The sequence below is a fragment of the Rhododendron vialii genome, chromosome 11a (genome assembly GCF_030253575.1).
Source record: "Rhododendron vialii isolate Sample 1 chromosome 11a, ASM3025357v1".
In the NCBI taxonomy this organism is placed as follows: Eukaryota; Viridiplantae; Streptophyta; class Magnoliopsida; order Ericales; family Ericaceae; genus Rhododendron; species Rhododendron vialii.
In genome coordinates, this window is record NC_080567.1 from 25,069,968 (window position 1) to 25,213,297 (window position 143,330).

A 143,330-nucleotide genomic window follows, 5' to 3' on the forward strand; every position below is an offset into this window, starting at 1 on the left:
TAGTGTATCCCTTATTTTAGTTATGGACTAGAAGTGACCATTGTGGATCTCAACATTGTTAAGCTTAGCAACCTCTTATATGGATAATTAAAAGCTGATGTGTCAACTTTTGGTTATCCATTTTTGATTATGCCACTGTAGATGGCCTAATGGTATAATCAAACTTAGCAACATCCTTAGAAATAATCAAATTTTGGGCTTTTTCAATAATCAAAATTTGTGAACCCCACACTATATAAGTTAACTAATTCCAAAATTTATATACACACGTATTTCAACTACTATTTTATTCTTTTATTCTTCACTTGCTCTATATCTTCTTCACTTCAACCACACACTGTTTCTCCTTCTTTTCCTCCAAAAGTGAAGCTCATATTTTCCGATCATCTATAATTTAACTCATCGTTACTGGATTAAGGTATTTTACTCTTCTTTTACGTTTCTATTTTAGACTGCGTTCTTATGAATTTACCTTAAACTTAACTTAAATCTGAAAATTGTCTTTATTTGAATTTTTTTCGCATTTTTTAGTTTTGCGCCAAACTTTTATAGGTTATTGATTCGTCTCAACGAGAGGAATCGGGAAAGTAATTTTTTTTTTTTTACTTTTACCCAAGTATTTTGATAAATAATCATTTTTTAGCAAAAAAAATTGATTTTTTTTGACTAAAAAGTGGTTATTCATTTTTTTGTTCCTCCCCCTATGGTTGAGTAAACAAAGAACCTTGCAAAAAAAAAAAAAAAAAAGAGGAAGAACCTTGCATTCTTTTCCAAATTTAAGAACACATCTGAAATTTTTTTTTTGAAAGATTAAGAGAGTGGTGGATTTGTGATATAGGCTATAGGAATAGGAAGGAAAAAAAATCGGTGTTGTTTTGATAGATAACACTAGGAAGAACACCATATATTCGATATATTTTTGCGCAAAAAAAAACGTAATGGAGGGAAGTGAATGGCGAGAAACAAAAGGGGAGAGAGAGATTGTGTGAAATTGTAGTAGACTCCTTATTTTGGTTATGGACTAGAAGTGACCATTGTGAACCTCAACATTGTTAAGCTTAGCAATCTCTTAAGTGAATAATCAAAAGCTGATGTGTCAACTTTTAGTTATCTATTTTTTATTATACAACTGTGGATGGCCTTAACTTACTTTCACATAGGAATGGCATCTTTGTCATTTTTATATGAATAAAGACAAAAAAAAATATATTGGAAAAGGATAAAAAGAGAATGCAAAAAACCACGTTTTCAATTAATTGAAGTAAAATATATTGTTTTGCATTGCGTTAATCGAGCATGTAGGAAGTCGTTTCATCCGCTGGAGCATTAGATGAACGGTTGAGGTACCCCACCTCCGAAGGTAACCAAAAACCGCTTCATTAGGGGAATTTTTTGAAAAAATCTTTTTGAGAAGTAAAAAGAACACAGCATTAGTTAGAGAAATGACTCCAGCCCTCTTTATTTTCTCTTTATTTTCGACGAATCAAAATATTACACGTACATTGTACTCTATTTAGTACTACGTATAAAGTTTTGATTTGGACAATGACATCATTCATTGAAACTTTAAGTTTTAGTCTCCAACTATAATTCTCTATTTTTATTTTTATCTTCGAAAAAGGAAGATGATAACACACTCAAGACTCAAACATCTCTCATTTTTTGTTAAAAAATTGAAAAAAAACAATAAGTTTTTAAACATTAACCTAATCTATTCAACATCGGTATTACTTTGAAGATATTGTTAATGCCTTTTTAATGGTACTGAATATTTCACTATTGGATCACAATGTTAGGAGTTGTACATTTTTCAATAATATTAGGGACCCGTGAAATAAAAAATAATGCTAGGTACAAAATACTCTGCTACAACACCGATCACACCCGCCTGCATGGCATTGCATGATAATTGAAAAATAATCACTTTGAAATTATTTTGCAACCATCAATCACGCAGTGTCACATGGATTGGTGTGGTTGATATTGTGGTTAGAGTGTCACATGGATTGGTGCGGTTGATATTGTGGTTAGAGGTTAGGCGTGTCCTGCCAGCCCAGCTCCTTAAGTTCCATGCCAAACGTATTTCGTATCGTGCCTACCCGACTCATTTATTAATCGTATCGTACCGATGCATTTTAGGGTGTGTTCGACTCGGCTTAGCCCACGAGCACGCCTAGCAGGCTAACACTGTATCATGCCGTGTTTGAGCCCTCCCGTACCCCCAATTGGACTTTTTTCCTTGTCTTTATTCATATAATAAAATGACAAAGACACCAGTGATCTGTTATGTAAATTCCTAAGGAAAAAGAATTTCGCACTCCTCTTTTCTCATTTTTGACTTTTTTTGTTTTTGTTTTTATCCACACAAAATTACCAAACTATTCTTTAATCATCTCCAACAGCAGGAAAAAATTTCAGTGACGGGTGGTGATACGCACCTAAGATTGCTTGATCGTGGTGCTTAAGTCCGTTAGTTAGAAGTGCTTTTAGCTTTTATTGTCGTTTTTAGTCGATACTGCTCGTGAGGTAGTTTGTTTAGTGTTTCAGGCAAAACGCCCTTAAAAGGCGTGTTTTGGATGCAAAGTCAACCCCCAAGTTAATTCAAGACTCATCGCTCGGTGGAACTTGTGCCAAAGTGACCAAAGAACGAAGGCGAGGAGCATCGGGCAAGCCAACGGTCGTCGGGTGTCAAGTTTTGGAGGCTGGCCTGAAGACCAGAGATAAGCTCCCCGTATCGATACGGATTTTGGACCGTATCGATACGCGTTTGTTATCTTTCCAATCAGAGAGTCCCGTATCGATACGGCCATAATCTGTATCGATACGGGATTGTTACGGGAGATTGGCCTTTTCAGCTTAACGATGTGGTATCGATACTTTGCTTATTCTGTATCGATACGGAGAGCTTCCGACCAGATATTTTGCTACTTCTTGGACTTTCCATTTATGGAATACTTGCCTTTAATAGCATGTTTTTAGATATTTGAGGAGAGAGAAACCCATTGTGTATAAATAGGGGTCTCCTCTCTCCCCTTTGTGATCTAGGTCTTTAATAGCTTTTAATTTTCCTCCATTAATGGTCTTTCAAGCTTTTCTAGTGTAATTCCTTAAGAACTCAAGTAAGTAATTCTCGTGTGTTAATTTCTCGTTTATTAAAGTTGTTCCTACGGACTAGATCTTTTATAATATCAAGTTTGTTTTCGTTTTTATCGGTTAAAAGTCATGTCTCGTTTTTATGCTTTCTTTCATGCTTTAGCTATGTGTGAGTAGTTGATAGGCCAAGTCTCGGGGTAATCTTTCCCGAGGACTTAGGTGGTTATTTGGTTCTCAAACCTTCGGGCTTAAAATCTTGATTTTCGGAATTTCATTAACCTAGCCTTTTCGGTCTAAGCGAGGCGTGTTAACTCCTTGGTATGAAGTTTAGTCAAGCGGTCTTGGCAAGCGACATATTGAGGGCTCGTGGCCCCCTACGTGTTAGATACATTAGCAAAAATAGGTTGATTTAATTCCGGTTAATCACCTCTTTTGATAAACGTAGTCATTAAAGCTAAATCTTCCGGGCGTGAGCACGCGGTCGTGGCTCTCGCCTGAGTTATATTGAGAACCGGTAACGGCTAAAGTCAAGGGTTAGATGATCCCTAGACTTGCCTCCTTTAAGTTAATTAGGCATTTTCCTAGTCTTTTGCCTTGGCAATTTTCATCGTTTCAAAGCAAAACCAAGTTGGTCGTCTTAAACGCCACAATCCACCTTATAAAACCTACAATCCGATTAAGCTACATTCGAATTCTCTGTGGGTACGATCCCGGACTTCCGGATATTATGCTACCAACGACCTAGCCCTACGCTTGGGGTATTCAACCTTATATTTGAAGGCGAGGTTTGAAGGCGAAGCAGGTGGGTGCCACGTGGTATTCGCTCGGCGCATCTGAACCATCTATTATGTTTTTGGACGGCTCGGATTTGGAGAAAGAAAAAGGAGAGAGAAAGTGTTGGGGTGAGAGGAGAGAGAGAGTTTTAATCCAAGCCGTCCAAAAGTATATTGGACGGCCCGGATGAGTGGATACCACATGGGGTATACCCACCCGGCACCGAAAAATTTCTCGAGCGGACTATTTTTGCATCCAAAGTTAAATTTTGGCCTCAAGGTCAATTTTCACCAAGCTGTGCTACGTGCACAACAAGCTGTGCATAGAGCCCATTTTCTCCCGCCTCGGGTCGCACAAAGATGATCGGAGCCGCTCATTTTGTTCAAAATATGTCGTTTCAGGTCCCTGTAAAAAATGAGCTTCGTTCGATAACGTTAGAGGCGTTGACAAAACACCCGAAATCACTTCAGAATTTAGGTGATTTCGGGTGTTTTGTCAACGCCTCTAACGATATCGAACGAAGATCATTTTTTACAGGGACCTTAAACGACATATTTTGAACAAAATGAGCGGCTCCGATCATTTTTGCGCGACTCGAGACGGAAGAAAATGGGCTCTGTGCACAGCTTGCTGTGCACGTAGCTTTTCTGATTTTCACCCCTCAATTGGGAAGACATTCAGCAGCCTAAAAATGGCTTAAGAAGAAAAAAAAACCTATGCAATGTGTCTTACATTGTGTCAGACCATTTATTACATTGTGTCTTAAAAAGCTTGAACAGGAGTACTAGGAGTAGTTAATGGTTGTTGATTTTGTCGCTCTTTTTTTTGGTTAATGTCACTTCAAATATATTTTAGTATTAATAAAAGAGGAAGTGACAAAATTATTCTTTTAGTTAATATGGCAGATAGATAAGATTATTGTTTAGCTTTCTTTTTAAACCTTCCTTTTAAAAAAGAAAGTAATTTCAAGCTTAGATATAATGAAAATGAAAAATAATTTTTCAATTTTTTTTTGCACCATTTAAAAGATCTCAATGAAATCTATCAAACAAGATCCATATTGATAGAAAAAATTATTTGCGTAAACACATAATTTTTATGCTTGAAATTGCCTTCATTTTCTAAAAACCGGAACTTAGCCATTAATTTGTGCGGCCAAATTTGGCTTTAAAAATGGTTGAGGTCAGTTTTGCCTTATTAGCATTTATGCGTTCATAACTTTTCAATTTAACTCTCTATGAAATTATTTAAATTATCCAACGGTCGTGATGGATCAAGGTAAAAAATAGCTTTATGCCAATGGAACCAGTTTTTCAAATTTTAACAATGGCTTGACACATGAGGGATATATGCTCATTAACTCACTTTCACATAGGAATGGCATCTTTGTCATTTTATATGAATAAAGACAAAAAAAAAATATTGAAAAAGGATAAAAAGAGAATGCAAAAAACCACGTTTTCAATTAATTGAAGTAAAATTCACAATGGTCCAAAAAAAATTTGCCAAAGGACCACATCCAAGTTCTAACGGCCTTCTACAATAGGGAGAGAGTATCCAGTGCTCTGAGGCACTGCCACGTAGTGCTATAAGGACATTGAATAAGTTTTCTACATAAGCCCATTTGACATTTGTGGGGAAAATGTTTACCATTTTTTTAAGATGGGGAGAAAGAGAGTTGAATTATTGACCATTTTCTGAAAGAAAGAGAATTCTCCCTGATCCCTTATGTTTGGGAGTGTTTTTTTTTTTTTTTTATAATAATTTTTTTAGCCCATTTTGATAGTTTTCAAAAAGAGAATTCTCCCTAGTCCTTTATTTTTTTGAGCGTTTTGTTTACCCCATTTTGATACTCCAGTTGGAATCGCTCTTTTTGAATTTAGAGAATATTAATTATGTCAAATATTATGTTGTTCGAAGATCAATTAATATATATATATTATCCCAGCATAATATTGTTTTGAGATTAACAAGAGTCGATTCAATATGATGACTTGTGAACCATCCAAAAACTCCTCATTGTCTGGATACAAAGTAAATTACTATCATTTAGGGTGCTTATCTATTTTTTCCGAGATTAAAGTGCAAGAAAATTGTACTTTCTACACATAAACAATCTTGATACTTAAAGTATAGATCCTAAAATAGATAAAAAAATGAAATGTCTCAATATGACCATTCAATCCCTTTTAGAAGGAGGAGAAGAATCCTAACACGTGTGCACCATTAGATCACCTTTAATCATGGGTTAACACATTTTAATTAGACAACGAGGGTAACTAAACCATAAAAGTTGGACCTGGGGTTGAAGCATCCAAGGGAGAAAGCGAGGTTGAAAAGCTTATAACTTCCTTGGTATTAGCAGTACTCCATTAATGATATTATCCACTAAACAATAAGTAAATGGAGTATCTACTTGAAGCAGTACAATGTGAAATTTTGTGTCCCCAAAGTGGGCCATTTCCCCAAAAATATGTAGAAAGTTTTCCTATGTGTCTATGATCTAAAGCTCACTTTCAGCGCAAGGTTAGTCTGGTTGGATAGTGAGTTTAATCGTAGTAAAAAAAAAAAATTTGATTAGAGTTCGATTTTTCAGATCAGGTTGCAAGAAAATAATTTCTTGGAAATTCTTCAATTCCGGCGTGGATGGTATGTCTTTTGATTAGACCGAAAAAGGAATTAGTTGAGGTGTGCGTACGTTAGCCCAGACGCCCCTAACCATCGAAAAAGAAAACTCACCTTCACGGCTACACGGAGTAATCAAGGAGACAATTCTATTCGGTTTAGATTTTGAAGGAGGTTTTTGAGAGTAATAGTGGGGAGAGATAGATAGAGAAAAAATATTGGAGACTGTGCTCAGGGGTTTTGAGACCCCAAAACGAACAGTAATTAATTTCTTTTTTTGTTCCTTGAAATATTTTTACATAATTTTAATTAATTTCAGTGGTCTCACGTGTTTTCTCTTTGAGGTTATTCCCTCATCATACTACTATCAAAAAGTATAGGGAGATTTTGTCGAATAATAAATATACACCATAAAAACTTGTGCTATGCATTTAACCAATGTATGGAATTTGGCAATTTGCTGTTAAAAAAAAAAAAAACTATTTCAATAATCCATGTTATATCGTTATCTATCGTTATGTATGGAAATCGGTTTTGACTTCCTTTTTTATTTTATTTTTGAAAAGGGGAAAAAATTATTTAATCATAATGTGTGGGGTGATTAATTTCCTTACTTAACTGTCTATTCTAAAAAAAGCATAGCCTTTTTGTTTTTTTTTTGAGAACGAATTATATGCTGAAGCCTGATGGTCATAAATCACATTTTAAGTATCGAGTTTAATCTCAATTCTAATTAGGAATCAATTGTAGGGTGCCCGGCTAAACAAAACAAATTGCTCGAGCTTGGCTCGTTCAAACTCGTCCAGAACAATATAAGACAATTACTTTCTATTGTTTGTTTGGAAATTCGTGCCACGCTTAGGTTAACATGATGGCGTTTGGCTTGGCAAGCTCATGAACATAAAATGAAACCTCACCTTTCATTCTCTACATTTTTCTGCCTATTACATTTTCTCAATCTTGTATGCAAGAGTCTTTCATACAAGATTGAGAAACTTCTTCAGTGAGATAAGAAAATTGTTGTTGTTTTTTGTCGAAAAGTAGCTAAACATTCAACGATTTTGTCCAGGGGTACAATTTTTTCCTCCAGCTTTTATCATTTTGGAACTTCACGAACTTAAGCTCAGGGTGACTTGCACATTCCACTAGCCAATTCAATCTTATCAGGATCAATAAATTTCAAGGAAAAATTTCAAAATACCCTCCAACCTTTACTCTAAATGTTAATTAGACTCGCCAACTTTCAAAAAAATCAATTTTACTCTTAATGTTATCTTCCGTTAATCAAAATGACCCCTTCCGTCCAAATGACTAACGGATTTCGTTAAAGGCTCCGTTAAATAGTGTTTTGATCGAATTTCAATGATCCAAGCCGCTCAATGTGTTTAGAACGTGATTTTAAAAATACCCTTGAGAAAACAGAAAAAAAAAGACCGAGAATGGCTTGATTTAAGCATTTTTTTATTGAACAGTTTAATAAAAAACTGTTCGGGTGAAGCCCTTCCTCGTCATTTTTTTTCTGATTTCTCAAGTGTACACTTAAAATCACGTTCTGAAATTTTCCCTAATTTCTTCAATAACGGTGATAAATGTAACGACATTAGAACGTGGCCAATATAAGTTGAGATATAACCGATTACTAAGCTCATGATTAGGCTAGTACTAATGGTTTATTGGGCTAGAAGTTGTGGCAGTCGACGAGCAATTGTTTATTTAGGATTTTAGATCCAACAATTACGTTATGAGAAAACATTCTTTCCGGAGGAGGAGAAAAAGGGGTTTTTTTGCGACCCTGTTGGGCCTCTTTTGTTGTTTTTTTTGGGTAATCCGAACCGTTCATCATATAGGGCCCGCAAAATAATGTATCAACGCGAAATATCAGCTTATCCAGACATCGATAGGTATGTCAAAAGTTGAGTTTAAGACGAAAGAATGGACGACCATGGACAGTTTAACTTAAAAAATAGTTGACAGCTCCATGCCGTCCATATTTCCGTTTAAAACTCAACTTTTGACACATCTATCAATGTCTAGACAAGCTAATTTTTTGCATGGATACATTATTTTGTGGGCCCTACAAGATCCACAGTTCGAATTATCCAAAAAAACCGTGCGATGGGAGCCCACACTGGGGGTGGTAGAAAACCCCCTTGTCTGCCGGCACCGGACAAAATTCATTCTCTTATGTTATATTTGCTTTAACAACCCATAAATTATTAACCATTGGGTGAACCACTAACTCAAGGAATTTCGCCAAGTGGGCATGAGAAAGCTAAAGTATTCGTCCTTCAAGAGGTTTTGAACTCTGCAGAAGCCAAACATTCCAAGTAACGGGATCATTGGAGAATTTGTCCGATCGTTAACTTTAGGCTCCGGAATTAATCGAAGTGTGTGCAGCTGACCCGCACATACAATTAATTATATTAAGAAAAGAAACAATGTAGTGAACCATTGATTAACTGAATCATTAGTCTGAGACAGCACACAAAAATAGTAGTTTTGCAGGGTGCATCATGTTAGACAAGCCTTGCAATTTGCCCCAAAAATGGTAGTTTTGTTACTTTTGTAGGGTCCATCATGTTGGACAAGCCTTGCAATTTGCCCCATAATAATTTGTACTTATTATAGGATCAAATAAATACATTTCCTTTAATGGAATGACTTTCAAATACATTAACATTGCCAACCACTGCCCCCACTTATATTATCTACTGAATTTTATTTTTCTAATAACATCCGAATCAGTAGAAATATTGTGTGAATCATGGCATGGCACTATGGCAGTGCACTATCTCTTTGAGAGGTGAGGGTCCCTTTAATTTTATATAATGATGATGCATTTCTTGTCTTAAAAAAAGAAAAAAGAAAAAGAGACGGTGAGGTGAGGTGACGTGACGTGGGGTCTACAAAAGAGTTGTGAAAGAGTTCTAATAGCAAAGCCACATCTCATCCTTTCCCTTTCCCTTTTGCTTTTGCCTTTAACTTTTATTGAAAGCGATGCGTCCAAAAGGTTAAATTATATACAAAAATTCTACAACCACACCCAAAATCACACACCCAAATACACACCCTCTTACAAAATATAAAGATCCCACACACGCTGCGTTCTCTTATATATATGCACCTATATACAGTATGATAGTATATAAAAGAATAAAGGAGCAAGAAAAATGGTGATCCGCGTAAATAACCACTGCAATTCAACATTTACCGCTCTTCCCACCGCTCTCAATTTAACCGTTCAAAAGTATTTTGGATGGTCCGGATTGAATGTATGCATCTATAATCAATCTAACACGAGTTTTAGATTTTGTTTTTCAAAATAAACGTATATAGAAGAACAAGATTGAATACATCTATGGGTACGTATAATGAATCCTTTATTGTAGGGGATTCTTCAATAATAGTCGTGCTTTCTAGTACTACTTAAGAATTAGTCCTAGTTATTTTAAGAGATTCATTGGTCCTATCTTTAAGAGCAAAAAAAAACATTGATTGCCCTTTCTCACTCTCATTATCCTCTTATCTTTCTCCATTCTTGGCTTCTCTCCTCAATCTTCAAAATAAATTTTAATGTTGAATGTAAATCATACAATTACAAGGTCAAATCTTAACCCATGATGATGTCAGAAACTTAAATTAATGTTGTATTTAAGTCAACGATTTAAATTTATACTTGTTGTAATTGAGTATGTAACGCCCCGATTTTTCAAGGAATTTTTGGAAGCATTAACCCAAAAATACACTAAATTTTACAAACTATTAGGCCCCTGTTTATCCTTATACAAAAATTACAATTTCAAAATAATACAAAAATCTATGTACATTTATATAACAAAAGTAACTCCAGAGCGACTCTAGTTTTGACACGAAATTCCAAGCAATGTTGGCCCAGACTCCGTTTCAGGGGTCCCACCTGTATCAACTGCTCCACTGTGGAATCCTGCACACTCTGGCAAATTGAACGCCGAAGCAAACGATTTGCCAGGATACAAACGTATCCTGAGTGATAATTCACTAAGTAGAAATCCTAAAACCCAATACCACAATATGCAGATCAACAATTTAATAATTCATAATACACCGAAGGTACAAAATAATAACACATCGTCTTTTTCTTTACTATCCATCATCTTACATGTAATCTAAGGATTCTCTCCGCGAGATCCTTTCCTCCCACATCCACTAACTACAATCGTCTCATGGGTCCACCCTTCCTCTTGCTTGTCCTGCACCAGGGTCCTAGGTGAGCGCATCTAAGTTATGTACCGAGTATGTTCTCACTTAAGACCATAACAGGAGGATCGAGTCATCCCATGACGTATCGTACATTAGGGTCGGACATCCACTACCCCACGCTAACTATAACCGTCTCATGGGACCCATTCTCTTTCTCAAAGAGAAATTTTCCATGACGTATCATACATTAACGTCTCACTAACTATAATCGTCTCATGGGACCCATTCTCTTCCTCGAAGAGAAACTTCCCATGACGTATCATACGTTAGCGTCACAACACCGGGCCCCTCAGGTAACCCATTTCAACACAGGGCCCCATAGGTTACCCTTGCCATCACCATGGCTCAAATCACAATCCACACAATCACACTTCCAACACTTTATCAATTTCCATTTACTTAACATCGTCTACATGAGTCACTACTCGTAACCACCCAGGGAACCTATTTGTCCAATCTACAGCCACAAAAAAATATCACACGGTTCAACATTTCAACTAAAAGTACTAACAACACATAACCATGCGATAAAATTAATCCTGTCATAGAATTAATCATGTGAGTAACAAAATAATATTCAGTCAAACAATTAATTACTACACTTAAAATTAAGTCTATTTCTCTCATTTAGAAATTTTATAAAACATTTCTACTATTTAAACATTTTCTTTAACTCTCATACTATTTATAGATTTTACAAACTAATTTTTTTTTATTGAAAAAAAAATACTTATTGCAAAATTTAGTATTTACTAACTATATTAAATATTAATATGAGATTTTTATAACAACAAAATTATGAGAGGCTATTCTAGTTAATATTTATTAAAGTTAAAGATTAACTAATATATAATCTAAAATATTTCTTGTTTACAATCTAAATAAATTTTACTAATAAAATATTCTTGTTAATATTTCATAAATATTTATCTACTCCAATAATTTATTAAACACGTAAACGTCCACTCAAATACAAATTAACAATGTATCATCAATAATAATTTCACAATCAAACATTTGTTAAACGATCATAAATTTTCACAGGGTATAACACTAATCATTACAGCACAACCAGACTAAATTTTAATATAAACAGGACTAAAAATAAATTAACAATTTAACAGCAGATCATCATCTTCAATAAATTTTAAATCTAAGTAACTCCATTAAAATGCAGATAAAGGTTTTGGGTTTTCGGAAAACTACCTCAAACGCGATTCTAAGTTCGGATAAGTGTTATGCGGTGTCCGTAGATCGCCATGGTGGTTTTGAAATCTCGAGGCAGCGTTCGGCGGCACTCCGACAGGGCCCGCAGCAGCGGTGTGCACACACCTACGGCCACAACTCTCTCTCTCTCTCTCTCTCTCTCTCTCTCTCTCTCTCTATTCTAGACTCAACAATAAAATTGGGAGTGAAATAATATACTGGTGTTCAATTTTCGGATTATGTGGGTATGTATAATGAGAGAGAATAAAGTAGTGAGAATATGAGATGATAAGTGTAGAAGTGGTGGAATGAGGAATGAGAGTGATACTGATAATGATAAAAAGATGGGTGACGAGTGCCACATTTGGGGGGTTTTCAATTCAAATGTATGTGGACGCATGTATGTACATGGTGAGAATGTATCTGGACGCTTTTATGTATAGGATGAGAGATAGAGAAGTGGAGAGTTAGTTTGAATAGAGTTCTACTTAGGGTTTAGATAGAAAAGATAAGAGATGAATATGAATCACTGATTCCCTGTATATCTAAAGTTTAAATACATATCTTATACAATAATGCAAATAATATCAATTATACACATAATAATATATTTTAATTATTCAATCTAATTAATTATTGAATTAGAAATTTAAAAATATAAATTTGTATTTAAAAAAAATTGGGTCAAAAATCCGGGTCGTTACAGAGTAGATTGACAAAAAATATTTATGATAAAATTTTGGGGTTGTACTATTAAAATTTGTATTGACAATAACTGATACTCTCTATTTCATGCTTTGCAAACTTTTTATATGGAGATGTCCGTCCACCTAATGTTGAAAATTTTCCATCCGTCCCTGTGGCCATTGCTAAGCTATTCACATGTACCATGTGGCCTTAACAATCGCAATTGGCTTTTGATTGATATGTTAAGTGATCAATTAGCCGACCTTGCACTTCTTGTAAATGACTTTTTATTTCCTTATAATATGGAGAGATAATCCTGTAGGTGGTGATTAATTAGCACATATTAATCTCCTATTGATGTGCCAAAGCTAACTGTCAGCTTAGAATGAGGAAGGAAGTATTCCTCTAGCATGGTCCCCCCCACTCATCCAATTTGTTTATTCATCCCTTAGTTTATGTACATTTCAGGGCACACGAATAATCACTACAAATTAACTCCATTTTTATTCTCCTACCCAAATTTAGTTGCTTTTATTGATGCATGATTGTAGGATAGAGGGGTTAGAACATGTTTTCATTACTATTAGTTATTTCTATATTTGTAAATATACATACGATGATGAGTTGAATGTTGTTTTGACTAATCTCTTGTATGTATATAGTATTTCGTTTTTAACACCAATACTGGCGCGGAATCGGAATTTATTAACAGTAGGATCAAAGTACCTCGAGCCATACAAAGTTTATAATCACCAAGCGTAAGGACAAAAATTTCAGGATCTCTTTGGACCAGTTGTCTAATATTTGGGGGCTCGAATTTGTAAAATACCAATACAAATTATATTAAATCTAGGTATTTTTCTTAATTGAGCTGGATCAAGTGATCCCACTTGCCACCAAATGTTTCCACCCTTGCAGTTAATTAATGGTCTTAAGCCCTGGCCTGTTTTGGCTAATTAATTCTCCAAATTTTTTTTGTCTTTATTCAAAAAAGAAAAAGATTGTATTTGTTAATTTTGCATCAATTTTATGTGGGTTATATTGGTTTGTCTAAATGAGAGAAATCTAAAAGATAAATCTGAATATATTTTTGTGGATTAATTTTGTATCAATTTTTTGTGGTTTATATTGGTTCATTCAAAGCTGAATATTGTTTAATAAAGCCAATTAATAATCCACAACAGACTCAATTTTGAATTATTTTTGTCTTTATTCAAAAAATTATATTATTTGTTCTGAACATAAATTTTACATCTTAGATTCATCTTGTCAAGAAAAACTCACAACAAACGGACGAGAAACTAACGCATGAAAAAATTATTTGAATAAAGACGAAAATATAATCCTCTCAGATTATTTAGTCAAAAAGGTTGCTATCTCGTGCACAAGGATAAATTCTAGGAACACACAAAACAATGCGAGAGTGTATAGACAGTGTAGTAGTGTCTAGCAAACTTGATGGGGTACAAGGAGTTGAGTTTTGTTCACCATCCTTTTAAGAAAGTAAACATTACTTTCTTTTCTATTAGTTGGAATGATGTGGGTCCCACTAGAAAGTGATGTCATGCTTATCAAAAAGTGTATTGTTTGATAAGCACGATAACACTTTATGGTGGGATCCACATGCACTATTTTAACCAATAAGATGAAAGGTAATGTTCACCTTTTTTAAAGGAGGGTGAACAAAAATGCACAGGCTCTCATTTATGGGGAGAGATTTTATTCTCTCGCTTTAATGTAGTAGAATATAAAAATTACGCGATATGCTTACGTCCCAAAATATAGCGAGATATGATTACGTGACTACTAAAGAGAATCTCCAACAATAGCTAGGCATTTTGCCTAGAATAAATGTTGTTTTCTACTCCTACTTGGCTAGCCGCCAAATAAATGCTCCCCTAACAGCCTAGGCATTTATCTGATTCCAAAAAAAAAAAAAAAAACTACATATACACACATGACACGTATATACAGATCCATATACAATAGATCATGACCACCGCCCCCCTCTACCACTCTGTTCCCGTCGGAACCCTAAAATTTTCTAAAACAAAACACTCAAGCGATGGGTGTTGAGGCCGTTTGGTTAGGATTTTGAGGAATTTGACTCAACAAAACATCCATTTGAAGGACGAGGTGAAGCTGCTGGAGATGCTCTAAAGACCAAAGCTACTCCAATAAACTCGTCTATCATAAGAGATTACAAATCATAAAAAAGTTGGTCATAATCCCATATGTAAAGTAGAAAAATACTGGAGTATCTAATCTCAAAACTCAAACTCGTACCACATTAAAATCATGCCCACATTTTAAGGTTTTGCTCTACTAACTTCGAATCAAATTAATGGCCTTCTCTCCAACATTCACAGCATAGGCCAATGTGCCAATAAAATTCTACTCCAAATTGATAAATTTCAAGATAAATACTGAACTGCATTTAATTTTGCTTGCTCACCACCACCTTTTCTTTTCTTTTTTTTTTTGGTATAAATTGCAAAAAAGTCATGCTTACATATATATGTAAGAATTTTGTACTTTGGACCGATAGTATCCTTTTATTTATATATATATGCTATGTTTCTGCTTTGATCAAAAAATATATATGTAAGAATAATAACAAAGAAAAATGGTGAAACCCCACGAATATTGTCAAGGAATTCTGCAACAAATTATTTTAGCAATGTGACAGTCCTCGGATGCTGACAGCAATACATTAAATGCAAAGTAAATGGACAGTCTACCTGTACAGAAGAAGAAGCATCGGATGGTCCACTTAAAGCATTATTGCTTAGCTGTCAATAACATCTTGCTGGAAAAAAAAACATATACGGAGTATAAGCATATATTTGTGATGCATTTCTACACACAGTATCAAGGTGTTTTTGTTGTTTAATGAAACGTGTTTCGGGTTAACTTACGTGTATCTCAGATTAATTCCTACAGCTCTTTTCGAGTATACGGGTGGGTGAGGTGATGGTGTCCTTAAGAGTTTCTGACAATAAAAATCGAACGGAAGACCATAGAAAAAGAATAAACCTCTAATTTACAGACCAAGACCATTAGACCAAACCTACAGTACTCACACATGTTGTTGACAAGTATTTGTTAACGTACTAGTTTATTTTTCTTGGATTCCTAATACAGTATTAGACATGATTGGAGATGTTCTCTTTCCTCTCTCTCTCTTAAACTGATTTAATTTGTTTAGTGGTGTTATTATTGTGCTGTGTTTTGGACTAAAAAATTTGGGGCAGATTACATGGTCCTGTGTGGGTACATAGATATACTGAGTGAGAAACAGGGTAAAATTTGTGCCTCATATAGGACTGTCCAAATTAAATGCAGAAAGATTTCACGAGTCCACGTGCGTCGCATGCGCTGTGACAAAGATTTTAATTAGTTCGTTAAAAACATTACCAAAATTCTGTGATTTGCAAATTTGCAATATATATTTTTAAACAAAGAAAATGATATGTTAGAATGTTAGTATCGTCCGTTATGCACGCTCGATCATCAAATATAATGAGATCTTTCCTAGAAATTAAAGATGTCACGTACAATATTAGTGATAATTCATGTGTCCAGTCCAATTTACGCGCATCTTTTTGTATTGGTCTTACGGTTGTAATTTGTGATAGGTACGATTACTTCTCAGTTTAGTTTATTACTCCGTAGTAAGTTAGTAACTGAGAAGTTATTTGCATTTATGAAGCTCTTGCTGACATCTTTATGCATTTATTCTCCCATCACAGAAGAAAAGGAGATCTAGATTCTGCCGACAGTCCATTGGAATGAAATTTTGGTTCAATTAGCCTAAAGTCAAAAGTCCAAACCATTAGAAAATTGATCCCCAAAATTGCCTTCACAAACAACTTGCTTCATCCTCCCCACCACTACCACCATGTCTGGTCACTGGGGGCAAACGCCCACGGCATAATAGAGACAACGAGACGGAATATATAATGGATGTATCGGAATAAAGGATCCTGCCTCCTACATCCTCCCCACTACTACCGTGTCTGGTCACTCGGGACAAACGTGATCGACAACATGATAGAGACAACAATATAATGGTTGTATCGGCGGCGGCGAAGGAGTGATTGTGGCTGTAGGCATTACAAATAAAAATAATAATGGACGAGGTGTAATGGAAAATAAGTTTGAAGTTATATGAAATACTAGCTCATTCACCTGAACTTTTTGTCGAATTTACGAAGGAAAAAACAGAAGGTAGAAATTAGTTCGTTTTCTTTCTTCCTTTCCCTTCCTCTCCATAGGATTTTCAACACCCTAATGTGGCGGTGGGAGGGGAGGGTTTTATTCTTGAGGGGTGTTTTTCTTTCCCATAAGATGGTCTCTTTTTTTTGCTTTCAATAATCTCCCCCATCCAATGCGGATATTTTCTCTCTCGATCTCAGATCTAAGAGTTTCTTTGTGTTATTCCTTCTTTTTCATTTATCTCGGCTTCTCCTTCGTCATCAAGGTGCCGCTTGGGGTTTCGGCAATGGTAGTGGTGATAGTCCATTGGCGGCGATGGTGGTTCGATGACAAATCAGATCGGTTGGATCAACTTCCTCTTCGATTCATATTTAGGGTTGCAAAAAATCTTGCTCCATGGAAGTCGAAGTTGTCATCGAAGATATTCGTCGAGGAGTTGATCGGTTAGGATTTGTGATTCTATTTTTATTCGCTAGATCGGTGAATGTAGTTTCTCACACTTTGGCAACTTTGCATTTACGAGAATCTGTCATTCGTACTTGGAAAGCTATACCTCCTGATTAGTTATTGAATCCTCCGCGGAACGATAATCATCTTCTTTAAAAAACTGTTATTCTTTTTTATTAAATGAAAATCATCCTATCATGATGAGAGAGAAAAATTGGTCCGAACACCTAAATTATATCATAACATAAGTTTGAGCCTACACCTTGAAATCCTTGATTAATATTCATGTTACACTTGCCCCAATTGGGTCCAGACATATTCACAAACCATTGGCCACCCACGACAGAAGTTTTTGACAACATTTTCCATTTGATTAAAAGGACCCATATAATAATACTACGTAGTACATATATTGATTGACGATCACAACCACCACAAAAATATTAGTATTACTATTTGGAACGAGCAAACTAATTAAGCAATTCAGAAAAACTGTCGGTGCTAGAAACAATCGTTGTCTGAGAGTCTTCCTCCATACACTTTTTTTTTTTTTTTTTTCACTTTTTACATCAAGTGTTAGACGGGCACCTCTAGCTCCATCCAACCAACCACCTTTTCTGTGTTGCTTTCAATCTTGTTTTCCAGAGGGATAATAAAAGCTCTCTTCGGAATACAGGGTGGACCGCTGCTGGCCAAATTTTTCTCGGACTTTTCGACTTTTGTCTTTTAAATATCTTTCGTGATTTTATATGATTTTTTTTTTAATAAAAAATTTGATCTGTATAACGATATTTTTCTCGATTGCTCTCATCAACACGAACAATATGATTTTAGTAACCTGACACAGATCTAGTAAAAATAAAGAGAAAATTACCAAAAAGAACGTGTTAATTAGGGCTCGTTTCTTGTTGGCTTATTTTCTAATTTTATAATTAGATTCAAATATAATTAATAACAATAGTATGATAAACCATGAACAGTTCATTTTGTAAGTCTCAGTGTATTTCAACATCCATGCAAGAAATAGACCGCCAAACTCTAATCGTGTATTTATTCTCAGACAAATATGATTGGACCAAGTTTTTACCCATCTGCGATAACCTTGATTTTTGCATGAACGTTAAACACAACAAGATTGACAAAATGAACTGTGCTGAACATGACCTTGATGAATCCTATTATGTGTCACATGAGAAATCACATTAGAAGATATTGACTCATCAATAATTACCAACATGGGTTTGGAAAGGGGCCAAATGCCTATGGCAGATGAGTTTGGGCCACCGTCACGTTATTCCTTGTTTAGACTTATCTCTTGAATACTATACTCTTCGGAAAGAATATTGATTTATTTATATTTATACTCCAGAGAAAGTTATGGATTTCTACCCCAAAGTATAATTTACATCTTGATTTATGTTTGCAAGGGTAATCAAGCTCAGTACTATCAATCTTGAATTCGTCCCTATTGTGAAATATTCTTACGATTAAGGCTCAAATATAATTCATTTAGTAAACAAATTAAACTCGAATAAGCCCTTACTTTAATAAAGTCTCGAATAATTCATGAGCAGCTCAATTTACTTGGGGCCTATGTATCTATGTGTGGACTTCCCAAATTATGTGAATGTATGTGCATTTTGTACATATACATAACTCTAGCGTATTTGGGACTTTTCTTTATTTTCCGAAACATAAAGTCCAAAAACACAACTTAAAAACACAATTCCGACACAAAATTGCATCTAGAGAGAGCTCAGGGGTGGTTACCTAAAGCGAACAAAGCCGAGGGGCGTTTTGGTAAACGCGGCAAAAAAATTACCTTGCTTGGGACAGTTGGACAGGTTCTTGATTAGTCGCGAGAAGTTGAATTATTCCCGTCTGACACCCCAACCACGTGATGGTTAGCGTCTTGCTCACTTTGCTCTTCGTTCCGGGGCCCGGCCCGGCCCCCCGACCCTCCCGGCTCTTCTCGTGGTCTTTTGTTTATTTTATAGTTTATTTATTTATTTTTACCTTCAACATACATAGGGCTGTAAATGAACTGAGCCATTTGCGAACTATTCGAGGCTCGGTTCGGTAAGAGCTCGTTCGAATTCGATTCGTCTGCTAAACGAACTGAACCTCAACCTCAACTCTAGGCTCGTTCAGTAAATGAGCCGAACCTGAGCCTAACGGTATTCGGCACGGTTAGGTTCGCGAACCTATACTTAAATTTAATTAATAATTAAATAGGGGTCTATTTGTAAATGTAAATTTTTTTAAGGTTGTATATATAATTCAATACTTATTTTTCTCCCAAATTCTATACGATCAATGAGAGAGTTTGGGTTCGCTTGAGTTTAATGAGCTGAGCCGAATCAAACCTGAGTCTTGACGAGCTCAATTCGAGCTTAGATTTGGCTCGGCTCGATTCATTTGAGTTTAACGAGCCAAACTCGAGCCAAGATGTTCAAGTTCAAATCGAATCCGAGTCGAATTCGAGCCAGACTAGTATCTTAACGAACCCAACCGAGCCGAACCCGAGTCTTGAAAAATTTTAATGAGCCGAACTTGAGCCAAGTTGTTTAGGCTCGAATCAAACCCGAGCCGAACTCATACCTTAACGAACCCGAGCCGAACTTAACAGGGTTTGGCTCGATTCGGTTCGTTTACAGCCCTTTACATACATACACTTTTACAGTTTTACTCGACGAAATAAATTTAAAAAAATTGACCGAACTTGAAAAAAAAATCGGATAAAAAAGAATAAAATTCGAACTTTGTATATGTTGACTAGTTTTTTTTACCAATGTTTTTTAATTAGGGACTATTTATTTTTCAAGAAGTTTCTTGTCAAGATAGTTCTAAGAACTGAAAAAATAACCAAAAAGCTAATAAAAAAAATTAAGACAGACTAACGTCAAGCTTTTTGGGCTTTTTCTTATTTTGTCCCTATCAAATTTTCTCGTGTTAGTTTTACGTCTCACTTTTTTGATTTTCCGGTTCGTCTCGTCAAGACGAATCGAAAAAATAAAAAATAACGATTTTTACACAAATTCTTTTTTGAAATGTCCAAGATAAAGCTAGTTTTTTGGGCTTTTGAGTGTTATCTTATATACTTTCAAAAATATTTTGGTAAAAGTCATGATTTTTTACTTGGAAATCCAAAAAAGTGAGGCGCTAAACTAACAATTGCAAAAAAAATTGAATAAAGATAAAATAAGAAAAAGCCCAAAAATTGTTTAGCGGAACACCACCTACATTTGCAATAAAAAATTAAATCTGTTGTATGGTTATTATTCTTTATTAAAATGTGTTTCATCGTTTATTTTTTAAACCATTTTTTGCAAGTCTTATCTGAGGAAAAATAGTTTTCCGAGCAGAAATGTAATAATACTGACAAAGATCTAACATTAATTAGGCCACATGGACAAGTTGATCAACGGTAATTTAGGGGCAGTAAATCTTCCATTACCATGTGCAATCTAGTTGCATTGAATTGCGATGTGATTACTGGATAATCCCCTGATAATTACTAGTATTTACTACTTAAGTAGATAACATTAATTATGCTCTGTTCACTTGGGTTCTCCGAACCCTTGTCACTCTCGTCACAATTTTTAATAAATTTTTCCTCACGAATTTTGACCCCATCTATCGTAACTTCCCTCAAAACTTTCACGAAATAAACTCAAACAGAATTTGCATAAGAAATAAAATGCTAAAAAGAAGAAGACAATATCGAAAAATGTCATGTCTCCCTACCAATGTGTAACCACTTTTTTTGGACATAGTATAGGACTACTTAATATTTTGTGCGTGTAATTTTAAAACTCTTGCATTATATTTTTTCTCTTAATAAAAAAAATGGTGAAGGATGGGAGGAACAGCTATATATAACAATCTCTCTTGAGAACTACTACAAGGACTTCAAATCTGTGACACCCCGTTTAAGAAACCATTCACTTATAGGTTTCGGCTACTCGTAATTGTTTAGAGGAGGAGGGAGTGACTGACTGACTGTAGCAATTTTCTCTGGGTGTCACTATAAAGATTTTTTACTCGCTTTTAATTTCCGTAAGAGACCAATCAATAGTATTTACCACCCCACGAAGAGCTAGTAGATAACAATCGGGCTTCATACGAAGCCAAAATTCCAAACGGGCGTCGATCACATGACTCTAACCATAGACATCTTGATAATTTATAACTTCTTTTTTTTTTGCCATATTTTATAGTTAGCGGGCTAGTGAGAAGTTAGTTAACGAAGGGGCTCAGAGGTTATCCATAGCTTTGAAATCACAAGCCTCGCCCCTCATGTGACTTGAACCTTGATTGAACTTTAGGGTAAGCAATTTACCATCAGTCTACAATCCGATAGTTCTTGCATATTTATATTACGTTACACGTATGTATGTAACGAAAAATTATTGGGTAGTCTTTGACACCACCACATAGTGCCCAACACCTTTTTACACTACAAATATGTGAGATAACGAGATGTAGTGTATTGTGCATGAATCCCGTGAAAATATGCGGTGGAAAAGGCTGTTGGAGCACCACATGACAATGCCTCAAGACCACTGAATAATTACCCGTATATAATACTACTTCCTCTCTCCTTTGACCAACTCACAACACTAAACGATGAAAGACGACTTATTTACCATAAACAAGAAAACTGTTCACACCATCCAACATAACAAAACAAGGTTAATTTGGTACTTACTCCTATAATAAAACAAAACCAAACCCCCTTAATTACTACTACGTACCAAATTACACTTCTTATCCTTCCTCACCTAAATTACTGGTCCCCACAACCCCAACAAAACCCCCCAAAATTCCCACTCCCCTCGTCTGATCATCAAAATCCACGGAGAGATCCATCCAACCAGATCTCTCTGTCCCCTTTTCCTTTACGCGTTAAGCTTTCTCTCTCTACACCTGTAAACACCTCTCTCTCTCTCTCTCTCTCTCTCTCTCTCTAGACCCTACTGAACTTTTTTTCACTCCACACCCAGTTTGACAGTGAGGTCAAATAATAACCTTTACCCTCCAACTGGGTTTTTCTCCCTCAAGGAAGGAATCACCCAGAAATTCTTTAATACAAACATCTTCTTGCTAACAATATATTGTTATTATATGGAGATATACGTATAAGGGCGTGTATGTGCTGTTTGTGTGTCGTTTTCGGGCCATTCTTTAATGTGGGTTTGGTGTTTCCTGTGATGGGTGTTTAATAGAAGGTGGAAAAAAGCTGTGTGCTTTCTATCTGTGTGAGGCCTTCCTTTCCCCCCCCTCTCTCTCTCTCTCCCTTCTCTCTCTCTCTCTCTGTGATTTGAAGGAGATTGGGAGGAGTCTGTGTGTATGTGGGTGCTGTGATGGAAACCAAAGGACGACTCATTGCGGGTTCACACAACAGGAATGAGTTTGTTCTAATCAATGCAGATGAGATTGGACGAGTAAGTGCCCTCCTCTCTCTCACAATAATCTCTTTGTGTGTTATTTTAATGCATTTTCCTTCTCTTGACTGATTTTGGACTCAATTTGTGCATTTTTAGAGCAAATTGAAGATAAAAATGTTTTTAAAAAATTGCATCTTTTTTCTTTTCTAAAACCTCTGATTTGATTTGGTTCGTGAAGCCATTTCCCCTTTTTCCAGTTAATGTAATGGGGTTTTGTTTTTTTAAGTGCCCTCAAAATCTCGTTTCTTGATTTTCTCAATTAGCCCTGGAACTTGTTTTCAGCTCCATTAGTTGATTCTTGAGCAATTGAAGATGCAGATGTTCTAAAAATTGCCTCTTTTTCTTAATTTTTTTCTTGATTTGGTTTTTGACACTATTTTCTCCCTTCTCAGTTCTTATAATAATAGGGTTTTGTTTTTCAAGTGCCCTCAAAATCTCATATTTCTGAATTTTCTCAATTTGCTCTTGAACTTGTTTTCAGCTCCATTTCTTGATTTTTAGCAATTGAATAAATTGTGTTACATTTCCCCCCTGCTTTTCTCCCTCTGATTTGCTTTGATTTTGACACCATTTACTCCGTAGCACCTATACTTGGGCTATGTCTTCTGTAATGAGAAGTTAATCCTTAATTGCTACTGGCCAGTATTAAATTGCTACTGGCCAGTATTAAGTCTGAAGTCAATGACTGAGACTTATTAGCTCTCAAGCATCGATTTCCTGTTTCTGGGTTTTTTCAAATCATTTCCAACCATTCAAGTTTTTCCTTCAGGTCTAAAGCTAACCTTTTTCTACTCATTTGAGATTTAGCTCTCAAGCATAGTTCTTTTGCTTGCTGTATGTTTAAATGCCTCATACTTTCTAGATTCAAGCAAATGCCTCACTAACTGCTACATTTCCCCCACTTCATAGGCTTCAGAGCTTACTTTTTCCACAATATGCTGCTTTTTTCCATGATATGCAGCTTGAGTCCTCACTTGGGTTCATTGACATCAAGAATTCTGAGAGATCTGATGCCGATTTACGTTGTTGATTGTCTGTGTGTAACAGGTGACATCCGTGAAGGAATTAAGTGGGCAGATTTGCCAGATTTGTGGAGATGAGATTGAGGTTACTGCTGATGGGGAGCCATTTGTTGCCTGCAATGAATGTGCATTCCCCGTTTGCAGAGCTTGCTATGAGTATGAAAGAAGAGAGGGAAATCAAGCATGCCCTCAGTGCAAAACCCGGTACAAGCGCCTCAAAGGTAATAACTTGATTGTCATTTCCTAACCAAACTAAACCAACCCAATCATTTATCCCAATCGATCAGGGTTGGCTACATGATTTGTGATTTGTTTTTCCTGTTGAGCTCTGTCAAAGACATCATGTTACGTGATATCCAACAATCCTAGATCTTTTTGAATTACTGTCTCCTATCATGTACCATAATCATTTTAGTCCTCCTAACTATCAGTCTATCACATTGATGTTAACTGTCTATACCTTAGATCTCCACCTTCTCTTTGCTCTCTTGGTTTGCACTTGTCTTTAGTTTAATCATGGATTGAGGCCTATATATTGGAGTTTTGTAACACTGACATTATATATGGATGTACTGATGAATGATGCTAAGATGATCCTGAAGATCAGTCCTTGATAGTTCCTAAAGAACCGATTTCTTGAATTTTCTACATATTTCTTTAGTTTCATAACTCTATGGCGATAGCCTATTAAGTTGACATCCTATTCATGTTTTAGGGAGTCCCCGAGTTGATGGTGATGAAGAAGAAGAAGAATTTGATGATTTGGATAACGAGTTCGAATATGGGAGCAACGATCATCATCAGCACTTTGCAGAGGCCGCGTTCTCTTCTCGCCTTAGTACTGGCCGTGGTCACCAACGCAATGCTTCTGGGGTCACTGTCCCCTACGATATGGAGTCCTCTCCCCTAAATCCAGATGTCCCACTCCTCACCTATGACCAAGAGGTGAATTGGTTTGACGTTGGTTTATGTTGTTTTTCTGTTGCACTTTTTGTCTGTTGTGAATTTTAAATTATTAATGGTCAAATTAAATATATTCATGAAGGATGCCGGGATTTCCTCGGATAAGCATGCGCTCATCATTCCTCCATTTATGGGTCGCGGAAAGCGAGTGCATCCGGTGCCGTATACTGATTCCATGTCTTGTAAGTTTTTTTGGCTCCGATTGCAGGTAGTTCTTGTGAATTAAAATCATCCTATGATTTGTGTGGCTGAATGTATTTGTTGGTGTTGATTTTACAGTGCCACCTCGACCGATGGATCCTAAGAAAGACTTGGCAGTATATGGGTACGGTACAGTTGCATGGAAAGACAGAATGGAGGAGTGGAAGAAAAGGCAGAATGAGAGACTTCAAGTGGTTAAGCATGAAGGAGATGGTGGAGATGATTTTGATGATCCTGATTTACCCAAGTATGTGCACTCAAAATATTTTTTGGATGGTTTGAATTTGACTTGTATTTATTCAATCTTGAAGTTGGTTGAAATTAAGTGTGATTTAAAGGTGCATATTATTTTTACTGTTAAGAGCAAGACCATCTCGTTTCAAAAAATAAAGGAGATGGTGGAGATGATTTTGATGATCCCGATTTACCCAAGTAGGTGCACTCAAAATATTTTTGGATGGTTTGAATTTGACTTGTATTTATTCTATCATGAAGTTGGTTGAAATTAAGTGTGATTTAAAGGTGCATATTATTTTTACTGTTAAGAGCATGAACATCTCGTTTCAAAAAAAAAAGAGCAAGAAAATTTATTGGTGGTTTATTTAAGTCCCTTATCTTCTCTCTCTCTCTCTCTCTCTCTCTCTCTCTCTCTCTCTCTCTTTTTGAACGAATTTTGTTCTTTTCTTGAGTACTAATAAATATTTATTGGTAGTTGTTGTTGTTCAGGACCTGGACTAAGCTATGTTGGTTAGTGTCGGATCTGTCTATTGCAGAGTCTTGGAAATTAGGTGGTCTATTGATTACAAATAGTTATACCTTTACAATTTATATTTAGCTAGGTGTTGGATGGCAGCTGTCTTGGAGATCAATTGAACTCTGAACCTTGATAGATTAAACGGAGTTGTTATGGAAAAAGTATAAAAAATACAGCAATTTCGCGAAATAATAATAAAAACACTTGGTCAAGATTATTGGATTGGTTGTTATAGTAGGCATAGGTATATTAGAATCCCTTTTGATTAATCTAGTTTTTTCGGTATTTTAGGAGGAGCTTTCAGACATGTGATTTCCTAAATAACATCTTATAGTCCTGCTATTTAATTGATGAAATACCATCTTTAGACTGTAATTATAGTTATCTGTAAATGACAAAGTACTAAACTGAATTGGCTCATCTCAGTGTCTTCTTCAACTTTAAATGAATTTTTTGTTTACCCAAACTAATTGACTTGGTTTTAAGCAAATATTTACAAGATATTGTACAGGGATTTTCATGTAGAAATGTGGATTAGTTCTACATATATGAGTGAATAAAGGAAAACACAAAACATACATAGCTCGAGTTTAAAGAGCAATGGAATATGATTGAATATTCACTAGGTGGAATTTATTTTAAACTTATATTGGAAACGCAATACATTACCTAAGATTTCTATTACTTGAAATGGTTTTAAGTATTTAACTTTTGGTTTGTTCAATTGGGGAATGATCTCAGTTGACATACAGCTGTACCTGTGGTAAATCCGAAATATGGGAGAAGATAAATAAGTGGACGAAGTTTGAATACGAAAAAGCATAAGTAGTCCTTGCAAACTGACTATTGGCTAAACCAGATTGTTTACATTTAATGGAATGACCTGATGGATTTTTATCTAACTTTTATGAACTGCCTTTATGTTCCGATATCAGAAATTTGTTACTAATGTTTCCCTCTTCTTTTTTTTGTTTTTGTTTAGGATGGATGAAGGCAGGCAACCACTTTCAAGGAAACTACCGATTTCTTCGAGCAAGATAAACCCATACAGAATGGTCATTTTACTCCGACTTGCTGTTCTTGGACTCTTTTTCGACTATAGGATTCGCCACCCAGTCCCTGATGCCCGTGGATTGTGGCTAACCTCAGTTATTTGTGAGTTATGGTTTGCCGTATCATGGATATTCGATCAGTTCCCAAAGTTTTTCCCAATCGAGCGAGAAACATACCTAGATAGATTGTCACTGAGGTAAAGGCTCTCTCTTTCTATTTCTGTGCGTGCCCGCCTGTTTGTTTCTGTGTTCTGAGGTAGTGCTTGGAAAACGATATCTCAGGTATGAGAAAGAGGGGAAGCCATCTGAGCTAGCTCCTATAGACGTATTCGTGAGTACCGTGGATCCGATGAAAGAACCACCACTTATCACTGCTAACACAGTTCTTTCAATCCTTGCTGTCGATTATCCAGTCGACAAGGTTGCGTGCTATGTCTCTGACGATGGTGCAGCCATGCTCACTTTTGAAGCCCTCTCTGAGACATCTGAGTTTGCTAGGAAGTGGGTCCCGTTCTGCAAGAAGTTCAATATTGAGCCTCGTGCCCCAGAGTGGTATTTTGCTCTGAAGGTCGACTATCTTAGAGACAAAGTGCATCCTTCATTTGTGAGGGAACGTCGTGCAATGAAGGTTTGCAACTCTCCCTTCCTCACCCACACCCCCCCCCCCCCCCCCCCCCCCCCCCCCCCTCAAATTGAAAGAAGTGTGAATGGATTTGCATGGAAATATTACTGGGACCAAAATACATATCTAAAGGCCATGTTTGATTAGTTGGACTGATTGTGGGAGGGTGTGCAGTACATTAGAATGAGTAACCACAGTACCACACAGGACTAGTAGTGTCGGATTGCCAAACACAACATCCCCAAGTATTGTATTTCACATCTTTGTTGGAGTTGTCCAACGACTATGCAATCCCATTGTTTATTGTTGAATTCAAATGGCTAAAATGCTGTTCACAAGGACATATAACATCGAATCTTAGTTATAACTGGGCCAATCAAGCAGACCCAATGTGACATCGGTGCTATAAGTGGTGGCCAGTATTCAGGATTTGGCATTTAGTAAAATATTTGAAGCTTGAAAAATCCTGATATTAACTGGAAGTTTAGAGTTTATTTGTCAAATGTAATGACTGGTTTTTCCTTTGCTTCTACTTTGTGACTGCAGAGGGAATATGAAGAGTTTAAAGTTCGGATAAATGGGTTGGTCGCCATGGCAGAGAAGGTTCCAGAGGATGGTTGGACAATGCAAGATGGGACACCATGGCCTGGTAACAATGTCCGGGACCATCCAGGAATGATTCAAGTATGCATCTGTTCTTCTGTTTCTATCTTTTTGGGAATGATCCAGGTGAAAGTTTTCATTTTATATCGAACTATGTCTTTTCAACAGGTGTTCTTGGGTCATGATGGTGTCCATGACGTTGAAGGAAATGAGTTGCCCCATCTCATTTATGTTTCTCGTGAGAAGAGGCCTGGATTTGATCACCACAAAAAAGCTGGTGCGATGAATGCCCTGGTAAATCTCCCTCTCTAAGTTTCTAACTTGGATTTAGTCCAGTTTTTTGTTTTTGCATAACTGTTTTTGGTTAAATTTTCTAGGTGCGAGTCTCAGCAGTCATCTCGAATGCTCCTTACCTACTGAATGTCGATTGTGATCACTACATAAATAACAGCAAGGCACTCCGCGAAGCTATGTGCTTCATGATGGACCCCATCTCTGGAAAGAAAATATGTTATGTGCAGTTTCCTCAAAGGTTTGATGGTATTGATCGTCACGACAGATACTCAAATCGGAACGTTGTTTTCTTTGATGTACGTAAAGCACCTTATTCATATTGTTCACGCATTTGCATGATTGTACTTATAATTTTTTACGATTTACATTTGTCATCTGATGTGGTAACACTCCACAACCTCGGGATATTAAGGGTGTGTATGTGGGTTCCATTAAACAGAAGGTGGTGAAAGTGCACACATATACTAAATATAAATGGTTAAACCATAGCAGTACTTTATAGTACTGTTACTACTCTATTTGGATATAGCTGAGCTTCTTCTTCTTCTTCTTTTTTTTTTTTTTCCATTGAAACAGATCAATATGAAAGGACTGGATGGGATCCAAGGACCAATTTATGTTGGAACTGGTTGTGTCTTTAGGAGACAAGCACTCTACGGCTATGATGCTCCTGTCAAGAAGAAGGCTCCAGGGAAGTCTTGCAATTGTTTGCCTAAATGGTGTTGCTGCTGTTTTGGATCTAGAAAGAAAAATAAGAAAGTGAAATCAAAGGAGAATAAGAAGAAGACAAAGAGCCGGGAGGCGTCGACGCAAATACATGCTCTTGAAAATATTGAGGAAGGAATTGAAGGTAAGCAACAGGTTTTGGGGATGTTCCTGATGTATGCTGTTCCCTAGTAGTGCAGAAATTCTTGTTTGATGTGGTCCATTCTTTAGCCTGTTGTCGGATAATGTAGTTTTGTAGGGATTTATCAAAACAAGGGTAGAGTAAATGATAGGGAAACCAATGATCCTGGGCATTTCTTGTGTAAATATTTATGGTACTTACCCAGTTTCTTCTGAAAAACCGTATTTTTAGCTTGGGTATTATTTTCCTGCTCTCTATAGATGTCTATAAAACAGGTCCTTCGTTTGTTGCTGACAACTTCTTCATTGCAGGAATAGAAAATGAAAAATCTGCCCTCATGCCCCAGGTAAAATTTGAGAAAAAGTTTGGGCAGTCGCCAGTTTTTGTTGCTTCGACACTGCTAGAGGAAGGGGGAGTTCCACCTGGAGCAAATTCTGCATCACTCTTGAAAGAAGCCATTCATGTTATTAGCTGTGGTTACGAAGATAAAACGGAGTGGGGAAAAGAGGTATGTAACAGCTACAAAGTTCTGAGCTTTTTGGTTTGGTTGCTGTTTTAGAGTCCGTTTGCCACTACACTTTTAAGAACATTCTTTTGGTCGACAGATTTTGCCACTTGTTTTTGAGTCTCTCAAATTTCTTTATTGACCAGGTTGGGTGGATTTATGGATCGGTTACTGAAGATATTTTAACTGGATTCAAAATGCATTGCCATGGCTGGCGATCAGTGTATTGCATTCCGAAAAGGCCGGCATTTAAGGGATCAGCTCCCATTAACCTTTCAGATCGTCTGCACCAGGTACTTCGGTGGGCCTTGGGTTCTGTTGAGATTTTCTTTAGCAGGCACTGTCCAATCTGGTATGGTTATGGGTGTGGTCTGAAGCCGCTGGAGCGATTTTCATATATCAACTCAGTTGTTTATCCCTTGACATCCATTCCCTTGATTACTTACTGTACCTTACCGGCTGTCTGTCTTATTACTGGGAAGTTCATCGTCCCTGAGGTAACCCCACTGTCTCCAACTTATTATATTGTTATTGGTAGAAAACAGTACCTAATCATTTTGAGGACCATAACTGGATAATATGTTCTAGGTAGTTGAAGCTGCAGTTTAGTAATTTTGTTGTGGCCTTCGACCCATCTGCATTGGCCATAGCTTATTGCAATTTTGATTCTCATGTAGCTTGTAAATGCGTGTGAATTTACAGAATGGCATTTAGCATTTTAGCGTCAAATCTTTTTTCATGCCTAAAAATGCAAATGTCGTAAATTCACTTGCATAAATAACAAGAAAGAAGTGATGAGAAAAAGGGAGTGTGAAAATCATTTACCCTAAGAATTCCAATCTTGGAATGTGGACACTAGTGGTAGTAGAAATATGATGGTTTAATTTTCCGCGTAGGCCATGCGGGATCACACACTCAATTTCATTTTCTCTACAAATTTACAATACCAAAACCAAAACCCCATCCAGAGCTGATTTCCCAAACAATCTCTTTGTTCTTATCTACAGATTAGCAATTATGCCAGCATTGTGTTCATGGCCCTCTTCTTATCAATCGCTGTTACAAGTGTTCTTGAGATGCAATGGGGAGGCGTTAGCATAGATGACTGGTGGAGGAACGAGCAGTTCTGGGTGATTGGTGGCGCCTCTTCCCACTTCTTTGCCCTCTTCCAAGGTCTTCTCAAGGTCATAGCAGGTGTCAACACAAACTTCACTGTTACATCCAAAGGTGGAGATGATGGCGATTTTGCAGAGCTTTATCTTTTCAAATGGACGTCCTTGTTGATACCTCCGATGACTCTTTTGATCATCAACATAATCGGGGTCATAGTTGGGGTTTCGGATGCCATCAACAATGGTTACGAGTCGTGGGGACCGCTGTTTGGAAGGTTGTTCTTTGCTCTCTGGGTGATTGTACATCTCTACCCTTTCCTCAAAGGTATGATGGGGAAACAGGCCGGAGTTCCTACGATCATCGTGGTGTGGTCGATTCTCTTGGCCTCTATTTTCTCACTTTTGTGGGTCAGGATCAACCCGTTTTTAGCAAAAGGTGGCATTGTATTGGAAGTTTGTGGGTTGAATTGCAACTAAAAGGATGCAGAAATAGAAGCTTGTATACATCTGTGAGAATTGCAAAAAAGGGCTGCTTATCGGGTAAAATATTTCCTATTCCATCAGGGTAAAATATTTCCTATTCCCTCAGACACGACACGATTATTGATGAGAATCATCGGTAGCATACATGAGTTGGAGAGGAACTCTGTGGTGGGTTTGTGTGTAGATAAAACAGGTCTGGGACCGGATACATTCATATTTGTTCTGCAAAAATTTCCATTGATTCTTTAGATACATTTGCTTCCTTTTGTTTTTTGTGGAGTCGAAAGGGATGGAACTCGGGGGATGCTCTCTGTAAAATCCCAGAAGAACATAAAAGCTGCTTTTCTCCATAATTTATGTTCCCTCCTAAATAAGGGACTTGATGTAATGTGTTCAGAATTTTAAAGTTCTCATTTTTAGAAATATCATTATTATTTTATTTTTCTGTGAACTGAGCTTGATTTTGTACTAGTGCTCAAATTTCATGCATTCTCTATGTAATGTTAATAAGATGCCTCCTGTTACTAGAACTAGTCTAAAATTGTGTGCAAGATGAGTCCTACTTGTTCAGTGTTCCAAACATTTTCAAAGCTTAGTGTGTTTTATAAATGAACGAGCTTGAGCCAAACTTTTAGGATCCTTTTGATGGAACTAAGTAGATCCGTGAAGGCGGATTAAAAAAAAAAAGTAGATCCGTGAAGACCAGATGCCGGAGCGATTACTTCTGCAGCAGGATGTGTTGACATAAATATAACATGGTTCCATTAACTTGAATATTGTTTGCATCTGCTCTCCTTTTTCTGTCTACTGTTTTTTTGGCCAACAGGAGATGAGAACCAAGAGACATTTCTCAGTTAAGAATGGTTTTTTCTGTCTTCCACGAAGGCCTTCAAATGTGTTTTCCACATTTTACACATCTCCAATCTCACTTAGGAATGGTTTTTCTGTGTCTGTTCTTTCTGTTTGAAGGGTCTGCTGAAGCATTTTAAACATTACCAAAAAACCTCTGAAATTCTAGATATTTTTGAAGAGTCAGTTAAGAGACGCTCTTCCAATACACAAGGAAACATGATTACATGAAGACTTCAGCTGAGGAGTATGATTTTGTTTCGGATTTTACTTCGTCATGCTAAAACAACATACCATTATTATTATTTACAAGTCAAGTATCCCGATTTCAAAAAAACTCTCTCTGAGAAGAAACTACTCTTTTCGGGAAGAGTCTTTCAACAAAACAATTAGAACACTTTGCCACCGACAAAAGCACTAAAAACTCTTTCGAACTAATTTTATACCTTTAACAAAAAGCTAACCATTAAAATAGCTTGGACCGGAGCTCAACTCCGCCACCGACATCAAGATCTTTTCCTTCCACCACCAAAAGTGTAACCGCTGTTGAAGACCCACCACAAGATAAGTAAACGACAATCTCATTCAGAGGAGAATAATATGTTTGTTGTTATATGGAGATATACGTATAGGGTGCTGTTTGTGTGCCGTTTTTGGGCATTTTTTACACTTTCTGGTGAGAAATGATGAGATAAGAAAAGGGAAGAGTCAATAAAAAAAAAAAAAAATCTATTTTTGTAATTTTCTCTTCATTTTTCATCAAAATACTTTATCTAAACGGATGATTTGACTAGAAACCATAAATTTTTTTTTTTTTCATTTTCATGAAATCCCTCCATCAAAAAGGAGTTGTTAATGTGGGTTGGTGTTTTCCTGTGACAAGTGTTTAAGAGCACGTGCAGTGCATCAAGGCTTGGTAAATTAGCATTTTAGCCATTTAACCTAGCCAAAGTCAAGAGAATCAGGTGCACCAGCCTCAACAAACCAATATAGGTATGATACATTTGTGAATAGTGCCTCTCTAAATCTCCCTAGCCTCTATTCACTAGGGATCCTTTATCAATTATGTGAAAATTGGTTTGGTGGGGAAGAAAAGGAAATAAGTAAAAAGCCACAGAAAAAAGCAATATTTAAGGGTATTTTATTAGAGAATAGATAAAATAGAAAATATAATTGTAGACTTGTAAATACAACATTTGTAGTTTTGAAATACACGCGGATAGCTAAAGTGAAAAATACATATTAATATTTTTTGAGAAATAATTTTTACATCCCTCTTTTTAAAATTCACATTTTTTTTCGTTTTTATTCATATGAATTTACAATATTATTTTTGAAAATGTGAAAAAATGTATTGAATAAAAGGTAAGATAATAAATTCAAATAAAAAAAAAAAGAAAAAAGAGTGTGAACTATAAATTCAAGATGTACAGTATTTTTTTCCAAAAGAAAAATCCGCACTGTTGACTGGTAGTAGTACTTTTAGTAACTGGTGTACATGCTAATAGAAGGTGGACAAAAGCATTGGGCTTTCTATCAGTGAGGCGTTCCTTCTCTCTCTCTCTCTCTCTCTGATTTGAAGGAGATTGGGAGGAGTTAGCGTGTATGTGGGTGCTGTCATGGAAACCAAAGGGCGACTCATTGCGGGTTCACACAACAGGAATGAGTTTGTCCTAATCAATGCGGATGAGATTGGACGAGTAAGTGCCCTCCTCTCTTTCCCTCACAATCTCCTCTCTCTATGTTCTTTGTGCATTTCAGAACAAATTGATGATGAAAATGTTCTAAAAATTGCCTCTTTTTCTGATTTGATTTGGGGTTTGACACCATTTCTGCTTTTTCAGTTCATGTAATGGGTTTTTGTTTTTTCAAGTGCCCTTATAATCTCGTTTCTTGGTTTTTTTCAATTAGCCCTGGAACTTGTTTTTAACTCCATCCGTTGATTTTTTGAGCAATTGGAGAGGTGGATGTTCTAAAAATTGCCCCACCACCCCACCCCCCCCTTTAATTACTTTCTCCCTTCATAATAATAGGGTTTTGTTTTTTAAGTGCCGTCAAAATCTCATATTTTCTTGAATTTCTCAATTTGCCTTTGAACTTGTTTTCAGCTCCATTTCTTGATTTTTGGGAATAGAAGACGTTGACGGTCTAGGAAATTAGAAATTGTGTTCACTTTTTTTTTTTCCCCCTGCTTTTCTCCCTGTGATTTGTTTTGATTTTGTCACCATTTACTCCATAGCACATATACTAAGCCTGAAGTCAAAACCAAAACAAATAATGAGAAGTTAATCCATAGTTGCTACTGGTTAGTGGTCAGGATTAAGCCTGAAGTTAATCCATAATTTTTACTGGTCAGTTGATGAGAAGGGTGATAGAAATGGGAAAAATACTGGAACAAGAGTGAAGAGTAGTTCTATTGAAAGCAAGAACTAGTTGCATCCAGGGAGCCTTTCGTCCCAGAGTTTACACTGAATTCAACATAACCTTACACTCACCTCACCCTTTTCTTTGTACACAGAATTACGACAGAAATGGATTAACAGAAACGGAATGACTGCCTAACTAAGCTTACTGCCTAAACTGCCACCTATCACCAGCTCAACCAAAGCCACTTGCCTGCTAACCAACTGAATTAACAACCTTCCCCCATATTGAGCAACTGCTGGCGCGTGTCCCAACTCCAGCTGTAGCTCCTGCCAAGCCCTGGCCAAGAATGGAATTGCCATCTTTAGTACGTGGCGTACGTAACATTCCTTCCCCCTTGAAAAGAGCTTTGAGAACTAGGCATAAAGTGGGGGGAAATCTGGCTTGGAAGTCTTGATAGTATTCCCAGGTAGCATCCTCTGGAAATGAATTGGATCACTGAATAAGAACTTGGGTAGCTGGTTTCCCTTTGTGGTTGACCAACCTTCTATCTAGCAAAGCCACAGGTTGTGGTTCAGGAATGCCATCCCTGCCAATTGGAGGGAGGGTAGGCTGTGGCACCGTAAGAGTACCCAACTTCCTTGTAAGCTAGGACACATGAAACACAGGATGAAGTCTAGAACTAGGATATAGGTCCAAACGATAAGCCACATAACAAATCTTTCTTAGAACGTGAAATGGGCCATAAAATCTTGGAGAAAGCTTCATATTGGCTCTATACTGGACAGTGGACTGCTTGTTAGGTTGAAGCCTCAAGTATACCCAATCTCCAATCTGAAATTCCCTCTCTGACCTAACTTCATCTGCCATTTGTTTCATCCTGTTCTGAGCCGGAGAAAGGTGCTCTTTGAGAAGCCTGAGAGTAGCTTCTTTATCATATCCCCACTGATCCACAACAGCAATACTAGAGGACCCAGGGATGTTATGGATACGAGGAGGAGCTTGACCATAGACCATTTGATAAGGGGTCATTTTAGTGGCAGAATGGTTGGCGTATTGAACCACTACTCTGCGGCAACCAATGTACCTGGGCCTTGGGCCTTTCACCTGTCATGCACCTTAAGTATTCTTCCGGGCATCTGTTAACCACCTCAGTTTGGCCATCTGTTTGAGGATGGTGGGCTGTGCTAAGGTTCAAAGTGGTACCCTGTAAACGTAGTAAGTCCTGCCAGAATCCATTGGTGAATACCACATCTCTGTCAGGCACAAAGGAGACTGGCATCCCATGCAATTTAAAAACAGTGTCCATGTAACCTTGGCCACATCTACTGCAGTATAGGGATGTGACAAAGCCATAAAGTGGGCATACTTGGATAGTCTATCAACTACTACAAAAATGACTGACTTGCCTTGGGTAAAGGGTAAACCTTCTATGAAATCCATTGAGATATAGGACCGAATCCTCTCAGGAATAGGTAAAGGCTGCAATAACCCACCCTGGTGTGGCCACTGTTTCAATCTTGATTTCTGGCAAACATTACACTCAGCCACAAACTGGAACACTTCTTTCTTCATCCCTTTCCAAAAGAAAGACCTCTTGGCCCTTAGATAGGTTATCTCTGTGTCAGAGTGACCCATTGGGATGCATCTCATGCATGATAAGAGACCTGAGATTCCCTTCTAACTTACTACCAACCTGCCTTTGTCGGTAAGGATTCCATGAGACCAAGAATAACCTTCATGGGAAGTGGAATCAGAGAGCAAATCATCCATGAGCTGTGTGAGAACCAAATCAGTCTGCCAAGCCTGCTTAAGAGAAGTTAACCAATCCACCTGAACCACTGATAGGGCCGAAATATTGTGGGTCTGCTGCACTGTTGTCTGGATAAGGCATCTGCCACCTTGTTCTCTTGGCCAGATTTGGAGATAATCTCATAATCAAAACCCAACAGCTTGGTTAACAACTTCTATTAAGGTGGAAATCTTTTGATCCAATAAGTATTTAAGACTGAAATGATCTGTTTTGCTAATAAAATGTCGACCCAACAAGAAGTGGCTCCACTTATGAAGTGCATATTCAACAGCTAATAATTCCTCCTCATAGGTAGAAACTAGAAAGTCCAAAATGTTTAGGTGCCAAAGCTTTAATAATGTGAGCAATGGGATGACCCTCTTGCATCAAAACAGCACCTTTCCAACCACAGAAGCATCACACTCCAAAACAAATTCCTTGCTATACAAATTGGAGCTGTAGACATGGCAGTTTTCAATTGTTGGAAAGCTGTTTCAACTCCATCTGACCAAAGGAAGGCATGTTTTCTTAATATATTGGTCTGTGGATGACTAATTTTTCCGTATCCTTGGACAAATCTCCTATAGAAACCAGTGAAACCCAAAAATCCCTCAATGCTTCAATGGTGGCAGCCAGCAGGTCTAGGCCAATTCCTCAGGCTTCCAACTTGATTGGATCAGCTGAAACTCCTTGGTCGGTAATGATGTGACCTATGATAAAAAAAAGAAGAACAAAGAAATGATGTGACCTAAGTACTCTATAGAACTATGGCCAAAAGCACATTTAGACCTCTTAACAAACAATTGATTAGTCCTTAAGATGGCCAAAGTGGTTTGTAAGTGCTCCAAATGCTCATCCCTAGAGTTGCTATATATCATTATATCATCAAAAAAATACCAATACGAACTTCCTCAACGAAGGTTTAAAAATGTGATTCATCAAACTCTGAAAGGTGGAAGGAGCATTGGTGAGGCCAAAAGGCATCACAAGGAACTCATAATGACCCTCACGAGTCCTAAAGGCAGTCTTTTCAATGTCTTCAGGATAAGCCCTTATCCAATTTAGAAAACACCTTTGCACCATGCAGTTCATACAGTAGTTCATCAATAATAGGGATTGGGAACTTATTCTCAATAGTTTGCATGTTCATATTCTCCATAATCCACACACATCCTCCATGCGTTGTCCTTCTTTTTGACCAACAAAACAGGTGAAGAAAATGGGCTGATGCTAGACCTTATGACCCCAGATTCCAGCATTTCCTTGACTATCTTAAGTATCTTTTCTGTTTAATTTTTCTGAATATAAGGATACCTATACGGTTTGACATGCACAGGTTCACTACCCATTTAAGAGGTATTTTGTGGTCAAAAGGTCTTTGTGGTAATAAGATCTTTGGATCCTCAAAAACATAAGAGAAGCATGTAAAATAGAACTATAGAAGTAATGTCAGGATGTACCTCAGGGATATCCTCTTGTCTAACCACATGACTACATAACTGAGCTAGAAATCCTTGCTTAGCATGTTGTAGTAAAGTCTTCTTCATCTGCTTTGAACACACTTGTTCCATTCTGAGTTGAGTGTTGCCCTTGAGAGTTGCTGACTTATCTTGTAGATGAAATTGCATACTCAAATTCTTGAAATCCCAGATTATAGGGCCCAAAGTTGATAGCCATTGCATGTCCAACACCACATCATAGCCTCCAATGGGTAAAACCCCTACTTCCGCAACAAAAGCCTCACCATCTGTTACAGTTGCATAAAGGTCAGGAGTAGGTTCTATCAATTGGCCTGAAAGCTTAGCCACTCCTGGCTCCACAAAATTATGTGTACTACCTGAATCTATTAGGATTGTAATAGGTTTGCCCCAATTGGCCCGAAAGCTTAGCCACTCCTGGCTCCACAAAATTATGTGTACTCCCTGAATCTATTAGGATTGTAATAGGTTTGCCCCTTAGAGTTCCAGTTATCCTCATAGTTTTGAAAGAGTTGCAGCCAGACAAGACATGCATTGAAATTTGCATGTCATCCACTGCGAGTTTCTTCCAATCCTGGCTTTCCTGGATTGTTTCCTCATCTTCCTCATCATCACAAACTGTTTACGTTGGCATTTATGGCCCCTTACAAATCTTTCATCCCAATTATAACATAAGCCCTTTTCCCTCCTTACTTCCATTTCTTTAGGAGTTATTCTTTTAATGGGGATTTGAGTGGAGTTGTTGGAAATGAACTGGGAAATCTAGTTTCAACTGCGACCGGATTAGTAAATTTTCGTTCAGATCTTACCCTCACTGATGGCATAGGCTTAGGAATAGTCAAACTGGTTGTTGAAGGTGCCCCACCACTGAATGCAGGCTGGGGTGGAAATCTGGTTTGTCTGGCCAAGGCCTCTGCACTTTCCTCTTGTAGCCTTTCCAATCCAATTGCTTGTGAGATAACCCCAGATTTAATGTCTTCCCTCAAACCACTAACAAAACAACTCGCGAAGAAGTGCTCAGTCAAACCAGTTGTTTGATTGGGCAATTCTTCGAACCTTTCTTGATACATTTTAACTGCAGAGTGTTGCCTTAGTTTTGTCAATTCAATTGCATCCACAAAAACATTAGGTCCAAATCTCATCTGTAATCCATTAGTGATATCCTTTCACTGCGGAGATTTATGAGTCTTTTCGAACCACTGATGCCATTAAATGGCTTTCTTGTCCAAATGCATCACTAGTTTGATTTTCAGGCTTTCTTCGATTTGATTGAACTCAAAGAAACGTTCACAGATCTGGGATAATCTATCTTTGTATAATGAGTTTGAATGGAATTTGAAGAAAGAGAAGGAGATTTTTGTTGAGCATGGAAAGATTCTTCGCGGTCTTCTTCTGGAATCAAATTAGGAAACAATTTGATTGCATTTTAGACTTAGGGCTGCAATCATTTCCTTGAGTACAGTTATGGAGTTAGCTTGTTGATCTGCATTCTCTTTCAATTGACGGATGGCTTCCACTCTGCATTTTTGTTCTTGAGCCATAGTTTCAGCCATGGCGGAATCCAAGGATAGATAGCTGTGTTACCACTGATAATAAGGGTGATAGAAATGGGAAAAATACTGGAACAAGAGTGGAGAGTAGTTCTATTGAAAGCAAGAACTGGTTGCATCCAGGGAGCCTTTCGTCCCAGAGTTTACACTGAATTCAACATAACCTTACATTCACCTCACCCTTTTCTTTGTACACAGAGTTACGACAGAAAATGGATTAACAGAAACGGAATGACTGCCTAACTAAGCTTACCGCCTAAACTGCCACCTATCACCAGCTCAACCAAAGCCACTTGCCTGCTAACCAACTGAATTAACAACCTTCCCCCATATTGAGCAACTGCTGCTGCGTGTCCCAACTCCAGCGGTAGCTCCTTCCAAGTCCTGGCCAAGAATGGAATTGCCATCTACAGTAGGTGGCGTAACATCAGTATTAAGCCTGAAGTCAATTTCTGAAATTTAGCTCTCAAGTATAGATATCCTGTTTCTGTTTGTTGTTTCCCAGCATTTCCAACCATTCAATCTTTTTCTTCAGTTCTAAAACAAACACATTTCTACTCATTTTGCTTTCTTTCTAGTTCTTTGACTTGCTGTATAATTGCCTCGTAGTTTCTAGATTCAAGCAAATGCCTCTCTAATAGGTTTTAAGTTTATGGGTCCTCAGTTGGGTTATTGACATCAAGAATTCTGAGATCTGATACCAATTTACATTGTTAATTGTTGGTGTATAACAGGTGACATCCGTGAAGGAACTAAGTGGGCAGATTTGCCAGATTTGTGGAGATGAGATTGAAGTTACTGCAGATGGGGAACCATTTGTTGCCTGCAATGAATGTGCATTCCCCGTTTGCAGAGCTTGCTATGAGTATGAAAGAAGAGAGGGAAATCAAGCATGCCCTCAATGCAAAACCCGGTACAAGCGCCTCAAAGGTAATAATTTGATTGTCATTTCCAAACCAAACCAATCCGAGCCTTTATCCCAATCAATTACGGTCGGCTACATAATTTGTATTTCCTGTTGAACTCTGTTGAAGACATTATGTAATGTGATATCCAACAATCCTAGATCTTTTTGAATTAACTTCGTATCATGTACTGTAATCATTTTACTACTCCTAACTACCACATCGACATTAACTCTATACCTTAGATCTCCACCTTCTCTTTACTTCCCACCTCTTGGTTTGCACAAAAAATGGTGTTGTAACTTGTCTTTAGTTCAGTCATGGATTGAGGCCTATATATTGGATTATTGTAATGCTGAAAATATACATGGATAATTGGATATTCATATGCTGATGAATGATGATAAGATGATCCTGAAGGTCAGTCCTTGATAGTTCGTGAAGAACCATTTTCTTGAATTTTCTTCATATGTCTATAGTTTCATAACAATATGGCCATTACCTTTTAAGTTGACATTCTATTCATGTTTTAGGGAGTCCCCGAGTTGATGGTGATGAAGAAGAAGAAGAATTTGATGATTTGGATAATGAGTTCGAATACGGGAGCAACGATCATCAACACTTTGCAGAGGCGGCGCTCTCTTCTCGCCTTAGTACTGGCCGGGGTCACCAGCGCAATACTTCTGGGGTCACTGCTCCCTATGACATGGAGTCCTCTCCCCTAAATCCAGATATCCCACTCCTCACCTATGACCAAGAGGTGAATTGGTTTGATGTTGGTTTAAATATGTTGTTTTCCTGCTGCCTTATTTGTTTGTTGTGAACTTTAATTCTCAAATAAAATATATTCATGAAGGATGCCGGGATTTCCTCGGATAAGCATGCGCTCATCATTCCTCCATTTATGGGTCGCGGAAAGCGAGTCCATCCGATGCCGTTCCCTGATTCTATGCCTTGTAAGTTTTTTTTGCTCCGATTGTGGGTAGTTCTTGTGGATGAAAATGATCTTATGATTCGTATGGTTGAATGTATTTGTTGGTGTTGATTTTACAGTGCCACCCCGACCGATGGATCCTAAGAAAGACTTAGCAGTATATGGGTACGGTACAGTTGCGTGGAAAGACAGAATGGAGGAGTGGAAGAAAAGGCAGAAGGACAGACTTCAAGTGGTTAAGCATGATGGGGATGGTGGAGATGATTTTGATGATCCTGATTTACCCAAGTAGGTGCACTCAAAATTATTTTTTGGATGGTTTGTATTTGACTTGCAGTTATTCTATCTTGAAGTTGGTTGAAATTAAGTGTGATCTAAAGGTGCATTTGTTTTTTACAGTTAAGAGCATTAACATTTTCTGCTGATTTATTAAGTCCCTTCTGTTCTTTCTTTCTTTTTTTTCAATCGAATTTTGTTCTTTTCTTGAGTTATTGTCTGAATGTCTGTTGCTGAGTCTTGGAAATTACGAGGTCTTTTGATTACTAATAATTGTACCTTTATAATTTATATTTAGCTAGGTGTTAGATGGAAGCTGTCTTGGAGATCAATTGAACTCTGAAGTCTGAACCCTGATAGGTTAAACGGAATTGTTATGGCAAAAGTATAATTAATACAGCAATTTTGCCAAAAAAGAAAAAAAAAAACACTTGCTTGTTCAAGATTATTGTATTGGTTATTGGAGTAGGCATAGCCTCATAGGTTACATTAGAGTACCTTTTGATTAATCTTATTTTTCGGTTCTTGAAGACAAGTGATTTTCTAAAAGAACACCTTAATTTCCTGCTATTTAATTGATGAAATACCATCTTTAGACTAAAATAATAGTTATCTGTAAAATGACGAAATACAAAACTGAGTTGGCTCATCTCAGTGTCTTCTTCAACTTATAATGAATCTGTTGCTGTATAAACGTTAAACCCAGCTTATTTGATTTGATTTTAAGCAAGTATTTACAGGATATTGTACAGGGAAATGTGGATTAGTTCTACTTCTACATATCTCAGAGTGACTAGGGAAAAACACAAAACAAATATAGAGTTTAAAGATCTTGGAATATGAATTGAATATTCACTAGCTGGAATTTATCTTAACCTTATGTCAGAAACAACTAGAGAGTTTTCATTTAATTGAATGACCTGATGGATTTTTTCTAACATTTATGAACTGCCTTTATGTTCCGATTTCAGAAATTTGTTACTAATGTTTTCCTCGTCTTTTTTGTTTAGAATGGATGAAGGCAGGCAGCCACTTTCAAGGAAACTACCGATTTCTTCGAGCAGGATAAACCCATACAGAATGATCATTTTTCTCCGACTTGCGGTTCTTGGACTCTTTTTCCACTATAGGATTCGTCATCCAGTCCCTGATGCCTATGGATTGTGGCTAACCTCAATTATATGTGAGATATGGTTTGCTGTGTCATGGATATTCGATCAGTTCCCAAAGTTTTTCCCAGTTGAGCGGGAAACATACCTAGATAGATTGTCACTGAGGTATATGCTCTTTCTTTCTGTCTCTCTGTGTGCCCGCCTGCTTGTTTGTTTCTGTGTTCTGAGGTAGTGCTTGAAAAAACATTATCTCAGGTATGAGAAAGAGGGGAAGCCATCTGAGCTAGCTCCTATAGACATATTCGTGAGTACCGTGGATCCGATGAAAGAGCCACCACTTATCACTGCTAACACAGTTCTTTCAATCCTTGCTGTCGATTATCCAGTCGACAAGGTTGCTTGCTATGTCTCTGACGATGGTGCGGCCATGCTCACTTTTGAAGCCCTCTCTGAGACTTCTGAGTTTGCTAGGAAGTGGGTCCCGTTCTGTAAGAAGTTCAATATCGAGCCTCGTGCCCCGGAGTGGTATTTTGCTCAGAAGGTCGACTATCTAAGAGACAAAGTGCATCCTGCATTTGTGAGGGAACGTCGTGCAATGAAGGTTTGCAACTTGTCAATCATCCCACCCCAAATTGAATGAAACGTGTGAATGGATTTGTTGCGTGGAAATGGGAAATTTGCCTGGGACCAAAATACATATCTAAAGCCCATTTTTAATGATTTTGACTGATTGTGTTTCAGTCCATGTTTAAAGGCCCGGTACTGTATTTCACATCTTTGTGGGATTTTTCCACCGACTATGCACTCCCTTCATCTATTGTTGAATTCAAATGGCTAAAGCGCTGTTCCCAAGGATATATAAAATCAAATCTCAGTTATAATTGGCCTATCAAGCCGACCCAATTTGACATTTGTAGTTTAAGTAGTGGCCAGTGAAGTATTCAGGATTTGTCATTTTGTAAAATAAATCCTGATTAAAACTGGAGTTTGACTTTATTGTCAAATGTAATGAATGGTTTTTCCTTTGCTTTTACTTTGTGAGTGCAGAGGGAATATGAAGAGTTTAAAGTTCGGATAAATGGGTTGGTCGCCATGGCAGAGAAGGTTCCGGAGGATGGTTGGACAATGCAAGATGGGACTCCATGGCCTGGTAACAATGTCCGGGACCATCCAGGAATGATTCAAGTATGTATCTGGTTTTTTTGTTCTGTTTTTATCTTTTTGGGAATGATCCAGGTGAAAGTTTTCATTTTATATCATATTATGTCTTTTCAACAGGTGTTCTTGGGTCACAATGGTGTCCATGACGTTGAAGGAAATGAGTTGCCCCATCTCATTTATGTTTCTCGTGAGAAGAGGCCTGGATTTGATCACCACAAAAAAGCCGGTGCAATGAATGCTCTGGTAAATCTCCCTCTCTAACTTGGATTTGGCTCAGTTTTTTGTTTTGGTATAACTGTTTTTGTTTAAATTTTCTAGGTGCGAGTCTCAGCAGTCATCTCAAATGCTCCTTACCTACTTAATGTTGATTGTGATCACTACATAAATAACAGCAAGGCACTCCGTGAAGCTATGTGCTTCATGATGGACCCCATCTCTGGAAAGAAAATATGTTATGTGCAGTTTCCTCAAAGGTTTGATGGGATTGATCGTCACGACAGATACTCAAATCGGAATGTTGTTTTCTTTGATGTATGTAAAGCACCTTATTGGTATTGTTAACGCATATGCATGATTGCACTTACAAATTTTATGATTTACATTTGTCATCTGATGCGGTAACACTCCATAACCTTGGGATATTAAGGGTGTGTATGTGGGTTCCATTAAAAAGAAGGTGGTAAAGTGCATATACATAGTAAATATAAATGGTTAAACCATAGCAGTACTTTATAGTACTGTTATTACTCTATTTGGATATAGCTGAGCTTCTTTTTTTTTTTCCATTGAAACAGATCAATATGAAAGGACTGGACGGGATCCAAGGACCAATTTATGTTGGAACTGGTTGTGTCTTTAGGAGACAAGCACTCTACGGCTATGATGCTCCTGTCAAGAAGAAGGCTCCAGGGAAGACTTGCAATTGTATACCTAAATGGTGTTGCTGCTGTTGTGGATCTAGAAAGAAAAATAAGAAAGTGAAATCAAAGGATAAGAAGAAGAAGACAAAGAGCCGGGAGGCATCGACGCAAATACATGCTCTTGAAAATATTGAGGAAGGAATTGAAGGTAGGCAACAGGTTTTGGGGATGTTCCTGATGTATGTTCAAACTTTTTGATGCAGTTCCCTTTTATTGCAGAAATTCTTGTTTGATGTGAATCATTCTTTAGGCTGTGTTCAGCTGTTCTCATACTGTTATTTTGTAGAATTTTCTCAAGGGTATGGTAAATGATAGGGAAACCAAAGAAATATAAAGGTCACTTAAATTTATCCTCTATCTTTTCCTTTCCCTCCATAAATCCCTTAGAACACCTACAATATCATACATGTACTTGGTTGTCTAACTTGTCTGTAAGAAATCCTCTCCAGGACTTGATAGTTCTTTTCTTCCCCCCTAAAATGACTTAACTGTTCCTGCACTTGGACAATGATCCTGGGCATTTCTTGGTATATAATTATGGTACTTACCGCATTTCTTCCGAAAAGCCGTATTTTTAGCTTGGGTGTTGTTTTCCTGCTCTGTATAGATGTCTATATAAAACAGGTCCTTCGTTTGTTGCTGACAACTTCTTCATTGCAGGAATAGAAAATGAAAAATCTGCCCTCATGCCCCGGGTAAAATTTGAGAAAAAGTTTGGACAGTCGCCAGTTTTCGTTGCTTCGACACTTCTAGAGGAAGGGGGAGTTCCATGTGGAACAACTTCTGCGTCACTCTTGAAAGAAGCTATTCATGTTATTAGCTGTGGTTACGAGGATAAAACGGAGTGGGGAAAAGAGGTATATTACAGCTACAAAGTTCTGGAGCTTTTTGGTTTGGTATCTTTGGTTGCTGTTTAAGAATCTGTTTGCCAGTACCCTTTTAAGAAAATAATTCTTTTGGCTGACTGATTTCTCATTTCACTACTTGTTTTCAAGGAATTTTGTTGAGAAGAATCCTTTTGAGAATCAAATTCTCGAAAATCATTTCTAAGAAAAAATTACAATGGGAAAACAGTCAAAACACGAGTCATTTATGTTTCAAAATCAATTTCTTGAAATGGTTTAGGATTACTTATGTAGCATGGACACGGACGCGTTCCAAAAGAAATAGGGACACGGACACGGTGGGGGACACGGCAAAAATAAACCAATAACTATATATATAAATATATCATAAATGTATGCACCAACAGTTTATATATAGAGATGTAAACAATTTTTTTACAGTTAGAGATATATACAATTTTTTTATTAACAACATGTTAACCCCTGAAATAAGTAAAAAAAAAAATTTACACTTCTTCCCCTGAACGTGTCCTAGCTGTGTCCCCCTCCAAAAGTTAATTTAATTTAAGGGTGTCCCCATACGTGTCCCTCGTGTGTCCCCGTGTCCCATATGCGGACATGGCGACCTCTAGGAGTGTCGGTGGTGCTTCATAGAGGATTACTGTCCCTGAAAACAATGAACAATATGGGGTGTGCACCTTTCATTTAATTTGAGTTTGATGAATGTATCCTCAATTTTCATTATTAACCAGGTTGGGTGGATTTATGGATCGGTTACCGAGGATATTTTAACTGGATTCAAGATGCATTGCCACGGCTGGCGATCAGTGTATTGCATTCCAAAAAGGCCAGCATTTAAGGGATCAGCTCCCATCAACCTTTCAGATCGTCTGCACCAGGTACTTCGGTGGGCCCTGGGTTCCGTTGAGATTTTCTTTAGCAGGCACTGTCCAATCTGGTATGGTTATGGGTGTGGTCTGAAGCCGCTGGAGCGATTTTCATATATCAACTCCGTTGTTTATCCTTTGACATCCATTCCCTTGATTGCTTACTGTACCTTACCGGCTGTCTGTCTTCTTACTGGAAAGTTCATTGTTCCTGAGGTAACCCACTGTCTCCAACTTACTATATTGTTATTGGGAGAAAACAGAACCTACACATTTTTGAGGACCATAATTGGATAATGTTACTGCTAGTTGAAGCTGTAGTTCGGTAATTTTGCTGTGGTCTTCGACCCATCTGTTGTGGCCATAGCTTATAGCAATTTTAATTCTGGCGTAGCTTTTAAGTGCAAGTGAATTTGCAGAATGGCATTTAGCATTTAAGTGCCGAATCTTTTTTTCATGCCTACAACGTTGTAAATTCACTTGAATAAATACAAACAAAGAAGTGATGGGATGAGAAAAAGAGAGTGTGAAAATCAATTACCCTAGGAATTCCAACCTTGGAATGTGGACACTAGTAGTAGTAGTCTAGTAGAAATATGATAGTTTGATTTACCCCGTAGGCCATGTGTGATCACACACTCAATTTCTCTAGAAATTCAACGAGACCAGAACCTAAACCCCATCCAGAGCTGATTTGCCAAACAATCTCTTTGTTTCTTATCTACAGATTAGCAACTATGCCAGCATTGTGTTTATGGCCCTCTTCCTATCAATTGCTGCAACGAGTATTCTAGAGATGCAATGGGGAGGCGTTAGCATAGATGACTGGTGGAGGAACGAGCAGTTCTGGGTGATTGGTGGCGTTTCTTCCCACTTATTTGCCCTCTTCCAAGGCCTTCTCAAGGTCTTGGCAGGCGTCAACACAAACTTCACTGTTACATCCAAAGGTGGAGATGATGGTGATTTTGCAGAGCTCTATCTTTTCAAGTGGACGTCCTTGTTGATACCTCCAATGACTCTTTTGGTCATCAACATAATCGGGATAATTGTCGGGATTTCGGATGCCATCAACAACGGTTACGAGACGTGGGGACCGCTGTTTGGAAGGTTGTTCTTTGCTCTTTGGGTGATTGTACATCTCTACCCTTTCCTCAAAGGTGTGATGGGGAAACAGGCCGGAGTTCCTACAATCATCGTGGTGTGGTCGATTCTCTTGGCCTCTATTTTCTCGCTTTTATGGGTCCGGATCAACCCTTTTTTAGCAAAAGGTGGCATTGTATTGGAAGTTTGTGGGTTGAATTGCAACTAAAAGGATGCACAAATAGAAGCTTGTACACATCTGTGAGAATTACAGAGAAGGGCTGCATATCTGGTAAAAGATTTCCTATTCCCTCAGAGACGACACGATTGTTGATGAGAATCATCGGTATTATAGATGAGTTGGAGAGGAACTCTGTGGTGGGGTTGTGTGTAGATAAAACATGTCTGGGAAGGGACACATTCATTTCCATTAATTCTTTAGATACATTTGCTTCTTTTTGTTTTTTTGTGGATTTGGAAGGGATGGACTCCGATCATCTCTCTGTAATCCCAGAAGAACATAGAAGCTGTTTTTCTCCGTCAATTTTGTTCCCTCCTAAATAAGGGACTTGATGTAATGTGTTCGAAATTTTAAGTTCTCATTTTTGGAAATATCATTATCATTGATTATGTAGTGCTCACATTTCATGCATTCTCTATGTAATGTTAATAAGATGCCTCTTGTTATTACCAGGATACCTAAATTGTGTGACATGTTTTTAGCCTACACAATGAGTCAGTTCTACTTGTTCAGTGTTCCAAAACTTGTTCGAGCTCCGGTGTGTTTTGTAAATGAATAAGCCTGAGCCAAACTTTTAGGATCTTTCTGATAGGGAGCCGAGTTCCAGTAACCCAGATGCCGGAGTCGCAGAATCAGTCTGCAGCAGGATGTGTTGGGATAAATATAACATGGTTCTATTTACTTGGATGTTGTTTCATGATCTGCTCTTCAATGAACCTTTTCAGAGCTTTTTTGGTTTTTTGGCAAACGGGAGATGAGAGAACCATGGGACATTTCTCAGTTAGAAATGTTTTTTTCTTCTTATTTTTCTTTTTGTCTTCCGTAAAGGCCTTCAAATGTGTTTTCCACCTTTTCCACCACATCTCCGGTCTCATTTAAGAATGGTTTTTCCGTTTCTATTTTTCCTCTTTGAAGAACGACATAGGAGTCACCTGTGCCCCCTTTTTTTTTTTTGATTGGCAATAAATTTATTAAAGAAAACTTGTCAAACGATACATCAAGTTGGAGGAGAGAGGAAGGAAATTGAACCAAAAATTGATGAAATAAAAACCCGAAGGAACAAAGCCCAAAACACCAAGGGGCCAAGAACTCGCAATCCTCTAGTAGTCTCAGATGTGTTTTTGAAAGCAAAGTGTCATTGAAAAATAAGTTTTTCTCACTTGGTGGCATAGGATTGATTTAATTCCATCAGAGCATCTTTAGACTCAAAATTTCCATCAAAAATATGCTTTGCTACTTCACACTTTGCTATTCTTTCGGATAAAGGCAGACTGCTGAGCCCACTCTGGCTCAGCCGCTCCACCCAGGGTGCGAGCCACATTCTTAGCCCAATACACTTACACCACCAGGGGGAAGAGAGAGGGAAGAAGCTGCAGCATTTTTTTGCAGTGCATGTGAACTCTTGAATTATTACGTACTACTGTACTTTGCTGCGCTTTTCATGCTTTGGTATTGTAATTGTGTGCTTTCAATAGATTCTTCTAATACATACTAGTAATTACCTATTGTAGTAGGATTTGGTATTCGAGGGATTCTACTCATATGTCAAATCTGAAGAGAGAGGAAAAAAAGTTAGTGTTTCAAGGGTCTATTGAATCACACTTCAAAACATGACTACAAATTTTTTGAATTTCTTGATATTTGAGGATTCTGATAGAGATATGCTCTACCAATGCAGGATTGACAGGAAGCATGACGACCTGAAGACATTAGCCGGTAGCGATTAGTCCAAAAAGCACTTGCAAAACTGAAAATTTAGAGAGAGAGAGAGAGAGAGAGAGAGAGAGAGAGAGAGAGAGAGTCAGAAATCTCGTGTGGAAAGAACCGCTCATCGCACCCAATGAAAGATGCTGCGTTCTCGATTACGATTTTCATCATTCTTCTCTCAATCAACAGTCAAATCATCTCCACTACAGTTTCCTATGGGACTATTTGTATAAGCAAAGCTCTTTTCAAACTTCTAAGTAAATTTGAAAAAAAAAAAACCAAAAAAAAAACCATGGAAGAAACTCAATGAAGCTGGCGCTGCTGCTGTGAGGAGCTGAGTGTTGGCGGGGGTGGTTTATAATATAGATTGGCCGTGAGAAAGCGGTGATTTGTGATGGTGCCCTAATATAACTCTGCAAGCCCAAATCTCTTGTCAAGCCCAGCCCGGCCCACTTTTACCAACAAATATATTGTTAAATGCGTGGGGTTTAGCTCTCCACCGGCCCACTTCTACCAACAAATTTTTTATTTTATGAAAGATTTTTGAAGCGACCCATCGTGTTGTTTGGAGATTTGGTTTCCAAATTTATTTTCGGGTCTCCAAAAAATGGAGACTATGCCTTCATTTTGGAGATTAAATCTCTAAAAATGACGCTCGGTCGCTTTAAGATTCTCCAAAAAAGTACAAAAAAAATTGAAGAAAAACAAAATTAAATTATAAAATCTCCACTCAATATATGTCACATCCATTTTCTATTTTGGAGAAATACAGATGGATTGGAGATGCTCTTAGAATTACACTAATTTTTATTATGATTGTGGAGAAATTCAAGCGAGAGAAAATCAATTTAGTTTCGAATAGAATTCCCCATCTAGAGTTTATTCTCTTGGACAAAGAGTAAAAATTCACACTTCTTATACAAAATGATAATGGATCCGTTTGCTACCACTTTAATATAATCTAACTCATATCGCTATGTACTTCTGTGGTACTCCTTATTACCGTCAATCTAGACATTAGTTTTTATTAAGCTATTTTACAACATCCTTAGCCAAACAGCTTCAATTATTATTACTCAAACTTACAAAATTTGTACTAAACATGTCTATAATTTTTAAATTTTTTTGAATTATTTAATTAAAAAAATCCTAATTTAGAAAATTTAACTTACAACTAGTGACACGGAGCCATTTCTGGTCCTCTGGACATAGGATACAGAGAAAATTCGGCTAGGGTGAATAGGTGAAGTCGAAACTAATTACGTGCCGATTCTGTAATTTCCAAAATATATCAGGTTAATTCTGTATTTTGCACATTCGGCTAGGGTATAAAATACCAACTAGGGTTTTTGCACGATACCGGAATAGGCAGTCAGTCGCCGCAAGAGGAGCTCAGGTTCTCTCTCTCTCTCTCTCTCTCTCTCTCTCTCTCTCTCTCTCTCCATTTCTATTAGATCGTTTCATTGACGATAGTGTTTGTTGCCATGTCGTTATGATCCATACTTCTCAAACTTTATCACGGTTTGTTCTCCAGTTCTTTCCGATAACCTGCTAACAAATGCTTCTGAACATGCATTTGCATGGAGTTAAATGTCCAGATTTTTACTTGATTGGAATCAGATTTGACTGTTCATTTCTGTCGAATTGGGGCTTTCGTACTTAAGTTGTGGAGTGTTTTAGGTAGGATTGTTTCCCTGCTGATTTGTTCAATGATCAGTTCTTTTCCATTTACAGAGTGAAGGAGGAGAAGGATGTCTCACAGGAAGTTCGAGCACCCCAGGCATGGATCCCTTGGATTTCTCCCGAGGAAGCGTGCTGCTCGCCACAGGGGAAAAGGTACGGTTGGTTTTTTCTACAACCATGTTTGTGCTTTGAAGGCAACAAGTGTACGTTTTGTTTCATTCATGCAAGTTTCCCATTTAGATCATCTTTCAAGGTTTGAGTGACTCATTTTATGGATGGGTTGTGCAATTTTCAACTGCAGAGTGGGGCAAGATGTTGTATGCTGCAAGTTATAGAAATGCTGCAAAATTGATATTAGTTTTGGCTTTGCACAAGTTTTTGTTAATATATACCTTTTAGGTACAACTTGACAACTTATCAAGGTCAATTTTTATTGTCGAGTTGCTCATTTCTCCATAATGCAACTGTTCATGATTTCGATTGGCAAGGTTATTTGATTTCATCAGTGTTCTTGTGAGTTTGTTGAAATTTGGATAGCTTGTCCTTGGCCTTATATGTTGTAGTTAGTTTTTGTGGGAACATTCCTCTGTTTTTTAATCAATAAAGGCGCGAAATATCGTTAGCCTAATATGTTTGCTGTTGTCCTGGTTTTGCGCAGTGAAGGCTTTCCCAAAGGATGACCCAACCAAGCCTTGCAAGCTTACTGCTTTTCTTGGTTACAAGGCTGGGATGACCCATATTGTTAGGGAGGTTGAAAAACCTGGTTCAAGTAAGCAACTTCCTGCATAGCCTTTACTTAGCATATTAATTTGAACACTGTTTTTTCATATGGTTTATAATTGAATGAAAACCCACAGCAAACAATGCTCTATTAAGAAATAGAACTAGATAGCCACATGAAATTGCTCCTGGGTTTTGCCCTTTGGGTTAGACGACTATGATTTAATGCTCTACTGTTTTTGTTCACATAGTAGTTTGTTGTGCTTGATTTTATCCCCTGTGAAAATTGATGACCTTTTAATTGTTGCACTTGGAACATTTGGCTTTCGTGTAATTTTTCGGGTATTGGTCATTGCTTTTGATTTAGATTGTTTTGCGTCAATTAATTCAAGTCAAGTAGAAATGGCTTTTTACTCGGTTGGTTACCTATCCGGCCAAAGTATAGCTATTTTGTTTTTCTAGGCTTTTCTCTTCTTATTATAGTTATTGCAACCCTAATTGTGTTTGTTTTCCTAGAGCTTCACAAGAAGGAAACATGTGAGGCTGTGACCATTATTGAGACTCCTCCGATGGTCATTGTTGGGGTGGTTGGTTATGTGAAGACACCTCGCGGTCTCCGTTCTCTGAACACTGTATGGGCTCAGCATCTGAGCGAGGAGGTGAAAAGGAGATTCTACAAGAACTGGTGCAAGTCCAAGAAGAAGGCTTTTACAAAATATTCCAAGAAGTACGAGACTGATGAAGGGAAGAAAGATATCCAATCACAGCTTGAGAAAATGAAAAAATATGCATCTGTTATACGGGTTTTGGCTCACACCCAGGTACTTAATGTGTGACATTCAAAGTTGTGCCAACACCGTCCTGGCTTGCTACTGCAAACTTGTTTTTATCTTCTTGCTTTCTCACTTTCAGTCTAATCTAACTGTTGTCACTCAAGTGCTCATAATTTTGGGCTACTACTTGAGCTCTTGATGCCTGTGCCCGATATGATATTATTCCCTATTAAGAGTTGACTGCAACCAACTTATTCCAAAAAAAGGATAAATTGAATTGAATTCAGTCATGCAATGTTAGGAAATAGGTATTAGGAGCTTCATGCCTATTTGTCTTCAAATTTCAAACGTTCTTGTTTTGTGTTGATTAAAATTCTGATGTCTTGCTTTGACATCTGCCTGAAATTGCTTCAGTTGCTCCTTTTTGCTGTAGCATTACCTGAGACACTTAGATTGCAATATGCTCATTGTGATTGTGGTTTTCAGATAAGGAAAATGAAGGGACTGAAGCAGAAAAAGGCACACCTGATGGAGATTCAGGTCAACGGTGGGACTGTTGCTCAGAAAGTGGATTACGCTTATAACTTCTTTGAGAAGCAAGTTCCCGTGGATGCTGTTTTCCAGAAGGATGAGATGATTGACATCATAGGTGTGACAAAGGGTAAAGGTTATGAAGGTGTTGTCACTCGTTGGGGTGTCACCCGCCTTCCACGTAAGACTCACAGGGGTCTGCGCAAAGTGGCTTGTATTGGAGCATGGCATCCTGCCAGAGTGTCATTCACTGTTGCCAGAGCTGGTCAGAACGGATATCATCACAGAACTGAAATGAACAAGAAGATCTACAAGCTTGGAAAGTCTGGACAGGAGTCCCACTCTGCCATCACTGAGTTTGACAGGTCAGTTGTTCTGGTAGGGAATCGGTTAGAGTTTTGTGACTTGTTCTTAAGAAAAATTTTCAGAAACTTGATTGGTTGATGGTTTTGAAGCTTTTCTTCATTTTTGGCACCATTTCACACTTAATGAATCATGAAAGTGATGACTACTTCGATTTCGAATGCAATTCTGAAAGTATTAGGCAAAAATTTATTTTGGAGGTTGCACTTTTTAGAATTTGGTTTCTACATTCCTTTTTCAAACTACACGGAAAACATGCCCGGTTGATGATTTCAATATTTTTAAAAAGTACCCATTTTTTGAGTAGACTCCAGAAAGATTCTTCGGCTAAAAATGAATAACAGATAAGAATGATGCCTTCTTTCATTTCAAAATTCTTTTTCCCGAATGTTCTATGCAACTATGAATCTGGAAACTGCAACCAAACATTAGAGAACTTTTGTCAAGTTATCTGTTTTTGTGGGTGCATGATAGTAGCTGTTCATCGACTTCATACATTCAAGTGTACTTGCTTGATTTCATGTCAAGGTGATAAGATTTGGTAGATGCAAACGGATGTCATTCATTTGTTTGTGCTTGCTATCCAGTTTTAATTTGGAATTTGGTTGCAGTTCTGTTTTATTCTTGGCCGATGTAGTAACTTTTTTCTCCAATTTGAATTTGAATCAGAACTGAGAAAGATATAACTCCTATGGGTGGCTTTCCTCACTATGGTGTGGTAAAGGATGACTATTTGATGATCAAAGGATGCTGCGTCGGCCCGAAAAAGAGGGTTGTCACGCTTCGTGGAACTCTGGTTGGACAGACCTCTCGAGTGGCCCTCGAGGATATTAAGATTAAGTTCATCGACACATCCTCAAAGTTCGGACATGGACGTTTCCAGAATGAAGAAGAGAAACAGAAGTTCTATGGACGCATGAAGGCGTAAACAACACAAATCTTCTGCGGGACTACTGCAAGTTACCCTTTTTATGTTTGTTTTATTTATCGGAAGTGCTGAGGACTTAAACAGCTTAAACCGGAAGTTTTGTTTTGTCAAGAGATCTTTGGGCACATTATTTGGTTTTGTTTTAATTTTAATTTTGGATTTTGTTAGTCCAGTTCTGTGTTTTCAGGTTTTTGGTGTGATTTGCCAGTATGTTATTCATGCTACTCGTAGTTTGTCTCCAAATATTTTGGCATCTTGTTCGTATTCCATGTGAAGTTCTTAAGACTCATTTTATGTAGATCTCTAGAGAGATGCATAAATACATTTGCTTGTTGGAATGGGTTTTTTTTTTTTTTTTTTTTTGACGATCGTTGGAATGGTTTGAAAGACCATAGGCCGCGTTTACAATGTCAGTGCCATCAAATTACGAGGGAGTCTACGAGCCAAAAAACATACGGGAGAGGAGGAATTGAGGTTAAGAGCGAATGGAAATTGAGAACATTATAGAGTCCAAGGTGACTCAAGAAGTGAAGCTGTTGATGTCATGTTCTCCAACTTCTAATGTAATCACGTGAAACCGAGTGGATCTCAATTGTAAAAACATTTGCCAAATGGATCTCATTTACTTCCATTGTATGAGCAAGCGCCAAAATAACAAATGGCCATGCGCAGGAGAAGAAAATATTTGAACAAAGAGAGGGTGGAATGGGAGGGTGGGGGGAAAGTATGCTCATGCTCCGTATCCCGATTAAGCTGTAAACTTTTACACATTAATTCGCTTCCAGTTCGGTGAATCTCCTTGGATAAATAAAGATCATAGCGATAGATCGCCACAATCGTCAGAATTCTCCCTATATTCCTATCCGATGTGATTTATCGTGGATATCGGTTTGATTAGGGAATAGGATGATGCTATGATGTCTCCGGTCATTTTAGAAACACGGTAATTTTTTGCAAAACTTCACCATTATGAGTATAATTAAAACTAGCATAACAGAACCCAAACAAGGTATGATCAAGGAATATCCAAAAAATCAATCAAGGTATAATGGTTCTGTTATACTTGTAATGGATTTTGGTTATACTCATAATGGGTTTTGGTCATATTCATAATGATTTTTTTTATGACAAAGTTACGGTGTTTCCAAAATGATCGGGGACACCAAAGTCATTCCCTAGGGAATATATATCCGGGTTATGATTTATCATGCATATTCCTATCCGATATAGAAATACCCACGGTAAATCGGTAAACCATATTGGATCCGATATCCACGGTAAATCATATCGAATTGATAAGGGACCATATCTCCAAAAATGCCTATAAATAGGCCCATCCTACTAAAAAAGAGACGACATATCTTCAAATGCAGATTAAAATCATTTAAATTTCATTTACTTATCTCAAATAAATACCGACTTAAGTATCGGAGGGATGTTAGCGGACACCAAACTTGAGTGAAATTTTGGGTCAAAAACTTTATTTGATTAAGTCTTCTCCAACACAATATCCATTTCCAAGTCAAAACCCTAATGTATCTAAACTCTACTACATTGCCACCATTACAGAACTTGTAAGAAAAGTAGGGCCGTTGACTGCAAAATGACGCAATTGAAGCCGATAGTTTCTCATTCCCACCTGGACAGCATCCCGTCCTCCGCCGCCGGGAAATTCAAAGCGGACAAATCCTCCTCCTCAACCTCAACCTACATTCACCGTCTCCGGTTCAACTCCTCCCTCCAAAAGCTGACCCTCTGGTCTTTCCTCTTCCTGGTCGCCGTCCTCTTCTTCTTCCTCCTATCCCCGCCGTCACCTCCACCGCCTCGCCGGAAGAATCTCCAGAGCACTACTCCATGGGGCGGATCGGACTGGGAGAGGCGGGTCCGGTCTTCGGCCCGCGTCCGATCCAAGACCGGCCTGTCGGTACTGGTCACCGGCGCGGCGGGGTTTGTCGGGACCCACGTCTCGATCGCGTTGAAGCGGCGCGGCGACGGCGTTCTGGGGCTCGACAATTTCAACACCTACTACGACGTTGCCCTCAAAGAGTCGCGCAAGAGCCTACTCGATCGTACGGGAGTGTTCGTCGTGGAGGGGGACATTAACGACGGCGTTTTGCTCCGGAAGCTGTTTGATGTTGTGGCTTTCACTCACGTGATGCACCTCGCTGCGCAAGCGGGAGTGAGGTACTGATGCTGGGCTTAATTTCGCAATTTCATGATTATATAAGTATGTCATTTTGGAGTCGAAATTATGTTTCTACAAATCATGCGATCTTTAAAAAAGAGAGAAAGACTAAAATAGGCAGCTTTGAATTGTTTAGTTTTATTGATTTGCGTTGATTTGGTTTCTCTATTTTGGCTGACAATAATTAGGTTGGTTTATGAGGTTGTGGCCATTATGGCAGAGGAGTTTTGCTGGATTAGATCAATATCCTGCCAATAAAAATGCGAATAAAATTAGAAAATCTTAAATTTACGCTTGCATCAGGTACGCAATGCAGAATCCAAATTCGTACATTCACAGCAACATTGCAGGGTTTGTGAGCCTACTTGAGGTCTGTAAATCGGTGAACCCACAACCGGCAATTGTATGGGCTTCGTCGAGTTCTGTTTATGGGCTCAATTCAAAAGTACCCTTCTCGGAAAAAGACCGAACAGATCACCCTGCTAGTCTCTATGCAGCAACAAAGAAGGCGGACGAAGCCATTGCTCATGCTTATAACTACATTCATGGTCTTTCAATAACTGGGTTGAGGTTTTTCACTGTGTATGGCCCGTGGGGTAGGCCTGATATGGCCTATTTCTTCTTCACAAAAGATATTCTGGAAGGGAAAGAGATTAGTGTATTTGAAGGTCCGAACCACGGTACTGTTGCTAGAGATTTCACCTACATCGATGATGTGGTGAAGGGTTGTTTGGCATCGTTGGATACAGCAAAGAAGAGCACAGGAAGTGGTGGGAAGAAGAAGGGTGCAGCACAATTGCGGATATTCAATTTGGGGAATACTAAGCCAGTGCCTGTGAGCAAGCTTCTGAGTATATTGGAGAAGCTTTTGAAGGTGAAGGCTAAACGAAAGGTGGTGTCTCTGCCAAGGAATGGAGATGTGCAGTTTACACATGCGAATATAAGCTTGGCTTATAAGGAGCTTGGGTATAAGCCCACAACTAATTTGGAGACGGGATTGAAGAAGTTCGTTAAGTGGTATGTTGGTTATTATGATCCTAAGAAGAAGAGTGCCTGGTGAATAATCTCCAACATCAGGTGCTGCACTTTGAACTGTGCATACCGCTTGTTCTGGTTGCCATTACCTTACCACTTGTTGTTTCTGAAAGGGTTGATTTGTACAGGCCATAACTGATAGTAGATTGCAAACATGTCTAATTGGATATTTTTATTATCTTTTCGGTGATTTTAATAAATTTTCATCCACCACACTTGTCCATCATACTATTCCATCTTCTGAGTTTACATGAATGCAGATTTGTGCGGAGTTGTTTGTGGCTTATGCAAGCCATAACTGATAGATTGGAAACATGTCTAATTGGATATTTTTATTATCTTTTAGGTGATTTTAATAAATTTTCATCAACTACACTTGTCCTTCATACTATTCCATCTTCTGAGTTTAGGTCATTTACTTGAATGTAGATTTGTGTAGAGTTGCGTTTATGATCCATAATACGATCCACTATCGTCTGTATAGCTTATATGTTCAACCGGTAAATTCTTTTCCTTGTCTATTAGAGGTTCTCATAAGATCTTAGATTACTGTGTTGAAATGTGAAGGTCCTGTAAATACAATGCCATACAGAGATTTGAAGCTTACATATGCATTATTGTTTAGTCGAGATTAACACTGAAGGAGATAGGGAGTTCAAAAATAGAGGTGGCAAAAGTACCTACGTGGAGCAGCATATCCAAAAGTCCCTGCAGATGAAGTCCAATTAGATGAGTCACTCTTCATGACTTTCGCGGTGCCACAATCAGAGATGAGAGCTACGTACTTCGAATCGATCAAAACATTCTTGCTTGACAAGTCCTGAAGAATGATTGGAGGAAAACGATTGCGGTGCATGTAAGACAACATTTGCCATCCATTCTCTTGATCCAATACATCTCTACTGCTTCTTCCTCCGAGCTGAGTATAAATCCCAAGCTTCCTCCATTCAAAACAAGTGCCTCGCATGTGAACAAAATCCATAAAGCTTTATAATATTTTCAGGTTGTATCTTTGTTAATGTACCGATCTCACTAGCAAATCCTAAAAGATTAGCCAGTCTCCATCCGATGACGAATGAAGTTGCTGTGAAGCAAATCCTAAAAGATTAGCCAGTCTCCATCCGATGACGAATGAAGTTTCTTCACAGCAACTACGTGACCATTATGTAGGGCAACTCTATAGATAGTACCTTATTCCCCCTCCCCAACACTGTGTTTGACACCAATGTTTCCAGTTGCTTCAATGATGTTTTCATTCACTATTTTCCGTAATAGCTTCATATTGCAAACAAGTTATCACTGTTAATTGGAATTGGCTCACTCTCTGTGCTCACCAGTTTCTTACAAAAAGCTACACACACAAGAACAAAAAAACTGAAAAAAAACCACTGAAAGAGGCAGATATCCCAAAACAGGAAGTAAAAAGTAAAATCTAGTGTTACCACTTTTTAACCAAAAATAAACCTCTATTACCTCGGAGTGACTCAAACGGAGCCTTTCTGAAGGCTTTGATGTGAGGAAGAGGAGGACCGTTGATTGTAGGATACATCCACGGATGCAAGGCTTTATCGTATTGACAGATCGAATTATCCCATAATTTTAGGAGAACACTGCTTAGTTTGGGAGGGATCTTAGTGCCTGGGTCAAAGTCAAATAGGAAATGGAATTAATGGAAGGTTATTTTGGGGTTAAGCGGACGCTAACGGACGTTTTGATTTCAAACTCTGACATTGCATTTCTTCGGTATATTGATCTTACCGTATATACTGGGAAATAAAATCACCCTTCATTTCATTTCATTTAAATCTTCTCCCCAAAATAATTGGCTATTTGACCGTAATAGTTGATTCTTGAACCACATCGAAGTTGTATTTCTTTTCATCTCCATGACAATTATTTTTTCAACGAACAGAGTCTATTTTACATCATATCATGTTTATTCAATATCAACAAAGCAAAAAAGATCGCAGAAAGCATACAAAAGAAAAATGAAATTGCACAGTCATAGCAAAAACCCATAAGAGCCCAAGTCCAAGGAAACTCAAGAAGTGAAGCAGTTGGCACCAATGAGATTTCTTAATGTAATCATGTGTAACTGATTTTGCAGAGATGGCCTTGGATTTGACATCGTCCTAGCAACTTGCTGCATGGTTGGGCGAGAAAGCGGTCTAGCATTCAAGCATGCAAATGCTACTTTTGCAGCAACCACTACTTGTTCTGCCACTTGATTTGTAGGAGGCGGCAGGCGTTGGTCCAACACATCCTTGAATAAAATCCCATGTCCAGTTTTTGATGATGACGACGACGAAGATGATGATAGAGACGAGATGAGATCACCGGGATGCTCGCCCATAATCACTTCTAGTGTTAGCACCCCAAAACTGTAAACGTCGCACTTCTCGTTCACTTCCATTGTATATGCGAGTTCTGCCAAGAACAAAACAAGAAAGAGACGAGCTAAGAAAATAATTGAACAATAAAAGGGTTTGATTAGAAGCAGAGCCGGCCCTAAGCAAAAGCTTGTGTTGAGGCTGCTTAAGGCCTCCATTTTTTTTTGAATTTCAGGGGCTTCTCTTACTTTTTTACCTCTTATAATAGTCCAACAAAAATGCTTCATTTTTAATTTTCACTTTAAGCATTTGAAAGTCAAAGTGGAAGGGGAGAAGCATGCTCATGCTACCTATTAGGCAATGGTTAAGTTTGCAAATTTACGCATACATTCGCTTCCAATTTTTTTAAGAGTTCATGAAGGAGAAAATAACAGAAGCCACATGAATGCCATTGCCAAAGCTTTACAACATACAAACCTGATTGGGAATAAGAAATCATACATACTCTCAGGGACGGATTTGTATGGAGCACGTTCCCCCACTCAAAACTAAAATAATGTTGTTACATTTTTGTATATATTAGCATAATTATAAACGTGTCCTACTGCATAAATATGCCCACTTGCATATATTTCAAAAATATACATATAGATTTAGTTTTAGAGAAGTGCTACGATACACATCCCTTATTTGGGTGTGTATCATATGCATTTTCATTGAAACACATTAAAATGTTATGATTCCCAAAATGTTATGAATCTATTGCTAAAAAGTTATGAATCATATTGATGAAAAGTTATGAATTTTTAGTATAAAAGTTACGATACGAAATAAAATATTATGAATGACCGGTACTACAAGTAATTTGTTATGAGGTGGCACAATAGGAACCATACAATAGGTGTATATGATACACACCTTAAAGGGGTGTGCATTGAAGACTTTCCCTTAGTTTTTATGCTTCAATTTCACCATATGTTGCATTTGTACTTGTTAGTTTTTATTCTGGAAGGGAAAGAGATTAGTGTATCCGAAGGTCCGAACCACGGTACTGTTGCTAGAGATTTCACCTACATCGATGATGTGGTGAAGGGTTGTTTGGCGTCGTTGGATACGGCAAAGAAGAGAACAGGAAGTGGTGGGAAGAAGAAGGGTGCAGCACAATTGCGGATATTCAATTTGGGGAATACTAAGCCAGTGCCTGTGAGCAAGCTTCTGAGTATATTGGAGAAGCTTTTGAAGTTGAAGGCTAAACGAAAGGTGGTGTCTCTGCCAAGGAATGGAGATGTGCAGTTTACACATGCGAATATAAGCTTGGCTTATAAGGAGCTTGGGTATAAGCCTACGACTAATTTGGAGACAGGATTGAAGAAGTTCGTTAAGTGGTATGTTGGTTATTATGATCCTAAGAAGAAGAGTGCCTGGTGAATAATCTCCAACATCAGGTGCTGCACTTTGAACTGTGCTTACCGCTTGTTCTGGTTGCCATTACCTTACCACTTCTTGTTTCTGAAAGGGTTGATTTGTACAGGCCATAACTCATAGTAGATTGCAAACATGTCTAATTGGATATTTTTATTATCTATTAGCTGATTTTAATAAATTTTCATCTACTACACTTGTCCTTCATACTATTCCATCTTCTGAGTTTACATGAATGCAGATTTGTGTAGAGTTGTTTGTAGCTTATGCACTGAACAGACCATAACTGATAGATTGCAAACACGTCTAATTGGATCTTTTTATTATCTTTTAGGTGATTTTAATAAATTTTCATTTACTACACGTCCTTCATACTGTTCCATCTTCTGAGTTTACTTGAATGCAGATTTGTGTAGAGTTGCATTTATGATCCATAATACGATCCACTACCGTCTGTGTAGCTGATATGTTCAATGGGTCAATTCTTTTCCTTTTCTGTTAGAGATTCTCATAAGATCTTAGATTACTGTGTTGAAATGTGAAGGTCCTGTAAATACAGTGCTGTATAGAGATTTGAAGCTTACATATGCATTATTGTTTAGTCGAGATTAACACTGAAGGAGATAGGGAGTTCAAAAATAGAGGTGGCAAAAGTACCTACGTGGAGCAGCATATCCAAAAGTCCCTGCAAATGAAGTCCAATTAGATGAGTCACTCTTCATGACTTTTGCAGTGCCACATTCAGAGATGTGAGCTACGTACTTCGAATCGATCAAAACATTCTTTGCTTGACAAGTCCTGAAGAATGATTGGAGGAAAACGATTGCGGTGCATGTAAGACAACATTTACCATCCATTCTCTTGATCCAATACATCTCTACTGCTTCTTCCTCCGAGCTGAGTATATGTCCCAAGCTTCCTCCATTCAAAACAAGTGCCTCGCATGTGAACAAAATCCATAAAGCTTTATAATATTTTCAGGTTGTATCTTTGTTAATGTACCGATCTCACAAGCAAATCCAAAAAGATTAGCCAAGTCTCCATCCGATGACGCATGAAGTTTCTTCACAGCAACTACGTGACCAATATGTAGGGCAACTCTATAGACAGTACCTTATTCCCCCTCCTCAACAGTGTTTGACACCGATGTTTCCAGTTGCTTCAATGATGTTTTCATACACTGTTTTCCGTAATAGCTTCATATTGCAAACAAGTTATCACTGTTAATTGGAATTGGCTCACCCTCTGTGCTCACCAGTTTCTTACAAAAAGCTACACACACAAGAACAAAAAACTGAAAAAAGCCACTGAAAGAGGCAGACATCCCAAAACAGGAAGTAAAAAGTTAAATCTAGTGTTACCACTTTTTAACCAAATAAACCTCTATTACCTCTGAGTGACTCAAACGGAGCCCTTCTGAAGGCTTTGATGTGAGGAAGAGGAGGACGGAGTAGGATACATCCATGGATGCAAGGCTTTATCGTATTGACAGATCGAATTATCCCATAATTTTATGAGAACACTGCTTAGTTTGGGAGGGATCTTAGTGCCTGGGTGAAAGTCAAATAGGAAATGGAATGGAAGGTTATTTTGGGGTTAAGCGGATGCTAACGGATGTTTTGATTTCAAATTCTGACATTGCATTCCTTCGGTATATTGATCTTACCGTATATAGTGGGAAATAAAATCACCCTTCATGTCATTTCATTTAAATCTTCTCCCCAAAATAATTGGCTATTTGACCGTAATAGTTGATTCTTGAACCACATCGAAGTTGTATTTCTTTTCATCTCCATGACAATTATTTTTTCAACGAACAGAGTCTATTTTACATCATATCATGTTTATTCAATATCAACAAAGCAAAAAAGATTGCAGAAAGCATACAAAAAGAAAAGTGAAATTGCAGTCATAGCAAAAACTCGTAAGAGCCAAAGTCCAAGGAAACTCAAGAAGTGAAGCAGTTGGCAGAAACGAGTTCTCCTAATGTAATCATGTGTAACTGATTTTGCAGAGATAGCCTTGGATTTGACATCGTCCTAGCAACTTGCTGCATGGTTGGCCGAGAAAGTGGTCTAGCATTCAAACATGCAAATGCTACTTTTGCAGCAACCACTACTTGTTCTGCCCACTTGATTTGTAGGAGGCGGCAGGCGTTGGTCCAACACATCCTTGAATAAAATCCCATGTCCAGTTTTTGATGACGACGACGACGAAGATGATGATAGAGACGAGATGAGATCACCGGGATGCTCGCCCATAATCACTTCTAGTGTTAGCACCCAAAACTGTAAACGTCGCACTTCTCATTCACTTCCATTGTATATGCGAGTTCTGCCAAGAACAAAACAAAAAAGAGACGAGCTAAGAAAATAATTGAACAATAAAAGGGTTTGATTAGAAGCAGAGCCGGCCCTAAGTAAAAGCTTGTGTTGAGGCTGCTTAAGGCCTCCATTTTTTTTTGAATTTCAGGGGCTCCTCTTACTTTTTTACCTCTAATAATAGTCCAACAAAAATGCCTCATTTTTAATTTTCGCTTTAAGCATCTGAAAGTCAAAGTGGAAGGGGAGAAGCATGCTCATGCTACCTATTAGGCAATGGTTAAGTTTGCAAATTTACGCATACATTCGCTTCCAATTTTTTTAAGAGTTCATGAAGGAGAAAATAACAGAAGCCACATGAATGCCATTGCCAAAGCTTTACAACATACAAACCTGATTGGGAATAAGAAATCATACATACTCTCAGGGACGGATTTGTATGGAGCACGTTCCCCCACTCAAAACTAAAATAATGTTGTTACATTTTTGTATATATTAGCATAATTATAAACGTGTCCTACTGCATAAATATGCCCACTTGCATATATTTCAAAAATATACATATAGATTTAGTTTTAGAGAAGTGCTACGATACACACCTCTTATTTGGGTGTGTATCATATGCATTCTCATTTAAACACATTAAAATGTTATGATTCCCAAAATGTTATGAATCTATTGCTAAAAAGTTATGAATCATATTGATGAAAAGTTATGAATTTTTAGTATAAAAGTTACGATACGAAATAAAATATTATAAATGACCGGTACTACAAGTAATTTTTTATGAGGTGGCACAATAGGAACCACACAATAGGTGTATATGATACACACCTTAAAGAGGTGTGCATTGAAGACTTTTCCTTAGTTTTTATGCTTCAATTTCACCATATGTTGCATTTGTACTTGTTGGTTTATCAATTATTTGTCTATTTGGAGCTATTCTTTCTTGATTTTCTTTTGTATTTTACCGTTGGGGGAAAATATCTTAAAATAAAGTTATTAATAAAACTATCTGGATCATTCTAAAAATTGTTGATGTTCATGTGAAATATACTCGAAAAATTTTATTCGAGATTTTGTACTCAAATTGAATGGATGCGTTATAAACTATTGTGCATACCTTAATTTTGTACGATCTTATTGTGGTTGACTAGAAAAAATAAATCGTCACCATTATATTATAATTAATAAGGTGCGATTAGGCTACATTTCTGGATTCATCCCTGCATGATCTATAATGGAACAATGAGTAATCATTAGCCACAAAGAATAAAGTATGAGAGAGTCGGAGAAATCAGAAAAAAAGTGTCATACCAATTCCAGTTATCAAATTAGATATATACTTTAAAAAGTGTTCATTATCCATTAGACTTCTAGCCTTTAGGTAGTAAACATATATAAATTCAATCTATGATTTAGTGCAATATATGAGCGCTTAAATAAAAACTTGCTATATTCTTGATTGTTAAAAGCTAAAATAAAGCTACCAGCCTACCATGTTAAAGTTTACTTGAGATAAAAAAGAAAAGGAACAAGAAAAACTTGCAAGAGACATGAGTACCAGGAGCGGCATATCCAAAGGTTCCTGCAAATGAAGTCCAATTTGCCGAGTCAGATTTCATAAATCTAGCCGCCCCAAAATCAGAGATGTGAGGGACGTATTCAGAATCAAACAAAACATTTTTGCTTGATATGTCTCGATGGATGATTGGTGGCGAACAATCATGGTGCATATAAGACAGAGCATTTGCCAAATCTTTAACAACATCCACTCTTTTGTTCCAATCCAGTTCTACTACTTCTTCCTTCGAGGCCAATACCTTTTGCAAGCTCCCACCTTGCAAGAACTCGTAAACCAAAAACGAGTGTCTTGGAAGTGAACAGAACCCATGAAGCTTTACGATGTTGTGGTGCTTTATTGCTGTTAATGTACTGATCTCACTCGTAAAGCTCTTTTGATTAACCGAGTCACCATCAGATGATGAGTGAAGTTTCTTCACAGCAACTATTTGACCATTTGGCAGGGCAGCTCTATAAACTGTACCACATCCTCCTTCCCCAATGCAATATTTGGCATTGAAGTTCTCAGTCGCTTCAATGATGTTTTCGTACACCATTTTTCCATCATAACTCCATATTGAAAACAAATTTGGAGTATTTACTTGTAATGGCTTGTTTGTTGTGCTCTTCATTTTCTTACAAATAGACAAGAAAAATCCGAGAACCGTAACAGAAAGAAGTAGAATCCCCAAAATAGGAAGTACAATTAGTAACGCCACTTTCTTTTCCTTCTTTCTAGGAACCCCATGAAGTTGGCAGGACTTCAAACCAGAAGCATTACCACATAAACCTTTATTACCTCGCAGTGACTCAAATGGAGCCTCTTGAAAGGCTCTGATATGAGGAAGAGGGCCCTCCAGTTGATTGTTGGATATATCCACTGATGAAAGAGCTAGTATGTTATCAAAAGAAGATGGTATGTAACCGGAGAGCTCATTGTGAATTTTACCTATTAACAAGTTATCACTCAAATCAAGACTTTGAAGGCTATGGAGTTGACCTAGTTCCAACGGAATGCTTTTCCCAAGTCTATTATTGCTCAAACTCAAGTTCAATAGCTTCTGGCAATCCCCTAACTCCTGAGGGATTGAGCCAGTTAGTTTATTTGCTGCAAAATTTAGAGTCTCTAAGTTGCCAAGGCGACCCAGTTCTACAGGAATGTTACCTGATAGTTGGTTATTACTCAACTTAAGATAGAACAATGAAATCAAACTTCCAAATTTCTTTGGGATCACTCCAACTAGATGATTTGAAGAGAGATCAATTTGGGACAGTTGAGTTGCCATTACCAATTCAGGTGGTAACCCTCCAGAAATATTGTTGTTCAACATTTTGAGACTCGTTAACCTATGGCACATTCCCCATTGTTGAGAGAGCTCTCCATAGAAATTGTTGTCGCTCAAATCAATGTAATCCAAGTTTGGGTATACTCCAAAATTTTCCGATATGTTTCCTGAAAATTGATTCCCCTCAAGCCTGACCCTATGCAAGCTACTACAATTTTTCAAGCTTTTGGGCATGAGCCCGATGAAATTGTTGTATGAGGCCGTAAATATTTCAAGTGACCCACTCAAGCAAAGGTTTTCTGGTAAATGACCTGTGAACATGTTATCATCCACTTCAAAAACTCTCAAAACTAATAGATTGTTCAGGTGTGGGGGAATAGATCCAGTAAGTTGGTTATCGAACAAACGAAAAGACTCAAGGAATTCAAGATTCCCTAGAGAAGTAGGGATTGAACCAATGAGACTGTTTGCATAGAGTTCAAGATGAACGAGAGACCTTAGCATCCCAACTTCGTCGGGGATTGAACCCGTGAGATTGTTCGTATCGAGTTCGAGATCAGTGAGGGATATTAACTTCCCAACTTCCTTAGGGATCGACCCGAAAAGACGATTTCGGTATAGTTGCAAAGTGGTTAAGTTGACCAAGTTCCCTATAGAAGCAGGGATTGAACCCATGAGATTGTTTATATCAAGTTCGAGATTAGTGAGGGACCTTAGCATGCCAACTTCTTCAGGAATCGACCCAGACAAATGATTTTGGTATAGTTGTAGAGTGGTTAAGTTGACCAAGTTCCCTATAGAAGTAGGGATTGAACCCGTGAGATTGTTTGTATCAAGTTCGAGATCAGTGAGGGACCTTAGCATCCCAACTTCTTCAGGAATCGACCCAGACAAATGATTTTGGTATAGTTGTAGAGTGGTTAAGTTGACCAAGTTCCCTATAGAAGCAGGGATTGAACCCGTGAGATTGTTCATATCGAGTTCGAGATCAGTGAGGGACCTTAGCATCCCAACTTCTTCAGGGATCGACCCGGACAAAAGATTTTTGTAAAGGTACAGAGTGGTTAAGTTGACCAAGTTCCCTATAGAAGCAGGGATTGTGCCAGTGAGATTGTTCTCATAGAGTCTGAGATCACTAAGAGACGTTAGCATTGCAACTTCTTCAGGGATTGGTTCGGAAAGTTGGTTTCTATGAAGGTAAAGAGTGGTTAAGTTGACCAAGTTCCCTATAGAAGTAGGGATTGAACCCGTGAGATTGTTCCTTGACAGTTTGAGATCAGTGAGGGACCTTAGCATGCCAACTTCTTCAGGAATCGACCTAGACAAATGATTTTGGTATAGTTGTAGAGTGGTTAAGTTGACCAAGTTCCCTATAGAAGCAGGGATTGAATCCGTGAGATTGTTTGTATCAAGTTCGAGATCAGTGAGGGACCTTAGCATGCCAACTTCTTCAGGAATCGACCCAGACAAATGATTTTGGTATAGTTTTAGAGTGGTTAAGTTGACCAAGTTCCCTATAGAAGCAGGGATTGAACCCGTGAGATTGTTCGTATCAAGTTCGAGATCAGTGAGGGATATTAACATCCCAACTTCCTCAGGAATCAACCCGAAAAGATGATTTTGGTATAGTTGCAAAGTGGTTAAGTTGACCAAGTTCCCTATAGAAGCAGGGATTGAACCCGTGAGATTGTTCGTATCGAGTTCGAGATCAGTGAGGGACCTTAGCATCCCAACTTCTTCAGGGATTGACCCGGACAAAAGATTTCTGTAAAGGTACAGAGTGGTTAAGTTGACCAAGTTCCCTATAGAAGCAGGGATTGTGCCAGTGAGATTGTTCTCATAGAGTCTGAGATCACTAAGAGACGTTAGCATTGCAACTTCTTCAGGGATTGATCCAGAAAGTTGGTTTCTATGAAGGTAAAGAGTGGTTAAGTTGACCAAGTTCCCTATAGAAGTAGGGATTGAACCCGTGAGATTGTTCTTTGACAGTTTGAGATCAGTGAGGGACCTTAGCATACTAACTTCTTCAGGGATCGACCTAGACAAATGATTTCCGTAAAGGTAAAGAGTGGTTAAGTTGACCAAGTTCCTGATAGAAGTAGGGATTGAACCCGTGAGATTGTTCCTTGACAGTTCGAGATCAGTGAGGGACCTTAGCATCCCAACTTCTTCTGGTATTGATCCGGAAAGTTGGTTTCTATGAAGGTAAAGAGTGGTTAAGTTGACCAAGTTCCCTATAGAAGTAGGAATTGAACCCGTGAGATTGTTCCTTGACAGTTCGAGATCAGTGAGGGATATTAACATTCCAACTTCCTTAAGGATTGACCCAGAAAGATGATTATGGTGTAGTTGTAGAGTGGTTAAGGTTGCCAAGTTCCCTATAGAAGCAGGGATTGAACCCGTGAGATTGTTCGTATTGAGTTCGAGATCAATGAGGGACCTTAGCATCCCAACTTCTCCAGGGATCGACACGGACAGATGATTTTCGTAAAGGTGCAAAGTGGTTAAGTTGACCAAGTTACCCATAGAAGTAGGAATTGAACCAGTGAGATTGTTTGAATTCAAAGTGAGCTCAATAAGAGAAAGCAGCAATCCTATTTCGTAGGGGATGGAGCCACCTATTTGATTTTGGTGCAGCTCCAAGGTCTTCAGATTTGACAATTGGCCTATTCCAGGTGGAATTGAGCTAGAGAGATGGTTGCGGATAGGCTAAGATGGGTGAGTCTCCGAAGGCTACCAATGGGGGAGGGGATGGTTCCAGAAATTGAGTTGTTTGTAAGATTAAAGCTGAGAAGATGAGGGAGGGATGATAAATTTAGATTGGAAAGCATACCTCTTAGGCCATAACTCTCAAGGTCAATATGATTGATGACTCTGCCAGCCTTTTTGCAACCAATTCCAATCCAATTGCAGTGGTTGCTTCCGACAACCCATGAGGACAGGAGAGATCGATTGACTTTGGTTGTCAAGGCTAGCTTTCCATGCCAGGAGAGCCGCTGCTTCCATTCCTTCTTCTCCAACTTCTTTCTTAGGCGAAGAAGAAGAAAAAGCAGTGGAATCAAAAGGAGAGACGAAAGCGAGGACGACGAAGAAAACAAAAAGACATTGGGATGTAACGAACAGGTTGGGAAGTGTCTTTGCTGGTAAGAGTGTCATTCTTGGTTCGGTACTAAGAAGCTGTGAAAGGAAGTTGTGGGTTTGGGGAATGAAGAGCTTCTAAGTGAATGGAGAAGTATTTATAGGGGCAGTAAATACTTGCAAGATCTTGCATCCTCTATATGACACTTCAGAAATTCCATAGAGAACACTTTGCACGTTCCAATAAATGTAGCCGTGCACTCTGAGCCACATAAGTTGTGTTCAATAAATAGCTTTTCCATGTGTAAGGGGGAAGGAATCTAAATCAAACATTTTGTGTCCAATACAAATGACCTGTTGCTATTCTCCGTCTCCATTGGTTATACTCAGACACCCCACAACTTATGCAACCACTTGACTTTCGAGAGCAACCGTTGCTTTTAAGGTTTTGTCTTGATTGAGTAGAGGCGTAGTCAGAAATATGCATTATTGGGGGCACCATAATACCAAAAACTCCAGTGATGAACATTACTCATTGTTCATACTTGGTGAACACTGCTTACTTTTCTCAAAGTTCATGCTGGATTTTTACTCGTAGATAACAAACGTTCAGTTTGTGGGGCTTGTTTTTGTACCAATTCAAGCAAGTCATTCTTATTTTGATAAGTATTTGATCAAATCACATGTGTCTTTCTTAAAATTTTTGGTCCAAAATTCAATCAAAATATAGATAGTTTGATTAATTAAGCACATATGAATATCTAACTGAGATACTTTTTTTATTTATTTATAGAAATGAATAAAAGTTTGTATGTTAAAAAATGACTTTGACAATTGAAGTGGGGCTTAATATGGATCATAAATAAAGTAGATAATGTTTAGCCTAATTTTGAGTTATTGACCAAAATATCCTTAATATGTGCGCAGTTGTGCGAGCTAAATTTAGTGTAAAAGCCTCCTGCATATCATTGTTTCCCTTGTCATCATTGTTTAGAAAATAGTATATCATTGTTTGCCTAGTCTGTAAAATAATTTTATTTTAGCTATTCAAACCATCAATAATTTGTTTCAAAAATTTCTTAGTTTGAATTTTGCGTTTGCCACTATACCTCTCTCTTTTTTTCACAAAATTTCATAGACAATTGGTATAAACGTTTCCTAGGAATTAATGTATTAAAGAGAGATATTGCGATCTAGAGGGGGAGAGGGAAAAAGATACTTCTTCTTTCTGCCAATCAAATGAGTTAGTACATACTAAGGCTATGTTTGTTTAGGTGTAAAATATTTTTCTGCAAAATGTTTCTTAATTATTTTTTGGTTTTTGGTTGTGCAAAAATCAAAAAAATATTTTACGAAGTTAAACATTTTACTTCATATGGCTGAAAATATTTTTTTTTTGAAAAGGTGGTAAGTCATTTTCCGAACTTAACTTCCCTACTCGACATATAATTACGTTACTTTACTTAGCTCCCACATAGCTCCAATCTTATCCACCTATGACCTAACCATGTGCTTTCTCACCAAAGACGATAAAATTTTGTGTGTAATACATACATACATCATTTTACAACTATCAACCAAGCACCGGAAAATAGAAACGAAACTTTTAATTTTTGCAAAATCAATATACATGGAAAAAAATTTACATCGAAAAACATTTTACTTTGAAACAAACGGAGCCTAAATCAAGAACATGTAGGAGCAAAGAAATAATTAATAGGAATGCTCAAAAACTTCTATAAAATTAAGATTGTGGCACTTCTTGCATGGCATTATAGTAAAATTGTTAGTAGCAAACAAAAGTATTTCTCACACTCGACATAGTTCTTAGAGGGAAAAGAGGTAGTGTGAGGAAATAATTAATTTGAATATCTTTATTATGTTATACGTGTCTCATGAACTTAAATTTTCGCAATTAAGAGTAACCTAGCTAGTAAACTTCTAAAAATAGAGGATCCAAAAGTGCGATTGTGTACATTCTAAATCGCGGGACTTATTTGTCTTTGCTGGTAAGAGTGTCAATTTGTGCAAGAACAAGGGTGGTAAACATGAATTTAAAAACCAGAATATAAAAAACAAGATTTTGAAAAAGCTTCCATTTTTTTCCCCTGGCCTGGCTTTCACAAACATGGTCTTAATCGAACAGTACTTCTTTCCACAAATTCTTGCTACACGTCAGGTACGCTGGAAGAACTGGAATGTTCAGCGCAGGTGTTAATGCTAGAATGTTCAACTTATCAATAGACAGTTTGTTTTACATGAATCTCAACCTTTCGATCACTTGTGGATGGATAATAAAATTATCGACAACTTGTGGATGGATACTGAATGGAGGAGAAAAAGCCGTCTTATCTTGAAAAGTCTCCAACTACAGACTTGGAGACTTGGGGTCCTATACTGTGGTCACAATGTGTTCTATGGAAATATCGCGATTGTCCAATTATGCTAACACAGTAAGAAAGTGAGGACCGATGTAGAATGGATACATCGTTGGAGGTTAAGTACCGGCAAGGGCGGAACGAGGAATTGATTCTGCCCTGGACTAATCTAAAAAAATTTCAGTGGACAAAACAGTGTATATAATATGCATACGTGCAATCTCTAAGAAATAAGGCTTGTAATCCATTCCATGCACCGCATATATTACTAATACCCTTGACCTTGCGTATTGTGAATATCCAAATTGTAACGAGTGAGGATATTAGATATTTATTTCTTAAGAGTTAATATAGTGGTGTCTTTAACATCTAGAATATGAATAAAAAAAGCTCCCGTAGAAACCCTTGGACATCAACAAATCTCAAAAGACACTACATTTTTTTTTAATCTCTTTCATTATAATTTAAATCTGAATCTGAAAGAGTAAGAATGTAGGAACAAATATTTTAAACCAATTTAAACATGTCAGCCAGTACTCTGCATAAACTAAATTAGTAAAAATTTAAGCACACCCATTAGTACTCTGCATGAGCTAAATCAGTAAAAATTTAAGCACACTAACCAGTGTTTGTATTTAATAACATAAATATAAATCTAAGCACACCCACTAATGCTCTACATAATAAGAGAATACTTATGGATCAGAAGGCTTACGGATGCCAACTGAAATCATCTGGATCGTGGGGGGGGGGGGGGGGGGGGGGGGACAGGGCTGGATTTAGAATGGTGGGTTGGGCTAAAGTTATTTAGATTGAATTTTTACATATAAATTATATTTTGTGTATGTGTGTGTGTTTTGAAATAGACCTGGGCTATAGCCCAAGTCAAGCAAAGGGTAGTTCCCCCCTTGAGTACCATTTGTTTGATACCGACGCATGTCTTACACTCAAATTCCAAATGTCCAATTTTTTTCGACATTCTCCTCTTAGACACTCCAAGAACACTCTAAAAAATTGTCCGGCCACTCTCCGGCTACTTGCAAAAACAAGTCAGGGGCGTTATCTCAAATAGTGACCTCCAATATAAACTTTGGGAAGTCCTATTCTAAAGACACATAAATAGTGAAACCTTTTTGTTGATCAATACTCCTACTATTTTGAATAATGTTGATAAGTGCCAAAATATACATATTTTGGCTCTCCAATTTATATTTGATAGTCTTTTATTTTTGTTAACTGATTTTTATTATGCGTTTTTATATTTATAGGTTGCTCGAGCCCGTTGTCCGAGACTTTAGATAAAAAGAAGATTTTGAAGAAGTTTAGGGTTAAAAGTACTAAGTGCTTTAAAGTAGATTTTGTGAGTTATTATTATACTCCATCCGTCACACTTTGTTCTGCCTGTTTCCTTTTTTGGACGTCCTAAAAAATTGTCTATATCTCACAATCTATAATATTTTATATATTCAATATGGATCTTGTTTGATAGATCTCAATTTATTTTATTAAACAAAATTTTCGAAATCATAAAAAACATTATAAATTGTGAGATATAGACAATTTTTTGGGATGTTTCAAAAAGGAAACAGGCGAAACAAAGTGGGACGGAGGGAGTACATAGTTCGAGGAGCTTTGTGTAATAAAATGATGTCTACCCTATATAAGCAACAGAGCAATGACCTCGGCAGCGGCTTTTGTAAGGGTTCCGCCGTGGAAAAAGAAAAAAAGACGGGCTGCCGAAACAAAGATCCGGGGTTCCGAGTTTCTTTTTCCTTTTAAGTTTTTAATGCTTTGTTCAACTACTCGCATTCTGATAATTTATATTAATTTTCATCTTATATTAAAGTTGTTCGTTGGTTATTGTTTAACTTAGACATTTTGTTTATTTTTCATCTCGCGTAATATAAGCATGTTTGAAGCTAGGGTTCTTTTGTTTATTGTTTAATGACGAGTGAGTAGTTATTTAGGTAGGGTCGCGGGATGATTAGCACGCCGTGATCAGTTCGGGCACTGCTCCTGTTTTCAAACAATGTAAAAATGATTTAAGATTGAAAAAATACTTCCCGCGGATGAACCTGGGCATTGTCGGAGCCCATGTGAACGGGGGGATGGGGGTCCAAAACCCATTCTTCGCTGCGCATGGGTAAACGACGACCATTAGGGTTCGCATCTTGCGGGGTATCTTTTTCAATCTAAAATTAAAGGTTTTAAGAACACCGAATGGAGCAGATTAATCCGGACCGGTTACGAGTACTACGAACTCTACGACCATACCTCTTTTTAATTATCTGAAAATTTCAGTTATTTCTAGGTTTTAGTTAATCTCCGCATAAAACGACAAGGGGTGGCTGCCTAAGAGCTCGATAAATTAGTAACAACCCGAGTTTTTAGTCAACACACATCACCGTCTCTGTGGATTCGACTCCGGTCTTACTGGGTATTGTGCTACGTCGGTCTCTGCCCTACGCTTGGGGCAACCCATTATTTTAGGTCTAGGAATCGGTCAAGCATTTTTGGCGCCGTTGCCGGGGACGGTAACGTGTGTTAAGAATTCGGGTAGTTATTTTTTTTATTTATTTACTTTCTTTTTAGTTCTTTATTTTAAATTTTTTTTTTATTGTTGAAAAGAAAAAAATGGCTCATTTTGCAAGGTACTATGGAGGTTATACAAACCAATTTGATTATTCAGTGTCACTGTCTATATTTTATGGTTTGGCCTCTAGAAAATTCTTTTTCGCATATTCATGATCTTGATGAAGCTTTTGCTAGCGATGAAGTAGCTCTTTTACATGTATTTTCAGCATCTTTGCGTGATAGTGCTTTAGATTGGTTTAATTGTTTGAGTCCAAGATTGACATGGAGTGAGATTGTAATATAGTTTTTCAAAACTTTCAATCCCTCATATGAGACTCATATGCTTTTACAAGAACTATCAGATTTCTCTCAACAAGATGATGAGTCTTTGTCACAGTGTTGGGAGCGATTTAAATTTATCGTATTCTCTTGGTCGAGTTTTAATTGTGAGATAGGCAGTCTTCTAGCTACCTTTTGCCATGCTTTAAATCCTAAGATATGCGAGGTGGATTTTAGGTCCACTGATGTATTTTTGGATAAAAACCCTGAAGATGCTTGGGATTTCTTAGATGAATTAACTCAAAAGCTCCAATTTTGTGAGTTGACTGAAAGTTCTGAGGATACCAATTTTGATGCTAGAGAAAGAGAGGAAATAGAGCCGCTTCCAGAGGATACCAATTCTGATGCTAGAGAAAAAGAGGAAATAGAGCCACTTCCTGAGGATATTAATTCTGATGCGAGGGAAAAAAAAGAAATAGAACCGCTTTTTGAGGATACGAATTCTGATGGAAGGGAAAAAGAGAAAATTGAGCCGCTTGTCATTAGTGAAGGCTATATGCCTTTTGAGGAGTCATTGGCAATAGTTTTTGAAGAGTCATTCCCAATAATTGCCCTAAATAATCAAATACTCTCGGCTCTCTAGATGGTGTCACTCCTCTATCTGAGTCTCCATTTTCGCAAGAGGTTTTAAATGTGGAGCAGATTGATTTTCTTTGTGTTGATGAATTTAATTTAGTTTGTCATTCATATCTTGTGGACTTTGTCAACGCTTTGAAAATTGATCTAGTTTGGGCTAAGCACTTGGTTGAACTTAAGTGTCTAAATTGAATTCAGCAAATGCGCTATTCGAAGTATTTTATCTTGTGGCATGGTCGAATTCAATTTTTGATAAAATGTGTAAAATGGAATGCTCTGTTCTTTGTCTTAGCTCTCGTTGGCATAATAAATGTTCGGTACCTGCGTTTGGCTGTTCGTATATGATTTTTTTTTTGGTTTGGTATAGCTACCCGTTTCTCACTTGAGAAATGGGGAGAAAAGTAGTACCCGTGTCTTTCGCGTGAAGAAACTGGATAGTTTTTTTTCGTTTTCCTTTTATTTCTTACTTTATTTATTTATTTTAGTTATTTTTCTTGCTGTCTTAGAAGCTAACATTTTGCAGGTTGTTTGATCCAAGTTTGGGGGGGTCTCCCTCTCTCTATAGTTACTCTGCTTAGCCCCTCCTTTTCGATGTGATATCTCTCCTCTCTTTTATATTTCTGTCCTATCTTTATTTTTTTTATGCTTTCAATGCGGACATTGAATAGTTCAAGTTGGGGGGGGGGGAGATCACTTTGTTCGTTATTTTGTTAAAAAAAATTGAAAAAATAAAAAATAGTAGGATTCTTTTTGCATGAGACTTGAAGGCTGTTGAGATTAGCTCTTAATTGATTGAGTTTGTGATGTGATAGTCATTGTTTTGCTATTGTGGTGGCATAGTAGTTCTTTTTACTAGCCTGTCGCGAAGAATATGTCATGGCATCTATTTTTAGCATATTTGCACTTCACGTCTATTTGGGCTTTGGTTGCTTGTGAGCTGTGACTTGATTATTCTCGATGACTAGTTTAGTGGAGACTTATACCCATGTGAGTTTAGAGTCTTATCTTTTCTTGGAGTGGTGTCAAATAAACTCTTGTTTGTCTCGAGAGAGCAAATTCGTTGTGGATCTCATTATTTTTGTTGTCAAGTATTGCGAATATTTTAAAATTGCCTCGGGTTTGAAATTTACACGGTTGTATTGCCCATTGGAAAGAATTATAGGCCATCTTTGCTATTTTGAGCCGGTACGCTTCTTCCTTTCATATATTCATCTCTTATGAGCCCGTTTGAGCCTTTTGCATGCTAGCCTTTTTCTTGTTGAGCTCCACAATCTATATTGTGTCTTGAGAATGACTAGTTAATGATGTGAACTAGTGAGAAAATAAGGAGATGAATGAAGTTGAGAATTGTATTTTATTGATTGGTGATTTTTTTCATTAAAAAATTAAATTAAAAAAAAAAAGAAGAGAAAAAAGTGAAAAGGGAAGACACCAAATCATTATAGAAAGGAAAATACTAGTTCTTATATGGGATTGTATTAAAGAGTTAGGAAGAGAAATGTGGCGAAGTTGAAAAGAGAAAAAAAAAAAAAGTAAGAAAGGGCACACATTATTTTGCCCTATTGTTTTAAGTCATTCTCGGACACTTGAATTCTCACCTAGCCTTGAAATATTTTCCCTTACCTAATGTTATAACCCGAATTGAAGTCGTATTTGATCCTATGGGCAATGAGCTGTAAATTGATGGATAGAGAGAATTTCAATACTTGGCATTCCGTTCATGGGATCGTGTGTCCAATATAAAGAGCTTTCTTTTCGTGTCATTGTGTGCGAAGTATTTTGCTTTCATTTACATAACGTCTGCCCGCACATATTGAGAGTAATATGCACATTGTTTTGAGTGATTTCATTTGTTGAGTGCATGACACGGTGAGATTTGAAGTTGAGACTCGGTCCAGAAAGAACTTTTAGTTATTTTTCACTTGTGATCGAAGCCCTTGATCACACACGCTAAGTATAGGTGCCGTGACTCATTTTTATGACTTGATAGTATCTAGAACTGCTTATGCTCATTATCTTTTTACGATGGCTTCATGTTCTTTGTTTGGGTATCATTGAGCTGTTTTACGGTTTTTCGAATTTCATGTGAAAGAATTCACAATGTTTGTGGGTGTTCATTTCTGAAAACCCTCACGAGACTCCACTCGTCCTTTGGGGATCACCTTGGGGTTTAAAAGGCTTGTTGCACGGGCTAAGTGCAATCGTGAGTTCTACGAAAGCGGCATAGCTAGAATTTATTTTTTATTTTCTTTGCTTGAGGACTAGCAAAGTGTAAGTTGGGGGGCGTGATAAGTGCCAAAATATACATATTTTGGCTCTCCAATTTATATTTATTAGTCTTTTATTTTTGTTAACTGATTTTTATTATGCATTTTTATATTTATAGGTTGCTCGAGCCTGTTGTTCGAGACTTTGGATAAAAATTTTTTTTTGAAGAAGTTTGGGGTTAAAAGTGCTAAGTGCTTTAAAGTAGATTTTGTGAGTTATTATTATACATAGTTCGAGTAGCTTTGTGTAATAAAATGATGTCTACCCTATATAAGCAACAGAGCAATGACCTCAGCGGCGGCTTTTGTAAGGGTTCTGCCGTGGAAAAGGAAAAAAAGACGGGCTGCCGAAACAAAGATCCGGGGTTCCGAGTTTCTTTTTCCTTTTAAGTTATTGATGCTTTGTTCAACTACTCGCATTCTGGTAACTTATATTAATTTTCATCTTATATTAAAGTTGTTCGTTGGTTATTGTTTAATTTAGACCTTTTATTTATTTTTCATCTCGCGTAATATAAGCATGTTTGAAACTAGGGTTCTTTTGTTTATTGTTTAATGATGAGTGAGTAGTTTAGGTAGGGTCGCGGGGTGATTAGCACGCCGTAATCAGTTCGAGCACTGCTCCTGTTTTCAAACAACGTAAAAATGATTTAAGATTGGAAAAATACTTCCCGCGGACGAACCTGAGCATTGTCGGAGCCCATGTGAACGGGGGAATGGGGTCCAAAACCCATTCTTCGCTGCGCATGGGTAAACGACGACCATTAGGGTTTGCATCTTGCGGGATATCTTTTTCAATCTAAAATTAAAATTTTTTAAGAACAACGAATGGAGCAGATTAATCCGGACCGGTTACGAGTACTATGAACTCTACGACCATACCTCTTTTTAATTATCTGAAAAGTTCAGTTATTTCTGGGTTTTAGTTAATCTCCGCATAAAACGACAAGGGGTGGCTACTTAAGAGCCCGTTAAATTAGTAACAACCCGAGTTTTTAGTCAACACACATCACCGTCTCTGTGGATTAGACTCCGGTCTTACCGGGTATTATGCTACGTCGGTCTCCGCCCTACGCTTGGGACAACCCATTAATTTAGGATTAGAAAATCGTCAAGCAGATGTCAGGATATATAAGATTTTAGCTATATAGGGTGTTACAAATTTACGATTAGGCCTTATTTTTTGTTTTTTACTCATATACTAGTACACACAAATACTATTTAAAATGTGTCCCCAAATGTGTCGTTTCATTAATTTTTGTAAAGTTTAAGTGCAGGAGTTGCGTCACGTGTCTCTGTCGATGCTACATAAGTCAAAGCCTTATTTGGACTGCAGATCAAATATTCCGGAAAGCAATTCATTAGGAGATTAGTAAGTTAGTTTGTTAAACAAATGCTACATACCACTCCGATTTGTTGAAGTTCTCCTAGTTTTCCCAACAGAAAATATATCTATTCTTTGTTTGGACCGTAAAGAGAATGAGGAGAGGAAATTCGTTGAAGTGTTTGATAGCCCTAGTTACATTCATTTCTTATCTTCCTATGCTCATATTTGGCCTTGCTTTTTTTTCTTTGCTATGACTAAATTTAGAGAGGGTATTCGCTGTCCTAAAGCCATATTACTTTGACTGCATGCAAGTTGTAATTGCTAAATACGTACGACTTCAAAATACAGTTCATAGATTTCACGGTTTGTCATTTCCATATTGCATGATTGGTGGAAGTCTCGATTGGATTGCCCAAAAATATCAGTTTTTATCTTTTGTGATTGTTTTCTTGGTTCTTGTTTTACTTCAGAAATTTCAGATCAAACATAAATACTATGCCGTGCGTTGAGGAGAAGAAAAATCGTAACTAAAGGCCACCCATAGACTGAGAACTTTTGGGTCCTTCAATCACTACTGTTCAATAATGTTACCTCGTATTAGTGGTACTTGTGGTCCCTTACAGCCGCTTTAGGCTCCAATTTTTTTAAAATTTTAGGAGCTCCTCTTATTTTTGTACCCTTTATAATGGTTTATCAAAAAGGTCTAATCTTTAATTTTCGCTTTAGGCTCTTGAAAAGGGACGCGGGGGCTCTGCTGCCCAGGAGTGGGCAGCAGCCCCTGCCCACACTCACACACACTCACACACGGCACCGTTTCGTTAAAGAAAAAAAAAAAACTCTTCCGCTTGCAATCCTAAGGAGCAGAAACGTGATTATGAGAGCCTTATAGTTAAAATTTAATTATGTCTCTTTAGAATAATATGATCAGAATAATAAGATCTTCACGTCAATTCAAACGGATTGAAAATTGGAGTACTTAATTTTTTAATCATATTTTTTAATATATAAACGGTCTAAAAAATTAAGTGTGCCACTTTTTAATTCGTTTGAACAAGTACGAATATCTTATTATTCTAATCATATTATTTTAAAGAGATATAATTAATTTTTGTCTCTAGGACTCTCATAATTAAGTATCTGCTCTTTATTTAGGATCCTGTAGATCAGAAACGTGATTATGAGAGTCCTATAAACAAAAGTTAATTATATCTCTTTAAAAGAATATGATTAGAATAATAAGATATTCGTACTTGTTCAAACGAATTAAAAAGTGGCACTTAATTTTTTATACCGTTTATATATTAAAAAATATGATTAAAAAATTAAGTGCTCCAATTTTCAATCCGTTTGAATTGACGTGAAGATCTTATTATTCTGATCATATTATTCTAAAGAGACATAATTAAATTTTAACTCTAAGGCTCTTATAATCACGTTTCTGCTCCTTAAGATTGCAAGCGGAAGAGTTTTTTTTTTTTTTTTTAACGAAACGGTGCCGTGTGTGAGTGTGTGTGAGTGTGGGCAGGGGCTGCTGCCCACCCCTGGGCAGCAGAGCCCCCGCGTCCCTTGAAAAGGCAGGAGCTCTGACCGTGGCCGTTGAAAACTTGAAGCTACCTGGTACCAAAGCTGCCAGCTGGCAGCCTGGCACCACACCCGTGCACACAGCTCTGTCATTGGATTACTCCCGCGCGTCATCATTGTCCTCCGGTACTATGGCAGTAATTGTCTGATGCAAAGACTTGACTTGGCCTTTGAAGCTACATGGTACCATGGCAGCTAGCAGCCTGGCACCACACCCTTGCACAGAGCTCTGTCATTGGATTACTCCCGCGCGTCATCGTATGTTGTCCTCTGGTACCGTGGCAGTAATTGATTGTTTGATGCAAAGGCTTGACTTGGCCGTTGAAGCTACCTGGTACCATGGCAGTAATTGTCTGATGCAAAGACTTGACTTGGGAGTTTGGCCATACACTTTCATGGGAAAACAACAGTTCCTTTAGGCTGTGTGTGGAATTGTTTGACGATTTCCTAATATTAAATTAATGGGTTATATCAAGCGTAGGGCGGAAGCCGATATAGCATAATATTCGGTAAGTTCGGAGTTGAATTCACAGAGACAGTGATGTGTGCTGACTAAAAACTCAGATTTTACTAATTTAACAGGCTCTTAGGTAACCACCCCTTGTCGATTTGATTGAGATTAACTAAAATTTAAGGAAACAACTGTTCTTTTCGAATAATTTAAAAAGAGGTATGGTCGTAGGGTTCATAACTCTCGTAACCAGTCCGGATTAACCTGCTTCATTCGGTGTTCTTAAAAACGTTCAATTTTAGATTGAAAAAGATACCCCGCAAGATGCGAAACCTTAGGAGTGTGGAATGAGTTTTGGACCCTCATTCCTCCGTTCACACGGGCTCCGACAATACCCGGATTCGTCTACGGGAAGTATTTTTCCAATCTAAAATCGTTTTTTTATTGTTTGAAAATAGGAGCAGTGCCCGAATTGGTCATGGTGTGCTAACAACTTTGCGACCCTACTTATACGACTACTCACTAATCATTATGCATGAAAAAAAAGAAACCCTAATTTGAAACATGCTTCTATTTTTTTAGATGGAAAAATAAACGAAAGATTTAAAAGTTAAAATGAGTTACCGAATACTTGAATATTTGAACAAAACTTCGAAAATTTCAAAAGAAAAGAGCTCTGAAAGAAACAACGTAAGAAAAAACTGCTATGTAATGTTCGGAACCCTAAAAACGAAGTTCGGGAAGGTATTTATATTAATTCCCTGAAGTCTGAAATTGAAAATACCAATTTTATTCTGCTGTTGCCTTCGGTAGAGCTACAACCGAGAGCTGTAGTGTAAAGACCCGAATTTTTGCCCTATTTTTTTAATACAATTTAATGTTAAATAATAATTCAATAACTAATTAGATTGAATAATTAAAATACATGATTACGTGTATAATCGATATTACCCATTTAAATGTATATTAGATATATTATACTTTAGATATACATTCATCTATACTTATTTTTTATTCTTCCTATCTAAACCCTAACTAAAATTCTATTCGATCTAACTCTCCACTTCTCTTCCACACTCCACCACCTCCATACTTATCCTCCCACACTCTAACTACCTCACTTTTATCCCTACAAAAATAACCCACAAATAATCCACCCCACCTCCTCCTTTATCGAGAGAGAGAGAAAGAGAGAGAGAGAGAGAGAGATAGAGATACGGGTGGAGAGAGTTTAGGCAGCCCATTATCACCACCTCCTAAATTATTCCCTACAACAACATCATCAAATCTTTAATCCCATAAACTCCATTCTCGTCCATATCATGTACCTCTGTTCACGACCTATTTCTTCCTAGTTGATGTTGTTTTTAGACCTGAGTTTCTTCACGAATGTTGTAGAGGACGTCAAGAGCTTCGATTTCAACCCAAGAATCACCCAAAACGGTCAAAAATTGATAGAGTTATCGCCATTCAAAATTTGGTAAAATTCTCGGATTTTATTTTCCAGGATTTGGCAAATCTTCTAAATGTTCATTTTTCTCCTACTTAGATTGGTTTTCGGGCTTAGACTTCTTCACGAATGTTGTAGAGAGTTTCAAGATCTTCGCGTTAGACACAAGAATCATTCAAAAACGGTAGATGTTTGGTTAAGTTATTCCAACCCTAAGTTCCTGCTAGAATATCGATATTTCGCCGCCAAACGAAAACCCATCGAACTCCACCAAATCGTTTTGTCCGGATTAAAGGTAGTATAATTGCTACTCTATTTCCTCCTAAGTATATTAATGTACTAAGATGCTAGTTTTTATGGTTAGAATCGAAAAGAATCGAAATTGGAATCGAATGAACGAAACCCAAGTTTTTCGAAAACTAACTGTTCACTGTTCATAGGCGTGGTTACTATTCAAAATTTTGGTACTGTTCATATGAGTTGGCTTTTAAAAAAATTACACCTAAATTACAGCTTTCCCCTTTGTCTATTTAAGGTACTTCGATAACATATTAAAATTAGCCCCTGAAATTTATTAAGATTATGTTTCAATCCTAATTGTTAATAATATGTTTTGGACGGTAATATCCTAGATTAGTCAAAATCCTCATTTTTAATCAAATGAGTTATGAAAGCTACTAAATTACTATTTTACCTAGTCTGGAAAAGAGAACCAAGTAAATAGGGTTTGCCAATGTATAAAATTTCACCTTTAGATTTTTATACTGTAAGTTACTGTAATGGATTCAAATTATGTGGCTCAATAATTATACTTGAGACCTAAAAGGGTACCCTAATACATTATCAAAGATAAGCCTACGAAATTGCTAATGGCACCTTTGAAATTAATAAAAACTATAACTAATTTACTTGTTCAACAAACCTTAAGGGCATCGGCCCAATCATAAAACTCTATGTGTTTTACTTACTCGCACTATATCAATTGTCATGGTTGGTTTTATATTGAAATGTATTTTGTTTATTAATAATGCTGTTATGTATTTTTTATTGTTGTACTTGCTAGATTGGACTTGGATACCTGAGATGGTTTCGAGTAGTGGACATATAGACGTGGATTAGTAAATGATAAAATGGTAAAGTTGATTGAGGATGTAGGGTGTCGGTAAAGGACTCTGGTACGGTAAAGTACCTTTAGTTGAGTTGGGGAACGGTAAAGAACCCTGAGTACGGTAAAGTACTCAGAGTGTGTGAAGGACGGTAAAGGACTCCGGGTACAGTATTTGGGATACGGTAAAGGATCCTAAATACGGTATAGTACCCAGTGTGTGTGTGGAGGACGGTAAAGGACTTCGGGTACAGATTTGAGATACAGTAAATGATCCTAAATACGGTACAGTACCCAGTGTATGTGTGTAGAACGGTAAAGGACTCCGGGTACAGTATTTCAGGAAACGGTAAAGGATCCTTGAATACAGTATAGTACCCATTGTGTAAATTATGTGTATGATAAAGTACCCAGTGTGTAGAGTTGGAAGACGGTAAATGATCCTGACAATGAGATAGTGCGACCTCTAATGCTGAGTTGTCATGGTGAGCTATTTCTTTATTATGGTTGTAAGCAAATCCAGACTGGATACACAATTTAGCAATATTCGCTTAGAACCCTGGTGCAGGACAAATAAAGGGAGAGTTATTCTATGGGACGGTCAAAGTTGGTGGATGTGAGAGGAAAGGACCTTGTGGAGAGGATCCTTAGATTTCACGTAAATTAATAGATAATAAAGAAAAAGACGATGTGCTATTATTTTATACCAACTGTATATTATCAATTGTTATATTGTTGAACTGCTAATTGTAGAGTAAGGGTTGGTAGGGTTAGGATTATTCTACTGGGTAAATTATCACTTACGGATACGTTTGTATCCTGGTAAATCGGTTGCTTTGGCGATCAATTTGTCAGAGGGTGCAGGATATGAGGAGACCGAAGAACAAGATCCTCTACAAGTTGATCAGTACCAGGGTGAGGACCTCCCAACTGAAGAAGGGGAGTTTGTCGAGTTTTGGATGTCTTACCCTTAGAAGCTCTGTTAGTTTGAAATACTGTTATTTGAATTTCCAAAGATGTTATCACATTAGTCAAATTTTATTTTATTTTTAGGGTTGTAAGACAATTAAGAAATTTTGACTTTAGTATTTGAGATTTTCGTTGCTAAACTCTGTTTAATAAAATTTCATTTCTTAAAATTGGTCTTATGAATTATTAAATTCATTAAAATGGATTTATTTAACGTGTCTGAAAATCGGGGCGTTACATGTAGCCCTACGCATTTCACTGGTCCACACACTGGTCCGCGGCTAGTGCTATATGTAGGGGTACAGATTTGGGCTGTAGCCCTACCGCCATACGTTAGGGGGTATTTAGGACTTTGCATGCATTCTTGGCACCCAACGTCTCCGTCATATCACCTGCTGCCTCACGCCTTCTTCTTGGCTTTCCACGGCAATGTTCAACACGGTCTCAAGGCCTCGCAATCCCAACTTGGCGCAAAAACCGCCTTCTTTCCTACGAAATTAACAAAAACACAAAACAAAACAAATCACATCACATCACGACATCAAGCAAAAAATGAGATAAAACGTGCCTCTAACGCGCTAATTTGCCCTACTTAGGCGCTTATATCTATGATATTGCACGCCTATCAGAAATACACCTTGAATTTTTTTGATCATAGACGCACCTTGAATTGTGAAGGCAAATCCATAACATTTTCTTTTCCATCGACAAATCTCTCCACAAATCTTTAACCCAAGCACAGGCTAAAAGTTTTTTTTTTCCTTCGTGTTTTTCTTCAAACACACCTCCACATTGCATGAATTCTTGTTTCCTCTCTTGCGTAGGGAAAAGAAAACCCAAATAACTATATCTAAACCGTGACCAACTTACCCCTTCCTGCATTAATCTTCTATATTGCTCATTAATTATGCCAAGAAGAGGCAAGAATGGAGCATCATGCATTAGAGGATGTTCAGCTTGCAATATCAGTGAAATCCACCAGCACTTTCTTAAACTAATGTCCACATTCTCTTTTGGTGTAAAGTTATATCCTTAAAATCAACACGGAACTAGAAATCCACTACAGAAGTTTATATTTGTTAGAATGAGATTCTTAATCCCCAACTCATCTACAAGCTTAAGCTATTAGAGAGATGGCCAACTTTATTATTTATATTCTCAACACACCCCCTCATGTGTAGCTAAGCTCTCCTCCATAACTTGCCCTCTCACGTATAGCCGGACTCTTCTCTATAAGCAGGCTAAACATGCACGTATAAGTTCTAATCATTGGGTAGGTGTTTGTACCACAATTAAGATTTCCATTTTTACCCGTCGATCTGGCGACACGTGGCAAGGGTAAATATGGGCAAGTAAGAGGATAGAATGGACTTACCTAAATAATTTAGAATCGATGGTGAAACTACAAAAAGTCTTGTCTGTCGATTGGCCTACACGTGGCGTATTCCGAGGGCCCTTTGATTCGTCGATCAGGTGACAGATGTCAAGAGGAATTAGATCCCATAATCCCACGATTAAAGAAGATGGTAACTGCAATTAACAGGGCAACTTTCTCAACGTGGGCGTGATCGGCAGTTAGAGAAAGTTCTTAATCAGAATTCGAGGGAATGTTCAACTGCCACTTTGAAGGGAAGATTTGAATTCAAATGTAGGGAGGCCTATTTAAAGACAAGTTAGTAGCAGTTTCAAGACACACAAACAACGCCAATCAGACCTTTATCTTTTCTTTTCTAGGAGTAGAATTAACTTGTAATTGTTCACTCAATCATCTCGATTGGTTGTTCTTTTACTTTGAGGGTTAATAAAGTCCATTTTGTTAATATTCTTCCATACTTCATCCACTTCATTGTTTGTTTCCAAAGAAGTCCTGAAATACGGCAAGGAACCAAACTCCACTTTTCACACCCACATTCCAGCAAGCTTTACAATACGATTTCCCGTCGATTCTACGTCGATTGGAAAGAAAACAAGAATTTTGGTAACAGTAGGCGGTGAGGTTTGAACAAAGGATCTATTGCGTGTTCTAATACCATATGAGATTGTTAACCACCAACTCATTTAAAAGCTTAAGCTATTAGAGAGTGACAACTTTATTATTTGTATTTGCTTGACGGAATTCTAGACCTAAAATAATGGGTTGCCCAAAGCGTAGGGCGGAGACCGACGTAGCACAATATCCGGTAAGTCCGGAGTCGAATCCACAGAGATGTGATGTGTGCTGACTAAAAATTCGGGTTGTTATAATTTAAATGGGCTTTCAGGTAGCCACCCCTTGTCGTTTTGATTGAGATTAAATTAAAACCTAGAAATTGATTGTACTTTTAAAATAATTAAAAGAAAGGTACGGTCGTAGAATTCATAGTACTCGCAACTAGTCCGGATTAACCTGCCCTGTTTGGAGTTCTTAAAAACGTTTAATTTTAGATTGATAAAAATATCCCGCAAGATGCGAGACTCTATGGTCGCCGTATACCCATGCGCAGCGAAAAATGAGTTTTGGACCCTCATTCCCTCGTTCACATGGGCTCCGACAATGCCTGGGTTCGTCTACGGAAAGTATTTTTCAATCTAAAATCGTTTTCTTTATTATTTGAAATTAAGAGCAGTGCCTGAACTGGCCACGATGTGCTAATCATCCCGTGACGCAGTGCCTGAACTGGCCACGATGTGCTAATCATCCCGTGACCCTACCTAAACGACTACTCACTGATCATTATGCATAAAATAAAAGAAACCCTAACTTGAAACATGCTGCTATTGTGCAAAATGAAAAATAAACAGAAAATCTAAGTTAAACAAGAACCAACGAAAAACTTTTATTAAAAACAGAAATTAAAACTAGTTATCGGAATGCGAGTAATTGAAAAAGACATCAAAAACTTAAAAGGAAGAAAGAATACTAAACAATATTGCTGCAGCCCTATTCTTCGTTTCGTGCGTGCTTTTCTTTTTTCTTCCAAAAGCTGCTGAAAATAATGTTCCGAAGGAGTCTCCCGATGTGCGCAGCTCCCCTCCTTTTTATATCCTTCTGTAGTGATTAAAAAAATTACTAACCCTCGTGGGCCGTGGCTTAGGCCTAATTCCTTTCTCTTTTTATAATAGTGGCCCAGCCTTGTACCACTTGAAAAGCCCTTTTTCTTATTTTTCTTTTTCAGCCGTACTCCATATTAAGTTTGGCCCACCATTAAATCATCAACTAATAAACATTAGGCCCAATCAATGCAATTGCAATTCATTTTCCCCAGTGATGCCCGTGGACTAACTCTTGACTCCATATAACCTTCCAATGGTCCGCTTCGAACACCATTTAATATTCTTAACTTTGTGCTTGTTTTATCAAATCTTTCAGATACCTACAATACAAGAATAAAAGCATAAAACTTCAAATAATAATATAAATGAGACTTAACAAAGATAAATTAGGGGGCGCTAATGTGAACATTTACGCGCCTATCAGTATTCTCAACCGTTAGTGTCAGAAGTCACAGTAATAACAGGATTCTATGGACTGGAAAGAGATAGTATAGCCAGTGCCTTGTTATCCTTGTGCTTATATCAGTAAATTTTTCTATTTCTCCATACAAGTATTTGTTATGTGTACATACACTTTCTTGGAAAGCAATTGCCTACTTGTTAGGTAATTGGGTAATGCCTAATAACAGTTTTTGGAACAACCTGATGGAAAATTGTATTCAAACAAAAAATTTCTTATGATTTTTTTTTTCCCTTTCTTTGAAAATAAAGTGGAGTGTAGTAATAAAGTCGTGGAATTCAAAATAAAGCGCGCTGAAACTAAATGGTGCGAACAACTTTTTAAGATGATTTGTAGGTAGCTTGAATTCCAGACGAAACATGCATCTAGACTTAGAATCACTAATTAAGATGATTTGTGTTATTATTGATTTTATTACTAATTACTGAAATAAATTTTAGTACTAAATACTGCCGGGGTGTTTTATTGTCATTTTTAATACTTCTGCTTGACAATTTCAATCCAAACATTGAGTTTCTTCGGTGTCCATACATCGGTCCTTTGTTTCCTTTTTACTGGTTTTTTTACAGGCGGCCTTTCAATCCGTCATTAGAATTTAATTTAGTAATTAAGAATATCTAAGAGCATTTTACGTGATGAGATCATTAACTCAAACTTTCAACTTTTTCTCTTTAATTTTGACAATATCTAAGAGAGGGTGGGATAAATTCTAGGTAGCAACTAGCAAAGTAGATATGATAAAACCTACAGGAGGTGAACAGGTTTGATTCCTGTAATAAGACAATTTTTTCTTTTCCAAGAAGTTTGATTAGCAAATCAAACGGATAATCAAAATAATGAAATTACTAAAAAATAAGTACGAGAAGAGTCTGAGGATTTTTATAGTGGTTCGGCTAATTGCTTAGTCCACTCTTCAATGATTGTTTCCCTTGAACAATCACTGGCATCCACTATGTTCTCAGAACTTACTACAGGGTTAGATTTTACAGGAGCCAACACTCCTTCACAATACTTCTTCTGGTACACACAGACCATGACGCTTCACAGACTCAGTGGTACACGCAGACCACAAATCAGGTACACGCAGACCTGATTTCACAATTCCAACTGATACACACAGACCAATTCCTCAAACTCTTGGCACACTCACACCTAGTGAGCGCACACTTCTCAAATCAAGCAAGAAACTCAAATCCTAACTGGCAACACAGTGGATTGGGTTCTCTCTCTCACAAGGTAGGATAAGTGTGGTGATGATCAATCCCTCTAAGGAAGGGTGATTTACAAGTGTAGGCTCAAACAAATGAGAGTATAAAATTCTACAGTGAATGCTCTCTCTGAAGTCTGAAGAGGATAAAACTACAATGTATATATCAGACTGGAATTCTTTGAGTGTTTGAATGATTGAATCCTTTGAAGGCTCTTTCTTCTCAATCAATCTGGCTACCTCTCTGATGAAGACTTATCCTTTAAATAACCAAGAGTAAAAACCCACAAAGTCTTCTATTGTAAATGACCAACGTTCATCTCATTTACTCTATGCTTTCTCTTATACGGCTCAACGGTCAGAAGAATTAATGTCTTGATCTCTTTTGAGCTACAAAGTCAATAAAGCATGTGACAAATCTATGAAGGAAATATATTAGCACATAATCACCATAACCAAGAACATATATTTGAAAAAGCCCAAAAAGGATAAATATAGGTGTGCAAATATAATCCCCATAAAAAGGTTTATGGAAATCAAAGAGATTTGGCATGGACCCATATTTAAAGATGAGAGAGAAAGTGAAATAAAACAGAGCAATGTAAAAACTGGTTCTCGATATTGGTCTTCACTTTAAAATCCAAAAGTGAGATCCAAAAGAGTAATCTGGTTTTCAACAATGGACGACACCATAAAATCCAGAACTGAAGTCCAAAACTTGGACTTTGCAACTGGACGTACAAAGCCATTAGATAGAGGTCCAGAACTTGACGTGAGATCCAATCATGAGATCCAAAAGCCTGTGAACCATACTTCTAAATACACCAAGCTAAGAAATATTATACATTCATAAATAATCACAAATTACATCATCGTTTGAAAATTATTCCAACAAAACATCATTATCAAAATCAAATCCCTAACAGGATACTTTGCTCATTGCCACATGACAAAATGAGCAAGACTCCTCATCAGGAATGATCACTGTTCAAGAGACTTCATGGCTATGCCTAGTTCGAATGTGAAGGTCCGGTAAATACAGTGCCGTATGGAGATTTGAAGCTTACCATATGCATTATTGTTTAGTTAAGATTAACACTGAATGAGATAGGGAGTTCAAAAATAGAGGCAGCAAAAGTACCTACGTGGAGCAGCGTATCCAAAAGTCCCTGCAAATGAAGTCCAATTAGATGGGTCACTCTTCATGACTTTCGCGGTGCCGCAATCAGAGATGTGAGCTACGTACTTTGAATCTATCAAAACATTCTTCCTTGACAAGTCTCGAAGAGTGATTGGAAGAAAACGATTGCGGTGCATGTAAGACAACATTTGCCACACTTCAACAACATCCATTGTCTTAATCCAATATAACGACTCTACTGCTTCTTCCTCCAAGCTGAGAATATGTCCCAAGCTTCCTCCATTCAAAACGAGTGCCTTTCATCACATGTGAACAAAATCCATAAAGCTTTATAATATTTTCAGGTTGTATCTTTGCTAATGTACCGATCTCACTAGCAAATCCTAAAAGACTCCGGCCATCCGATGACACATGAAGTTTCTTTGCAGCAACTGTGTGACCATTATGTAGGGCAACTCTATAGACAGTACTCCCCCCTCCGTAATAGCTTCATATTGCAAACAAATTATCAATGTTAATTAGACTTGGCTTTCTCTCCGTGTTCACTAGTTTCTTACAAAAAGCTACACACACAAAGGGAAAAAAACTGAAAAACACCACTGAAAGAGGCAGAAAATTCCAAAACAGGAAGTAAAAAGTAAAATCTAGTATTACCATTTTTTAACCATATCAACCTTTATTACCTTTGAGTGACTTAAATGGAGCCTCTCAAATCTAGTTGATTGTTTAGGATACATCCACTGATGTAAGGCTTTATCATATTGACAGATTGAATTACCCCTTAATTTTAGTGCCAGGGTGAAAGTCAAATAGGAAATGGAATGGAAGGTTATTTTGGGGTTAAGCGGATGCTAACAGACGTTTTGATTTCAAACTCTGACACTGTATTTCTTTGGTATATTGATCCACTGTATATACTGGGAAAAAAATCACCCCTTCATTTCATATCATGTAAATCTTCACCCCAAAATAATTGGCTATTTGACCTTAATAGTTGATTTTAGAACCACAAAGAACTTGTATTTCTTTCATCTCCATGACAATTATTTTTTCAATAAACATAGTCTATTGTACATCATATCAAGTTTATTCAATATCAACAAAGCAAAAAAGATAGCAGAAAGCAGACAAAAGAAAAGTGAAATTGTACGGTCATAGCAAAAACTCACAAGAGCTTAAGTCCAAGGAAACTCAAGAAGTGAAGCTGTTGGCACCAACGAGTTCTCCTAATGTAATCATGTGTAACTGATTTTGCAGAGATGGCTTTGGATTTGACATCGTCCTAGCAACTTGCTGCATGGTTGGTCGAGAAAGCGGTCTAGCATTCAAACATGCAAATGCTACTTTTGCAGCAACCACTATTTGTTCTGCCACTTGATTTGTAGGAGGCGGCAGGCGTTGGTCCAACACATCCTTGAATAAAATCCCATGTCCAGTTTTTGATGATGACGACGACGGCGACGAAGATGATGATAGAGATGAGATGAGATCACGTGGATGCTCCCCAATAATCACTTCTAGTGCCAGCACCCCAAAACTGTAAATGTCGCACTTCTCATTCACTTCCATTGTATATGCAAGTTCTGCGAAAAAATGCCCAGGGGAAGAAAATATTTGACTGAAAAGGTTGTTTGATGGGAGGAAGGGGAGAACTATGCTCATGCTACATATCAGGCATTGGTGAAGTTGCAAATTTATGCACAGATTCACTTTCAGTTTTGTGTAGAGTTCATGACGGTGGAAATAACATAAGCCACATGAATGCCATTGCCGAAACTTTATAATTAACATTGAAACCTGATTGGGAATAAGAAAATCATAATTTCGAATAGTAAGCAATCGTTAATTAAAAAGACTAGTATGAGAGAGTGGGGTAAACCATAAAATATGCTTCCTGTCAATTCCAGTTATCAAATTAGTACCTTGCTCACTCCCATACGAGAAAACCAAAAAAGCCTCATCATGAATTAATGTTCATAATTCTTGAGACTTCAAGCCTTTACACATTACATAAATTCACTGTCCTAGCAATATATAAGCGGCAAAAACTTGGTATATTCTTGATTGGTTTAGAAGTAAAATGAAACTACCATGTTAAGGTCGACTTGGAGATTAAAAAAACAAGCAAGAAAAACTTGCAATGGATATACATACCAGGAGCAGTGTATCCAAATGTTCCCGCAAATGAAGTCCAATTGGCGGAGTCAAGTTTCATAAATCTAGCTGTCCCGAAATCAGAGATGTGAGCCACGTACTCAGAATCAAACAAAATATTTTTGCTTGATATGTCACGATGGATGATTGGAGGCGAACAATCATGGTGCATATAAGACAGAGCATCTGCCAAACCTTTAACAACGTCGAGTCTTTTGTTCCAATCAAACTCTACTACTTCTTCCTTCGAGGCTAGTACCTTTCGCAAGCTTCCACCTTGCAAGAACTCATAAACCAAAAAAGAGTGTCTTGGATGTTAACAAAACCCAAAAAGCCTTATGATGTGGTGGTGCCTTATCTCTATTAATGTACTAATTTCACTCATAAAGCCCTTTTGATTAACTGAGTCACCATCAGATGCATGATGCGTGAAGTTTCTTCACAGCAATTACTTGACCATTTGGTAGGGCAGCTCTATAAACAGTACACATCCTCCTTCCCCAATGCAATATTTGGCACTGAAGTTCTCAGTCGTTTCAATGATGTTTTCGTACACCATTTTCCCATCATAACTCCATATTGAAAACAAATTTTCATTATTTACTTGTCTTGGCTCATTTGTTGCGCTCTTCATTTTCTTACTAAAAGACAAGCAAAATCCGAGAACCATGAGGGAAAGAACTAGAAACCCAAAAGTAGGAAGTGCAATTAGGATCAACAACTTCTTTTCCTTCTTTCTTGGAACCCCGTCAAGCTCGCAAGTCTTCAAACCAGTAGCATTACCACATAGACCTTCATTACCTCTAAGTGCCTCAAATGGAGCCTCTTGGAAAGCTCTGATATGAGGAAGAGGACCCTCTAGATGATTGTAGAATACATCAACTGATGTCAAACTTATCAGATTATCAAAAGAAGATGGTATGGATCCAGAGAGTTCATTGTGGGAAAGATTTAGCATTTCTAACCTTTGCAATGCTCCAATCTGTTGTGGTATCTTACCAATAAACAAGTTATCACCTAGATGAAGACTTTCAAGTCCATGGAGTTGACCTAGTCCTAAAGGAATGTTTTCCCCAAGTTTATTATTGCTCAAGCTCAAGTTCAATAGCTTCATGCAGTCCCCTAACTCCTGAGGGATTGAGCCACTTAGTTTGTTTCTTGCCAAATTTAGAATCTCTAAGTTGGCAAGGTGACCGAGTTCTCGAGGAATATTACCTGACAGTTGGTTATCATTCAACCTAAGGTCGAACAATGAAACCAAACTACCGAAATTCTTTGGGATCTCTCCAACTAGATGATTTGAAGAGAGATGAATTCGAGATAGTCGAGTTGCATCTACCAATGTAGGCGGTATGCCTCCAAAAATATTATTATTGGACATTTTGAGGCTTTTTAAATTGTTACACTTTCCCCATCTTGGAGATAGTTCACCAAAGAAATTGTTGTCGCTTAGATCAATATAATCCAAATTCGGGTATATTCCAAAATCTTCTGATATGTTTCCCGAAAAATGGTTTCCCTCAAGCCTTACCCTGTATAAGCTGCTACAATTTTTCAAGCTTTTGGAGACGAGTCCACTGAAATTGTTGTACAAGGCTGTAAATTTTCAAGTGATCCAGTCAAGCATAGGTCTTCTGGTAAATGACCAGTTAACATGTTATTATCTACGGCAAATTTTCTCAAAAGTGTAAGATTGTTCAAGTGTGGGGGAATAGATCCAGTAAGTTGGTTATCAAAAAAAGATAAAGACACAACAAATTCCAGACTCCCTATACAACTAGGGATTGCACCTGTGAGATTGTTCATAGAGAGTGCGAGACGAACAAGGGACTTTAGCATCCCCACTTCTTCAGGGATCAACCCGGAAAGATGATTGTTGTAAAGGTAAAGAGTGGTTAAGTTGGCCAAGTTCCCTATAGATGCAGGGATTGCACCCGTGAGACTGTTTGAGTCAAGTTTGAGATTAGCCAAGGACCTTAGCATCCCAACTTCTTCAGGGATTGAACCCATGAGATTGTTCGTTGACAATTCAAGATCAGTGAGGGATATTAACATCCCAATTTCCTTAGGGATTGATCTAGAAAGATGATTTCTGTAAAGTTGCAAAGTGGTTAAGGTCGCCAACTTCTCAATAGAAGCAGGGATTGAACCTGTGAGATTGTTCGTATCGAGTTCGAGATCAGTGAGGGACTTTAGCATGCCAACTTCTTCGGGGATTGACCTAGACAGATGATTTTCATAAAGGAGCAAAGTGGTTAAGTTGACCAAATTCCCTATAGAAGTAGGGATTGATCCGGAAAGTTGGTTTCTATGAAGGTAAAGAGTGCTTAAGTTGACCAAGTTCCCAATAGAAGCAGGGATTGAACCCATGAGATTGTTCGTTGACAATTTGAGATCAGTGAGGGATATTAACATCCCAATTTCCTCAGGGATTGATCCAGAAAGCTGATTTTGGTAGAGTTGTAGAGTGGTTAAGGTTGCCAAGTTCCCAATAGAAGCAGGGATTGAACCCGTGAGATTGTTCGTATCGAGTTCGAGATCAGTGAGGGACCTTAGCATGCCAACTTCTTCAGGGATCGACCCGGACAGATGATTTTCATAAAGGAGCAAAGTGGTTAAGTTGACCAAATTCCCTATAGAAGTAGGGATTGATCCGGAAAGTTGGTTTCTATGAAGGTAAAGAGTGCTTAAATTGACCAAGTTCCCAATAAAAGCAAGGATTGAACCCATGAGATTGTTCATTGACAATTTGAGATTAGTGAGGGATATTAACATCCCAATGTCCTCAGGTATTGATCTAGAAAGCTGATTTCGGTAAAGTTGTAGAGTGGTTAAGGTCGCCAAGTTCCCAATAGAAGTAGGGATTGAACCCGTGAGATTGTTCGTATCGAGTTCGAGATCAGTGAGGGACCTTAGCATGCCAACTTCTTCAGGGATCGACCCAGACAAATGATTTTCATAAAGGAGTAAAGTGGTTAAGTTGACCAAGTTCCCTATAAAAGCAGGGATTGATCCGAAAAGTTGGTTTCTATGAAGGTAAAGAGTGGTTAAGTTGACCAAGTTCCCAATAGAAGCAGGGATTGAACCCATGAGATTGTTCGTTGACAATTTGAGATCACTTAGGGATATTAACATCCCAATTTCCTCAGGGATTGATCCAGAAAGCTGATTTTGGTAAAGTTGTAGAGTGGTTAAGGTCGCCAAGTTCCCAATAGAAGTAGGGATTGAACCCGTGAGATTGTTCGTATCGAGTTCGAGATCAGTGAGGGACCTTAGCATGCCAACTTCTTCAGGGATCGACCCGGACAAATGATTTTGGTATAGTTGCAGAGTGGTTAAGTTGACCAAGTTCTCTATAGAAGTAGGGATTGAACCCGTGAGATTGTTCGTATCGAGTTCGAGATCAGTGAGGGACTTTAGCATGCCAACTTCTTTAGGGATTGGCCCGGATAGATGATTTTCGTAAAGGCACAAAGTGGTTAAGTTGACCAAATTCCCTATAGAAGCAGGGATTGTGCCAGTGAGATTGTTTTCAAAGAGTCTGAGATCACTAAGAGACCTTAGCATTCCAATTTCTTCAGGGATTAATCCGGAAAGTTGGTTTCTATGAAGGTAAAGAATGGTTAAGTTGACCAAGTTCCCAATAGAAGCAGGGATTGAACCAGTGAGATTGTTCGTTGACAGTTCGAGATCAATGATGGACCTTAGCTTCCCAACTTCTCCGGGGATCGACCCGGACAGATGATTTTTGTAAAGGTGCAAAGTAGTTAAGTTGACCAAGTTACCCATAGAAGTAGGAATTGAACCAGTGAGATTGTTGGAATTCAAAGTGAGCTCAATAAGAGAAAGGAGCAATCCTATTTCGTGGGGGATGGAGCCACCTATTTGATTTTGGTGCAGCTCCAAGGTCTTGAGATTTGACAATTGGCATATTCCAGGTGGAATTGAGCCAAAGAGACGGTTGGCGGACAAGCTAAGATGGGTGAGTCTCCAAAGGCTACCAATCGGGGAGGGGATGGTCCCATAAACCGAGTTGTTTGTAAGATCAAAGCTGAGAAGATGAGGGAGGGAAGAGAAATTCAGATTCGAAAGTGTACCTCTTAAGCCATAACCCTCAAGGTCAATATGAGTGATGACGCTGCCAGCCATTTTGCAACCAATTCCAATCCAATTGCAGTGGTTGCTTCCGACAACCCATGAGGACAGGAGAGATTGGCTTTGGTTGTCAAGGCTAACTTTCCATGCCAAGAGAGCCGCTGCTTCCATTCCTTCTTCTCCAACTTCTTTCTTAGTTGAAGAAGAAGAAAAAGCAGTGGAATCAAAAGGAGAGACGAAAGCGAGGACGATGAAGAAGACAAAAAGACATTGGGATGTAACGAACAGGTTGGGAAGTGTCTTTGCTAGTAAGAGTGTCATTTTTGGTTCGGTACTATGAAGCTATGAAAGGAAGTTGTGGATTTTGGGAATGAAGAGCTTCTAAGTGAATGGAGAAGTATTTATAGGGGCAGTAAATACTTGCAAGATCTTGCATCCTCTATATGACACTTCAGAAATTCCATTGAGAACACTTTGGACGTTCCAATAAAGGTAGCCATGCACTCTGAGCCACATAAGTTGTGTTCAATAAATTGCTTTTCCATGTGTGTCCAATACAAATGACCTGCTGCTATTCTCCGTCTCCATTGGTTATACTCAGACACCTCACAATTTACGCAACCACTTGACTTTCAAGAGCAACGGTTGCTTTTAAGGTTTTGTCTTGATTGAGCAGAGGCGTAGTTAGAAATATGCATTATTGGGGGCACCATAAAACCAAAAACTCCAGTGACCACCAACTTCCGACAACTTCCCACAGAGCCACGACCTTATTGAAAATTTTCTTAGTTTGAATTTTGTGTTTGCCACTATACCTCTCTTTTTTTCACAAATTTTCATAGACAATTGGTATAAACGTTTCCTAGGAATGTATTAAAGAGTGATATTGCGATCTAGAGGAGGAGAGGGAAAAAGATACTTCTTCTTTTTGCCAATCAAATGAGTTAGTACGTACTAAGACTCTATTTGTTTAGGTGTGAATATTTTTATACAAAATGTTTTACTTATTTTTTGGTGTTTGGTTGTGCAAAAATCAGAAAAATATTTTACCAAGTTAAACATTTTACTTCGTATGGCTAAAAACATAAATTTTTTTTTTGAAAAGGTGGTAAGTCATTTCCAAACTTAACTTCCCTGCTCGACAAATAATTACGTTACTTTACTTAGCTCCCCTAGAGCTCCAATCTTATCCACTTATGACCTAACCATGTGCTTTCTCACCAAAGACGATAAATTTTGTATGTAATATACATAGATACATACATCATTTTACAACTATCATATCAACCAAGTACTGGAAAATAGAAACGCAACTTTTATTTTTTGCAAAATCAATATACATGGAAAAAATTTTACATCGAAAAATATTTTACTTTGAAACAAACGGAGCCTAAATCAAGAACATGTAGGAGCAAAGAAATAAAATGCTCAAAAACTTCTATAAAATTAAGATTGTGGCACTTCTTGCATGGCATTATAGTAAAATTGACATTGCAACAAAGAACGCTAAAATATGAGAATTTTCACACTCAAAAGCATAACAAAAACAGTATGTCCTGTGGGTTTGTCTAGCTTATCAATTTACTTGGCTTTTGAAGAAAAAATTTGTCTGTGTTGAATTTTTAGTATGCAGCGTAGCGAAATTTGTATGTTGATTTCTAGAGATGAGAAAACTCGAAAACACGAAACAGTAACAAAATAATAAGCCCACAATCCCTCATTATTGTTTTTATGTTAAAAAGTACATTTTGAAGGATAAAAGTTGATGTCTTAAATATTCAAAAAATTAGATGATAAGTGTGCTAAAATTAAAGGTACAAATTAGTTCAAGAGGCTTTTTTTTCCTTAATAAAAAAAAATTAGCATTGCAGCGGGGCACTTGCAATATCCATCCTTAAAATTAAAGGTAAAAATTGTACCCATGTCTTCTTATTTTTAGACTTCGTCGTATCTCCGTACCTGTATCCCATATCATCAGTGTGTGTGTGTATATATCCAAGCTTGATAGCCTAACATTATCTTTACCGTTCAGAAATCCCTACAAAAATCTTTAATCCCTACACAACCTTAATTACAGTTCAAAAAAAAAAGAAAAACATAATTGTTCCTGTATTTTTCTTCCCTCATGCCTCCATTTTACAAAATTTTCATTTCTCTGTGGCCTCATTTCCTAATGGTTATGAGGGAAAAATAGAGGATCCAAAAGTGCGATTGCGTACATTCTAAATCGTGAGTTATTTGTCCCTCCTGTTCAATTTGTGCAAGAACAAGGGTGGTGGTAAACATGAATTTAAAAACCAGAATACAAAAAATATGATTTTGAAAAAGCTTCCATTTTTTTCCCCTAGCCTTCACAAACATGGTCTTAATCGAACATTTCTTTCCACAAATTCTTGCTACACGTCAAGCCGTCTTATCTTGAAAAGTCTCCAACTACAGATTTGGTGCCTCGGGGTCCTATACTCATGTGGTCACAATGTGTTGTCTGTAAATATTGAGATTGTCCAATTATGCTAACACAGTAAGAAAGTGAGGACCGAAGTTGAATGGATACATCGTCGGAGGTTAAAAGTACCGGTTGTTGGATACTGACACTCTCCGACGCATGTCTTACACTCAAATCCCAAATGTCCATTTTTTTTCGACATTCTCCTCTTGGACACTCCAAGAGCACTCTAAAAAATTGTCCGGCCACTCTCCGGCTACTTGCAAAAACAAGTCAGGGGCGTTATCTCAAATAGTGGCCTCCAATGTAAACTTTGGGAAGTCCTATTATAAAGACACACATAAATAGTGAAACCTTTTTGTTGATCAATACTCCTACTATTTTGAATGATGTCAGGATAAATAAGATTTTAGCTATATAGGGTGTTACAAATTTACGATTAGGCCTTATTTTTTGTTTTTTACTCATACTAGTACACGCAAATTCTATTTAAAATGTGTCCGCAAATGTGTCGTTTCATTAATTTTCGTAAAGATTAAGTGCAGGAGTTGCTTCGCGTGTCTCTGTCGACGCTACGTAAGTCAAAGCCTTATTTGGACTGCAGATCAAACATTCCGGAAAGCAATTCATCAGGAGATTCGTTAGTTAGTTTGTTAAACAAATGCTACATACCACTCCGATTTGTTGAAGTTCTACAAGTTTTCCCATCAGAAAATATATCTATTCTGTGTTTGGACCGTAAAGAGAATGAAGAGAGGGAAATTCGTTGAAGTGTTTGATACCCCAAGTTACAATCATTTCTTATCTTCCTATGTTTATATTTGGCCTTGCTTTTTTTTTTTTTCTTTGCTATGACTAAATTTAGACAGGGTATTTGCTGTGCTAAAGCCATATTACTTTGACTGCATGCAAGTTGTAATTGCTAAATACGACTTCAAAATACAGTTCATAGATTTCACGGTTTGTCATTTCTACATTGTATGATTGGTGGAAGTCTCGATTGGATTGCCCAAAAATATCAGTTTTTATCTTTTGTGTTTGTTTTCTTGGTTCTTGTTTTACTTCAGAAATTTCAGATCAAACATAAATGCTATGCCGTGCGTTGAGGAGATCGAAGAAAAATCGTAACTAAATGCCACCTAGAGGTGCACGTTTCGTGCCGTGCCGTGCCATTCAACTTCCGTGCCAACCGTGCTTCGTGTCGTGCCGTGCCGTGCCCGTTTACTTAAATCGTGTTGTGCCGTGCCGTGCTATTTTCAATCGTGTCGTGCCGTGCCGTGCCCATTTACTTAAATCGTGTCGTGTCGTGCCGTGCTATTTTTCAATCGTGTCGTGCAGGGCCGGGCCCATTTACTTAAATCGTGTCGTGCTGTGCCGACCCGTTTTTTAATCGTGTCTTGTCGTGCCGTTTTTCAATCATGTTGTGCCGGGCTGGGCCCATTCACTTAAATCGTTTCGTGCCGTGCTGGCTCGTTTTTTTTTAATCTTGTAGTGCCATTTTCAATCGTGCCAACTGGGCCCATTTACTTAAATCGTGTCGTGGCATGTTGGCCCATTTTTTAATCGTGACGTGCCCGTTTTACTTGATTGCCGTTTTTAATCGTGTCGTGCCCATTTAGAGGTGTCAAACGGGCCGTGCTTCAAACCCAAGTTCCATAGGACTTGGGTTTGAATCACATGAAGGTTTTTTTTCTTTAAAATTAGTTTTTTCCTTATTTATTTTTAGTTGTTCCAATTTAAAAGCTTATTTTTTATAAATTATGAAACTAAAATGCCTTGTTTTGTAATTAAAATTATTGTCATTTAATCACATTATATTCATGAGTCACAAGTCAAATTAATAACTTTTTTTCCGTGCCTTGTGTTGTGCCCAGTTAGAACCGTGTCGTGTCGTGTCCAGCCAAAACCATGTCGTGCCGTGCCCATTCAACTACCGTGTCGGGTCCGTGCCCGGCTAGAACCGTGTCGTGCCGTGCCGTGCCGTGCCCATTTAACTACAGTGTCGTGTTGTGCCGTGCCAGGCCAACTTCCGTGCCGTGCCCGTGCCCGTGCCTGCTCACTTCCGTGCCCCGTGCCAGTCCGCGTGCCCGCTAAAACCGTGCCGTGTCGTGCCGTGCTAGGGCACGACCGTGCCCGTGCCCGTGCCCGTGCCCACATTTAACCGTGTCGTGCCCGTGTCGTGCCGTGTCGGCCCGACCCGTTTGACACCCCTAATGCCACCCATAGTTGTGGTCCCTTATTTATTGTTTGAACTGGAAATGAACATGAGCATTCAGTTCAATTGCTTTCAACACTCTACAAGTCAAGCTAATAAATCTAACTTCACTGACGGGAATATCTTATTGGCTAGGTAAAGCTAAAATGTAGTATATACACCTCCGTTGAGTTGTCGGGAATGTTGTGTGGAAAATTGGTTCTCAGAAAAAGTGAAGTGAGGTGAAGTTAAGAAAAATAAAATTTATTTTCATGTGTGTGTTCTGTTGACAAGAAATCTTGCTGAAAAATAAGAATCCCTTCTATTTGATAAGATCTATTTTGCAGGAAAGTATTTCTCAGTGGAAAAGTCAAAGCCGTAGGTATAACTTTCAAACACACAAAAAATTATAGGAAAATTGATTTTTCCGTCTTTTCCCTGCAACTGAACGGCACTGGTGTACTTTTACAATATTGCTCTAATTACAGAAGTTGAAATTTCTTCCCAATGAAAAAATACATCAAAATGCTATTTGTGGGTCCCATCGATCACAAGGTAGATTAGTCTCTGTATGAAATAGACATGTATGGGTCATGCTATCTGAAAGCTGACTGGTGCCATGGCCGTTGGCACCCCCACCCTTGCACGCAGCTCTGTCTTTGGATCCCACCCGCGTCATCGTTATCATTGGACCATCATAGTATTGGTAAGTTGCACAAATTGTCTTGTGCAAAGACTTGACTTGGGAGTATTTGGCCATAGATATCCATCTGAAAATAACAGCTCCTTAATTTAGGCTGTGTGGAATGCACCTTGAATTTGTGAAGGAAATCCATAACATTTTCTTTTCCCTCGACAAATATTCCTTCCACAAATCTTTAATCCAAGCACAGTCTAAAAGTTTTTTTTTTTTTCCCGTGTTTTTCTTCAATCACACCTCCAACAATGCATGAATTCTTGTTTCCTCTCTTACACAGGGAAAAGAAAACCCATAACTATATCTAATGAATAAGTTTTATCCAAACTCTTGATGAATTTTTGATTGCTAATGAGATAATTCATATGTGGAAAAAATCAAGGAGGAAAGGTGTGGTTCTTAAAATTGACTTTCATAAAGCATTTGACAGTGCTAATTGGGGTTTTTTGATGGTTATGCTTCGGAAGTCTGGTTGTGGTAGTAAATGGTGTTCATGGATAAAAGAAGGGCACAGTCCACTTCCACCCCCTGTGGTTATCGTCATGTGCAGATACCCTCCTCATGGTTCAAAATTGAGCACATAACCTACTTGTGGTTTTGAAAATGTGCGGATAGACCCACTGCCGTCATGTTTTCCATCCATATTAATGGAGGTGTATCTCACATGCCTCTAGAATGTAATCTGAGTCGTTCATAATGTATTAAATATAGAATAGAGTATCTCTGTAAAAAATCATCTCGATCAGGCATCAAAATCCAGTGATCTAATTTTTAGTAAATTCAAATTTTAAATTTTAATTTCATAACAAAATCGATTCGACAATGAGCTTTTCATTTTTTGATTGACTTGAATTTTGGCATAGATGTAGTACTCTTCAAAATTTACAATATCAACGGTTTGGATTCAATTTTTGATATAGGGGATTGTGTGGTTAGATTTAAAAAAGAAGAAGAATCAAGGGACATGATGAGGGTATATCGGTCTTTTAATGTTGTGTCCGTTAATATGGATGAAAAACATAACGGCAGGGGGTTTATTCGCACATTTTCAAAACCATAAGTAGATTATGTGCTCAATTTTGAACCATGAGAGGAGTATCTGCACATGACAATAACCACAGGGGATCAAAGTGGACTTTGCCCATAAAAGAATGCATTTCAACTGTGCAATTGTCTATCTTGATTAATGGATCCCCATGCCAACTGATGAGTTTAGGACACATAGAGGGCTTAGGCAAGGTGACCCTTTATCCTCTTTTCTTTTTAACATAGTGGTTGAGGCTCTTAATGTCATATTTGAGAGAGCTAGAGATGTGGGATTAATCAAAGGGGTGGAAGTGGGCAGAAGTGGATTGATTGTATCTCATTTGCAATTCGCAGACGATACAATTATTTTTTGCAATGATGATATTGAGGAGATATTAAACATTAAGAGGCTATTGAGATGTTTTCAATTTCTGTCTGGGTTAAAAATTAATTTCACGAAGAGTCAGTTATGTGGGGTTGGTATCGTGAAGCAGGATGTGAAAACTTTGGCCAGCCAAATGAAGTGCTTGAAGGGATCTCTTCCAATGAGATATTTGGGTAGGCCTACGGATCTCTTCCAAGAAGGATAAGTGTGGGGCTCCGTTTTGGGTGGTTCGTCCTTTTTGAATGGTGGTTCGGGGTTAGCTCCTGACTCCTTTGCTCAGTCCTGCAAAACGAAGCACGACTAAGAGACCACACCGAAGGTTCTCCGGGATGGCCCTCCGGTGCAAGAGTCAGTTTGCTTGCAAGGAAGAGTTAAAGATTGGGAGCTAGGGTTTTGTTTGAGCATACCTCTTCCAAGAAGACATAATGGGATATTTATAGGAAATCCTTCGCTTGGTCTCCAACATTGCACCAACGCTTGACACGCGTCGGCTGATGTCACTGTTGCATCACGTTTAGGGTTTTGCAACCGTTTTTATGATGAGCTGGCACCTTCACGTGCCACCATCATTGTCCTCATAACTGTTCGGATGATGTCACGACCATCATCATAGCCATGGTTGCTGTTCTGATGCGGATGAGCTGGATCGTCGGCCAAGCCATGCTCGGCATCGAGCATGTTGTGGGACCATCGGCAGCTATGTTGTGGGACCTTCGGCAGCTATCCAAACGAACGTTTCCTCCACCTCGAGCAGGTATAGAGAATGGAGTATTAAAGGAGGTATAATTAGAAGAAACCTCGGTGACAGGGACCTTCGGCTACGGTTGCTGATCCGAACGTCCAAAGAGAGATGTCTTGGAGTTGAAAGTAATGCTAGATCACGCTCGGAATGGCCGAGCCATTTTGCTCGGCCTGCTACAATAGCCCCTCAACCCATGCCGAAGCTTTTCACTCGGTATGGGTTGATTTAAGATTTGGCCGAGCTTGAACCTTCGGCAGATTAATCCGAGCCCTACATAAGGTAACAGCTGTCGAGTATTCGAACGGGTGTGTCAGTTGAAAGGACATCTAGGCAGACGAGGAGACGGCTGGCATGGGTAAGGGCTTCAATCGCCACGTGTCACGTAGAGGTTGGCGAGGGGTTCGGCGGTTAAATGATGGGCGGGAAATTCGAAAAGGCCCGCTCCGCTTATAAATAGTGGTGAGGGAGGAGAGAGAAAGTTCTTCTGCACTTTCTCTCTCTAGCGCTTGGAGCTTCTCTCTCTACATTTTCGTTCCAGAACTCAGCTTGAATCCAGATCCTCAACTTCAAGCCCCAAATCAACTGAAATCTTCAGGTATGTCTTCGATTCTTATCGATTTACTTTTTCTCTTGCTTTTCATGCTTATTTTCTGGGTTTTTGGGATGATTTTTTTGGGGGGTTTTGTACTGTATGAACAGTAGATTTCTGGGGAGAACGATGATGTTCATCCCTGAATTCAACCTGTTCTTCCGAGCCCCCATAGGATGTCTGGGGCTTCGCCGAACGATTTCTTTGATAGGGGTAAATTACCGAACGTTCCCAAACTCTCTTATTTTGCCGAACGTAGGTTATCTTTATAGAAGTACCGAGCCCACTATAGGTTAGCATGTGACTCGTGAGCTGATAAGATGAACCGAACTTCCAAACGATCTTCTTTGCCGACGCAGATTTCACTAGCTTAATACCCCTTTGTTCTTTTCCTAGGTCTGGCTCACGAGGTCATCGACGTGTCATCATACTCGGATTGCTCGGAAACCGAATCCGATCGTCAATTCCTCAGCGAACTTATCGATGGCGTAGGTTGAGGAATAGCCGAGCGGTTGTATCTTCTTCAACAAGGATGTCGGCAACTTCTCCAGTGACAGACGACTCTAACGCCGAGCGCGACTTCGAGTATGCTGCAGACGGATTTATTACAGAGCCGGAGATTAGTTTTTCTTCTGACACCCCGTCTGAGACCGAGCCACGGATGGGCCAAGAAGCCAAATCGAGGCTGATGTCAGGGGCCGAAGCTTTAACGTCGGCGCCGAGCGATGCTGATCTTTTCGACAAGGGACTGCTATGCCCTTATGCTCATTACTTTAGTGGCGACCCGGGAGAGTACGCAGCGTTTTGTACGAAGTACGACATTCCCGAGGATGTTCTGATTCATAGAGTCAAGAGCACCGATATTAAAGACCACAGGGATCACCGTCCCGAGCATATAACCGTACCTCTAATGGCCATCTGCGAGGCCGGGCTTCGGTTCCCCCTTCATCCCTTCCTTAGGGAGATTCTTTGGAAGTTTAGTTTGGCACCTCATCAATTGGCAATCAACAGTTACCGAATCATCATGTCGGTAATTGCCCTGATAGAGAGCCAAAATCTGGACTTCAAGCCGACGGACCTCTTCTTCACATACACAATGTCTCGTCATGGCAAATCTGGCCGTCGGTACCTTTCGACCCGGCCTAAGAAGAGCCCTTTGATCCAGGGATTATCCGACATGGACAAATGGGCCGATTTTTACCTCGAAGTTCACGGAAACTACGAGTTTGGCGACGGTTTACGTCGGTACGCAGTCCCTAAGGTTAAGGATACGAGAGGTATCAACGAACTGCTACTTTCTTACTTTAGTAGAATTTTGCTAGGCTTATTCTTTCGTTGCTTAACGCTTGCATTCTTGTTATCTTTTGTTTGCAGAGCTCGGTCCTATATCGAAGGGACTCAATACGAATTCCCGAGAGAAAGCTTGCGATACGCTCCTTGCCCAAGTTTGCCGACACGCTCCAACCCTTCTCGACTACAGACCTTCATACAAGGGTGTGCTGAGAAGGAAAGAGAAGAGTAAAGAAGCCGAAGCCGAACCAGGGAAGAAAAAAGCAGGTGCCCCCAAAACAACCGGAGCATCAAAAAAGGGGGGTGCTTCAAACGTCGAAGGCGTTCGGGAGAAGCGGCTACAGGGAGTGCGATTGCCGAAGATCGGATATACCGCCGAGGAGTGGCTCACTCCGCTTGGATCCGATATTCTAACTGACCCCGCTGTCGAAGATATGTCGAGGAGGAATATCCCTAGGCCCGTCATCCCAACGAAGTCAGCTAACCCGGCTCGCAGCCGTGGCTCTTCCGACCAGCAGCAACAGCAGAAGGAAAAGAGACAGAAGACATCCGAGGATGTTTTGCCGCTGAACGTTTCTCAGTCTGTCCCATCGAGCGTTGCCCGAGCCTCTCCTCCCAAGGAACAAAAGAATCTTTCCGAGCCTCACATCGACCTTACCGACCCTGAAACCGAGGCTGCTATCCGACGGCATTTCAGTCCTTCGTACACAATGTCTGACGGAAGGGTCTTGCAATTGAGTGATTCCGTTAAGGAAGAACCAAACCTTGCAGTGACGCTCCTGAGGGGTCTAGCTCTTCCAAGAGACTATGACCAAGTTCCGACCGACCTGATCCCAGGGCTCGGGGAAATGTGCTCGCATCTTGTGCAGGTATTACTTGTGCTTATTTTTGCTTAGTTTTTGTACTTGTGATTTTTGCTTTGTACTTGCCTTGTGGTAATCTTTATCTCCTTGTTTTTGACAGGCTGGACAGGCTGCCCTGAAAGCCTATGACAAGGCCACCAAAGTGTCTGCCGAGCGCGAACGATACAGGTCTGACCGAGATTCCTACCGAACCAAGTGGAGGATCTCAGATCAGCAATCAAAGGATGCGGAAGCAGAGGTGGAGAGGCTGAAGAAGGAGCTTGCCGACGTTAAGGCTACTGCCGAGGCCAATGTTGAAAGGATGAGGGCAGAAGAAAAAGAGAAGCTCAAAGCTGCTGACGCCAAGGGCTATGAGGCCGGAATAAACCGAGCCGCACTGGAGTACACCCAAATAGCACATAAAATGGTGAATGAAGAGCTTGAGGCTCGGCTTCCTGATTTCTTCAAGCTGGGGTATATTGCAGGTGCCGAGGGGATGGCTGCTGTAATGGCCATTCAGGCCGACTCTGGCTTTCTAAAGCAGCTTCCTGAGCCGACTGTGCCTGACTTGGAGCTTCCGTACACCGAAGAGGAGTGCCAACCTTTACCTCCTGAGGATGACGATGAGGAGATGGTCGAAGCGCCTGTGGCCGATCAACAGGAAAAGGTTGGAAATGCTGAAAGCCATCCCGAGGCTCAGGAAAAAGTTACCGAAGATATCCCAGTTTAGGATTTTCTATAAGTGTTTTGTTTTTTTTGAATATTTTGAACTTTTCTTCTTTGGACTGGATGGGTCCGAACGTTTAGGATTTGCCATGCCAGATGTAATAGTTTTAAGGGGGTCGGCATCGAACGTTTTACCAAGCCGAGCCCTCTTGGTAGGAGATTCTGAATTTCAAGTTTGTGTTTAAATGACTTAGAAAAAATTCTCAACTTTGTTATTGTACTGAATATTTCTTCATGCCTTAGAAATATTTTCTGAGTTTGCTCGCCGAAGGTCAAGCAGCCTTGGCTTGTTTCCAGGTTTATTTACTTGTAACAGCCCCTGCGTTGGTATAAGGCTCGGCTTCAAATGCCAGTCTTGTGCCAACGTAATATGTTAAGTAAATGTCTTAAGTAGCAATTTGTTCAAGTCAAAGTATGAACATAGCCGAACCAATATGTTTAATCGAGTTGTGGCTGGAAATCAAATTGTCCGAGCCATAACATGTTTGCACAAAGAAATCCGAACGTAGCTGTAATTGTCAGAATACCGAGCTTATAGCGATTGATGTTTGAATCATTGTAATCAAATATAGAGAACACTGATGCTTTAGAAGTAGGAGAGGCTTTTCATTAAATAAAAGATGGTCAAAACAAGTACAGCATTGTGGTAGGAGAAAAGTAATAGTCTTGAGGGCTTTTGTGATAGATTGAGACCAATGAGAGACTTCAAAGGTAGGCCTTCCTGAGGTTCAAAGCGTTCCAGGGGTTCTCAATTTCCCTTCCCTCTTTGTCTTCTAACTTGTATGAGCCGTTGCTGACCTCTTTAATCACCCTATAGGGTCCTTCCCAATTCGGTTTGAATTTTGTCTTTTGGTTGGCTCGGACAACCTTCCGCCAAACCCAGTCGTCGGCTCTGAACTTCTTGAGCCTTACGCTTCTATTGTAGCCCCGAGCGACTTCCTGCTGATAGTTGGCTAACTTGAGCTGAGCATCGTCTCGCTTTTCTTCGGCTAAGATAAGCTCGGTTGCTACTGCATCATTGTTGGATCCTAGATCAAAAGTTTCGGTGCGCAGGGTCGGGAACCTTGATTCCAGTGGGATGACAGCCTCCATGCCGAAGGCCATTGCAAAGGGAGTTTGGCCAGTGGAGCGTCTGGGAGTGGAGCGATAGGCCCAAAGGACCCTAGGCAGTTCTTCGGCCCATTTTTCTCGTTTTGAGTCAAGCCGACGTTTGATGCCAGCACAAACAGTCTTGTTTGTGGCTTCGGCCTGGCCGTTGCCCTGGGGGTAGGATGGGGTTGAATTGAAGAATCTAATTCCGAACTCAGCACAAAGTCCAGTTAACTCTTTTCCGACGAATTGGGAGCCATTATCAGACACAATTGCATAAGGCACCCCGAACCTTGTGACGATGTTCCTCCAAACGAATCACCGAACGTCTGTTTCAGTTGTTGTGACTAACGGCTCGGCTTCCACCCACTTTGAAAAGTAATCCGTTGCAATGATCAAAAACTTGAAGCCCCCAGGGGCAGTTGGAAGTTTGCCTACTATATCCAAGCCCCACTGAGCAAAGGGCCATGGACTAGTGATAGGTTTGAGAGATTGAGCGGGTTGCCTTGGTACGGGGGAGAAAAGTTGGCAAGGCTTGCACTTTTTAACCACTTCTTCACAATCTTTCTTCATTCCTTTCCAGAAGTATCCCTGGCTGAGAGCTCTTTGACATAGGGAACGTCCGCCAGAGTGACAACCGCAGCTGCCAGAGTGGAGCTCGGTTAAAATAATTGGGACCTCGGTTGGGTGAACGACTCGGAGATATGGCCAGGTGAAGCTTTTCCTGTATAGTTGGCCGAGCTCAGAGATCCAGTAGTAGGCTGCTTTGCTGCGTACACGGTGGGCCTCCTTTTTGTCAGAGGGAAGAGTATCATCTTTGAGGAATGAGATGATTTCATCCATCCAACTTGGGCCGAGGGAAATGTTGTATACTTCTTCCGATACTTCAAAGCTCGGCTGGTGAATCTCGCCGAGGCTGATGTGTCGGTATTCAGATGCTTTGCTTGCCGAGGCCAAACTTGCAAGAGCATCGGCATGAGCGTTGTTCTCTCTGTTGATCTGTTCGATTTGGAATCATTTGAACCCTCGGATTAGCTCTAGAGCGGTAGCTTGATACTTAATCATTCTTGGGTCCCGAGCTTCATAATCACCTGTTATTTGATTGACGATCAGCTGAGAGTCGCAGAACACTTATAGATCTTCAACTTGTAGACTTGCCGCGGCTCGGAGGCCAGCAAGCAGAGCTTCATATTCGGCTTCGTTGTTTGTGGCTTGGAAGTTGATTGTGATAGCACTTTCATGAAGGACGCCACAAGGGTTTACAAGAACAACCCCTGCACCCGAGCCGTTGCTGTTTGATGCCCCGTCAACGTGCAATTTCCAAACGTCTCCGCTAAATAAGTTCCAAACTTTTCGAGCCTCTTGTTGTTCTAGCATCCCATAATTAGGCTTGACCAATGTTTCCTCGTCCGGGCTTCCAGGGGTGAACTCAGCAATAAAGTCTGCCAATACTTGTGCCTTGATTGCAGTTCGAGGCTCAAAGTGGATATCAAAGTTTGCTAATTCGACCGCCCACTGAGATACTCTGCTTGATAGATCAGCTTTCCTCAAGAGATTTTTAAGTGGAAACTCCGTGAGAACTATGATGGGGTGCTCTTGAAAATAAGGGAGCAATTTCTGAGCTGCTGTAACCAATGCTAGAAGAAGCTTCTCCAGTGGCAGATATCTAGTCTGTGCTGGGAGCAAGGTTCGGCTAGAAAATTAGATTGGTTGGTCCTCAAGGCCTTCCCGTCGGACAAGTGCCGAGCTCACGGCGTGTGGAGAGACAGCTAGATAGAGATGAAGAGTTTCGAAAGCTACTGGTTTGACAAGAAGAGGGGCCGAACTGAGATAAGATTTCAGCTCGGCGAGGGCTGCATCACAATCTTCCGTCCACTTGAAACTTCATCGGCTTTGCTTCTTAAGCGTTTGGAAGAAGACATGGCATTTATCCGATGAGCGGCTAATAAACCTGTTGAGAGCCGCTGCCATCCCTGTTAGCTTCTGAATTTCCCGAGGAGTGGATGGTGGTTTTAATTGCTGAATAGCTAAGATCTGGTTTGGATCTGCCTCGATACCGCGCCGAGTAACCAAGTAGCCGAGGAACTTCCCTGAGCTAACTCCGAAGGCGCACTTGTCGGCGTTAAGCCGTAGCTTATGCTTTTTCAAGATTGCAAAGACTTCGGCAAGATGAGAGAGGTGATTCTCGGCCTTGAGACTTTTCACCACCATGTCATCGATATAAGCTTCCATGATTTCTCCAATGAGAATTCCGAACAATAGGTATACCATTCTTTGGAATGTGGCACCAGCATTCTTAAGGCCGAACGGCATAACCAGGTAGCAGAAGAGTCCTCTGGGTGCGATGAATGCCATCTTTTCCATATCGTCGGGATCCATGGCTATCTGATGATAGCCTCGGTAAGCATCCAAGAAACTCAGCCGAGCATGACCCGCCGTTGCATCTACCAATTGATCAATCTTTGGAAGGGGAAGACAGTCTTTCGGACAAGCATCATTCAAGTTGGTGTAGTCCACGCAAACTCTCCATTTTCCATTCTTCTTTTTCACCACCACAGGGTTCGCGAGCCAAGTGGGGTATTGTACTTCTTTGATGGCGCCAGCCTCGAGGAGTCTGCCAACTTCCTCATTAACTGCGTCGGCGTGAATGCTGGCTGACCGCCGAGGCTTCTGAATTACAGGCTTTGCTGATTTTGAAACTTTGAGGGAGTGCTGGATGAGCTTTGGGTCAATGCCTGGCATCTCATATGGCGTCCATGCAAAAACTTCGATGTTGCTTTTGAGGAACTGCAAGGTTTCTTCACTCTCGGCTTGGGATAAACCAGCGCCGAGCATGAAATAACGTGATGCATCCTCGTTAAGTGGGAATTTGATAAGATCCTCAATTGATTTCTCTTCAGGAAGAGATCCGACGTCTTCGAGAACTGGTTTGTCAGGGACTTCAACCCAATGTATTCTTTTGGTGCTTGATGACTTTCCGATGGCCGAGACGTAACACTGTCTGGCTTGTAACTGATCTCCAAATAGGTCTTCTTGTTTGCCGTTAGCGCCGATGTACCTGACCACTTGATGGTAGGTTGAGGCGACGGCCTTGATTGAATGGAGCCAATTTCGTCCAAGGATTGCGTTGTATGGGCTCGGTGCATCTACAACGACGAATTCTTGATTAGAAGCAACCGAGCCCGTAACAACGAGGAGGGTAATCCTTTCGAGAGGCCAAACTGGAGTGCCACTGAAACCAATTAAAGGGACTTCTGCTGGTAATAGGCACGACTGTGGGATTTTGAGCTCGTTGAAGAGAGATAAATACATCACTTCTGCCGAGCTTCCTTGATCAATAAGCACCCTTTTGACCGAATGAGTTGAGATTTGGAGTGTGACCACCAGAGCGTCGCAATGGGGGGTTTGGATGCGTTGAAGATCTTGCTCGGTGAAGGAGATTGACCAGGGACGCTTGAGCATTTTGACTCTTTTTGGAGCACGATCGATGGAAAAAACTTGGGTAACATTCTCAGCTTTGACAAGCTCTTGACGAAGCTGTTTTGCTGCCTCCTTTGTTGTTGACCCATGAATAACGTTGATTACTCCGACTGGACGCGGAATAAGGTTTTGTGCACCAACGTTCGGCTGTCTCCTCGGCGTCTTTGTCCAGTCGATATGATCATCGAGAAGTCCTTGTGCCGCTAGATTTTCCAAAAGTGCCTTATAGGGAGCGCAAGCCGTGGTGTAATGCCCGAGCTCATTATGGTACGAGCATCTCTTCCGATTGTTGTTATTGCCTTCTTCTGTGTTCAATTTGGGAGGGTTCGGCCAAACAAAGAACGGTTCCCTCTCTATCGTACAGAGGAGGAAATAAATTGGCTCTTTGAAAACTGTGGTTTCAGCTATATAGTCATGAGCTTTCGGCCCCTTTTTGTCTGCCACCTTGACTGTGTTGACCTGCTTCTTCGGCTGGACACCGACCATAGGCTTCGGTGGTGCAATTTGGGGCGTAGGGACATGAAGGCTTTGAGGTACGATTGAGTTTTGTCCTCCTTGGAGTTCTCGCTCGGCGAGGAACTCTTCGTAGGAGCAGAACTGTTCTACCATCCTCATTAGCTCGTTCATTCCATGTGGAGCCCTTATTGCCAGCTCATCCAGGATCTTGCTTCCTGTTTCCAACCCATTCTTGAAGTTTCTTGCTGCCCAGTATTGATCAACACCGGGTATCTCGTTAAACAGTTGCCAGCAACGTTCGGCATATTTCCGAAGCGTCTCGCCGGGCCTCTTTCTCATCTGTGCCAAGGCATCTTCTTCCTTGGCTTGCTTGTTGCTAGTGATGAACTGATAGTTAAAAGCTCTTTCAAGCTCTTTGAAACTATGGATCGATCCAGCCTCTAATTGATTGAACCAAAGCAAGCCGAGGCGCCCAAGACTTGAGGGGAATGCTTTGCACATGATGGCATCGTCGTCGGTGACGCAAGAGATGGTGCTTCTGTAACTGATGAGATGGGTGTATGCCTCGGTCGTACTGGGATCGAACTTCTTGAATTTGGGTAGATGTAGACCTAACTTCGGCAACGTCGCTTGGATCTTGGGCGAGAAGGGTGATTCTGTCAGTTTTTTCAATTGGTACTCGTGGGTTGGCCGAGGGGGAAGACCTTCCCGAGCGTTTCGAGACTTCTTTGATGCTCGGAATTCTTGTTCCCTTTGTTTTCCTTCGTTCTCATCCTGCCGACGTTGAAATCCCCTCTCCTTCTTCTCTATGGGGACCTTTCTGTACTCTTCTTCTGGAAGATTTTCGGTATGGTAAACCCTTCGTTGGCTAGGGCGATCGTCTTGCCGAATGACGACACTTCCACTCCTTTCACGATTTAGCCTCCGAGCGCTTACTGAATTTGTTGCTCGTCCTTCGTGGACCTTTTCCCGAGGGACTTCATCATGTTCTATCCGATGGCTCTGGGGACCTTTCCCGTTTCTTCTCGGCGTTCGGCTTCTTTGTCGTTCGGATTTGTACGGGATGAGAGCCTGATCGTTGTCTTGGAATTCCACGGTATCGTAGCTTTGGGAGCCCTGGGAGTATTCTTCTCCCGCCGATGAACTTGAGAAAACAGTATGCGGGCTCCCCTCTCGTCGTCCTTCTCTGCCTTTATGTCCCGCACCATTGCCGAGACGTTTATGAACTGGTGAGAGCTGCTGCCTAAGGCGAGCGCTGTCCCCAGTTCGATGGTCTGTCAATGGTGGGTCCAGGCGGTCATGGACTGAGATTCTTTTTGGCCGCGCATCAACACCCAAAGGAGGAGGGGGTGGCAGATTTCCTCTCCGGCACCGACCCTGAGATCCGGAGTGGGATGCCGTTGGAAATTCTTTGGCCTTAATTTTTTCGATTTCCATTCGTAGGAGGGCTACATCAGCGTTGGTCTGTTCTTGTTGCTGTTCTAGCATTTGTACGTATGCTAGGGCATCTTCATTCAGGCCGACTGGACGTTGGATGGAAGAGCTCACGCCTGGAGGAGTAAATCCAGGAGGGTGGGATGGGGAGGCGGCGTTGATACCAGTTTCGGAGGTGATGTGCAAAGAGGAACTGAGGGGTTGAAAGAGAGGAGGTGGTGGTGGTGCTCCGCCCATTGTTCTTTGGAGGAGACTGGTGGAGATCTCGAGGGGTGAGGTTTTTTAGGTACAAACGTGGCGGTCGAGGTGGAGGAGCCGCCGTGGATCTGAGAATCAAGTTCACGTTAGGTTCACCAAATTGTAGGGCTCCGTTTTGGGTGGTTCGTCCTTTTTGAATGGTGGTTCGGGGTTAGCTCCTGACTCCTTTGCTCAGTCCTGCAAAACGAAGCACGACTAAGAGACCACACCGGAGGTTCTCCGGGATGGCCCTCCGGTGCAAGAGTCAGTTTGCTTGCAAGGAAGAGTTAAAGATTGGGAGCTAGGGTTTTGTTTGAGCATACCTCTTCCAAGAAGACATAATGGGATATTTATAGGAAATCCTTCGCTTGGTCTCCAACATTGCACCAACGCTTGACACGCGTCGGCTGATGTCACTGTTGCATCACGTTTAGGGTTTTGCAACCGTTTTTATGATGAGCTGGCACCTTCACGTGCCACCATCATTGTCCTCATAACCGTTCGGATGATGTCACGACCATCATCATAGCCATGGTTGCTGTTCTGATGCGGATGAGCTGGATCGTCAGCCAAGCCATGCTCGGCATCGAGCATGTTGTGGGACCATCGGCAGCTATGTTGTGGGACCTTCGGCAGCTATCCAAACGAACGTTTCCTCCACCCCGAGCAGGTATAGAGAATGGAGTATTAAAGGAGGTATAATTAGAGGAAACCTCGGTGACAGGGACCTTCGGCTACGGTTGCTGATCCGAACGTCCAAAGAGAGATGTCTTGGAGTTGAAAGTAATGCTAGATCACGCTCGGAATGGCCGAGCCATTTTGCTCGGCCTGCTACAATAAGCACTTGGAAACCGGTTATTGATAATGTTGAAAGGAAATTGTCAATATGGAGAAGGAGACATTCGACCATGGCTGGTAGTATTATGTTGATAAAGTCTACTATGAGTAACTTGCCTACATACTTTATGTCGCTATTTTGGTTGCCAGTGGCAGTAGCAAAAGCTATTGAGAAAATTCGAAGAAATTTTTTATGGGGTGATTCATCGAAAAAAAGAAAATATATTTGGTGAAATGGGAGAAGGTAACTAAAAGCAAGAAGTACGGGGGATTGTCGTCGCAACAAGTTCTCCATAGCGAGCATCCAACGACGAGCCTTATCCGCCCACTCCACTTGCACCTGAAAATTGCGAGCTTAGGAAAAAGAAGTGCGCAGATATAAATAATTTAATTAGCCACAATCTGAGTTATACCTGACAAGTGATTGGCTCGAACAGCTCCTCTGGCTGTGGCAAGTCGAGAGCTCAGAATTTGTACCTCCACGTGCATGCCCGGACTGCACGTGAGGAGGTGTGTTAGACTTTGATCATATTGATCGTTTAAGTCACCTAAACTTGGTTAATATATTCGAGCCTACTCTACCTATAACCAATTGGTAATAAAAAGTCAAGTTAAGGCATTTTTTTTTTATAGGATTTTTAAAGGCCAATGATTTTGGCACTTCCCATTTTGTTAATGCACACCCCTTGGGAATGTCATTAACAAAATGGGGAGTCTTAAAATCAGCACCCTTTTTAAAGTGTTTCATATATGTAGCCAATTTTTTTTTTTTTTGGAATTTTTTGACATATTATGATGTTTAACATTTTTCATAATACCTTTAATTGCATAGTGAACTTTCACATGCAGATCAAAAAAAAAAATTCACACAAATAGTCCAATTAAAAGGAATAGCGAAGTCGATCATCCATATTAATCAAGTAGGAAACACTAAAAAAGTTAATGGGTGATCAAGAGAGTGTTGGTGACGAGATAAATTTACCAATACATTTTAGAGTTATGTGTAAAAGACAACAATATTTAGGACATGGTATTTATTTTTTGGTCAATAGACATACTACTAGAGTTTTGTAAATTAGTGCTCGCATCCAAATTATAAGTGTTATCGATATCAATCAATTACGCAATTGAAACTGCAGAGAAATATAATCTATCATGTAATCAATTATTTGTGTTATTCAAAATAATTGATTTTGAAATCTATTGCAATGTTGTTTTTAACTTATTTCGCAATTGATTAGAGGACTAACCGAGACCCATCAATTAGCAAATCGATTGAGTAATCGACTTCACATTTTTCCCAATCATACTCAATTCAATTACAAAATCGATTATATTGTCTAATCGATTACATAATTGAACATAACAGAATTGATTACATATTCAATTATGATGTCTAATTTATTATAATTTCTATTTACAAAATTGTAAAACCAATTATATATTTGATTATGATGTCTAATCAATTGAAAAATCAATTATAAAGTCTAATCGATTATGGAATTGAATATTGACATAATAGATTATATATTTGATGAACTACCATTAAAAAAAATTAATTAAGTAATCGATTGCACAATTGATTATACGTTATTAAAAAGTTATGAAATGGACTAAAATGTTAAGATTCCGTAGTGAAAATGTTATGAACTGAAATGTTACATTTTTTTTATAAAGTTACGAAATACACCAAAATATTATGATTCTAAAAATGTTATGAATTTGTTGCTATAAATTAAGTTACGATTGATTAGTGTAAAAGTTACAATATGCACTAAAAGGTTATGATTTGTAAGAAAAATATTATGAATGAAAAGTTACAAATTTTTGGTATAAAAGTTACGATAGACCTAAAATGTTATGAATGACCGGTTCAATAGGTAATTTTTTATGAGGTGGCACAATATGGACCACACAATAGGTGCATATGATACACACCTTTTTTTTTGAACCGCATATGATACACACCTTAAAGGGGTGTATATTAAAGATTTTCCCAATAAATTAACTTCTATATAGTCTTTTGCATATGAAAAATGTAATGGTTTCCTAACCGCCGAGGGCTTAGTAAGAAATTATCGTCAAAGACATAACTTTAAGGAAAAAATTCCAATAAACGACGATAAGATAAGAAAAGAAATCTTGTGCTAAAAAAGATAGCAAAACAGATGTCACATCCCAAATTTAAAAGTAAGTGATCGGCCGTGAACCATAAGGCTAACCCATTGAACACCTAGCCTAAAATAAAATAAGTCATCAAAGACTAGGATCTTGTTCGTTTGGGATCACAAAATCTCTGGGCACGGTCTTTAATAAATTTTTTCTATCTAATTCTCTCAACTCGTTACTTTCAAAACAGTAGTGCTACAACCACACACACTCGCTAGTGTGTGTGGTTATAAATTAATTGCTTTAAAAAACCTCCCTCAAAACTCCCAAACGAACAAGCTCACTAAGGGCCCCACTCCTCATGTGAGAGGAATTTGTGTATTTGTGTGTGTGATTATAAATTAATTGCTTTAAAAAACCTCACTCAAAACTCCCAAACGAACAAGTCCCGATGACTATTCTTAATGTCTCAATCACAAGGATATGGCACAACCATCCCATGAACCAAATAGTAATAAAATTTACCACCAACAATAACAAGTATCCAATTTTTACCAGTATGGTTTCAAATACAAGAAATTAAATCCTAACACCAAAATGCAACATCCTATATATGGAGGTCAACACAATAATTCCCAAGATAGGTACTGTAGAGGCCTAACACCCCAACTCACCTGAATGAAAATGTTGGAATAAATTTGTCAGCTAAAAACTCAGTGAATGGCAAAGTAGGTATAGGAGATTAAGTTTATAAAACAGGGATCACAATAATTTACAGTATTAGCACAATTTGGAATACGTTGTGTAAAAATAAATAATAGTCCAATGAACCGTTCAACCAAAAATGAATCTCAATGGTGATTACAACATGATACCCAATACCAAAATATACCAAGTGGTAGTGTAACAAATATCTCAACATTGGATCCAATATTAAAACTTAGTGTCACCACAAGTAGGCAGCTTGTGGAACTTTTTCCTAAGAACGATCCAGTGAAAGTCAGTTGTTGACTTGTTGAGCATTAGGGTCCTCGACCTCATCCAGGTCTCTTTCATAGTGGCCAAAGTCACCCACACCTGGAGGATTAATTTTCCTAGACTTCCCAAAATAAATGTTCCAAATTATATCTATGAATTTGAGCAAAAGAACATTTCTTAGCAATAGCCAAGTATTTACCCCATGCCTATTTAAAAGAACCAAATATAAACAATTATGCTTTCCAAAATAACTATGATGAATTTTCTGAAAGAATAATTTAAGGGACACACGGGATGTTTCGAAAGTATGTGTTCGGCTCTGAAATGGCTCAAGGACTAAGCGGACGTGCCAAGACTTGTTGCGTCTAACGTAAAGGGCTGAGCGTCCCTTTTCTGACTTCTTCACCGTGAGGGCGATAGTGTTGCAAACCTAAGGGCTGGATTGCAGTGTTGGTTCGTGATTTTGCCTCTACGAGCGAGGACTTAATAATTTCCTAACCGTGTAGGAAAAGAAGTAGCAATGTAGAATGACTTTATTATATCGTAATAATAAGGTCAGGGATACAAGAGAGATATGAATAACTTTATTATATCGTAATAATAAAGTTGGGGTACAAGAGAGATAGAAAACTCTAACTACTTGGTGAAGTAATTGAGCAAATGAGAGAGAAGTGAGATAATTGTTTCACTGGAAAGGCTTTGATTTTTTAAGCTTTGAGCTTGATTGGTGTGGGAACCCTTTTTTCTTCTTGTCTTCTAGTATTTATAGGCCAAGAGTCTTCGAATTTTTTGCATGCAATGAGCTTGTTGTCCTCTTCTCGTGATGACACGTGTCCCATGTCTCCCGATTCTCTCTCCATGATGCAACGGTTGTGGAATGTATGCACATGTGCTTTTTCCATCGTGGGAGGTTTGCTGGAAGTGAAAAACTAATTACCCACATGTTAACTCTTGATCATGGGTAGTTGAGAGAATAATGGGCCATGTATTTCTCCTCCACTTCCTATTTCCGTGGGTAATGGCCAAGTAGTGGGCCACCTCATCCCTTTTTCCATGGGTCTCTTGGAGAATGAGCCACTTAATCAAATTAAATGGTCTTCTAATGTATTCAACCCATAAAAACACCTATCGAATTTAAATAAGTCATGGGCCGACTGAATTCTTTTTGCAAATAGACCCACGACTCTCAAACTCGAGCCCAAATCGGTCTAAAATTAATTAGGCCCAATTATCCCTGTCTTGCCCCATTAATTTTAACCTAATACATCTCTATTTTTTGGCCTAATTTAATTAAAAGATAATTAAATGGCCTTTCAACTCTTGCCAAGGACTGAGTGCCAAAAACGGGTGTAAACAATGCCCCCCCATGCCTTGATCTTGTTCAAAAGATCTAGGCTTGTAAATTAGTACAGAGTATAGTTTTTGGCATAACCAGACGAGTCCTTATCGCTAGATTTGAAAAAATAATCAGGCTTATTTAGCCTAAGAATTTTTCAAAAATTCAAATGTTTACACTTAAAAATATAATCAGGCCATAATAAGCCTAACAACTTTTCGAGTTCCAAAGTATATCTTTTAATTGGATTTGGACTCCCCACTTAAATTGAACCAAATTCCAACAACTTCCAAGATAGAAACCCCACTGAGGAGTCCTATCGGCAACAGCAATCATCAGCTTTTTAGGCCTAGGAGACACGTGTCGACGCTCCAGGCCTTGCATTGGCTGCCATGTAGTCTTTTCAACCGCCAGGACTTCCTCGGGTCAGTCAAGAGTCCCACGCTTGGGTTAATTTTTCAATCATGATCAGAGAGAGAGAGAGAGAGACCATGCCTTGGTGGTTAAAAAGAGGTGCGTCAGACTTTGGAGATGACTATGATGATCACAAGGAGGTCCGGACCAGTTTCTTGATCTCCAGAGACCTTATGTATGAAATGGCTTTTACCCCAACAAATTATAAATGTGGAGCCGAGTATTACAATGCAGCCCAATTCGCCAGGCAGTTTGGACTGTGTCAACTCACCCCTGTGCTTCCATACCAGTCCTTAAATGAGGACTTCACTGATAGGCCCGTAATCTAACCCAGGGACCTGGAAAAAGTTAGAAATGTCCTTCCTGAGCTCAGAAAGACCTTTGCCCTTCATCCCTATGTTGAGCGTACCGATAAGGGAGCAAAATTTGATAGCTGGTGGGGAGGTTACACCAAGATGCATTTTTCCACTCCATATCTAGATGTTCTCATGAATATTCTGCCGCACCCCACTGGAGTTCCTAAACCTGGCATAACTGTCCCTTTGCAACAACTCCATCCTTCTCTGGTCTCAAGTGTCAAGAGAAAAGGTAATATTAAAAGGTTTACTTACGCGTTAATTTCTCTAAGCCTCCCAAGATCTGGATTAATTTCTTCCCTTGCTGACAGGTTCAGAAGATGAACCAGAGGAGGCCTCTGTGAATCCTCCTGCTCAGAGGTCCAAAAGGGTGAAGACCACAGCCAAGAGACAATGGCCAAAGGTATGAACTTTTTGGCCCCTCGCCTGTTCCTTCAGAATAAGGCAATCATGCCTTTATCTCTTTTGTAGGCCTCTGAAACAGTAGTTGCTGGCAGAACAAGAAGTAGTGCTAAGACCAATTTTCCCGAAACCGATCCTTCAAGCAAGGTCTGAGCTTTCCTTGGCTCTTCCTCTTAACCTCTATTTGAATGTTCTACTAACCTTCTTTCTTACAGGCCACCTCCATTGGTGAAGAAGGGCAAGCAGAATCGGCTCCTTCCAAGAAGAAGAAGTTGAGAAAGAAAGTTTCGACACCAATCGATTCTGAGAACACCGTGTCTACCACTAAACATAACCCAATCGTAAAGATGTACTGTGACATGAAATCCCCAATGTTTATGGCTCTGTATTATCATCAACTCCCCCTTGTTTTCGATCCTCAGGAACTTGATGATTACTTTGAAGAAGAAGTAAATGCAGAAGAGAAGAAACTCGACCTGTCCGATCAAGAACCTGAGCACGAGGCATCCTCGAGGACTCCAGAGAAACCTAGATCTCCAATCACCTAGTCTGTCCCATCAATCAATCCTCCTGTTGAGCCTGAGCTTGTCAATGCGGTAGAGGAAGATGAAGATGAAAACCTGGATTCTCTATTCAAATCTGCCCAAGATCTGTTAAAGGCAGCCACATCCAGTACTTCAGGTAGTGGTCTCGGCTAAACTTCTCAGTCTGAGTTTACTCCAGAAGAAGTTAACGAGGCCAAAACAGCCCTCAGGATGGCCCTTCTTCAAAGCTTTAAGGTAGCCATGCATCCCGTTAGAGCCTCAAACATCAAGAAAGCCATGGACGTGCTGGTGAAGGCTAAGGCCTTAGAAACAGAGGATACCTCCCTCCAGTACTTTCAAAAGGAATTCCCCAATATGATCAAATCCCATGACTCTTCCACACATGAACTTAGCAAGATAAATGCTAAGTTGGCCGAACTAGACGTGGTTGATATGGAGCTAACTAAGTTCAACATTGAATGGAACCAACTGAAAGAAGACGTCAAGGCCAATGAAGCTAACATTACTGCAACTTCCAATGAAACCCAGGACCTCAAGACTAAACTGGCAGAAGCTGAAGGTCGACTGGACGGACTTCAGATTGAATCCAAGAAGCTGGCCAAGCATCACGATGAGCTGAAGGCTGGGTCAAAAAGTCAGAAGATGAAGTTGAATCTCCTAGTCGAAGAAGTTCCAAGTCTCCGTGGGCAGCGGGAAACACTTGAAGTCCAGCTTGCTAACTTTGATACCTCATGGGGAAAGCTCAAGAACAGCCTTGAAGGCCTCCTGTAGGTCTTGATCTCAAAACTTACTCCTTCTTTCGATTTGGGCATGTAATAACTTTAACTTTGTTCCTTTTGTGCTTGGCCTAGAACTTTCCTTTAACTGGCTTAGGGTACTGGTTTGATTTGATGATATGTGGCCTGAACTTGAGGCCTTTATGAATTTTGCATGACAGGTATTATGGCCTCCGTTCAGGCCTTGTTGGTAGATCCCTTCATGGTTTATCAACAATATTTTCCCCAAAATCTTTCATTTTCTACATAGTAGGATAATGATGTTTTAGGTACTTTCCATTTGTCAAATGCTTAAACAAGCCACCACTTAAGTCCATAAGAAGATAGACGTTACCTCTAAGGACTTGAGCAATCTGATAAGGTCCTTCCCAGGTCGAGGACCACTTGTCATATCTTGAATTCTTTTCCCCTAAAGGAAATACGGCCTTCCAAACCAAGTCACCTTCAGAAAAGCTCTTCTTTCTTACACGTTTGTCATAAGATCTGGCGACTCTTCTCTTCTGAACCAACATGTGGTCGAGGGCTACGAGTCTAATTTCATCTAATTCTTCGAGTTCTACCAACATAGCCTGAGTATAATCTGCAGGAGTGAGACCATATTGATATGCTATCCTTGCTGATTTCACCGCCACTTCCATTGGTAGGACTGGACTATGTCAATATACCAAAATATAAGGGGTTATATTGGTAGCTTCCTTCTTTGAAGTTCTGTAGGCCCACAAGGCCTCAGAGAGTAACTCGTGCCAAGCCCTTGGATTATTTTCCACCATTTTCTCTATAATATTGACCAAAGTCCTATTGGTGAACTCGGCTTGGCCATTCCCTTGTGCGTAATAAGGAGTGGAGTTGGACATGATGATGTTTTTTTGGGTAGCAAAGTTGACTACTTGTTCTCCCATAAATATTGTACCCCTATCTGCAACCAAGTGTTCAGGTAGTCCAAACCTATGGATGATTCTTTCCTTGATCACCTTGATTACTTCTTGTTAATCCACAGACTTTAATGGCACTGCTTCTGCCCACTTAGTAAAATAGTCTGTGGCTACCAAGATGTAAGTATGATTTCCTGAAGAGGGCGGATAAATTTTTCGAATTACGTCAAGGGCCCAACCTCTAAATAGCCAAGGTTTGACCACAGCATGATAATCAGCTGCAGGAACACACTGGATTGGACCATGAGCTTGGCATGGTTGACATCCTTTAGAAAAACGAATGCAATCCTCTAAAATGGTTGGCCAATAGTATCCATACCTTTTGATTTGCCATCTCATCTTTATCCCTGATTGATGAGCTCCACAGATTCCTTCATGGACTTCACTCATGACCCTCATGGCCTCGGGGTGCCCTAAACACCTTAAAAGTAAATCATCCTCAAAACTTTTCTTGTATAATTCATCGCCCACGAGGATATAGCTCATAGCCCTTCTCCTTACCTTCCTAGAGGTTCTACGATGGGGCCTCTTGAGGAAAGAAATAATAGGTGTACGCCAATCATTCTCTGGTTCATCATCTGATTCTTCACCTGTGAAGTCAGAAGTAAATACCTCCAGTCCTAGACCTCTTCTTCTAACAGAAGGTAACAACCTCTTTTGGACTGTGATGATCTTGTGGATTGTTTCTAAAGCTAGCTTCAGATCTGTTAAGGCTTGAGCCAAGCTGTTGGTTTCAGTGTTCATACTTCTTGCAATGTGTTTGACAGTTACATTATCAAAATCTTGAATTAATTGCACTGCTGCCATATAATAAGGAGCCAAGTCCTCACTATAGCATTTGAACGTTCCCGCCAAGTGATCAATTACAAGATTTGAATTCCCAATAATCTTTACTTCTCTGGCCTCTAGATCTATTAGGATCTCAAGGCCTATAACAACTGCTTCGCATTCAGTTTGGTTATTTGTACATGAGAAATCAAATTGAAAGGACAATTCAGTCCTCAGGCCTTGAGGAGAAATAATAATTACTCCACAGCCTAAGGCCTGCTGAGTCCTTGATCCGTCAAAGAGCAGTGTCCAAGGAGTAAGTGATATTTCAAGGGCGTTCAGACTTATCTCAGACTCATCGCCGATATCCACGCATGGATGATCAGTAAGAAAATCCGCTAAGGCCTGGCCCTTTACAGCCTTTTGAGGAACGTATTGAAAACTAAACTCCATTAGAACTAAAGACCATTTGCCGATTCGGCCTCTCATGATTGGCCGAGAAAGCAAGTATTAACTAGGTCTGTTTTACTCATAATGTAAACCAAAACAGGAAGCATGTAGTGCCTCAATTTTATTGCTGAAAAGTACAAGGCAAGACAAATCTTTTTTCAATAGGAGTGTATCTCCTTTCACAAGGAGTCAATAACCTACTCAAATAATAAACTGTCTGTTCCTTTCCTAGAGCGTTATCTTGAGCCAAAAGGCCTCCAATAGAACCTTCAGCTGCTGAGATGTAGAGCTTCAACGGCCTATTCTTGATGAGAGGCATAAGGACTGGAGCCGTTGCTAAATAGCCTTTGATCTCATCAAAGGCCTTTTGATGGTTTGCCTCCCAAACAAAAGCGTCATGCTCCTTCAGCTTCAAGAGTGGAGAAAAGACTTGAACCCTTCTAGCTAGGTTTGAGATAAACCTTCTCAAGAAGTTGAATGAACCCAAGAGCTTCTGCAACTCCTTCTTGGTGGTAGGAGGCTTCGCTTCCATGATTGCTTTGGCCTTGTCCTTGTCAACTTCAATCCCTCTGTTGTGGACCATGAATCCAAGGAACTTGCCTGCGGAGACTCCGAAGGCACATTTCAAGGGGTTTACTTTTAAATCAAACTGTTGCATTCTCAAGAAAGACTTCCTCAAATGTTCCAAATGTTCATCATAGGATTGAGACTTGACCACGATATCATCAATGTAGATCTCCATGAAATGGCCAATGAAATCATGAAATATGGCGTTCATCGCTCGCTAGAACGAAGCACCAGCATTCTTTAGGCCGAAGGACATTACGACCCACTCAAAGGTTCCTAGGGCTCCAGGACACCTAAAAGCGATCTTAGCCGTTTCGGCCTCGTCGATAAAGATTTGATTATAGCCAAAATGCCCGTCCATGAAGGACAAGACCTTGTGACCAGAAGCTCCATCTACCAACTGATCTACGACTGGCATTGGATACTCGTCCTTTGGGGAAGCCAAGTTCAAGTTTCTGAAGTCTACACACACTCTGACCTTGCCGTTCTTCTTAAGGACCGGCACAATATTAGAGAGCCAAGTAACATAGCTGGCTGTGCGTATGAACCTAGCATTGAAAAGGCGTTCGATCTCATCTTTGACCTATAAGTAAACCTCATTGGACATCTTCTTTGGCGGTTGTTTGAAAGGTCTGAATTCTGGTTGTATAGGCAACTTGTGCTCCACTAGGTCTCTGGACAGACCTGGCAGCTCTTCATAAGTCCAAGCAAAATAGGACTTGAATTCCCCTAAGAGCTGGATGAACTTTTCCTTCACGTCCTCTGGCAGAAGTTGACTAATATATACAAGTTTGGGATTCTCTGAATCTCCCAAATTAACTTCTTCTAAAGGATCTTGCACGTCAGCCTTTAAATCATCCAACTTGGCTGGGGCTGCTTCAAGGTCTTTCAGGCGGATTTCATCAAGATCTTCAACCAGGTTTTCGTCTTCGTTGATTACTTCGGCCGCGCAGGCTGAAAAATCTTCCTCAAGACTCTTGATTTCCCATCAGCCTCTTCTCTAGTGAATAGGCTTCAAACTTTGACAATGTGGTCCGAATGGCCACATGTTTCTTTGCTTTTGAAGGGCTTACTGACATTGAGAAGGGTGTTTGGATGAAGCTATAATCGGCCTGCTTGACTCCGTAATCATTGAACCGATTAATTCTTGAAAAAGTGCCTTCACTTCTTCAGCTGACTTGTTATGAATGGGGGCTATTCTGTGGTGGTCATACTTGTCAAGGCCTGCCACCTTCATTGGACCAACCCCTTCATCATATAGGTGGGCCTCAGCATGGTTAGTAGAGGCCTTGAATGGTCTACGGTCAGCCCATATTACCTCCACATCGTCTTGATTCCAAAAAATAAGACATTGGTGAAGGGTTGAGGGGACCGCTAGACAGGAATGAATCCAATCTCTCCCCAGTAGAACATTGAAGGAAGAGTGTGAATTAACAACAAAGAAAGGTGTTGTTAAGTCTTAGACCCTATTGTTAAATTCATGATCAAAATACCTTGGCATGCTGTCTTCTTCCCAGTGAAGTCTGTCAAGGTGGCATTACATGAAACCAGGTCTTGATCAGTCTTCCCGAGCCTCTGCATCATGGCCTTAGGAATGAGATTGGCTGCTGAACCGTTGTCTACCAGGATACGGTTCACTGGCATCCCATCAAGGCAACCAGCAATGTACAAGGGCTTGATGTGTTTGTTCATCGTGGGACTCGTCCTCTCAAAGATCACGCTACCTGCACGATCTTCATTCTTCTCTTCGGTCTCATCCTTCAGCACGATCACTGAAGGCCCATTCAGTCCTACAGAGAAGGACTCAATTAAAATCTCCGCTGTCTGCCCCATCTATACAACATCTCCTTCCATGATTGTTGGAGTGTTGTCCTTGGCTTTCAGATCTACTGGTAAGAACACGACCATGTTGCATTGCATGTTATGACTCTGTCTAGGCACAAACACCTTAGCCTGTGGATTCAACTTCGGCTTGCTTCCTCCTTGGTTCAAGGGCTGTCTTTTGGGTCAAAGTGACTTGTCTCGGTGAAGACTAAATCCTAGCTTCTTCAAAAGTTCTTTCCAAGAGAGGTTGTTTCTTGGATACAGCGGCTTGTTTCGCAGGCAGTTGGGTAAGAGCCTCTTTGTATGTCTTTCCCGAGGGTGCTTGCTTCTTAGGTAAAGTCTTTGGAGGAGGCTCGATGATAGTCTCTTCCACAATCCTTTCCAAGGGCTTGTATACTCTTTTAAACTTAATTTTTTCAACCACAGGCCCTTTTACCAGGACTTCCACCTTCGTTTCTTCTGTGGGGTCGTCTTCAATCATTGGGTCGTCCAGTAGATCTATTTTTTCATCAGCCTTTCTAGCTGCCTGCCTGAATCGTTGGCGACGCCTTTTCTGAGATCGAGATAAAGGTGGAGGTTCAGAAGGAAACTTTGGATGTTCAACCCTATGCCACTCATCTAGAGGAGTGACTGGAAGTCTCACAGCCCTTGGTTTTATCCCTGGAAGGAGCAGATATCCTCAAGGTGACAAGCTCATCTTCAATTTCAACCAACCCTGGCTGAATTCGGTTGAACACAGATTCGCGTACAACCCTTCTTCCTTTAAACCTACGTGGCTCCTTAGGACTTGGTTCAGCCCTTCCCACAATAATGCTTTTCAGGATTGGCTTGCTAGGACTGGCATGATGTCCACACTCTGTGCACACCATGGAACAAGTTGGTTTCTCTGGTTTCTTCACTCCCGAAGGTGTGGACCACCAAGAGTTCAGTTTTTCGAACCTTCTAACCCGCTCAGTCCTAACATCACCTTCATCATAATAAGGATCCTAATACCTGCCTGAGCTGGATTTATAGACTGCTTTGGAAGGGGCTTCCAAACTTATCTTCTGCATAGGAACAGTCCTAGGCATGTCCCTCATGTTGACGGAGACCATATTTGTACTCAGCCCTGAAGGAAAGGGATTGCCATCCACCCCCATGGGCTGCTTGTCTTTCTTGGGGAATTTGAACTCTCCCCGCTCAATTTTGTCCTGGATATCATTTCTAAATACTATGCAGTTATTAATAGTATGACTCCAAGAATTGTGATACTTACAATACTCTTTGCCCTTCAGTTCTTTCGGAGTTGGAATCTTGTGACCAAAGGGCAATCTGAGCAGCTTGTCGGCTAAGAGTTGATCAAAGATAGCTTCAGCCCTACCCACGTCGAATGTATAGGTCTTGGTTGACTTATTGAAAGTGCTCTGGGCTGGCTGTTTTGTGGGCTCCATCTTGATAAAGGCCTTGCAAACGTATGGCTTTTTGTTGATGATTTCAGCCACTACCACGTCTGGGTCTGCCTCTGCTTCCACTGCAGCAACCTCGTAATTAGGGTCGCGGTAATACGTCCATTTGGATGCCGTCTTCCTGTCTTGCTCTTCCGCCAAAAAAATTTCATAATGAGAAGCCTTAGAAGATAATTCGAACAGGTTTCTGAACTCCGTTCCATAAAACTTCTTCTTCATTTCAAAGCCTAGGCCGTTTAATGCTATACGCACGTATTCGGCCTCAGGAAGGACTATCTTGCATTTGAATCGAGCAATTTTGAAACGTAAGAGGTAGGACTCCACAGACTCTAGATGGGTTTGACGATAGCATGACAGGTCCGCCAACGTCACTTTTGGTTCTACCCTGTAGAACTGTTGGTGAAACATCTCTTCCAACTGTGCCCAGGTCTGCACCGAGTTAGGTGGCAAGTTGATGTACCAAGTGAAGGCTGTCCTAGTAAGAGAATTGGGAAAAAGCCTCAACTTCAGTGCATCAATGGTTCCAGCCTCTCCACATGAAACTTGAAACCTGGCAATGTGCTTCACCGTTGACTGCATGCTCTCACCATTGAAGGTCTAAAATTCTGGGACTCTATAACCCTTTGGGAAAGGGGTATTGTCCACCTCCTCGGTATGAGGCTTCCTATACATTGGCCTTCCCAAAGGTCTGAAACCAGGTCCTAACTGCTCCTGGACCAGGTTCAAGACTTGATCCCTTCCCATGACTAGGTCTGGCTCAGGAGGCGGCTGTGGGTGCGCCTCTTGTGCCTGCTGGTTCTGGGCTGGACTTGCCCCCCGAGTATCAGAGTTCTGAGGAGTACGTGTAACTCCTTTGTCCTTTCCAGAGCCCTGGCCTCCTTGCAAAGGCCTTCTGTCTGTCTTGTCAGACTTGTCAAGCTTGTTCTGGTCCTCGACCAAAATAAACCTTTGATCGTTATTCGGAGGCGTCGAAGCTCCTCCAATCATGACTCCCTTCTCTTTTTGCCCCCCGAGTGCAAGGCTATTAGACGAAGTGGCATGGTAAAATGTCTGAGGAGGGGGAGGAACCCCCAATAAGCCAGCTTGGACTTGACCGTTGCCAAAGACACCAAACTGTGGAAAGCCCTGCTGCTGAAGAACGAGCGGTAGCCTCTCTGTAAGCGTAGCAACCATTTTGTTGACTGCTATGGTCAGAGGTTCAAAGGACTGAGTGAACGATTACGAGATTGACTGAGTAACGTTGTGGGAGATCTCACATCCTGCCATGAACATATAATTTTTGACGCTGTCGGTAGCGTCGCTAAGATCTTGGGCGCTGATCTGAGGACAAGCTTCCTCGAGTAATGGCACGTCGACTGCCACTCCCTCAGGACTCTGTGGTGGATTCGGGATGGGTGGATCCGGTTGTTGCTGCGGTTTCCTAACCATGATAAAACCCTTAGACGATTAGAGTCTCACCGGGCATGCCAAAAAGATGTTCGGCTCCGAAATGGCTCAAGGACTGAGTGAGCGTGCCAAAACTTGTCGCGTCTAACGTGAAGGGCTGAGCGTCCCTTTTCTGACTTCTTCACCGTGAGGGCGATACTGCTGCAAACCTAAAGGCTGGATTGCAGTGTTGGTTCGTGGTTTTGCCTCTACGAGCGAAGACTTAATAATTTCTTAACCGTGTAGGAAAAGAAGTAGCAACGTAGAATGACTTTATTATATCGTAATAATAAGGTCGGGGATACAAGAGAGATATGAATAACTTTATTATGTCGTAATAATAAAGTTGGGGTACAAGAGAGATAGAAAACTCTAACTACTTGGTGAAATAATTGAGCAAATGAGAGAGAAGTGAGATAATTGTTTCACTGAGAAGGCTTTGATTTTTTAAGCGTTGAGCTTGACTGGTGTGGGAACCTTTTTTTCTTCTTATCTTCTAGTATTTATAGGCCAAGAGTCTTCGAATTTTTTGCATGCAAGGAGCTTGTTGTCCTCTTCTCGTGATGACACGTGTCCCATGTCTCCCGATTCCCTCTCCATGATGCAACGGTTGTGGGATGTATGCACATGTGCTTTTTCCATCGTGGGAGGTTTTGCTGGAAGTGAAAAACTAATTACCCATACGTTAATTCTTGATTATGGGTAGTTGAGAAAATAATGGGCCATGTATTTCTCTTCCACTCCCTATTTCCGTGAGTAATGGCCAAGTAGTGGGCCACCTCATCCCTTTTTCCGTGGGTCTCTTGGATAATGGGCCACTTAATCAAATTAAATGGTCTTATAATGCATTCAACCCATAAAAACACCTATCGAATTTAAATAAGTCATGGGCCGACTGAATTCTTTTTGCAAATAGACCCACGGCTCTCAAACTCGAGCCCAAATCGAACTAAAATTAATTAGGCCCAATTATCCCTGTCTTGGCCCATTAATTTTAACCCAATACATCTCTATGTTTTGGCCCAATTTAATTAAAAGATAATTAAATGGCCTTTCAACTCTTGCCTAGAACTGAATGCCAAAACGGGTATAAACAATATGTAACATGCTTAACTACTTGCACAAGTCTAAAGATAATGGTGCCATCCAATCACACAAAACGGATTTCTTGGTTAGTTTGAATATTCTCATAGCTCCTTTTTTTCTTTTTCTTTTTCCTTTTTGGGTTCCTCCTGTACGCATGGTCTTGGTGTAAAAATTCCGTATTATTAACTGACCATCAAATTCAGTTGACAACTTCTTGCACATGCCAACAAATGTAGCTACAAATTACTTCCCATTTTGATTCCATTGTTTAAAGGGGAAGGAATCAAAATTTAGCACTCATGAGGCTCCGTTTGTTTCGATGTAAAATGTTTTTCATGTAAAATATTTTTTTAGAAAACAAACTTTAAATTTTTATTTTTCGGTATTTGGTTGGCACATGAAAAATATTTTTCAAAACAATGGCAGATTTTTGAAATATTTTAATCAAGTAAGCTCTTTCTCTCTCCCTTCCTCCTTTCTCATTTTGGATCTAATGTGATTCGGGAGAAGAAGGGAATGAAATATGTAAGTGATTTTGGGAAATGTCAGACCATTAGTGGTGAAATATAAAAATGACTTACGGCCATTTCATCCCGTTGGTGTAAAATGTTTTACCTTGAAAATATTTTCTCCCTTCTTTTTCTAGCCAAACGTACAATAGAAAATGGATAAAATATTTTACCTGAAAATATTTTACGTCCTAACAAACATAATTGACGATAGATGCAGAAGCACGTTTTGTACTACTCCCTCCGTCCTATAATATTTGTCCGGTCCGCAAAACGAGGACTATAAAATAATGTATTTCTTTCAAGAAAAAATTCAAATTTTTTTCATAAGTTTAAAGAACTCGTCAAGATCTAGTAAATTGTTGAATTTTTTTTCAATTTTTCTTACAAAAATTGTATTATTTTTAAGTCTCCGTTTTGCGGACCGGACAAATATTATGGGACAGAGGAAGTAGGATACTGCAAAAGTTTACATATGTAGGGAGGACCATGAATGCAAACGTTGAAACAGAGTGGGCTGTCACATCAGATCGACAGACAACTATCTAGCAAATTAATGTACTCCTTCCGTTTCAAAATCTTTGGACTTTTTCAATATTCGTGTCGTTCTTTAAATTCTTATATCTTCTAATATGAATCTCTAAAAATATGCGATATGGATCTGTTTGATAGTTCTCAATTAAATCTATAATACAAAATTTTTAAAATTATAAAAAATATCATAAATTAAAAGATATAAGAGTTTAAAGAACGGTACGAATATCGAAAAAGACCAAAAATTTTGGGACGGACTAGCAATGGTAGCCTTCATCACGTTGGTGGGGTGGAAGGGAGTACTAGGGAAAGAAGAAAAAAGAATGAGAAACATGTTACATGGTACTATCTCACAGTTCATCAAAGAAAGAAATGAAAAAAAAAAGAATGAGAAACATGTTACGTGGTGCGGAAAGAGTCACTTCTATGGTCATATTTGGCCGGCCTCATCTTTGCCGAAAGAGCCCTTGTGCGTGTGCACACATTATTATCTTTTGTGCTTGTTTTTTGGGTTCTTGTTTTCCTTCAGTAATTTCAGATCGAACATAAATACTAGTATGATGTGCATTGAGGAGAAGGAAAATCGTAACTAAATGCCAACCATAGACTGAGAACTTTCGGGTCCTTCAATCACTACTGTTCAATAATGATACCGCGTTTTTACCCAAAATATGATGTTACCGCGTATTAGTGGTACTGTTGTGGTCCCTTATTGTTTGAAGTGCAAATGAACATGAGAATTCATTTCAATTGCTTTCAACACTCATGATTCAGGAAGAGAAATACAAGTCTTGCCATTTCTTCAAGAGCATTCTGTGATACAGACTTGACTCTACCGGTCAAGCTAATAAATCATGGAAGAGTTGTGCTACCTCCGCACCCACATGCACACCCATATACACACCCACACACACTGCACACTGCAGGGAAAAGATCTAAACTCCTCTCTTGCCTTGGTTTCTCATTACTCTTGAGCAGGGAAAAGAAATCAAATAACCATATTCCATGTAAACAATTATCCGGAAGTGCAAGTACGTTCTAAATCGTGACCAACTTATCCCTTCCGGCATTATTCTTCGATATTGGTCATTATGCCAAGAATGGAGCATGTTGAAAGGCAGTTTAGCTTGCAACATCTACTGAAATCCACCAGCACTTTCTTAAGCTACTGTCAGCATTCTTTTCAGGGTGTAAAGCTCTGTGCTTAAAATCGCCAAGGAACTCGAAATCCACTGCAGTAGTTTGTTTTGTTAGTGTTAGAGGTCACCGTAATAACAGGATTCCATGTGCAGGGTATAGCTAGTGCCTTGTTTCTCTTGTGTACTTTCTAGGAAAGCAATTGTCTGCTTGTTACATAGGTACTTGTTATTGCCTAATAACACTACTGTTTGGAACAACATGAGGGACAATCGTTTTCAAACCAAAACTTGTTATTGCCTAATAACACTACTGTTTGGAACAACATGAGGGACAATCGTTTTCAAACCAAAACTTTCTTACGATCTTTTTCCCTTTCCTTGAAAATAAAGTGGAGCATAGTGATAAAGTCGTGGAATTCAAAATACAGCACGCCGAGCCTAAATGTCGAGGACAATTCAACTGCCATATCAATCGGAATCACGCAGGTGGCTGGAATTCAAGTCAAAAGATGCATGCATCTGAACTTGGAATCACTCATTGCCGATTTTTTGATACTATTATTATCACTTGGAGAATTCTTTGCAGGTTTGAATATTTTCATGCAAGATCATGGCCTACGATGTACGAGTATTGTGAATCATTTCCCCACCTAGTAAATGCCATCCCCACCTAGTAAATGCCACCCCTGCTATCACTATTGTTCAATAATGTTACCAAGAATTATTGAGATAGTTATGGTCCCCCAATTTTTTTTTTTTGATAAGTGAGAATCTGATTAAGTTCAACCACAAAAATCAATGCCTAGGGATGGAATCCCATACAACAACCAACAAATACAACCACAAAACAACCAGTATCTAACAAAGAAAACTATACAGGGAAATATACAATTGCTATCTCTCTCTTTTTTGATTAGTAGTTTTTTTTTTTTTCTGAAAAGACATCAAAAGGATACCACCCATGTACAAAAGGATGGAAAATAAAAAAGGCCAAAAAAAATATACTCTGTCTAGAGAGCCTATATGCAATTCTAAGCACCAGAAATATATATTTAAGATGTCAAGAAATTGATCAAGGGAAGGATTGGTTTCCCTCGACTCCCAACTAAACAAATTAGAAAGTAAAAGACTCTTAATTTTTGGTAACGACATCTCATCCCCATTAAAATATCTTGGATTTCTCGCCCGCCAAATGTTACGATTTCTTCAAGGTTATGTTATGCTATGCTATAGACTTGACTCTACAAATCAAGCTAATAAATCTAACTTGACTGACGGAATTTCTTATTGGCTAGCTTAAGCTAAAATATCGTACTATAGGAGTTTAGGCAAAAGGAATTCATTAATCATTGACATAGGATCACAATGATTAAAAAGAAAGGACCACAGGCATGACGGCATCACATCAAGAAAGCTAGCATCCCAATCAAGTGGGCCCTCCAAATCCAATAATCATATGCCACCCTAGACTCTAAAAAGTTGGAAAGAAACCAACCAATAGAAACCCAAAACAAAAACAGCAAACAAAGGATTACAAGAATAAAGGGAAGCAAACAGGACATGAAGCCCTGCACTATCAGCTTCTGATGCATGCCCAAAAAAGACGGTTTATTTTCACAGTATTGCTCGAATTACGGAAGTACTAAGATGCCATTGTGGGTCCCATCACATGGTAGACTAGTCTTTGTAAGAAATATACATGCATGGGTCATGTAATCTGAAAGCTACCAGGTGCCATGGCCGTTGGCACCCCACCCTTGAACACAGCTCCGTCCCTAGATTCCTCCCTTCGTCGTTATCAGTGCACCATAGTATAGGTAATTTGCACAAACTTCTGATGCAAAGACTTGACTTCGCTGCTTCGGCCATAGATTTCCATTTGAAAATAACAGCTCCTTTAGGCTGTGTGTGGAGCGCACCTTGAATTTGTGTAGGCAAATCCATAACCTCTTCTTTTCCATCAACAATCCCCTCCACAGATCTTTAATATATCCGAGCACAGTACAATTTTTTTTCCCGTGTTTTTCTTCAATCACAACTCCATACTCCTCTCTTGCCTTGGTTTCTCGTTACTCTTGAGCAGGGAAAAGAAATCCCATGACTGTATTCCATGTGAACGATTATCCGGAAGTGCAAGTACGTTCTAAATCGTGACTAACTTATCCCTTCCGGCATTATTCTTCAATATTGTTCATCATGCCAAGAATGGAGCATGTTGAAAGGCTGTTTAGCTTGCAACAATATCTAGTGAAATCGACCAGCACTTTCTCAAACTACCGTCGACATTCTTTTCAGGGTGTAAAGTTCTATGCTTAAAATTGCCAAGGAACTCGAAATCCTCTACAGTAGTTTGTTTTTGTTATTGTTAGAGGTCACTCTAATCACAGGATTCCATGTACAGGGTATAGCTAGTGCCTAGCTTGTTTTCGTTGTGCTTATATCACCAGATTTTGCTATTTCTACATGGAAGTATTTGTTGTAGCAATTGTCAGCTGGTTACATAGGTACTTGTTATTGCCTAGTAACAGTACTGTTTGGAACAACATTGTTAGCCCAAAGGTTTCTATGAATACCCTATATATTTTGATGATAACAAAATATATTTTATGGATGGAGAAATATAATTAATATTGTGATATTTGGTACTCATTTGAATTAATGTTTATTTTGGAGGATTTGGTTGAAGGACACACGGAAGATTGCTACACCAAATTACTATCTTCAATAGTCAAGATAAATTGAAAGGAGGAAGATTAAGGACAAATCTTCTCCTAACTTAATTGGATTAAGGACAAATCTTCTCCTAACTTAATTGGCTAGAGAATTATTCAAATGGGAGCAATTATTAGCTGGATTATTTTGTGAGATTCAATTTCCAACGGCTAATGTAAGTTCCCAAGTTACAAATGTCTTGCACATTTCAGTGGCAAAGAAATGGAAACTACAATGGTTGATTGGTACCTAAATTGATTCTAAAGGCTAGTGCAAAAAGGGGTGAATTTGTGTTGATTGATTTTGGTTCTAATGGCCAGTGCAAAAGAAATGGAAACTACATGTATGGGATAATTTTCCGTATATGATGGCGTGCCTCTAACATTCAATTCTGGAAGCATATATTCAAGACAGAGGAAGAAAAGAAAAAAAAAGGGAGCCTCACCGAAATACTCTAAGGCATACAGTGATCGACCTCATCATGCACGATTCTAGATCTTGATATCCATACACTTGTGTGAGAGCTAGAGCTCTTATTTTGATCTTCATTGTAAAAGGGATTGTACACCCTTATTCATACTCTTGTGAGTGATTTTGGAGAGAAAATCACTTGGTGGTTAGGTGTTACTAGCACCGGAGTCAAAACTAGTTGGGTTAGGTGTGATTAGCACCGGAGTCAAAATTAGTCGGAGCGATTGGGGATAAATTGTTCGTTGTAAAGGTTGTCTAGCACCCGCGAAGCTAGAAGGATTGTAACTATTGGAGATAGTGCAGCAAATTCCAAGTTGGACACTTGGGGAGTGGACTAGACCGTGAAGTTGCAGACCGAATCACTATAAATCCTTGCGTTCGATTCTTTCTTCCCTACTCTCTTTACTTTCCGTTTTGCATATCAATATTGCATGAGTAGAATAGTATATCATTGAAATTGGAATTGTAGTTGCAATTAGTTTTTTAAAATTTCGCGTTATATTTGAGATACCCAATTCACCCCCCCGGGTTGCTATTTGGACCAACAATGAGGTAAAATCGTATTCAAACCAAAACTTTCTTACGATCTGTTTTCCCTTTATTTGAAAATAAAGTGGAGTGTAGTAACAAAGTCGTGGAATTCAAAATACAGCACGCTGAACCTAAATGTCGCGAACAATTCAACTGCCTTATCAATCGGAATCATGCAGGTGGCTGGAATTCAAGTCGAAAGATGCATGCATCTAGACTTGGAATCACTCATTGCTGTTTTTTCATATTTTTATCACTTGGAGAATTCTTTGCAGGTTTGAATATTCTCGCGCAAGATCATGGCCTACGATGTACAAGTATTGTGAATCATTTCCCCACCCATTAAATCGGTGACTAATGTAACCACGAATTATTGAGATAGTTATGGTCCCCTCTTTTTAATTGAACTGAAAATAAACATAATCATTCAGTTCAATTTCTTTCCACACTTAAGAAGAGAAATATACAATTGTTATCTCTCTTTTTAGATAAGTAATATTAATTTTTTTGAAAAGATATCAAAGAGATAGCACCCATGGACAAAAGAAAGCAAAGGAAAAAAAAAGGCCAAAAAAATATACTCCGTCAGTCTAGAGAGCCTATATGCAATTCTAAGCACCAGAAATATATATTTAACATGTCAAGAAACTGATCATGGGAAGGATTGCTTTCCCTCGACTCCCAACTAAACAAATTAGAAAGAAAAAGAATTAATTTTTGGGAACGACATCTCATCCCCATTAAAGTATCTTGTATTTCTCGCCCGCCAAATGTTACCGTTTCTTCAAGGTTATGTTATGCTATAGACTTGACTCTACAAGTCAAGCTAATATATCTAACTTGACTGACGGAATTTCTTATTGGCTGCTTAAGCTCAAATATAGTACTAGGAGTTTTTTTTTTATTGGTTGGCAAGAGGAATTCATTAATCATTGACATAGGATCAATTTTTTTGCATTTTAGATTTTTTGACTTATTTTTGTTTTTATTAACAAAATTTCAAAATTTGATCATAATTTTTACTTTTCTGATTCCTCTCTCCGAGAAGAATCAATAATTCATAAAATTTTGACACAAAACTAACAAATGCGATTATTATTTTTTGAATAAAAACAAACTAATAAGTCACTTTGACAGACACAGTGTTGCCCGTAGGAAATATAGTCACTTTGAATTGGATGCAATTATGCAATGTTAAGAGCCCCATATCCTATTTCCTTGTCGAATTTTAAACCTTCTGGTTAAGTTTTAATGTACATTCTGATGTCGTGCTTCAACATCTGTGTGACATTACTTCATTTGCTCTGTATTTTTGTGCTTGCAGGAAGCCTTTTCACTCTAGCATTTCTTGAGACACTTGGTTTACAGTATGCTCATTGTGATTGTGGGACATCGCAGATTACGAAAATGAAGGGATTGAAGCAGAAGAAGGCACACTTGATAGAGATCCAGGTCAAGGGTGGAACCATTGCGGCGTTTCAAGAGGAGGAAATGGTGGTTGGATTCCGGTAGCTCAAAGACATCGAAGACCATCTTTGTGAGCGTACAACGGATCATTTTCACCTTCTTACAAACTTTGGATTGGTAAAGGATTCTTTCATCCTTAACAAGAGAAGCAAAAGGTCTAGGTGTAAGTTTGGTTTTTTCAAAAAGAGTCTGCAAGGAAGAGGCATGTACATTCACCCCCTTTTCTATCTTCAAACTAACCAAAAATTACCGATAACTCTTTTTGTTCATTCACCCTTCGTTTCTTTCTTAAGTAATTATTGGCATATAACTAAAGAGGAGGATACGAAAGTAGTTTGGGAGGTCTCCTTTTTCTTATATGAGATCAGTGCATTTTCAGAAACTAAAAGGGAGGTCTCCTTTTTCTTCAGAAATATCAGGGGAGATCAGTGAAATTTACCCTTTATTGAATGAAAGTCTATTTTACATCATATCTTGATATTCCACATCAACAAAGCACAAAAGATTGTAGAAAGCACACTAAACAAGGGTGAAATTGAAAAGTCGTCAAAATACAAATAAAAATAAAAACCGGCGTTTAAAAATATCAACAAGAGCTGAAGTCCAAGGAAACTCAAGAAGTGAAGCACTTGGTACCAAGAAGATCTCCTAATGTAATCAGGTGGAACTCAATTTGCAAAGATTGCCTTGGACTTGACAGCTTCCTAGCAACTTGTTGCATGGTTGGTCGATACACTGGACTAGCATTCAAGCACGCAGATGCTAATTTCGCAGCAACCACTACCAGTTCTGCCACTTGATCTTTAGGATGCGGGAGGCGTTGATCCAACACGTCCTTCAACAAAATTGCCTGTCCATTAGATGATGACAATGCAGATGATGATAATGATAGAGATGATATGAGATCGCCCGGATGCTTCCCCATAATCACTTCCAGTGTTAGCACCCCAAAACTGTAAACGTCGCACTTCTCATTCACTTCCATTGTATATACTAGTTTTGTGCAAAAAGGACACTATGCAAAAGAAGGCAACTATCAATTAGCACCGCACAATGAAACAATCAATCAGGATCTCAATTCCATAATCTCGGGATTGCGTATAATCATTCTCTTTTCATATTTATTCTTTCCTAATAGGTTGTGTCATTTTCCTATATATGTGTGGTTGTATCCTGACTTTATTTTTCAATGAGAAACAATTGATTCCAATACCAAATACACAATTTAACATGGTATAAGAGCGTGGTCTACGTTCTCTTACTCTGCCTTCCCCACAAAATTAAACCCACCACAGAACTGGAAGAACTCGATAGCTTCAGCCTCAAAGTCATCTTTACCGACATGGTTGAGGCACAAGAAAAGGTTTAGAAACTTATTTCTGATCTCTCTTCTCCTTACTTTCTTCATTCAGCCGATCACCCCCGCACCCCTCTTGTTGATATTGCCCTAACCCATACCAACTATGGGTCCTGGAGCCGTTCAATCACGATGGCCCCTTGTGCCAAAAATAAGTTGGGTTTCATTGATAACACCCTACCCTGTCCCGCAGATCCCAATATTCAACCTCTGTGGAAATGAGTTTCTACAATGGTCCTCTCATGATTATTGAACAGCATCAGCAACACCATCACTCCAAGCCTAACAAGTTGCCGCACACCGTACGAGCTATGGCGTGATCTTGAGTTCAGATTTACCCAAGGCAACAATGCCACCATCTTCAAAATTCAGAAGGAGATTACCAATCTCCAACAAGTTAATCTCGACATTACCAACTATTACAACAAGTTCAAAACTCTTTGGGACCAACTTGATGCAATCAATCACTCCCCTTCCAGCCTGCACATGCAACAACTACACATGCAACACCACTGCTCCATGGCAAACATGGCTGTTAAACGAACGAGTCTATCAACTCTTAATGGGCCTCAATGAACCCTACCATGTCCTTCACACTCATATCCTTGCCATGGACCCGCTCCCCGACATTGGGAAGGTCTACGGCTTATTGATCTCAGAAGAACAAACCAAGATGCCTCCAACGACTACTCAACCAATCCAGGCGGACTCCGCAATGATGAGTCAGAGGTTTGGGCCTCAACCGTCTCGGTCCATCTCTAACAATAACCAACGGCGGAACTCTCATGACTAGCGGCCCTACCAACAAAACTAACCCAAAAACTTCAACTCTCCTCAAGCACGGCAGCCTCCCTATGTAGGCCCTCCAATCCGACAACAACAATTCCCTCGGCAACTACCTATAACTCGTTCCAATCAGCCATCGGGAGATAGCCGCGGTGGGACTTATCCTCCACGAGGGGACATCCAGCAGGAACCGCACACTCGCGGAAGCAAAGATCCCAATGCCTACTGTACACATTGCAACCAGACAGGTCACCACTAGTCAGGTTGTTTTCAACTCATTGGGTACCCCGATTGGTTCTTCAACCGACCCTCGCGTCCACCATCTAACCAGCCCAATTATGCAGCACAATCGTCCGTCATGAATTTCAATCCCCACTTGAGCCCCGCCGAAGCATCCTAAGCACATGATTTTTACGAACATCCATCTGCATTTTTTTCGGGTAATACCAATTTTATTTCACATGATTGGATTATTGATAGTGGGGCTTCCTCTCACATGATGCCCCATCTATCCCTTTTTAACTCATATACAGTTACCGATCAAATTTTGCCAATCCGGTCCGCCTCTGGCTCTATTCATGTTGTCTCTCATACAAGAACTATAACGGTCACCCCTTCCATTACTCTTTTTGATGTATCGCGTGTCCCTAGTTTTTGTTTCAATTTATTATCTGTACAAAAATTATGCCGTGACCTTAAGTGCATTGTTTTCTTTTTTCCTACTTTCTGCCCTATTTCAGGACCTTAAGGCGAAGACTGTGATTGGAGCGGTTGAGGCACGCAATGACTTGTACTACCTCCGCACACCACCTTCCACTGCCCTCACAGCTCCAACCGATGACTCCACCCTATGGCACCAAAGATTAGGTCATCCCGCACCTGTTAGTTTACCTCGTTCTCTTGTTAAAAACCCTACTAATAATGCTTGTCCTTGTGACGCCTGTTTGCATGGGAAACATACTAGATTACCTTTTGAAATTATTCTCAATAAAAGTGTTGTTCCGTTTGATCGTATATTTATTGACATTTGGGGTGGCTATCATACTCCTTCAACATGTGGGGCACGTTATTTTCTTACAATTGTTGATGATTGCATGCGTACTACTTGGGTGTATTTATTGCGTTACAAATCAGATGCTTTTTACAAAATCGATTTTTTTCTCAACATGGTCAGAACACAATTCAATGCCCGAGTTAAATTTTTCCGTTCTGATAACGGCTCCAAATTTCTATCTCGTCCCATTCAAAAATTATTTAATGATAATGGAATTTTACAAGAACTCACTTGTGTTGATACCCCTCAACAAAATGGCGTTACTGAATATAAGCATCGTCACCTATTAAATGTGGCACGCTGCTTATGTTTCCAAGCCCATCTTCCCATCAAATTTTGGGGTGAGTATGTCTTAACAGCGGTTTATCTTATTAATCGCACTCCCACAAAATTTTTTAAAAATGTCTCACCTTTTGAACGCCTTTATCACCGAGCCCCAAATTACAAAATCTTACGTGTTTTTGGATGTCTCTGCTATGCTTAGACATTCCGTGTCGACCGCGACAAATTTCAACCCCCGCGGTGTCCCTTGTGTGTTTTTGGAATATCCTCCCCACCACAACGGATACCGCCTTTTTAATCTCGACACGAACACATTTTTTATCTCTCGGGACATCACCTTTTTTGAGAATATTTTTCCCTTCCACACCACCAGCCACCATTATATTCCATCCCCGCAAACCCGTCCCCTAGTCTCACTGAGCTCTACCCAGCCGAACCTCTCACCTCTCCTGGTTCACCCCAACTAACCACTCCTCCTAATCCACCCCCACTACCCACTCTTCCTATTTCCAATACACCCATCTCTAGCTCCCCTAACCCGTCCCCAGCCCCTTAGCCCAACCCCCCATTGGCCCCCCCTACCCACTCCATCCCATTCGACCTCCACGCTAACTCCCTGAAACCCTCCTCCTTAATCGTTCCCTCTAGACCATCCCGAGCTCATTGCCCTCCGGGTTATCTTCGGGACCACCTTTGTCCTACACTTCCCTCTGCCACCGCTACCTCTACCACTACTCCACCATAATCTTCAGGTATGGTCTATCTGTTAAGTGATTTTATTTCCTACTCACATCTTTCCCCATCTCACTTTGCTTTTCCTTCGGCTTTATCGCATTCGCATGACCCATCTTCCTATAGTCAAGCCATCAAGCACACACACTGGCACGATGCCATTTCTCATGAACTCCATGCCCTTGAAAGCAATAACACCTGGGTTCTTACCCCTGGCAAAAAACCAATTGGTTGTAAGTGGGTTTTTAAAACTAAATTAAAAGCAGATGGATCCGTAGAACGTTACAAAGCACGCTTGGTAGCCAAAGGTTATACTCAAGTCGAGGGGTTGGACTATCATGACACTTTCGCTCCTGTTGCAAAGTTGGTCACCGTCCGTTGTGTACTCGCTATTGCGGCTGCTTGCAACTGGCCCTTACACCAGTTAGATGTTAACAATGCTTTTTTACATGGCGACCTCGACGAAGATGTTTACATGTCCCTTCCTCCGGGATATGGCCGACAGGGGGAGACGCGTGTCTGTCAATTACAAAAGTCACTCTATGGGCTCAAACAGGCATCCTGCAATTGGTATTCAAAACTGTCTACCGTCCTTCTCTCTGCCGGGTTTAAACAATCTCAAGCTGACCACTCCTTCTTTACTTGGCAAACTAGTTCTAATATTCTCATTGTTCTCGTATATGTTGATGATTTACTTATTATAGGCAACAATTTGGCTTCTATCCTTCGCTTACAGGGGTTCCTGTCAAGTTAGTTTCAGTTAAAAGATCTTGGCAAGCTTAAGTATTTTTTGGGCATCGAAGTCGCCGGCTCTACAACAGGAATTTTTATTAATCAGCGCAAATACATTCTTGACATCCTCGATGATGCCGGTCAATCCAGTTGCCGCCCGGCCTCTTCCTCGATGGAGCAGCATCTCAAACTCACAGCTGATTCTGGTGAACCCCTCTTGGATCCGAGTTCCTACCGCCGGCTCGTTGGCCACCTGATCTACGTCACCATTTCGCGGCCAGATATCACTTTCGTTGTTAATATGCTTAGCCAGTTCATGCACACCCCACGGGTCGCTCACCTTGATGCTGCCACTCATCTTCTACTCTACCTCAAAGGTTCCGTTTCCCATGGCCTCCTCTTTCCTAACGGTTCCGATCTCACTCTCACCGGATACACTGACTCTGACTGGGCCAGTTGTCCTATGACTCGTCACTCGACTACGGGTTATTTTATTACTCTTGGTGGCAGCCCCGTCT

The 143,330-nt window shown here is 39.2% G+C and overlaps 9 protein-coding genes across 19 annotated transcripts in view; 5 read left to right on the forward strand and 4 right to left on the reverse strand.

Moving 5' to 3' along the window:
- Positions 1-22,134: 22,134 nt before the first annotated feature.
- On the forward strand, positions 22,135-31,648 carry LOC131306497 (cellulose synthase A catalytic subunit 2 [UDP-forming]-like). Of its 2 annotated transcripts, XM_058332767.1 has the most exons (14): positions 22,135-22,736; positions 23,787-23,982; positions 24,477-24,706; positions 24,807-24,906; positions 25,004-25,172; positions 26,662-26,928; positions 27,014-27,359; positions 27,900-28,037; positions 28,125-28,250; positions 28,334-28,546; positions 28,827-29,100; positions 29,409-29,605; positions 29,749-30,099; positions 30,610-31,648. In XM_058332767.1, the coding sequence occupies exons 1-14, from the start codon at positions 22,656-22,658 to the stop codon at positions 31,189-31,191; spliced, it is 3,270 nt and encodes a 1,089-aa protein (XP_058188750.1). In that variant the 5' UTR covers positions 22,135-22,655; the 3' UTR covers positions 31,192-31,648. The 2 variants fall into 2 exon arrangements, with proteins under 2 accessions (XP_058188750.1, XP_058188751.1); XM_058332768.1 differs by lacking the exons at positions 22,135-22,736; positions 23,787-23,982; positions 24,477-24,706; positions 24,807-24,906; positions 25,004-25,172 and adding an exon at positions 25,304-25,357.
- A 1,875-nt stretch (positions 31,649-33,523) lies between these two features.
- LOC131306498 (cellulose synthase A catalytic subunit 2 [UDP-forming]-like) lies at positions 33,524-47,980 on the forward strand. Of its 2 annotated transcripts, none has more exons than XM_058332770.1 (14): positions 33,524-33,796; positions 40,004-40,159; positions 40,667-40,895; positions 40,992-41,091; positions 41,189-41,357; positions 42,356-42,622; positions 42,713-43,058; positions 43,505-43,642; positions 43,736-43,861; positions 43,937-44,149; positions 44,413-44,686; positions 45,199-45,395; positions 46,136-46,486; positions 46,998-47,980. In XM_058332770.1, the coding sequence occupies exons 1-14, from the start codon at positions 33,666-33,668 to the stop codon at positions 47,577-47,579; spliced, it is 3,279 nt and encodes a 1,092-aa protein (XP_058188753.1). In that variant the 5' UTR covers positions 33,524-33,665; the 3' UTR covers positions 47,580-47,980. The 2 variants fall into 2 exon arrangements, with proteins under 2 accessions (XP_058188753.1, XP_058188752.1); XM_058332769.1 differs by having other exon boundaries at positions 33,525-33,746; positions 39,965-40,160; positions 40,669-40,895.
- LOC131306501 (large ribosomal subunit protein uL3) lies at positions 42,128-54,539 on the forward strand. Of its 3 annotated transcripts, none has more exons than XM_058332776.1 (6): positions 42,128-42,138; positions 51,041-51,134; positions 51,640-51,750; positions 52,218-52,522; positions 52,961-53,370; positions 54,038-54,539. In XM_058332776.1, the coding sequence occupies exons 2-6, from the start codon at positions 51,050-51,052 to the stop codon at positions 54,294-54,296; spliced, it is 1,170 nt and encodes a 389-aa protein (XP_058188759.1). In that variant the 5' UTR covers positions 42,128-42,138; positions 51,041-51,049; the 3' UTR covers positions 54,297-54,539. The 3 variants fall into 3 exon arrangements, with proteins under 3 accessions (XP_058188759.1, XP_058188757.1, XP_058188758.1); XM_058332774.1 differs by lacking the exon at positions 42,128-42,138 and adding an exon at positions 50,620-50,694 and having other exon boundaries at positions 51,033-51,134; XM_058332775.1 differs by lacking the exon at positions 42,128-42,138 and adding an exon at positions 50,662-50,694 and having other exon boundaries at positions 51,016-51,134.
- A 1,152-nt stretch (positions 54,540-55,691) lies between these two features.
- LOC131306500 (UDP-glucuronate 4-epimerase 3-like) lies at positions 55,692-57,742 on the forward strand. Its single transcript, XM_058332773.1, has 2 exons — positions 55,692-56,480; positions 56,785-57,742. The coding sequence occupies exons 1-2, from the start codon at positions 55,900-55,902 to the stop codon at positions 57,539-57,541; spliced, it is 1,338 nt and encodes a 445-aa protein (XP_058188756.1). The 5' UTR covers positions 55,692-55,899; the 3' UTR covers positions 57,542-57,742.
- A 2,464-nt stretch (positions 57,743-60,206) lies between these two features.
- On the forward strand, positions 60,207-61,459 carry LOC131307047 (UDP-glucuronate 4-epimerase 3-like). The gene is made up of 2 exons (XM_058333465.1): positions 60,207-60,378; positions 60,844-61,459. Exons 1-2 carry the CDS (start codon positions 60,207-60,209, stop codon positions 61,272-61,274), a joined length of 603 nt encoding a protein of 200 aa, XP_058189448.1. The 3' UTR covers positions 61,275-61,459.
- A 1,486-nt stretch (positions 61,460-62,945) lies between these two features.
- On the reverse strand, positions 62,946-69,754 carry LOC131306496 (probable leucine-rich repeat receptor-like protein kinase At1g35710). The gene is made up of 2 exons (XM_058332766.1): positions 65,154-69,754; positions 62,946-63,602 (listed from the first exon to the last, which is right to left on the reverse strand). The coding sequence occupies exons 1-2, from the start codon at positions 68,962-68,964 to the stop codon at positions 63,544-63,546; spliced, it is 3,870 nt and encodes a 1,289-aa protein (XP_058188749.1). The 5' UTR covers positions 68,965-69,754; the 3' UTR covers positions 62,946-63,543.
- Positions 69,755-88,874: 19,120 nt separating this feature from the next.
- The window catches only part of LOC131306502 (MDIS1-interacting receptor like kinase 2-like), a 57,188-nt gene continuing 2,732 nt past the window's right edge, over positions 88,875-143,330 (reverse strand). Inside the window, exons 2-5 of one of the 7 annotated variants that reach the window (XR_009193913.1) lie at positions 91,544-91,957; positions 90,480-90,670; positions 90,379-90,402; positions 88,875-89,623 (exon numbers count right to left, since the gene is read on the reverse strand). Coding sequence is in view for 2 of the 7 variants with exons in the window: in XM_058332777.1 (XP_058188760.1) it covers positions 91,566-91,957 (392 nt within the window). In the remaining 5 variants the exon portion in view is untranslated. Of the gene's footprint in view, positions 89,624-89,691; positions 90,671-91,472; positions 91,958-143,330 lie in introns of those variants that run through there. The other 6 variants (XR_009193912.1, XR_009193910.1, XR_009193909.1 and 3 more) reach the window with 6 other exon arrangements.
- LOC131306499 (probable leucine-rich repeat receptor-like protein kinase At1g35710) lies at positions 94,043-97,043 on the reverse strand. The gene is made up of 2 exons (XM_058332772.1): positions 95,039-97,043; positions 94,043-94,318 (listed from the first exon to the last, which is right to left on the reverse strand). The coding sequence occupies exons 1-2, from the start codon at positions 96,942-96,944 to the stop codon at positions 94,083-94,085; spliced, it is 2,142 nt and encodes a 713-aa protein (XP_058188755.1). The 5' UTR covers positions 96,945-97,043; the 3' UTR covers positions 94,043-94,082.
- Positions 138,295-139,152, reverse strand: LOC131306504 (MDIS1-interacting receptor like kinase 2-like). Its single transcript, XM_058332780.1, has one exon. It carries the CDS (start codon positions 138,852-138,854, stop codon positions 138,483-138,485), a length of 372 nt encoding a protein of 123 aa, XP_058188763.1. The 5' UTR covers positions 138,855-139,152; the 3' UTR covers positions 138,295-138,482.

What these genes read in the sequence shown, in the direction of transcription:
- LOC131306499 (XM_058332772.1), bottom strand. Translation starts at nt 96,944, where the DNA reads ATGACACTCTTACTAGCAAAGACACTTCCCAACCTGTTCGTTACATCC. An exon ending in CGATACGAACAATCTCACGG is followed by an intron (nt 94,319 to 95,038) that starts GTTCAATCCCTG and finishes ACAATCTCACAG; the next exon opens with GTGCAATCCCTAGTTGTATA.
- LOC131306496 (XM_058332766.1), bottom strand. Translation starts at nt 68,964, where the DNA reads ATGGGTAACTTGGTCAACTTAACCACTTTGCACCTTTACGAAAATCAT. An exon ending in CTTTGGATATGCCGCTCCTG is followed by an intron (nt 63,603 to 65,153) that starts GTACTCATGTCT and finishes TGTTCTTGGCAG; the next exon opens with AACTCGCATATACAATGGAA.
- LOC131306501 (XM_058332776.1), top strand. Translation starts at nt 51,050, where the DNA reads ATGTCTCACAGGAAGTTCGAGCACCCCAGGCATGGATCCCTTGGATTT. An exon ending in GGGTTTTGGCTCACACCCAG is followed by an intron (nt 52,523 to 52,960) that starts GTACTTAATGTG and finishes TGTGGTTTTCAG; the next exon opens with ATAAGGAAAATGAAGGGACT. An exon ending in GCCATCACTGAGTTTGACAG is followed by an intron (nt 53,371 to 54,037) that starts GTCAGTTGTTCT and finishes AATTTGAATCAG; the next exon opens with AACTGAGAAAGATATAACTC.
- LOC131306504 (XM_058332780.1), bottom strand. Translation starts at nt 138,854, where the DNA reads ATGGAAGTGAATGAGAAGTGCGACGTTTACAGTTTTGGGGTGCTAACA.
- LOC131306497 (XM_058332767.1), top strand. Translation starts at nt 22,656, where the DNA reads ATGGAAACCAAAGGACGACTCATTGCGGGTTCACACAACAGGAATGAG. An exon ending in GATGATCCTGATTTACCCAA is followed by an intron (nt 25,173 to 26,661) that starts GTATGTGCACTC and finishes GTTTTTGTTTAG; the next exon opens with GATGGATGAAGGCAGGCAAC. An exon ending in TATTGAGGAAGGAATTGAAG is followed by an intron (nt 29,101 to 29,408) that starts GTAAGCAACAGG and finishes TCTTCATTGCAG; the next exon opens with GAATAGAAAATGAAAAATCT.
- LOC131306498 (XM_058332770.1), top strand. Translation starts at nt 33,666, where the DNA reads ATGGAAACCAAAGGGCGACTCATTGCGGGTTCACACAACAGGAATGAG. An exon ending in CTAGATAGATTGTCACTGAG is followed by an intron (nt 42,623 to 42,712) that starts GTATATGCTCTT and finishes ACATTATCTCAG; the next exon opens with GTATGAGAAAGAGGGGAAGC. An exon ending in AAACGGAGTGGGGAAAAGAG is followed by an intron (nt 45,396 to 46,135) that starts GTATATTACAGC and finishes ATTATTAACCAG; the next exon opens with GTTGGGTGGATTTATGGATC.
- LOC131307047 (XM_058333465.1), top strand. Translation starts at nt 60,207, where the DNA reads ATGGTTAAGTTTGCAAATTTACGCATACATTCGCTTCCAATTTTTTTA. An exon ending in GACGGATTTGTATGGAGCAC is followed by an intron (nt 60,379 to 60,843) that starts GTTCCCCCACTC and finishes TGTACTTGTTAG; the next exon opens with TTTTTATTCTGGAAGGGAAA.
- LOC131306500 (XM_058332773.1), top strand. Translation starts at nt 55,900, where the DNA reads ATGACGCAATTGAAGCCGATAGTTTCTCATTCCCACCTGGACAGCATC. An exon ending in GCTGCGCAAGCGGGAGTGAG is followed by an intron (nt 56,481 to 56,784) that starts GTACTGATGCTG and finishes CGCTTGCATCAG; the next exon opens with GTACGCAATGCAGAATCCAA.